General features: G+C 49.3%; 2 protein-coding genes across 8 annotated transcripts; both read right to left on the bottom strand.

The window, feature by feature from the left end:
* Window positions 1-54,487: 54,487 nt before the first annotated feature.
* On the bottom strand, window positions 54,488-63,794 carry TBXT (T-box transcription factor T). The gene is made up of 8 exons (XM_045080305.1): window positions 63,589-63,794; window positions 62,890-63,154; window positions 62,010-62,144; window positions 61,009-61,070; window positions 60,834-60,895; window positions 59,087-59,263; window positions 57,385-57,514; window positions 54,488-55,398 (listed from the first exon to the last, which is right to left on the bottom strand). The coding sequence occupies exons 1-8, from the start codon at window positions 63,792-63,794 to the stop codon at window positions 55,125-55,127; spliced, it is 1,311 nt and encodes a 436-aa protein (XP_044936240.1). The 3' UTR covers window positions 54,488-55,124.
* Window positions 63,795-73,263: 9,469 nt separating this feature from the next.
* Window positions 73,264-143,255, bottom strand: LOC101683137. 7 transcript variants are annotated; one of them, XR_006606785.1, is made up of 11 exons: window positions 143,052-143,255; window positions 124,445-124,583; window positions 122,094-122,170; window positions 109,322-109,396; window positions 85,950-86,033; window positions 83,587-83,696; window positions 79,254-79,601; window positions 79,008-79,145; window positions 78,401-78,603; window positions 75,460-75,559; window positions 73,264-75,032 (listed from the first exon to the last, which is right to left on the bottom strand). XR_006606785.1 is itself a non-coding variant. In XM_013044390.2 (11 exons), coding segments are annotated over exons 3-11 (762 nt in total). In that variant the 5' UTR covers window positions 124,446-124,583; window positions 125,433-125,606; window positions 143,052-143,253; the 3' UTR covers window positions 73,264-74,981. The 7 variants fall into 7 exon arrangements, 3 of the variants coding, with proteins under 3 accessions (XP_012899844.2, XP_004769637.2, XP_044935997.1); XR_006606786.1 differs by having other exon boundaries at window positions 79,254-79,314; window positions 143,052-143,253; XM_013044390.2 differs by lacking the exon at window positions 79,008-79,145 and adding an exon at window positions 125,433-125,606 and having other exon boundaries at window positions 79,254-79,314; window positions 143,052-143,253.
* Between the last annotated feature and the right edge of the window lie 327 nt (window positions 143,256-143,582).

Below are 143,582 nucleotides of genomic sequence, written 5' to 3'. Positions count from 1 at the left end.
ACGTGAGATGAGCGGAAGTGCCGAGCTGCGCCCTGTCCGCGCTGCAGATCGTACAGACCGACGGCTGCGGTCGGCGTCAGCCACAGCTTTTTGGGCGGGCGTGCCAAATGGTGTTAGATGACGAAAATAGCTCCACACTTAGAAAACGAACTTGGAAGCACATGTATCAAAACACCCACTAAGACCCCCGTCCCCAAATTTAAAAAGTGGACTAATAAAACATCTAATGTTAAGCATTTTCCGTCCTGATTACTAAGGGTGTCAGCGGGTGGTGTAGGCCGTTCCCTCTCCACGAGCTCGGTGCGGAGGGCGACGTGGTTATTTGCCACGACCGGGATCAGAAAGTCCTGTCAGCAACTCCGTGTGAAGCACCCCACAGAAGATGCACACCCCCCCAAAACGAGGGTTTTGATTTTGAAATAGCTCCTCCCAAGGCCTTCTCCTGGGTTTCAGCTCGAGCCTGTAATGGCCGCGAAGAACCCGCAGTGTGACGGCGGGGTCCCAGCGTGACGGGGGAAGAGAGATTCCGCCCGGATGGAGGGGACGTCGTGACCCAGGTCTGCAGGGCTAACAGGCGGGCGTGCACCGTGCACCGGGACCAGCGTAGCCGAGCGGAGCTCCTGGGGACAGCGCTGGGGACGTGCGTGGAGCGAACCACGGAAGGCCTCTGCGTCAGGTCCCCGGGGCCACCGTCACAAAGTGCCGCCGCCCAGGTGACTGGTAACAACAGCTAACTACTCCTTCACGGGTCTGGGGACCAGAAGTTCCCCAAGATGTCGGCAGAACTGCGCAGTCTCTGAAGTCCCTTCGGGAGCCTCCCCTGCTGCCTCTCCCGGCTTGTGGAGGCTGCCAGCAAGCCTCGGTGTGCCTCGGCCCGAGACAACGTGACTCCAATCGCTATGTCCGCGGTGCCGCGTGCTCTCCATGTGTGTTTCCGTGGCTTCGTGTGACGTTCTCCTCTCTGTGGGTCCAAACTTCCCTCTGCTTCCAAGTCACAAGGCCCCCCTACCCAAGGTGGCCTCACTCACACTTGACGACATCCATAAAAACCCGTAGCAGATAATTTCCCATTCTGAGGTTCCAGGAGCCCGTGAATTTAGGGGGACACTTTTCTACCCAGGACAACTTTCAATTCCAGCTGAAGATGCCAGGAGGTTAGCCCAGTGGGGCAGGAGCCCAGTGCATGCCTGCAGGACGACGAAGCCGCCAACCTCTGAGAGTGGGGACCAGGGAGCCTCCCTTGGTCATCACAGACTGTTGTGTGTTGCTACCTGACCCTTGTGGTAGATCTTTTCTCCCCAACCAGAATCTGGTGGAGGGGCAGGGACCTACATTTCTCGTCAGTGGGTTGTACAGGAAATACTTTGGGAGCAGAGGAGTAAAGGGAAGCGGGCCGTAGAACGGGTACTGAATCCGCACTCGGTCCGGCCTTCGTCACATGTCTTCTCACTAGGAGCGAAGGAGAGTCTGCACCAAACTGAAGCCACTGGCGAATGGGGAACGTGAGACCTGCCCAAGCACACAGTTTGCATCTTTGACTTGCCTTTATGGGCCCCCGCTCTGGACCTGCACCTCGACAGCATCGGACGGGTGCTGGCAATGAAAGACGGAAGGCTCTGGGATCTTTTGAGAGGTTCCGTGCTGTCGTGGGGTGTGGACCTGAGAGGGCTCTGAAAAGAACCAGTTTCCCTTCACGTTACGGTCGGTGGCACGACCGTGCTTCCCTGCGTGCAAGGGAGTAAAATACATAAACCTTAAAACTATGCAAGAAAATACTGTTCGGTGGAAACTGAGATTATGGTTTTTGTTCTTTATATTTTGCTGAGTCTTTTAATCTTTGCTTCTGCAATAGAAATGAATAAGCCCTTAAAAATACAAAAAAAAAAAATTTGACTTTGGCACTTTAGGTTAGGATGTGACTGTTACTTCCTCTGCTAATCTCTGAGCACCTGCTAGTTACGTGAGGTTGTGTCGTTTCTTTGTCGTCTTGGCCCACAACTACAAGTACATACATACACAGTATCTACCACCCCAGACCGTCAAGACTCACATCAGATACTGACCGGTTAAGCACCAAGCACCGTAGAAAAGACAAAGCGCACGGCATACGTGCCAGCAGGTGGCACCCGGTCTTCTCTCCGTGGGGAGCAGCTCAGCCCCAGGAGACGTGACCACGGTTCACAGACTTGTTACACACCCTCCACAGCACCGTTCACCGCCACCACCATCGTTACACACCTGTCTCCTCACCAGAGTGTTAACCCTTCTTAAAAGGAAATAAAAGGAGCCCAAGCTTGAAAATCCGCCAAGCAGACACAACTCTTGGAGCCACGTCAGCAAGCCTAAATGTAGCTTGTGTCGTGAACTGAAGCCCAAGATTTCTTGTAAAAGCCTCCGATAATCACAGAGGAAACTGCAGTCCTCCTCCTAATGTGGTATGAAACCGCTGCTTTTAGCCAATTCCCTGCGCCCTGGAAACCACAGGGAATAACCCGTCATTGTAAAGGTTAGACAACCTCCTCATCGTCGCTTTACAAGACATCCTGGAACGCCGGGCCCCTGGTTCATATCGGTTTTGGGTTTGGAAGCTCCCAGTTGCAAAGTGTACTTACATGTACAGTAAACTCCTACTAAATATTATTTTACTGATCTGGTGGTTTCCATCTTAGCTCTTTCCAACTCTTGGATACATTTCAGGGTAGACTGCATGTTTGTGTCCTTAAGTCAATCTCCCCAGAACTGCTTCCAGCCCGCGAAAGTATTCAAAAGTTCTCATAGTAGCAAATTAATTAAGGAGCGCCCCGTTGGCTCAGTCGGTCACACATCTGACTTCTGCTCGCCTCCTGATCTCGGGGGTCTTGGGACTGACTGAGCCCTGGGTCTGGCTCCCCGCTCAGCCGCGAGTCTGCCTGACCCTCTCCCACTGCCGGTCCCCGGCCCTCTGCTCGCTCGCTCGCTCGCTCTCAAATAAGCAACTAATATATTGTTGAAAATGAATTAATCAATAGTACCCAGCAAAATTGCTCTATAAATGTTTTTAAAAGCATGTAAAAATTTTAAAATAAACCCTTTCTTTAATACTATTTTATATAAAATCATAACAATGTATATTTATAATGCATCCCTCTAAATTTCGGAGAGGGGGAGTTTCATAGAGACTGATACCTATGACCTCAAAGGATCAAAATGATCAAAATGTGTAAATATAGAAACACAAAAAAGGTAGGGAAAAATATGTAAAGCCATAAAAAGGACACAAATTAGTGTGGGGCTCTTTGACCTTCAGGTAGTACAGAGTCCTAAAAAGCACACAAATTGTATTTGAACTTTAGGCTCCCGTTCTCTTGGGAAACACTGAGGGTTCCCTCCCACCACATTGTGAGAAGCGGAGTTCTAGTGTAGACTTGGGCTTTCAGCAGCCTGTGAGGAGATGCGCATGTGTCCTTTTCCCCGTAAATCTACACATCTACGTGGAGCGTCGCGCAATGCGGATGAAAGGCACGGACAGGAGATGAAGACTTGGCAAGTGTAGCAAGTCCTTCATGTTTAGAATTCCTCAGTCAGCTACGTTGCCTGCTGGAAACCACATTTTACAATTTATGGTAAATTGATCTCCAAAATAATAAAGGTAAATAGACTGGTCTCTAATTTTGGTAGATTTAACACGGCAAAGGTTCCTTCTTGAGTCCACACAGAAGGTCATGGGTTGCTGGTTCATGTACTAATCACTCTCACAATCTTGACATCGATAAAAGGAATTTTATTTAATTTATTTTTATTTATTGATTTTAGAGAGTTAGAGAGACAGAGAGAGAGCCCGAGGGGGAGAGGTTGAGGGAGACAGAGAGAGGATCTCACGACTTCCCGGTAAGCACAGAGCCCAGGGCGGACCCCGACTTCAGGGTCCTGAGATCAGGACCTAAGCCTAAACCCAGAGTCCATCGCCCACTGACTAAACCACCCAGGCGCCCAAAAGGACTTTTATTATTAATTGTACCATATTACCTTTAATGAAATGGGAAATAAGATTTAATACTCCTGAGTTAATCAAGTAACACCCATCCTCTTTTTCCTAAGGGTGATTTTTATGTATAGCAAGCATTAAAAAAATTAAATGCTAATAAACATATGAAATATTCTGAGCTTATCTTTTTTTGAGCCATTGGGGATTGTAACAGATTTTTCAAAACAATGTACTTTTAAAATAATAAATACTTACCTGGAATTTGCTGCTTATCAATTGGACGGGCAAACTGTTTATCCAAGAGAAGCCCGTTTGCTCACCTGTAGATGTGGGATCGCGGTCCCTCACTGGTAAGATGACTATAGAAATTCAAAGCGGTCATGGACGTGACAGTGGTTTCGCATCTAGAGGGGATACACACGCTCACACTCTGGGCATGTTACCGTCAGGGTGGGCTCAGGAGAGAGAGGGCAGCACATCCGAGGTTATGTTTACTCTGGGACGGCCATGACCCAAGCGTTCTGAATCCAGGAGCCTCAAAGTCGAGGCCTTCTCCGATCTTCCGTTTTCCCTTTTCTTCTTTCACGTTTGCATCTGCTTTTAACAGAAGATGAAACCCTTCCACACCTTTAAGAATACTTCGGGGCTGCTTTGCAGGCGCCTCTGACCAATTTTGTTGACTGTTAAAACAGCTTGGGGAAGGGAAAAAAAATCTGAATTTTGGAATCAATATTATAAAATCGACTGCCTTTCTGAAACTTTGAAAGCCTGCCCGAAACTATTACGGTTGGTAAAGTGCTGACTCCCGCCTTTCTGTGGAGGAGAGAAGTCCACATGTTCTAAGAGACACAGCTCTCAGGTTTTCCCATACGTGTGGGTAGAATCTTTATAGAACCTTGACTTGGAAAAAAGTACACAACCCCAGCTTCCCTGAAATTAGTCATGTCACACGACTGGCCATTTTTACAAGCCTCCAAGTACCTTTCCAGATCCAGCCGAAAGGCCGACATCTGCTCCGCTTCGCACGGTCGGGTCCCCTTTCCCTCGGGAGCGAGGGCGGGGAAGGGCCGCTCCCGGCCCACACCCAGGGGAGCCGCAATCATCTGCTCATTGTTACCAAAGAGCCGGGATCGCACCTTGAACCAACCTCACGGGCTCGGCTCCTGCCCCTGCGCCAAGCCGTGACGGACTCTGGGAAGTGCCGACACCCGCAGAGACTGACCAGGACCCATTTAAGACAGGCGCTGGGACAGCGGCCGCATGGCAGGTCACCCGCGGCCTGCTTCGTGGTTTGCAGACATTCTAGGCTCTCACGGAAAGAAACGCAAATCCACTCCTTCCAAGCACCGGGTGGGTCAGAGACGCACTTCAGAGAGTCGGAGAAAAGGCAGCGGGAGGACGGCGAGGCTTGTCGTACAGATCGAAGCCGCTGAGCACGTAAACCTCGTGGGTTTCCACCGCAGAGCCCAGGACTATGCTCCTGCTCTCGGGGAGAGACCCAGTCTCTGGGGGCTTCGGTCTCTTACTTCATCAGGCGGGTGGCCCGGTACCACCTCCTTGTAAGGTGTTGTGACACGGGGGAGGGGAAGAAATTAAATTTTCAAATTTCACATGCGTACAGACGCCTTGAGTGTCTCATAAAATCGCGGATTCTGAGGGCTCAGCGCCGGGGTGAGAACAGAGACTCTGTGTGGCTCACCGGCTCCCTGCAGGCGCTGACTCCGTTAGTGGAGGGTCCCACTGTGAGCGGCAAGGGGACAGCCCCAAACCTTGACTCTCCTGAAGGGGCGGTGGCTCGGCAGGGCCGGCTGGGCAGGCTGACCGGAATATGTGTACGACACAGTGCGTCCTTCTCGAAGTGAAATACAATGCAAACCCTAAGTGCCTGTCCAGAGTCCCAGTGTGTTCAGTTGTGGCTTTAGAAAGACGGCAGGACAGCAGGAACTGTGTAGTGCCTTTCGGTCTCCTTTGCTGGGTCTCCTCCTGATCTCCACCTTCAGTCATCCCTCCCTCGGGCTTCCGTGGTCAGAAGGGCTAAGAAGAGGAATATCACTCCCGTCTGTTTAAATGCTTTGCCCCAGGTTTCCCGGCGTCCATTCCCACACGCTTACTTCTACGAGGTCATAGCTCCTCCATTTGATTCAGCAAGTACGGCCGCCTCCCCGGAGGAGGTGGTCTGGCGCGTCTGCTGCGTCTAGTGGGCATGAAACTGAAGGCTGCACGTCATCGTTCTGGGGCCCGGGGGTCATCTGTCTAGTGGCTCCTCTGCCCCCGAAGCCTCGGGGCCCCTGGTGCTCTGTGCTCAGGTGGCAGAGAATGGGAGAGGCACAGAGCATGGCATTGCAGAGACCAGCCTGGGAGAGTGGACATGGCCTTGTCCGTCCGGAAGAAGCCAGTCGAGTGGCTGCCGGGCCTGCAGGGACCCCGGGATTGAAGTGGCCCAGCAGGAAGGAGACACGGCATTCTCTCTGTGGTGCCTCTCCTGGGTGTTCAGTGATTGCTGGCTTGGTCTGAACAACAAAGAATTCACCGGACTTGAAGAGTGCGTCCAGACTGTGTGGGGAAGTGCGGCAGAACGCGGAGTCTGAAAGAACTCAAAGATGTTCTCGGACCACGGCTGGAAGAGCCCCGAGATGTTCTCGGACGACACCTCCTGCCTGGGGAGGCAGGTACCTGCAGAAATGTTACCTCTCCTGAACCACACACGTCCCAGCAATGTGGCCCCTGGAAAGTGGAGGGGAGGTTTAACAGATGGAGAAGATGATGCTTATCAGATGACCTTCACAATAGCCTGGAGGTAGATACGATCCTCTAGTAAACACGGGAAGGTCAGGAAAGGTCTGTGACTTGATAGTGGGAGGGAGAGCCGTCCTCCAAAGGGCCATTCTACTCCAAGAGCAAACCTACATCCATTGCCCGTCTTGACGTAGAAGAACCCAACCAGAAGGCCCCGAGTGTCTGTGTGTGTGTGTGTGTGGTTGTGGATGTGTGTAGGGGGGATATGCACATGGTTGTGTGTGGTTGTACATGGAGGCTGTGTGTGAGTGTGTGTGTGTATTTGTGTGTCCAGGAGAGACACTGGTGGTTAATGGATATGTTGTTCTCAGAGGACAGTCATACCCCCCAGGGCTTCTGCCCAGCTGTGTGTTCCAAACTCCAAACATGGGAACTGCAACCACGTGAAACCATTGGCTGACAACACCAAAATGGTTTTTTTTTAGAGTTTTACACAATTGTGTGCTACTAATGCCATCTTTGGGGACCTGATTTTTGGTTCCAGCCAGAGTGAGAATGACCGCGGGCCCCCAGACTCATGCTCTGGGGAGCGGCCTACGGTTCTTACTTAGTGTTACAATGACCCTGATTCGAATCCTGTTTCAATCTGTGTCGTTGTGTACTTGAAATAACAGCCCTACTAGTAAACAAAGCTTACCTGGGCCAGCTCACACCGTTTGATTTCTCTAAGTGTGAGAGAACGGAGTCCATGGTGGGCAGGAAAGGCTCCTATCAGGAAAGGTATCGCCTGTGGGAGCCCCTCTACCTCTACAAACGGACCGGACATACATAGGACTTAGCTTCAAATTTGCACATTTTTATTTGATAAAGATGTGGAATCATCTTTTTCAATCTTGTCAGGAACAACGACAGGCTGAGAAAAATTGGACGGGCCGAGAGAAGCGTGGGAGGAAACAGGTACCCTGCCCAGCCAGCTTTCCAGATGCCCAGCTTCGCAAGGGGCCCTGCAGCTTCCCTGAGTGGGGGGGGGGCAGAAATCGTGAGTTCAGAGTTTTTCTAATGGTCACCCCAAAATCACACGCACACCCTGCTAATCCAGGCCTTGTGTACGGAGTCGCTCAGATTCAAGTCAGCGTAGCTGTGCGCTTGCCAACGTGTGGAGGGAAGTTGGTGACGTGTTCACGCTCATCTTTTGCTATTTTATCTTGAAGCGGTGGGCAGGCGTCCCTCCGTCAGCCCCCGAGGAATGCAGCCCCAGCACCGTGGGACGAGCCCCTGTGGGAAGCCAGCTGCCCCTGAGTCCTGCTGTCCCCGTCGCTGTGGACAGTCATTCTGTCTCTGAGACCCAGTGTCTTCCTCTGTGAGAGGGTTGTTCTCCAGAGCTGTCAGCGGGGCTCTGAGACTTGGCGATGCTGGCTGTCCTCATGGTCCCCTGCGCCACCTTCTCTCCCCTGTGCCCAAGGACCGTCTGGTCTGTGCTTGCGTTTCTGCGGGAGACTCCCTCTAGGACAAGGTCGTTCCCCAGTCCTGCGAGGCCCTCTGTCTCTGTTTTCCTGGCAGACAAACCTTCTGTGGATTCACCGATACTCTGTGTTCATCTCTACTTCCCACTCACTCCTCTCCCCCCGCTGGTTTCCATCCAACATGCCCAACCCGCCGTTTGTTCCACTTCTACCCGCATCTTCCCAGGAGACAACCCCATCCTGGAAACACCCTTGTCCCCCGGCTTCTATTCCACGCTCCTCTGGCTCTCCCCACGTGGACAGGGTCTCTCTCGGTCTCTCGGTGAGCTCCTCCGCCCCTCCCCCACCTGTAAGACAGGGTGCGGACCCTCAGGCTTCTTTCCATGTCTCCCAGAAATCCAACGGCCACTACACGCTGCAGACTCCACATGTCCTCCTCTGACCTCGATTTCCCTCCCGCTCTCTGAACACCCAACAGGGATCACAGGCATCTCAAACTCCATGTGTCCGAAAGAAACGCTTTGATCCCCCACACCAACATGCACCTGACACCCAGTCCGTAGACAAGGCCGCTGTTTACTCAGGAACCAGAGATAAAACCCAGGCACGTACCCACGTCTGCTTTCCCTTTGTGTTCATACCCAATTCCCAGCAAGCCCAGTTAGGCCAGTGCCCAAATGATGCCGGTCCACCCCCTCCTTCCCGCTCAGTCTGGCCACTCATCTTTCGTGGCCTGCATGGCAACAAACACCTAACAGGTCTTTCTGGTTTGCTCTGGTCCCCATGCCCCAACCCAACTGATCTCTTTCCCCTAAATCCTGATGGTCCCGGAGTCTCCGCACGGCTCACAGGCCTTCTCCACCCGCACCTTGATTTCCTGTTTCTCTTACTCACGCCCGGGGCATTTCTTGGTTTCTAGAACACACCAAATTGTTTTCCTTTACTGAAGGGCTGTTTCTGTGGCTGGAAGCCTCACATCTGGACGATCTGCAGAGTCGGCTTCTCATGCCTGCGTCTTAACAAAACATCGCAGCCTGTGACATTAGGCCTCCTCCTACCTCCGACCCGGAGAGCCTGTTTGTGTGGCCTGGGCAGATTCCGCGGGGCGAGCAGCACCAGTGCTGGCACCTTGTCCGGGTGCAGCGGGGACTGACTAAGTCTCTGAAGGGGGAGTGCCAACTCCTGCTGCACACCTCACGGGGGAAGGCAGATCCGATTAAACAATGTTATCGGAAAACTCTTTGTAATCAATAAACAATTTAAGTAAAATCTATTAGCACTTTACCTACTATGCATATATATTGGTAAAAATTTAGTGTAGGAGAGCTCTCATAAAAATAAAATAAAAGCCATTAACATTTGTAAAAAGAATAACCACATGGAGTTTTAAATCCTCTTTATCAGGGGCGCTGGGGGGCTCAGTTGGTTTCTTGGTTTCGGCCCGGGTCATGATCTCAGGGTCATGAGACTGAGACCAGCGTCGGGCTCCCCACTCAGTGGGGAGTCTGCTTGAGATTCTCTCTCCTGCTCTGTCCCTCCCCCTGCTCGCTCTCTCTCTTTCTCTCTAAAATAAAAGGAAAAAAAGTAAATCTTTTTAAAAAAATAAAAATAAATCCTCTTAAGCAAATTAACTTCAAACACCGATGCCCAATGCTGTGAGTGTGACTGTTTCCTTTATGCACCCAAATTACATCTAACAGCCTGCTCTGTGGCAGGCAGTGTTTGCTCGGATAGGATTTTCTGGCTACAAGTGGCAAATGAAACAATCACCAAAATAATAACAGTCACGTGATCCAAACTGATTTAGAATCGTAAGGGAATTTATAACCTCATGACAAGAATGCCAGACGTAAATCGCTCACTGGAACCACAGTCTCTCAGAGCTGGTCTCACATGGAAGGATCTGTCCCCACAGCTGCCCCCCAACAAGACTCTCTCCTTGGCCAAACCTTAAGCAGGCCCCTCTGAGCTCTCTTTTCCATGGGCACTTGACCTTGGCCAGCCCCTCTGCCCTTGACCTGCTGAGCCCAATGTTAGCATAGAATCCTGCTAAGTCAGCTGAGCCAGAATCCCTGACCCTTGGTGTCTCCTCAGGCTCCTCTTGGTTTTCTAGCCGCTGCCCCCTCACTCTGCTCCTTGTCTCTAACTTCCCACTCGCCTTCACTCTGTTGGGAGTGCAGCTCGGTCCTACGGAAAGTCTCTCTCCTCTCCTGCAGTAGCTCTGATAAGATTGGCCCCACTGTCTTTCACAGGTGTCTGGTGAATAATTTCTCTGTTACACCTTGTTACTGGCTTCTTTCTCATCTTGGTCACTAAAGTGCTTCTGTGGGTCAGATCTGTCCACGGCAGCAACGGAACACAAAGGAGCATGTGTCTTTCTGGAGACCAAAGAGACTTTCTGCAAGCAATCCAGCAGCTTCCCCCACCTTATTGGGACCACGGGCCCATCCCTAAAGACAGGTAAACAACATTGTACTTTGTAATTGTGAAACACTTCAAGCCAAATACATCAGCACTTTGTCTACGACGCATATATATTCATATAATATAATAAGAAAGATGTTTAATCCCAAAATAATAAAAGCCACTGACATTTTTTAAAAAGAATACGCCTCCAGATTTTTCAAACTCCTTTTCAGCAGATTAACTTCAGATGCCAGTGGGCTCACCACCATGGGCAGAGACCTGGTATTTGAGAGAGAAGAGTTGTGGGGCATTCAACCACAAAGCCCATTGCCCCTCCGGGAGGGGTGCAGCAGAAGCACGTCCTGTGGGCCGTCACCTCCATGCCACGGCAGCCGCCAAGCACACTCTGGGGTCAGCTATCCCAGAGGTCACTGACAGAATGCAATGGTCACGTCACACAGGTCACTAAAATCAACGGAAGCACCGAGAGGCATGAGATGGGGTAAGTTAGTGCAGTTAGGGCGACGCACAAGCAGGGAGAGCCGACCGGCTGAATCCTGGGTATCTACCATCTATCGTCTATCTGTCTGTCTATCTGCTTTTCTCTCTGTCTGTCTCTCTCTCTTTCTCCTCCATCAGCTTTCCCCACTGATGATGCTGTTATGGGACCAAAGTTGACTTTTGATGAAGAGGGGGACCCACATTAAGGAGGCTCCCTGGCCACTGGCACATTGTTGTTCCACTGGACAAGTTATATTTGTGTTTCTTGGGAAGAGAACACGTGAAGCCAGGATGGGGTCACCGATGCATGGCTGAATTATGGCCTCACAAGTATTCGGTACGTATATGTTGTCTATTTCATGTATATTTGCATGCACTGTTGTATAGTCAGTGTACACGGACTATTTAGAGACCCATACATTTAGTATCATGCCTGTTCCGCATTAATTAGCCAGTACACCATAAACGTTTGGCACCTTTGTGTGTTTAGTGGCTGACGAATATTCAGTACCCAGCAACTCTGGATGTCCGGTGTCTGTGCGTTCCGTCCCTATGTATTTAACTGTCACACACCACTGACTACTTATCTACGTTTACCGTGATCAGTGAACTCTGGTTCTCTCCCTGACTGACAAACCTGCATTTTTATGGTAGGGACACCTGGGCAGCTCAGTCAGTTGAGCGTCTGCCTTCAGCTCAGGTCATGATCCCTGGGTCGTGGGATCGAGTCCCAAATCAGGCTCCTTGCCCAGCAGGGAGCCTGCTTCTCCCTCTGCCCACACCCCTTCTTGTGCTCACATCCTCTCTCTCTCTCTTTCTGCCAAATAAACAAAGTCTTTTTAAAAAATGCAACCTTTGTGCTTTGTCTCCCATGAAAGACTGTGGACTCTGAGGAACTAACGGAGGGTTTGGAGGGGAGGGGGATGGGGGCTTGGGTGAGCCTGGTGGTGGGGATTATGGAGGGCACGGACTGCACGGAGCACTGGGTGTGCTGCAGAAACAATGAACGCTGTAACACTGAAAAGAAATAAAACAAAAGTACAAAAATTTTCAAAATATATGATTAAAATATATTGATATGTTGAAATCCATAACTTAGAAATATTTGATAAGTTACTAATGTATTATTAACATTAGTTTCACCTGCAAAAAAACAAAACCAAAACAAAACAAAACAAAAAAACGCAACCCTCAAAAGTAAATGTCCATTGCAGAGTCCGAAGTCCAGTCATTCTAGTGAAATAAAAATCACAGAATTGAGAAGCTGAAGGTTTTTTCCAGCCTGGTGAAGGAGATAAGCAGGTTCCAATAGGAAAATGCAGTGAACTCTATGCCAGGGGGTATGGTCAGGGCCAGCTCTTGAAGGAGCCCAGAAGGATGAGAAACACAGACGTTGTGATGGGCCTCAGGGGGCATCCCAGGCCCCAGGTCCTGCTGCAGGAACAAACCGGGCATGTTCCAGCAACTGGGGGCGCAGAGATGGTGCTTGGTCGGGCAGAGAGAGACTTTTAGGAGCTGCTGCTGGACTGGTAGGCATGAGCCTAGTGTTGCACTGGAGGCCACTGGGAGCTTGAGGGCTGTGTTGTGACCTGATTGACCTGTACCTTTAAGAGTTTGTTGTGGCTACTATTTAGAGAGAGCAGTGATGAGCAAAGCAAAAACAAAAACGGGTAAACAAGTCAGGAAGCTGCTGGGATTATCCAGCTCAGGACGAAGGTGGTATAGACAGAGAAAAGTGGGCGGTCCTAACTCATACACAGTAGATCAGATCAAATCAAATAGATCAGATCAGCAGGTTTACTGACTAGGAGAAGGGAGAGTGGAAGGACCCTGCGAGCTGCCTGGGCCGCCGGTTGTTGAGCTGTCTGTGCTCATAAAGCAATGTCATGACCCAACATGGCTTTCAAAAGAAACGTCCGGATAGAGCGATGGCTTGGAGCTTCTCGGTGCTTAGAGCGCACGTGAACACCTGGAAATGAATGAGCCGCGGGAGGAAGGAACGGCACGGAAGCGTCCCGAAGGCCGGACGGTTTCTTAGGGAGGTGCGCCTTCACTCGCCGCGCGGTCCAGCCTGCAGGTGTCCCCTTTCTGGGCATCTACCCCAGAGAAAGGGAGCACGTGTCTACGCAAAATCCCGTGCGCGAGTATTTATAGCAATATCATTCATAATCACCAACAACTGGAAGGGACACAAAGGGCCTTCCGTGGTTCATGGATAAGCAAACTGGTTTATCCAGAGCACGGATGCCTCCCGGTGATGGGGATGCATGGGCTACAGACCCAGGGACAGCACAGCAAACCTCGCCTGTCGCGCTGACAGCAGAAGCAGCAGCCGGCGTCGTGTGGACATATCACGTGGCTGCACAGGTGTGACCCTCGAGCCCAGGAACGCCCACGGGGCCAGAGACCCAGCCCGAGGTTGCTAGAGGTGGGGGCAGCATGAGGGAATTCTTTGCTCTGTCTCCTTTGTGCCGCTGGCTACAAAAACCCTATATATGAACACCCATACAACTGTAGGCCAAAAAAGTGAATTTACCTTATGCAAATATTTTAAATAAAATAAATGCCAATTTTTTTTTTTTAAAGGCCAAAGAGCCCAAACCTAGGAGGCTTTATGTGGCTTCACCTGTCAGCTAACCTCCCGTGGGCCCCGGGGCAGCGGGACCTCACTACGCTGGAGATCACCAATGATCTCTCAGGAGAAATTAGGAAGATAAACAGAAAATGTATTTTCATGCCCCAGGAGGGCAGTTGTTGATAAATTTGAAACCAAACTAATGCTACCCGCAGGACTGTCCTTAAATCAAAACCACGTGATCAGGATAGAAAGAGCCCTCATTATTCTGGCAAGTTCCCTGCGTGAAGCCTTAGCACAAGAACTCTGATGCGAGCCCATTAACAAATCCTAAGTCAAGGCTTCCCCCCTCCTGGACAGTCAGGAGCTCGAGAAGCAAAGTCATATCCCACCGTTACCAGAGCCTCGCTCAGCGGGCCTGGTCAGTCGTCATGCACTGTCCCTTTAAAACTGAATTACTGGGGCACCTGGGTGGCTCAGTGGGTTAAGCCGCTGCCTTCTGCCTTCGGCTCAGGTCATGATCTCGGGGTCCTGGGATCGAGCCCCGCGTCGAGCTCCTCAGCGGGGAGCCTGCTTCCCTTCCTCTCTCTGCCTGCCTTTTTGCCTACTTGTGATCTCTGTCTGTCAAATAAATAAAAATTCTTAAAAAAAAAAAACTGAATTACTTACGCAACTCCATTCTGCAAAATGTATCCTTTTACCCCATTTAAAAATACAATTCACCAATTCTACTTCTCAATGAAAAACCATGAGGATGTAGTGTTTTCATGTTATGCCTCGGGAAACCTAGGGCTCTGTGTCCTCTAGGGAGGTAAAATTCTGCACCGTATCCCAGGGGCTCTGCCCAGAGTGACCCGCGGCTGCTGGGGTGAGCTGAAGCTCCCACCGGCGGCTGCCCCAGGTGTCCCCTCTGGGATCAGATTTGTCTCAAACCAACAAACCAGGAATCTGCCTTAGGTTCAGAGAAAAACCACGCACGGCGGACAGAGTTTACCACAGGACAAATGACAGCACAAAGTGAGTGACCGTGACTTTCTGTTTGCTAACGGACCCTTCCAGCAAGCAGGACAACAGCTTCTTTTCAAAAGCCTCATGATCAGAACAGCTGTAGGATGCTGCAGCCCAGTAAGATGCCACTCCGAGGCATAAGCCTGGCTGTCTGGGACCTGGGAGCTTGCAGAATTCCCTAAGCTAGAGGTATCTCACCCTGCTAGGGTGCCTTCACTCCAAGGCTCCTTGTGGAAGCTGTTTTCCCCTACAAATTCCCTAAATGAAAGCTTTATCTGCTATGCCATAGCCAGAGAACGAGAACAAGAAAAATGAATCACCACAAGTAAGGAGATGTCAGGCCACAGTTTTTTTACTCTTCCTCTACTTGGTGAACACAACCCCTTCGGGTGGGCCAGGGCTTCACTGGGCGGACTCCTGAGTTGCAGACGGGAGATGGGAGAGGCAAAGGGTATGGGGTGTCCCTCACGAAGCGTAAGTGAGGTGAGGCCCTCCCACCACCTTCTTGCCCCGTGCTTACTGACACTAAAGGTAGAATCTGGTGACTTACATATAAGGGGTTAAAAAAAAAAAAAGATATACGTGCAGAGATATTCATTCACCTGAACATCATATAAAATTATGAGAAACTGGAAGTGAATTCATGCCCATCGGTGCAGGACGGGTCCCTGCCAGAGGACCACATCCCTCAGTGGGACACAACACACGGTAGAGAGAAGGATCCCATCTTCAGCCCTGATGGGGTGAGAAGTCCATGGTATGTCGTACCAAGAAGAGAGCGACCCTCCAAGGGGACCTCCAGTCGATACCAACACGTGTGTGCCTGCACTTCTGCCAACAAGAGTCCACATGGCCAGTAGGCGCATCCCTAACCACCATGAAATGCAGAGCAAACCCACGACCCCAGTGAGGTGTTACCTCACACCTGTTAAGGTGGTTACCGTCAGAAGGACAAGAGAAAAGGCACCCCCGGTGCACTGTGTATGGGAAAGTGCGTGCTGCAACCACTATGGAAAATATAGGTGTGCACCCCAAAAATTAAAACAAGAACTGCCGCAGGATCCAGCACGCCCGTTTCCAGCATATCTAAGGGAAATGAAATCAGTATCTCTAAGAGGTATCTACATGGCCATGTCCACTGCACCATTATTCACAGTAGCCACGACACGGAAGCCACCTACGTGTCCTTGATGGATGAATGGATAAAGAGAATCACACACGCGCACACACGCACGTGCACGCGCACGCACACACACACACACACACACACAGGAACACTATCCAGCCACAGATAGGAAAGGGCCCCTGCCATCTGCAACAACGTGTTTAAATCTGGCCGGGATTAAACTAAGTGAAATAAGTCAGACAGAGAAAGGCAAAGATGGTATGACACACTCTGTACGTGGAACCAAAAAAAGTAGGATGGTGGTTTCCGGGGTGGGAGGGAGTGCGGATGGGGAGCTACGGTTAAAAGGGTAGAAATGCTCAGTTGTAAAAAGGGTAAGTTCTGAGGATCTACTGTCCCGCACCGTGACTACGGCTAATAATTCAGTACCGTACCCTTGAAATTGCGGAGAGTAGATCTGGAAAGCTCAGAGCACTCACACTCACTCACACACACGCACGCACACGCACGCACATGCACACGCAGGTCAGCGAGGAGAGCCGGTGGCTGTGCGGATTCTCTGGGTCTCGGTAATCACTCTAAAATGCACGTGTATCAAATCATCACGTTGTACGCGAAATACATGCAATTCTATTTGTCAACTATTCTACAATAAAGTTTAAAAAAACACACGTGCACTTGTACAAAGGGAAACCTGGAAAGGAAGTTGACTGAACCATGACAGTGGTGGCAAGTTTTCTTAAATGATTTTTAATTTTCCGTTTCACTTGAGCTGTCTACATATACACGCATTATCCACATGTAGACGGGAGGTACCGTGTTTTCATTCCCTTAAAATAACAGACGCGGGATCTTCATAAAGCACTCTCTTCTGTGCGGGAGTGGGAACGGGCAGGAAGGTCGGTGACTTCACAGGAATCCAGGGGTCCCAATGGGTTCCAGGCTGCTGCCCCTCCCCGCAAGACCGCGGACAGGCGTCTGCTGGAGAGACGGATGGGGAAGAAAGTAGAAGAATCAGGCTGGGAAGGAAGTGCAAAGCCTCTAAAAGACCCAGCTCTGGGTCAGCTGCAGTGTCCTGCAGGCTGATTTCCGGGACAGGGTCAGCCCCCACTCTGAGAAGCCACCGCTGACCAGGCATCCTGCCCCATGCGGCTGGTCACAGCCCGTATGACATTTCATCCCTCCATGACGTCACCAACACTGGCCTGTCCCACTGGACTATGAGCTTCACCAAGACATGCACTGTTTTATTTTTGCTCACATTTCATCCTTATCATCTGGCAAGGCCACTGACGCATTTTATGGCCCCAAAACTATGTTCCCATAAGCACTTAAGAGCACTGTAGCGTCGGTTTTTAAAAAATAATTATAGCCCTTATCAGCTTGAGAAGCCCAACTTAAGTTACCTCTTCATCTTCAGAATGCCTTTTGTACTCTTGGCTTTGGCTGCATATTTTAAAGCAATAAACGACTCACTATTTTCTGTTGACGGTCCTCTGCCTCCCGCAGCAGGGGACACTCCAGCACCACGCAGGAGGTTTCACTGTGGGAGAAGTTAAACACGTGAATCCCCGGGTTTGAAAGCTTGAGACCTTCCTTCTCCGGGGGCGCGTCGCATGCGCGAGCCAACACATCCGTGTGGTTCCAACGCGTGACCCGTGAACCAGCTGGGGGAGCCGCGCAAGGTCACGCACAAGGTTAACAGCAGCAAATCCACAGCAGGGAGTTAGAGACACAGAAACAGCCCTATTGGGGGCTTCAGTCTCAGAGACAGTGGATCACAGGCTTCTCGAACACGAGGCAAGGGGTAGGTGTCTTTCCCCTCTGTGAGGACCAGGAGTAGGAGAGCCGGGCAGAGGTGAGTTGTGCGGGCTCTCAGACAGGAGGGGCAGGCTCAGGAAGGAGCCGCGTAGGAAAGGACATTGCCTGAAAACGAAAAGAAAACAAAACAAACGTTCTCTATAGTTGGAGGAGTAAAAAGTGAGCTCCAGGTCAGGCGTTAAGATCTTTTCAGCTGAGGGCGCTTTACCCGACCCAGCTTCAAGTTTGAGATGATGTCATACACATTAAAAAGGACTCCTTTGGTTACCTTTCTAAATGCCTTACGCAAACTTGTTGCACAGATGTTTCAAATTAATCAAATGTGCCCAGACTTTAGTCACGTGCTCACTGTGAAACATGGTCATTTGGAGCATTGGGCTATATTAATAGAAGCATATCTATCAGATTATGGGAGGTCATAATCCCACTATAATAATCACAATACAATGAATATCCTTTATTTCTTAACCCTTAGAACAACTGTGAGAGGCAAACAGCAGGGCAGGCCCTGTATCCCAGCGTCTACAGGAAGAGGCACCGGCTGGGTTCTCAACTTGGGGAGATCATTTCACTGGCTGAGCAGTTACAAGACTTCCGAGAACTGATCCATGAGAAATACCGACTTAGCACCGGGCCGGGCTTCAGTTAACAACTAGTAGCAAAGGCTTGATTATTATTGACAGATGGGAATCCAAGATTCCTTTGCCCGAGATCCTGGCAATTGTAGGAGGTTGAGCTAGAGTTCAAGTCCAGTTGGGGTTTCTGATTTCTGATTCTTCCTTCACCAGCGTCTCAGCCGCCTTTTCCGCACTCAGTCCTGCCATGACGACATCACACACAACACCTTTCCTTGAACCAGATATGGTGATGTGATTTCCCATAATATCGATAGGCCTCTTTGTTTATAAATTAGGTCTTTTGACAATTACTTATATCTTCAGTGGTCCCCTGTCCACCTACTCTGCTGGGTAAATTCTCCCCACTCACAAAATCCTTAAACAAATGAAGAAATAAAAGTACATGTTCTTCATCCCGCCTCCCAGTCAGCTCCAGGCCTGTCTCGCCCCCGGCACACGCATGTGCATGGCATCCTTACGGTCTACCTGCTCGACCGGCCCCTCTCTTGAGCCCCTTGCAATCTGGCTGAACTTATCCTATTATCCTGAAGCACCAGGGTCCCAGGGATAATTGATAGATAGATGATAGGTAGATTTAGACAGACGAATAGATGATAAATGGATGGTTGGACAGACAGATATAGATAGATGGTGGATAGATAGATATAGATGGATGGGCAGACAGATGATGGGTGAATGGATGGATGGATGGATGGACGGACAGATGATGGATGGATGGACGGACAGATGATGGATGGACAGACAGACATAGGTGGATGGATGGATAGACAGATAGATGATAGAGGATGGACAGATAGTTATAGATAGATGAGTGGATGGATGGATAGACAGACAGACAGACAGCTACAGGTAGATGGCCGATAGTTTCCTCTGTCTTCTGTCTCCACCTGGACCACACTAAGCAGGCCTAGGCAGCTTCCAGTGCTCGAGTCCATTCCTGGGCTTCCTGACCCCGTTTTGTACATTCTTGCTTTACTCCAAACTTTGCCAGATTGTCTGGTTTCTTTCCTTGGCTCCTGTATCTCCAGTCTCCTGTCTCAATTTCTCTTAAAAATCAGAGAATTTCAGGATGATAGAGAACCTCAGAAGTTATATTTCAATCACCTTCTACTGTTTACACCCACCCCAGCACCTGTCTCTAAATGCCCACGGACAAGGCAATGCACCTTGACCCAGCCACAATGTAGGAAGACCTATCTCTTATCCTATCAAAACTGGCTTCCTACAGCCTTTTCAGTTCTGCTCCTTGAGGAGAGCAAGAGCAGGCACGGTCCCTGTTCTCCATAAAATCATCCAGACACAGAAGGCCCTCGCTTTGCCCTGACTTTGCCCCCAAACCTTGAGGTTTCTTCTCTACAGATAGCAACCCAACTTTCTTCACTTCAACTCATAAAATATGGTTTCTTATTCTCTGTTCTTCTATCACTGAGCACATCCCAATCTACCTATATTTAAACTCCAAATTTGACTTGCCTGCGCAACCAATTCAAAATACCGAGAGAGGCCTGCCTCTTTGGGTCTAGAGAAGATGCGGGTGGGAGGTTGATCCCCAGCTGGAATGGGTTCCAAGTAGATAGCGGGATGGACAGACGGGTGGATATGGACAGAGACAGAGGGATAGGGGACTCATAGATTAACTGGATTCACACGTCAGAAGGAAAGTCCAGCGACAGCGAGGAAAAACAAAAGCTGTTTATTTCAGTGCTGAAAGATGACCAGAGCAGAGAAGTGACCGCATGTGTGCACGGAGCCTGTCGCACGGCATCGTGAGTGGGTGTGTGGATGGTGCCACGTCCTGGCGGTCCACGCTCTGCGGTCCTGACCTGAGTGACAGCCGTGTCCTGCCCGCGGCTCCGCCTCTCCACCAGCCACAACTTGCTCCCCAGAATGCCCACATCTACTGTCCTCAAGCCCTTACCCCATTCTGGAACTATCCTGTCCGACTCGGCGTCTTTCTGCACCCCAACCCCACACCTGGGAAGAAAAGTGTCTTGTTCACAGTGGCAGTGCCAGGACCTGGCATGCGACAACAGCTCCGCAAATACTAGTTCATCCAATAAGCAATTTGGTGATGGATGAAGATGCGCGCTGGCACACAGGAGAGGGTGCGCCTCCGGGATGTTCAGGGACCCGTGAGGCTTTGCCTAGGTTGTTTCGCCATCGTGTGGCCTTTTAGGGTATTGCAGCCAAAGGCCTACAGCTGAGCTGAACTTCGCAACTGTTAGCCCAATCGAGGACAATTGTGTTTACCCCAGTGGCTGGTGGAATTAATTCAGAAGCTAATAAGACCTACTACACCCACCTGCGTCTCTCCTACCCCTCCTTCTGCATCTGTTTACACGCCTCACAGTCGGTGTTTCCCTGAGGTCCCGGTGTGACTCATTACATCTGTGCTGAGGACTACGAATTCCACATCTCCGTCATAGTAGACCTCTTCCCCAAGTTCAGATTCCTCAAAGCTGCAGGCTTCTCTCCAAACACAGCGTTAGCTGCATCCCACAAACTTAGATATGCTGTATTTTGTTGTCTTGCAGATCAAAATGTTTTCTAATTTCCCCTTGATTTCATCTTTGGTCCATGAATTATTCATTAGCGTGTTTAGATACTTAGGGGTTTTCTTAGATATTTTATTGCTGTTGATTTCTAATTGAATCAGAGAATACACTTAGCTGGACTTTGATCTTTTTAAATGTTTCAAGTCTTGTTTCCTGTGTTGCCATATTGCCTTCTTAGTGAATGTGTCGTGTACATAGGAAAAGAGTATGTATTCTGCAATCACTGAATAGTCTATAAATATTAACCAGAAACAGGTGGTGGATAGTCTTGTTCGGATCATCCCGTCTTTACAGATTCTTTGTCAGTTTGTTCTACCAGTTGTAGAAAGAGGTGTAATAATCCTCAGCTCTAAGTATGGAGTTACCTGTATTTTCCAAATCTGTCCATATGTGCTTTAGTATCTGAACTTTTGTTATTAAGTATAAAAAAAAAAACTGAATCACTAAGCCTTTCTGATGAATTGTTATTTTTACGATTATGATAATGAAATGTCCCTGGTGATGCTATGATATTACAATAACCATGCAAACCTTCTTATGCTCAACACTCACTCCAGGGATACCTTTTTTGTCCATTTCTTTCAACAGACCTTTGTCTTTCTATTTAAAGTGTGTCTTTTATAACCGGCATATAGTTTGGTCCTGTTTTCTATCCACCTTGACAATCTCTGGTCACCCCCCCATAATCTCTAGCTTTTAGTTAGAGTGTTTAGACCATTTACATTTAGTGTAAGTATTGACACAGTTGGATTTATGTCTTCCATATTATTATTTGTCTTCGCTTTGTTCCCTCTGCTCTTGTTCCTTTAATCCTCATTTCTTCCCTTCTTTTGGATAATCTAAATTTTTAGTATTTCATTTTAACTAATCAACGGGCTTTTCAGCTATATCCCTTGATGTTCTTAGTTGTTGCTTTATGGATTAAAATATGCATGCACATTTTTTTTTACATTTGATGTACAGTTAATCTCCTACTTCAAGTAAAATGTAGAAGACTTGCAGACTTTCTGACCACCATCCCACTGATCTTTATGTTTGAGTTGTCTTGAGTATGATGTCTGCATTCACTGAACACCCCACCAGACCATACTATATTTTTTTCTTTCAATAGTCATAGGTGTTTAAAGAACTTCAGAGGAAGAAAAATAGGCAGGTATATTACCCAAACTATTTGTCATGACTTTTCCGTTATTAGTGAAGATTCAAGTTTCTCTCAAGTGCCATTTTTCTTCGGCATGAAAAACTGTACTTCACATTTTGGTCTATAAGTGATGTTTTCTTAATGTGCCTTTCCCTAAGAATATCTTAAGTTTGCCTTTATTCCTGAAAGATATTTTTGGTTAGTATAGAATTCTGGAGTGACAGTTCTCTTCTTTCAGCATTTTGAATGTGTTGTTCCTTTATCTTCTGGTCTTCATGGTTTCTAATGTGATGTCCGTGCTCATTCAAATTATTGTTTCCCCTTATGATTTGTGCCATTTTTCTCTAACCGTTTTAAAGAATTTTTCCTTATCTTTGGGTTTCAACAAGTGGGTTATGATATGTCTAGGCATAGTTTTCTTTGCACTTATCTTATTTGGGGTTCATTGAGCTTTTTGAGTCTATAAATATACATCTTTCACCAAATTTGGGAAGCTTTCAGCATTATCTCTTCAAACACTCTTTCTGCATCAATCTGGATGTTCTGGAACTGTAGTGATACTTATTTTAGACCTTTTGACATTTCCTCACAGTCTCATTGCTTCCTGAGATTCCTTTTTTTTTTTTTTAATAATTGCCTCTGTTCTTCAGACTATTTTTATTGATCTAAGTTCACGAACAGTTTATTCTGTCATCCCCATTCTGATGTTAAGCCCATCCAGTGAATTTTTAACTTCGATAACTTTATTTTTCTAAAATTTCCTTTTGGTTCATTTTAATAATTTTAATTTCTCTACTATTAATTTCTATCATTCTGTTTATCTCAAAATTATTTACCATTTGTTCATGGAACATAGTGATAATAACTGATTTAAAGTTCTTGTCTCATAATCTCCATGTCTGGATATCTTGTGGTTGGCATCTGTTTATTGCTTTTTCACTTGAGGATGTATTTTCCTGGTTCTTGGGATGTTAAGCCATTTTGGATTATATCTTGGACATGTGAATGTTATGTTGTTTTGACTCTGAGTTCCATTATGATCTCTTGGAAAATATTGACGTTCTGTTCGTCAACAGACGTAGATTCTCAGACCACCTCAGGCAGCTATGATGCTAAACAATTATAGCTGATTGTTTTTGACAAATGCCCTGAAGATAAGATTATCACTACTGGAAAGCTCTGAGTCTGGTTAAATAAAGACCGGTTCTGTGATTAACTACTTTCCAGGGACTCATAGGTCAGTCAATGAAGATTCTCTTGGTTGCCTCCAAGTTTGGGAAATTATGAATAAAGCTGCTATAATCATTCATGTCCCGGTTTTGTGTTTATCTTTGGGAGGAGGTTTGTACTAACCATATACGCTCACTACTATCTGTTCTCCTACTGATGAAAATTAAAATCTCTGGACAAAACAAAACAAGTAACTACTTTGAACTCTGGAAAATAAGCCAAAGCAGGTGGTTTTTGAGGGAGAGAAAAAAAAAGTTGGAGAAATGACATGAAATGGAGTAAGCTTCTTGTTTATTTTTACCAAGGACACCAGGACAACAAAATGGGAGAATGGTTTTTTCAACAAATGGTGCTGGAACAAATTGATATTTACATGCAAAAAAACAAAACAAAACAAAACAAAAGATGAAGTCAACTTCCTTTCTCACACCATACATAAAAAATTAACTCAAAATATATCTGAGATCAAAATATAATAACTAAAAATATAAAACTCTTTTTTTTTATTTGACAGAGAGAATAAGAGAGCACAAATGGAGCAGCAGGCAGAGGGAGAAGCAGGGTCCCCACTGATCAAGGAGTCTGAGGCGGGGCTCGATTCCAGGATCCTGGGATCATGACCTGAGCCAAAGGCAAGGGCTTAACCATCTGAGCCACCCAGGCACCCCTAAAAATATAAAACCCTTAAAAGAAAGTAGTAAATATTCATGATACTGGTTGGCATTGTTTTCTTAACTATGACACCAAAAGCACAAAAGCACTAGTAAAAAATTTTAAATGAATAAATTGAACTTTGTCAAAATCAAAAATTTTGTACATCAAAAGACATCAAGAAAGTGAAAAGATAACCTACAGAATAGGAGAAGCATTGGCAAATCATATATCTGATAAGGGATCTGTATCCAGAATATATAAAGAACTCTAACAACTCAACAGCAAAAGAACAAATAATTCCATTTTTCTAATATGTCAAAGATTTGAATAGGTATTTATCCAAAGATGTAGAAATGGCCAGTAAGCACATTGTGTTGGTCAGCTTGGACTGATATAACACAGTACCACAGACCAAGTAGTTTCAACAACAAACATTTATTTCTTATAGTCCTGGAGCCTGAAAAGTCTAAAATCGAGGCATCAGCAGATGCAGTGTCTGGTGAGGGTCTGCTTCCTGTCTGATAGACCGCTGTCCTCTGTTTCCTCACGTGACAGAGGGGCAGGAGAGCTCTCTGCGGTCTCTTTTATAAAGGCATGAATCCTGTTCACGAGGGCTCCACTCTTATGACCTGATGACCTCCCAAAGTCCTACTTCCAAATATCATCACACTGGGGATCAGGATTTCAATACATGAATTTTGAGAGAACACCAACATAACACACATGAAAGATGTTGGACGTAATTAGTCAGTAGGGGGATATGAATCAAAACCACAATGATATACTATTTTATATCCACTAGGATGGCTAAAGCTTTAAAAAGAAAGACAATACCAGTGGTTGGCAAGAACACGGATGACTCGGAAGCCTCGCACATCACTAACAGGATTGCAAAATGTTGCGGCAATTTGGGAAACATGTTGGCAGTCCCTGAAATATTAAATATAGAGTCACCATATGACCTGGCATTTCTCCTTCTAGGAATATGGCCAAGAGAAATGAAAACATATGTCCACACGAAACTTACACGTAAATGTTCATAGCAGCATTATTCACAACACCCAGAGAGTGGAAACAACTCAAATGCCCACTGAAGGATGAATGGATAAACAAAATGTGATGTATCAGTACAGGGAATTGTGATTCATCAATAGATGGGAATGAAACCCTGACACATGCTAGAACATGGATGAACCTTGAAAACGTAACGCTGAGTGGAAGAAGCCATGACAAAGGAACATATAGCATATGGTTCCTGGTATATGAAATCTCCAGAGCAGGCAAATCCACAGAGATAGAAAAACAGGGTGGTGGTTTCCAGGAGGTGGGGGAAGGAGGAATGTGGAGCGACAGCCGACAGCCATGGGTGCTGAACACGTGTGAAAGCTGGATGGTCGTGAGAGTTGCACAGTCTCGAACTAAAACTCTGAATTGTACACTGAAATACGGTGAATCCGTAGTATGCAAATTTTAGCTCAATGAGGTTGCTATTTAAAAGCTGAAGTAGCATTTTCCCCCATCACAATGATAATGTCTAAAAGCGTGATAAAAGGCAATGCTGACAAGGATGTGGGTAAGAAGGGACTCTATCTGCTGGGGGCGGGCTGTCAGATAAATTGGTGCCGCCTCTTTCATGGGCAACGCTGTAGTTTCTAACAACATTTAATGTGCATATACTCAGAATTTCAAGTTCTAGAAAAATACTCAGTAAATTCATGTCTGTACGAAACTGACCTTGCAGTTTTAGATTTGCTAATGCATGAAGATATAGAAGATACATTGTTGCACTGACAAAATTCTAAACAGTTCTGAGGTTTAGTTAGTAGTATTGTATCGATGTTAATTTCTTGATTTCCACAGCTATGTAAAGGCTATATAAGGTTTCAATACCAGAATAAGCAGGATAAATGTTATTCGGAACTTTCTGCAGTATTTTTACTACATTTTTCTTACATCTAAGATTTTCACAAAATAAAAGGCTTAAAATACCTATACATATTTTTTACACAAATGTGTGTCTTGTCAAAATATAACTATTTGTATGGAAATGAACACCAGATTCAGAAGAGTGGTTTCCTACAGTGAGAGGAGTTGGAGAATACAGTCAGGGAGAGGTACAGGGGGCGACTGCAGCTTTTCTTGCAAGAGTTCGCTTTATAAGCTGCACGAGAGATTTTTAAGTGTTTCTTGCACTATTCTTTGAAATTTCTGTGTATATATTTCTCCTAACAGATCAGTAACAGGCAAGTGCACAAGAAAAAGACAACACAAAAAATTTGCTCTTAATTTCATAAGTCCACAAATGTCCTTGAACCCCCACAGACCCCAGGATTAACGCTCGTGGTTTGAAGAACTTTCCAGTGCTCATAAACCCATTCACTGCACAGAGGTACTCTTTATTCCACTGTCAGATGCACAGAAGAGGGACACATTTGTGATGGGACGCCCCTCTGTCCCTGGGAGGGAGGCAGGGCAGTCTGATGGGATGGAGAGGGAGGGAAACCCTTTGAGCAAGCATTTGTTCTGTGGCGAGAGCTGTCCTTCTGTTCAGAGAGAGACACCGCCTGCCCCTCGGGAAGGTGCTGGGAGATTCTCTGCCTGGGCTCCGCACGCTGCTGTGAACTATTTTTGTCCATATTGATGACTCATTGCTTCAACTGAAAACAGCCGGCCCCTAGCAACCGTGCATTATGTTTTCCCCCAGACATGTCCAACTTCTCTGGATTCCTATGGAGACTGTTATTTTCTCCTGACTTCAAACTTTGCATGTGGCGCGGGGCAAAAATCTTCACAGCTTTTCCACTTCTGATCAGGAGATGTGGCTGTGGATCGGGCCAAAATCGGGGCGGAAAAACAGCTGCGGACCCAGATTCCCCAAATAGACAGGCTGCTTTTGTACTTTTTAAACCTTGAGGGACAAGGCACCAGGAGTAATGCCTGCTTCCTCTCAGCTTTTATTAACTGCCTCCTGGCCTCCAAAGGCCGTTTAGATCGCGGACCATGCCCGGGAGGTTCCCACGGCCTCCTGGTTCCAGATCCTACACTGAACACCCACAGAAATAGGACAGAGAGCAAGATGAAGACAAACCGGAATAAACAGGAGAGAAACTGAGCTGTTGTCCCAGCAAGTCTTCTTCTGAGCTCGGTTCCCATGGATTTCCTCCACCATCTAGCCCGTGTGTTCCTGAACAGCGCTTTGCTTCTGCCGACCCAGTCTCTGCAGCGAAGTGCTCCCCTCCTCATCCCGCAGGCCATCACCCGTGCTCTGTCCTAGCTTGTCCTTCCCTCTGGCCAGGCCTTGGTCCCTTGCCAGCCTCTGTGGGCCTGGCTGATCTAACACTGATGGCGCCTCAAATTCCGAACCCAAGCCCTCTTCTGAGCACAGCCCGCAACCCTAAGTGGCCGGATCCATTCCTTGACTTCAAGACCCCTCCAGGCCCCAGCAACTCCCAACTCCAACTTCTCTAGATGGTTCCTGGACAAACCCACTGGGGACCTGCCCAGCTACCCGCAACAGTGTGTCTGGAATTGCATCGTTTCTCACCCCAAGTGTTCTCCTCCCGGACCTCTAGCTCCGCACGTGGTGCCTGGGTTACCCTCTTGCTCCGCGCGGACCGGGGGGTCATTCCCGCCACCCCTCAGCTCAGCTAAGCTTGTCCACTCTTCCAGGAAAACCTCGCCTCGGGGCCGCAGGGCCAGGAGTCATGGCGCTGCCGGCACAAGGTGGTTGCCTCCGGGGCCCCACAGAGCACTCGGGCGGCTGGGCCCGGGAGGAATAGTGCCACGCTAGCGCCACGGTGTCACTTCTTACAGGGGAGCGGGGATGACGGCCGCCAGGAGTCGTCACAGTGGCCTCGGCCGCGACGGGGCCTGTGGGGTGACGGCCCGTGGGCTGGGCAGCAGCGGCCTGAGCTCAAAGGCCGCGCCAGACGCTGCGCGCAGGCTGCTGCGGAGACTGCCCTCGGCCGTGCTTTATTAGGAAGAAGAAGAGCCGGGCGGAGCGGGGTTCCCGCAGCAGGTGCAGGGCGGGAAGCGCGCCCGGGCCCCCGGACCCCCTGACCCCCGGACCCCTGGACCCCCGGACCCCCGGACCCCCGGACCCCCCGGCTACTCGCGTCAGCTTCTGCCTCGCCCGGTCCCGGGCGGAGGGCGGCCAAGTCCGAGCGTGTGTGAAAGTTCGCACCTTCCCAAAGCGCTGAGTCACACAGGTCTGCACGTCCTGTCCCGCCCCGATTTCCAACAGACACGCGGGGCCATAAACAAGTTTGTTTGTGCGTCGTCTCCATGAGGCTGACCTCCCTCCTCAGAAACACAAGCCCCTTGTGCGGCCCGTCGGGGGAGCCGCGCGGCAGCGAGAGCGCACGGGGCGCGCTGGCCCGGCCTCACCCCGAGATCCCGGGGGCGGCGCGGGGCACAGCGCGGCGCGGGGCAGCTGAGTCACGGCGGGGACGGTGGTACGTGACACCTGCCAGGTCCGCAGCCCCGGGGGCGGCCGGCTGCCCGCGGCGGGGCGGGGGAGCAGGTGCGGGGAGCTGGGCAGCCCTGTGCCCGCAGCCCCCGCCCCTGCGTCCGCCCCGCCGCTACAGGGCGCAGGCCCTCGGCGGGCCCGGCTCTCCGCTCTGCCGCCGCCGCCCGCGTGTTTTCTGAAGGGGACCCGGGGCTGCCTTTCAGGGGCGGAGGAGCGGACACACGGGTTCATTACTAGTTAATTAGTATTAACTGTCCGCTGTTACCGGGCAAGCCTTAAACGGTCTCGGAGATGCATTTTCCCTGTTGGCGAAACTGGGATGAGACGCGGCACTTGGCAAGACTAATAAGGATTAGAAGTTTGCGTGTGTATATGTGTATGTGAGTGTGCGCATATGAATGCACATGTTGCAGATGAACGTGTGTGCGTGCGTATGCATATGCGTGTGCATGGAAACGTGGATGCCGCGTACTGTATACACTGTGTGTGTGTGTGTGTGAGTGCATCGTGGACATACGTGTGGATGCATATACGAATTCTCACAGACATGCGTTATGTAAATATGTGATGTGAGCGCACTGTCCCGTGTGTTCACATGAACATGTGTGTACATGTGTGAATATGTACCTGTGCTGTGTATACGTGCATGAATGCATGTGGCAGGCATGCATATGTGTGTGCGTGTAATGTGCACACGCGTGTGGGTGTGTACGTGTGAATATGTATGCTACATATAGAACGGTTGTCACATGATCACTTCCTGGCCTGGACCAGTGTGCTCAGACTAAACCACTCTAAACAGTCTAAACCACTCCCCGCCTCCCCCAGCAGGTCACTATGGCTATACCCATCAGCCCGCACACCCCGATTCTCTTCAGTCACCCCAGGCCGCCCTAACCCAGATGCTCAGGACGCCCTGCGCCAGGCACTCCCCAGTCTGACCCAATTTTCTAACCTTCCATACCTTTTCTCTGCACATCTGAAATCTTCCTTTCTATTTTAAATGTGTGTCACTTTACTAGTGTATAAATAACATGTAATAGATTGTCCATATTTAGGCTGTATTATTTGAGTGTTTTGACATGTGGACCCTCCAGCGAAGTCACCACCACACTCAGGATCAGGAGGTCCCCGGCACACCTGAACTCTTCCCCTCGCCTGGTGTGACTCATCTCCCTCCCAGCTTCCACCCTACACCCGCAGATGGGTTTTCTGTAACAAAATACTACCTCGCATTTAACAGAATTTTATTAAGTGAAATAACAGACCATGAACTTTTTAACTGTCTGGATTTTTTATGCAGCATAATTATTGTGGGATCATTCAATGCTGTTTCGCTTATCAATAGTTTGTCCTTTTTTTATCACTGAGTAATACTCCATTGTGCGGCTAAACCAAAAATGATTATCCATTCACCAGCTGAAGGGCATTTGGGCTGTTTTCAGTTGTCCTAAATATATTCTGTGAATGTTGTGTGCCTGTATTCTATAGAACAAAATGCTCATTTTTCTTGAGCAAGCATTTATGAGTAGAAGTGCTGGATCACATGAAGATACCTCTGTAGTTGTTTAAGAAACTATGAAATATTTTCAAGTAGATGTACTATTTTACATTGTTACAACCAGCCTGTGAAAATTCCCATATTTTTGCCAATACTTAATATGGTCAGTCTTTTTAATTTTAGCCATCATAGCAGCTGTGTAATGGTTTCTTATTGTGCTTTCGATTCACATTTCTGTAACAACTAATTACACTGAGCATATTTCCATTTTTATTTGCTATCTATACATCTTGTTTAGTAAAATGTCTCTTCAAATCTTCTACCCACTTTTATTGAGTTGTTTGCTTTCTTATCATTTAGTAGGGAGTTCTCTATATGTACAAATGCTTTGTTGGATATATATTTTACAAACATTTTCTCCCAGTCTGTGACTTGCCTTTTCATTTCCATTACAGTGTGTTTTTGAGCAAAAGTTTTCATTTTGGGGAAATCAAATTTATTGATTTTGTTTGTATGTCTTTTGCAATTTGTGGTTTGGGGGATCTTTTAATGAAATTTTGCCAAATTCAAAATCACTAAGATTTTCTCTCGTTTTCTTCTAGAAGTGTTATAGTTTTATCTGGTACATTTGGACCTATGATGTATTTCAAGTTAATCATTTACATTTTTTGGAGATATTTAGTTATTTATTTATTTATCTGCTAGTAGGAGAGAGAGAAAGAGAGCAAGAGAGCACAGGCAAAGGGAGAGGCAGAGGGAGAAGCAGACTCCCTATTGAGCAGGGAGCTTGTTGCAGGGCTCAGTCCCAGGACCCCAGGATCATGACCTGAGCCAAAGGTATCTACCTTCAACATCCCTCAAGCTGATGCTTTAAATGATGTGAGGTAAGAGCTTACATTTTCGTTTTTGTTTTTCTATGGCTACCAATTGTCCTAGTACTGTGTTAAGATTATCCTTGAATTGTCTTGGCACATTTATCAAAAATAAATTAATTATAGATACATGGGACTGTTTCTTCACTTTGCATTTATATTTTTTCTGTTCTTTGTTTTTTAAGAAAATGTTTTATTTATTTGAGAGAGAGAGCACGAAAGAGAGATCAGGAGCAGAGGAGAGGGACAGAGGGAGAAGCAGGCCCACTGCCGAGCAAGGAGCCCAGTGTGGGACTCCATCCCAGGACCTTGGGATCATGACCCGAGCCAAAGGCGGACACTTAACCTGCTGAGCCACCCAGGCACCGTCCATTTATATTTTCCTATCTGTATGCCAATATCACATGGCTTTGATTAATGTAAATATATAATGTTTCTTTAAATTGCTTAAGATAAATTCATCAAATCCGTTCTTTTTCACATGTCACTTTGACCATGTTAAATCATTTGCGTTTCCATTTAAATTTTATGATTAGCTTTTCAACATCTACACTAAAAACCCTGCTGGGATTTAATTTGATTTGCCTTGAATCCATAGATCAATTTAAGGAGAACTGACATCTTAATCATATCATCCTTTTGTCCATGAACATAGTATATATCTCCATTTATCTACATCTTCTTTTATATTTCTCAGCAATGTTCTGCAGCAAGATATCACAAATAAGATAAATGTCCATAATTAGGTAATACAGATTGTAATGCATCCATGTTATAGCAGGTAAAAGACATGTATTATTAGACAAAATAGAAAACTCAAATTACAGTAGATTAAAAAGATTAAAGTTTAATTTTCTGCAATGTGTAAATCTTAAAGGAGGCAATTCAAGACTTGTGTGGAAGATTTGTGATGGTTTTAGAGACCCAGGTGGCTCTGTATTTCTTCCCTATCAACCTTATCACATGGTTTCAATCCATAGTCCAGGAGATTGCTAGAATTACAGTCAATTCATCCATAGTACAGACAGAAAGTCAGAGGAGGATGGGGGCTGGGGGTTACTGTTTACAACACAGTACAAAGTTTAGGACATGGCTGAGAAATATAGAGTAGAAATGAATAATAATTTAAAGAAGTAAGTGTAAAAGGTGGCATATTCAAATGACATGCAGATGAGATACAGCAGATATGTTCTTCCAAAAGGGAGAACAAAACAACAGAACAAAATGCCAAACTATATGTTATAAAGAACTATGCTATAAATTACAAACCATAAGAAATAAAAAAATATATGCCCTTTAGATTGAAAAGCTCACTGCAGCCATTGAGAAACAGACACAGAACAATCCAGAAGTTACTGAGAAACAATGGTAAAGAAGAAACCTTTAAACGTCCAGAAAGAGAAGATGAAGTCATCTGTGAAGCGAACAGACGGGCTCCAGAATAATCCCCAGCATGTTCCACATGATCCACAGCAATATCCATAGATCCTTAAGAAAGAAGGTGTGGTTGATGAATTTTTTACCCAAACAAATTATTATTTAAGGCATAAAAGAATAGAGTGAACAGATAGAAATGAAAGTCACTGCTAGAACAAAACTGAGAAGTCCCATTAATAAAAGTACACACCTAAAACAAGACAACAGAAACACACAGATCAACTTAGTGGGAAATGCGTTCTAAATAGGCAATAAAGAGTAAATGTAATACAAAAAGTATAACAAAGTGAATATTAAAAATATTCTCCATAACAATAAATGCAATTGAACTAATCTTATTTTTAAAAGACAGACTCTCAGATTGGATCCAAAGGCAACCTCAGATATGCAATATACTAAAAATAAAATAAAACCACCTAAAATGAAACACACCTGAATGAGAAACTGGTAACAGGTTCCACCTGCGGAATGGGGCCACCGTCTGAGGTAAGACAACATGTGTTCTCTAGGGACTGCTCTGCATGCATTAGGGTCTTAAGTTCCATGTTGCCACGACCAGGAAGTTTCAGTCAATTAAACAGGCAGGTGAACAACAGCCGTGGAGTGGGGTGGGGGGGGGCAGCCTGAAAAAGGCACTTGAATTCAAACTACTTTTAAAACGTGCTGTGAGGGGCACCTGGGTGGCTCAGTAGGTTAAGCCTCTGCCTTCGGCTCAGGTCATGATCTCAGGGTCCTGGGATCGAGCCCCACATCGGGCTCTCTGCTCTGCAGGGAGCCTGCTTCCTCCTCTCTCTGCTTGCCTCTCTGCCTACTTGTGATCTCTGTCAGATAAATAAAAAAAAAAATCTTTTATAAAAAAAAAAATAAAATAAAATAAAACGTGCTGTGACCAAGCAAAATATGTCTGCAGGTCAGATGCATAGGACCAGAGTTTCTGATCCTGTTTTTCTTAAAAGAAGAAAGTGTTTCCCTAGGATGTAAAGTAAGGTGGGAGTCACGGGGGTTACCACATTCCGAACCCTGAGTGAGATGCCGTGCCAAGGGGAGGATGGCGCGAGACGTGGCCGGTAGGTTGGGGCTGGCAGAGGTGGTCCGTGGAGAGGACAGTGAGCAAAGCAGCTCTGAGCTCTGGTCATTTAAGTGTAATGTGTCTCCACCCTATTACGCTGTGAGTTTCATGTTAGTAATTCTCTATCTGCCGCCGTGCATCATGTTTCGAAGAGAGTCTGCCCAGAGTCACAGAAAATCATCAGCTTTGGAATCAGATGCGCATAAGTTCAAGTCCAACCAATTCCTGCAAGCCCTGTTCACAACACTGTGCTACCCAGCTTCTTCCAGAGACACTAAGATGTGTGAAATATCCAGGGCAACACATACACACACCCTGATGTTTTTCTTTAGGATATTATATTTACCATGAATGCTTGCCAGTACAACCAAATCGGGAGGGAGTGGAGACCCCCCCGCAGGTGCTGGCGGCTGTCCTCTCTCCGGGCCCCAATGCTCAGCTCTCCCCCAACCTCCGTCTCCACCACCATGTTCCATCAGCCCAGAACTGTAAGGTTTTCCTTTAACCTGCTAAAGCATCCAGCGTGAGGTGCAGAACAAGAGAACCACTATTAACTTGGGCACAGTTACCTTTCCAAGCCACTAAACCCACTGTTTGCCCTCGGAGCCCTGAGGTCAGACCTGTTTACCTTCATGAATAACCAAGCATTCAGGAACACACACGGATTCTGTTTGCCTCGTCTGGAGAGAATGTTCTCACAGTCAGGAGTGGAAGAAGGGCGTGTCATAGATCACCCTCCTCCTTTGACATTTCGGATCCGTGGCCCCCTGACTCAGCCCCCAGAGAGAGATGCCGACCGCTGGACACCTCTAATTAAAAGTTATGAGACCTAAAAAGTGCTTTGGAAACCGATGAAAAACCCACTTAGAGAACTCTGGCCACATTATCTTTCTAAAAGTTATATTGGCAAAAAAAAGTTTCCGAATATTTACAATCTTTTCTGTGAAGTTTCGTGTTATCCACTGGAAGTTGTTTCCAATGGGTTATGTGTTATGACATTAACGTACCAAGACAAAGAAATAAGCAATGGTTTCTTTTCAGAATGCTTTTAACTTAGATGTGTGTGCAATTGTGGGCGACTGAGCCAGGTGTCATCCTGTTTGAAACAAACACCGTCATGCTTGAAAGAGTTATGCTTTTTAAAAATAATCTAGAATGACTTTAAAATAATCCAGACTAACCCAACAATTTAATGTTAATTTAGTCGCACTGGTGGAGAGGGACCACATTACATGTAACTCTTGCTGCTGTAAATGTCCAGGGAATGACATACTGGAAACACCATAGACTTTGGAGATAGAGAGACCTTGGTTTTATTTTGAACATCCATTAATTATGTAAGCATGGACACATGTCTGAAAACTCCAAGCTGCAGTATGATTATAAAAGTAGAATTACTGGGGCACCTGGCACCTGGGTGGCTCAGTGGGTTAAGCCTCTGCCTTCAGCTCAGGTCATGATCTCAGGGTCCTGGGATCGAGTCCCGCATCGATCTCTCTGCTCAGCGGGGAGCCTGCTTCCTCCTCTCTCTCTGCCTGCCTCTCTGCCTGCTTGTGATCACTCTCTCTGTCAAATAAATAAATAAAATCTTAAAAAAAAAAAAAAAAAAAGGTAGGTAGAATTACTTGACACCTACCTCATCCAGGTCACCAGGAAAACAAATAGCTATGAGAAATCATTTCCTTGGCATAAAACTGGCCTGTTGGTCTCCCTTTTCCCTCATCTGGTTTTTCCAACATTTACATCTGGAATTTTGGAAACTGTGGTATCCCAGAAGCCCCTCTGTGTCTGTTGTATGGAGTGCACATAGGAACGGTACCGGTCTCACTGGGTTGGTGTGCAGACAAAGTAAGAACACATTATTAGGTATAATTCCCAGCACAGAGTAAGTGGGTCTGTAGACGTTGGCTAAAATGATCCTGCTTTTTCACAATTTTCTGAAGGGTCACTATCCGCAAGAGAAACAGGACTGACAGTGTGAGATGTGCCCCAAAAGAGCAGGAAATGAGACGCTCGTGAGGGAAGAACAGAAGGGAAAACTCCCTGTATTGTGGAAAGAAACTACATTTGACCAAGGTGGGAGAGATGAGGGCACACTCACACTCATTTAAAAAAGAGAATGCATAAAAGCATACAGTGCACTTACTTCTAATGGTGGGACAAGGTGCTTGAAACTAGGCCTAAAGACTTAAGCCACGCTGCTGACATATTTCTGGAAAGACTGACACATACACACTGGACACACTCCCAAAACCAAAAATCAGGCCATAGAATTAAGTCATACAACAAAATATCTTAGTGGAGTAGTACAGTAAACTAAAAATTGCAACAAATAATTTAAATTTAAAGACTGCTTACAATGTTTCTAATGCAAGATTTCTAGAATGCAATTCCTGCTCCTAATTCAGTAGGATTCTTCTGGAATAGACAAAACGAGGTTGTTTCTAATTCTAAAATAATGTAAATGTGCTCTTTCGGTAATCTCATTGCGATATGTTGAAAAACATAAAACAGTCTTAGAAACACTCTTAATTCACAAAATACCGTTCTTTGGCTATGTTCTGGAGGGTATGCAAGATCCCGAAATCGGCTGCCTTCACGTGAACGTAACTATTACAAATAAGTCACGAGAACGTCAGCGGCCGTCTCTGTTACACTATGAAGAAGTCACAATCCACGGGTCAATCGAGTTAACTGCCGTGTCAAAGGTAAATCATTTAGCGACTGTCCAGATGAGCCACTTTCTTCAAAAACATGTGCCATTTAATTAGAGCACAGTCCGCCTCCTGTTTTTCGGTCCGGCTTCCATCCGTCACTCAGCCCCAAGGAATTTTCCTCAACGCTGTCCGAACTATGTGTTTTTCCTGATGAGGAGATTCTCCTACAGAGGTGAGGAATGACATGCATTTCCCACACTTGGCCTCGAAGAACAGAGCACACAGAGACAGGCATGGGGAAGCTGCCGCCGCAGAGTAGGGCCATGCACACCCCCCTGCCCCAGCCACCCCCGCCCCCATCCCTGGCCGACCCACCCCACCCCCCATCCCTGCTCCCCCTGCCCTGGCCCCATCCTAACCCTGCCCCGCCCTCACCACAACCCCAGCCTCCACCACCTATCTCCACCCCCTCCCCCTCCCATACCCGGCCCCCACCTGCCTCCCAACACCCCTCCCCACACTGTCCTCCGTCCCCAGCACCAACCCCCTCCCAAACCCCAACCCCCTAGAAAACTAGGATAACTTGAAGGCTGAGACGGAAGAGGAGGCTCAGCCACAGCGCACAGGCAGAGGAGCCTGAGCCTAAGGCCACGCTGATGACAGTGTTCTTCACGAGGAACCCAGAAAGACACTCCTTGGCCACCTACCCACTTTTCAACATGTCAGCATCCCTGAGATTGGAAGTTGCGTTATCTAGAGAATTTTCTGTCCTGTGTGGCGCGTGTGGGCTTACACAGCCCCCCTCGCCCTGGTCTCCCCCTGCGCCCTGCCCAAGCTACAGGCAGCCCCATGCCATGGTTCTGGCCGAAGGAACGGACACAGCTGGTGCCGTTCCTGTCTCTTTCTTCCCCTGAGAACATGGACGGGAGCCTGGAAACTGAGTCCCACGTGGTGGAGACCACAGAGCAGACAGAGAAAAGAAACCAGGCTCATAATAAGAAGCCGAACTTCCTCATAAGTCCTGGCCTGCTGCTCACCCTCTCATTGCAGATTGCAAAAAAGTCCAATTTTCCCAGTATTATTTGGAGTCCGGTGGCTTTTGCAAAACTCATACCTCTCCTGGGTACAAAGAAAGATGATTCTGAGCAGAGCGTCTGACCCCACGTAGGTTAAGTGGGAGCCATTAAGTCAAACACAGGTACTTACTGAGCAACGCGGACTTTGAGTTGTTACGGGCTTCGTGGAAGAATCCAGAGTGGAAGGCGCTCAGGACACGCTCCCGGACTTCAGAGATGATGTCGCAGCAAGCCTGGGCCGACACACTAACCTATAGCCACCTGCCCTGACGCGCACCGGGGCCTGTGTAGCCAAGATCCAGGAAAAGCAAGTTTCTGTGAAGACTGAGTGCCCCCAGCAGGGCAGCAGGTCGGGCTGAAACCCCGCTTCGCCCTGTGCTGCCGCCCAGCACGGCTGGCAGCCCAGAGAGGATTTCTCATTCCGACGCGACAGGGAGTCCATCCTGGCTAAAGCCAGCCGTGGAAATGCCTTCCAGGGGAGAAAGACCACGGTCCTGAGGACTCACAGAGTTAGGACGGAGGCATCGTGCGGCATCAGGAGCCCTGCCCCGGTGTCTAGGACGAGAGCCGGTGGTATCCGGGTTCTCACTCGGGTGAGGCCGCAGAAACTCGGACGACACGGTTAACAGCATAGAAGGGAGACAGTCGCGCCAACCACCATGCACTTGACTACAGGTTAAATCCACGTTTCAGAGAAAAGTGCTGGGGGAGCTCAGAATTAAATTATGATCATCAGGACTTTAAAAATCGAGAAGTGCGATTGGAAATGAGCAACACACGCAGACAGGCTGCCCCGGGGGGACAAGACTGTCACGGAGACAGAAGAGGGGGACGCGTCGTCAGCAACTCTGCCCTTGCCTGCCTGGTTGCAGACTCGCGCGCGTGCACACACACGTGCACACACACGCACGCACATGTGCACACACGGGGAAGTGCTGCTCATGGAAAACACGGCCTTACCCTGCTCTCAGCGGCCGGCCAGGAAGACACTCGTCTCGCTGAGAGACGAGCCGCTCGGTGTGCGGACATGCGAGCGACAAGACCAGAAAGCAGTCCGCGGAAAGGAGACGGGAAGCGTTTGGTGGGTGAGGAACTCATCAGACGGGTCCTCGCTTCCGTCCCCTAAAAAACAAATTCCCGAGGCCACTCACTCCGACCCAACACGGAAAGGGAGAGGCGCTGCGGAAGAACCGCGCTCGCTCAGAGTTCCGAGGAGACGTCGTGTAAGGGACCACACTCTAGGACGTGACAAGCCGTCGTGGGCTGGAGGACGCCCGGGAGTGCCACCTCCACATCAGGAGAGCAGGCCCAGGAGGACGCTGCGACCGACGGAGGCAAGGGGGCAGTCAGGGTAGACCCGCGTGGCTGAGCCCCAGGCCCGGCCTGCGCCACGCCTCCCACGGGCCCCCACCCATGCCTCCCTGGGTGCTGAGGGGGAAAGCCAGAATCAGGGAGGAGGCTGTGCAGGGAGACGCTCGGATGGCAAGAGCCGAGTGAGACCGTGGACGGCAGCCGCTCCTAGGTGTTCCGGCCTTTGCATGGTGCAGCTCGACGTGAAGCCGTGCAGACCGGCCCTGGCACCTTACCCGCGTTCACAGCCCAGGCTCCGCTGATCTGTCCCCCAAGCGATGGAAGCCAGGCGTGAGCAGAACTTAACAAACCACAGCAAAACTCAGACCACCCTCTGCGACAGATCAGCTCAACTATGCTCCTCTCAGCCCGAGAGAGTAAGGGGCACGTCGTTGACGTCAACCGCTACTCTTCTTTTCTCCAAAAACGCAGAAAATTGAAATGACAAGATATACGAGAAAGTGGCGTCTGGTTTAAAAGAAAAGAAAATTGTCAGGGCGCCTGTGTGACTCAGTCAGATGAGTGTCTGACTCTTGATTTCTGTTCAGGTCATGAAATGTGGGTCCTGAGATCGAGCCCCAGGTCAGGCTCCATGCGGGGGTGGAGCCTTCCTGATACTCTTTCTCTCCCTCTGCTTCTCCCCTCTGCCCCTCGTCTCCTAAAAAATAAAGAAGAAAAAAAAAATGAAGGAATAAAAGGAAAGAATCAGACCCAGAAATGATGGTGAGTCAGAGACTTTACAGAGTCTATGTTGAAAATGCCGAGATACCCAGTTCGGGGGAAGTTGATGACATCTGCGGAGAGATGGCAAAACTCAGCACTTACATGAACACTAGAAATCAGAAGCACCGTAAATGCCAGAGATTTAAAAAAAATTAGTAATAAAGAATTTATTAGATCAGTTTAGTAACAGGTCGGATGCTATAAAGGAAAGAATCGATGATCCGAACTCAGGTCAATGAAATGAATCTAAATTGAATAAAAAGGGAGAAAACGTGAGGAAGAACCAAAGAGGAGGAACCGGAGTGTGCAGGGCCGCGTCCAGCGGCTGAACCGGAGTGTGCAGGGCAGCGTCCAGCGGCTGATCCGGAGTGTGCAGGGCAGCGTCCAGCGGCTGACCCGGAGTGTGCAGGGCAGCGTCCAGCGGCTGAACCGGAGTGTGTAGGGCAGCGTCCAGCGGCTGAACCGGAGTGTGCAGGGCCGCGTCCAGCGGCTGACCCGGAGGGTGCAGGGCCGCATCCAGCGGCTGAACCGGAGTGTGCAGGGCAGCGTCCAGCGGCTGAACGCGCGAGTAACTGCAGTCTGAGAGGAAGAGGAAAGGGAAATGCTCCAGAGCAAACAGACGAATGGATAACGGCTGCAGACTTTCCAAAGTTGGTGAAAAACACTGTGTACAGGTCCAAATTCTCATCAGATCCTAAGCAGGATAAATGCAGAGAAAAGTCATCTTTACAGCAACCTGGTAAGACAGGTGAAAGTCGAAATATAAATAACAGATCTTACAAGCATCGCTGGGGAGTGGGAGCTGTGTTTTATGTAGGACCCGGCCATTTCCGGTGACGTGAGTGACATCTGGTCTCCCCCTGCAGGCCGGAACAGAAGGGCGTGACCCACAAACCCCACAAACAAAACCAAAAACAGCTAGAATCCTATAATGAGTGAAACTGTTATTCAGAACTGAAAGTGAAATAGAGATAATCACTGATGAAAACTTAAAGAATTCATCTCTAGCAAACCCATCCTACTCAAAAGGCTAAAAATAATTCCCAGTCTGAGCCTCAGGTCTGAAGGAAAAGATGAAGATTACCAGGAAGGGTAAATATAACGTCAGTTATAGTTTAAACCAAAAAATAATAATAATTTTGTAGGGTTATATATGTTTATATTTGTATGTAAACATAAAATATGAGACAAAAAGAAGGAAGTATAAAGAGAGTAAATAGAATGATGCTGTTGTAAGTTTCATAGACTGCGAGGTTACACCGGAACGACTTAGAGATGAATATCGTGGGGCACCTGATGGCTCAGTCAGTGAAGTGTCGCCTTCAGCTCAGGTCATGATCCCCGGGTCCTGGGATCGAGTCCCACATCGAGCTTCCTGTCCAGCAGGGAATCCGCTTCTCCCTCTGCCTGCTGCTCCCCCTGCTTTGCTCGCTCACTCTCTCTCTCTCTCTCTCTGTCAAATAAATAAAATCTTTAAAAAAAAAAAAGAAAGAAAGGTGACTATCATAATCTCAGAGAACCAAAAGAGAATAGCATGAAGAGTAAAACTTTGCACAACAAACAATATGTGACGTGTCCAGAATAAAACAAAAGAGGACAGGAAGGAAGGGAAGTAAAAAGGCAAACACAGGTGGGTTAGATGAAATAAAATCCCCACGTGTAGACGTAGCCAAACCATGTCAAGAAGAACATGAAACGTAAGTGAGCTGAACACTTCAACCAAAGGCAATTATTGTCATATAAAATAGTAAGATCCGACTCGAAGCTACTGGTAAGAAAATATGCCTTAGGGGCACCTGCGTGGCTCAGCGGGTTAAGCCTCTGCCTTCAGCTCAGGTCATGATCTCAGGGTCCTGGGATCGAGTCCCGCATCGGGCTCTCTGCTCAGCGGGGAGCCTGCTTCCTCCTCTCTCTCTCTCTCTGCCTGATTCTCTGCCTACTTGTGATCTCTCTCTCCATCAAATAAAAAAATCTTAAAAAAAATAAAAAGAAAGGGAAAGAAAATATACTTTAATTATAAAGACAGGGGTTGAAAGCAAAAGGTTGAAAATGATACATATTCCAAATTCTGTGTAAGGAAGCTGGTGTGGTTAGAGTCATATCCAGGTAGAAACTCCAGGACAAAGAGTGTGACTGGAGATGTAGCAGCACATTTCCAAAGTTAAAAGCTCAATTTATCAAGAAGACAAATATGGGGCGCCTGGGTGGCTCAGTGGGTTAAGCCGCTGCCTTCGGCTCAGGTCATGATCTCAGGGTCCTGGGATCGAGTCCCGCATCGGGGTCTCTGCTCAGCAGGGAGCCTGCTTCCTCCTCTCTATCTCTGCCTGCCTCTCTGCCTACTTGTAATCTCTCTCTGTCAAATAAATAAATAAAATCTTTAAAAAAAAAAAAAAAAAGAAGACAAATATGCAGGGTGTAGGCACCTAACAACAGAGCTTCAAAACACACAGAACGAAATAAGGACAAAACAGAAGAGACAGACAGACAAGCCATTTATTATAGTCATGGATCGCTGTACTCCTCTTTCTGTAAGTGACTGGAAATACACGTAAGATCAGTGTGGCGACAGAAGCTTTAAACGAGGCTTTCGACCAACCTACAGAATTTAACATGTAAAGCACGACTGGTTGTGGCTGTAAAACAAACCCTTAGAAAGCGTACATGCAACGTTCATGAAGATCAAGTATATGATAGGTTGCAAGAAGAGTGTCCATGCGCACCCAGGAGTAGAAGTCAGAGTATATGCTCTGATGACAACTGCGAAGATAAACATAGAATATCCCCAATATTTAAAAATCTAATGAACACTTCTAAATAGCTCACGTGTGAAAAAAGAAATCAGAAACACCTTAAAAATATTTTGTAGTAAATGATAGAAATACACATAGCAAAATTTGTGACATGTCACTGAAACTGTGTTTAGGGGAAAATCTACAACATTCAATGTTGGTGCTAGGAGAGAAGAGTTCGAAAGCCAATGGCTTGAGCTTCTACCCTAATAATCTAGAAGAAGAACAACATGTTAAATCCAGGTGAGTAGGGGAAGGGAACGATAGAGAGGAAAGTAAAAGAATCAATGAAAGAGAGAATGAAAACCCAGCCTGGTTCTCTGAAAACATCTATTCAAGTTGAGGAATGTCTCACGGAACAGGTACTCAGAGAGAGTAGACGGGTTCAAAGATCGAGAATCCTAAAGCTTTTTAGGAAAAGCTTTGTTTATATTCAGTAACCGATTAAATGAGGACGTCTTTACAAGACACGAGTTTCCAAAAGTGACTACACAAGAAACAGAAAATCCAAACAGGTTCGTATCTACTCAGAGAACTAGATTATTCACCGAATCCTTTCCCACAAGGAAAGGGAGCTTCCGGCAGAGGGAAACTCTGGGGCCACTGTTCCTGGTGCAGACGGGCAGCTACAACCCTCAGGATTGATGGGCTCGCCCTGAAACGTCCAGAGAGAACCACCTCACCCAGTGGTGTAATAGGGTAAGTGACCTGACTTTCGGGCAACCCTTTAAAAGAATGAAAGCTTGCCCTTTGCAGTAATATGGACGGAGCTAGAGTGTATTATGCTGGACAATACGCTCTGTTATTATGATAATAATAACGATTAGTGAAACAATTCTAAAGTGAAGAAAGTCAGAGTAAGACAAATACCAAAGGATGTCACTCATACGTGGAATTTAAGAAAGAAAACAGATGAACCTGTGGGAATGGGGGGAAAGAGAGAGAGGAAAACAAACCGGAGAGTCTCTTAAGGGTAGAGAACGAATGGGGGGGGGTGGGCTAGATGCGGGATGGGCACTAAGGGGGCACCTGCCGTGATGAGCCCTGGGAGTCGGATGTACGTGATGCATCACTGAATTCTGCTTCTGAAATCAATCTTGCTCTGTATGTTCGCCGACTAGAATCTAAACAAAATTTTGGAAAAAAATATTTTCCCTTTTCTTTGACTGGGAAGAGTCATGAACAGATGACAGAGTCACGGATGGTCTGATTGGCCTTTCCAGCTTCTCCGTGAAGCCACTATTGAAGGTCCTGGCTCGCAGCCGGCAGGCGGTATCCCCTTCCTCCACGGCCTGGGTTGTTATATTGCCACGACTCCTGCATCGTCCTGGTAGAGACCTCCAGTCCACCGTCCCTGGGTTCTGTTCTCTGGTCATTCGGTATCTTTATTACTATCCGTTAAACAACGGATCCTAGTTTCCTACTGGAACATACTCCACAGCTCAGAGGCGATTTTAGGAAAAAATCATAAGCCCAATTTTAAAGTGGATTCTCCTAGTGGGTGACTCCCCTAAGATCAGCTTTTTCTTTGGATCTGGTCAACAGTGTTTCTTATAATCCAAACATTATGTTATTTAAAAGTACAGTCTTTAAAAATCATTCTTTCTAAGCACAAAACTTTTCCTATGAATTTGCATTATAAACTACAGACATTTCAATCCCAAATGAAAGACTCAAGTCGACTTTTCTATCTAAACCTCATGAGAAGGTTGATGTGATCTGCATCTCAGCTCTTCTCTTAGCAAGATCTTTGGACCAATAAATACTTTCAGATATACTTTTAGAATGGTACCAAACTGCTGATATTAAATAAGTGTGTTCATTGTTCACGCTCTCTTCCTGAGAGATGGTCGATACTTTCCACATCGGCGCTGAAAGATTATAAAGATGCCTCGCAAAATGCAGAACAGATGCCCAACTGTTTGGCTTCCCCTTCTGTGCTGATCACCAGGCACAGGGGCGAGGGCTTCCTGTGGCAAGGCCCACCCTGAACCTAACCCTTCCCGGCGGGTACCTCTTCTTTTGTGAAACCCAGTCAGTCTTACGGTTGGTAGACGAATCAAGGAACATTTTAACTCTTTTTAAAGGAAACAAAAGAAAAGACGGGGCTCCTGGGTGGCTCAGTCGGCAGACGCCCGACTCGTGATTTTGGCGCCGGTCATGATCTTGGAATCCTGGACGGAGCCCGCGTGGGGCTCCCCGCTCCGCAGGGTGTCCGCTGGTCCCTCTCCCTCTGCCCCTCCCCCAGCTCCTGTGCGTCCCCTCTCCCCCATAAATCAATGAAATCTTTGTGAACATGTGCTGCGAACAACAGGATATCAGCCAGGCTTCAAAGGAAGGAAATCCCCTTCACAGGGACGAGCCTCGAGCACGTGAGGCTCAGTGGAAGGAGCTCGTCACAAAAGACACGCCCTGTAAGATCTCGCTTCTGGGAGTCCCTCGAGTCATCACATCCGCAGGGACAGAAACGGGAAGGCTGGTGGCCGGGGCCAGGAGAGGGAGGGTTCCGAGGGGACAGAATGAAAATGCTCCGGCGACGGACGGTGGGGATGGTTCGCGACGAAGACCGTGTCCCTGAAGCCACCGAGCTGTGCACATACAAACAGTGACGATGGCAAATTGTTTCTGGTGTACGCGTTTCACCGTGATGGAAGACCACCCCAGTCCTGGCTGCCCCTGCCCCGCCGGGTCCTGCCCTGCCCCCGCCCCTCTACCTCCCTCCCTTCTTTGCTCCCTCCGCTCCGTCCGTCCGTCCGTCCTCGTGGACCTCCCGGGCGCTGTCTCTGCTTGCGGCGGGGTCCCCAGGAAAGCGCCCCCAGCAATCTCCCCCTGCCTGGGGCTTTGGGACTCAGGCCTGGCTTCAGTCACTCCCTGGAGACATGATCTTCACAACCTTCCTCAACGCAGCCCCGGCCCAGCTTGCCTTTCTCCGAAGACTCGGCATGATTCCCGTGTGTCTTCCTTTAACACGCCTCTCCCTTGGATGCAGCGACGGCGCTTGCTCCCCACCCTGAGACCAGCTGAGCACGCACGTGTGCCCGCTGCGTCCTGGCCGACCGAAGGGGGCAGGACACCAGCGTGCCGGAGTGTGGGCTCGGCGCGCCTCGCTCTTCCAACACCCGTCTGCCCCTCACGACCGCCCGCCACCCTCCACGCTCCTCTCCTACCCTTCCTCCCTCCACCCCTGCTCCCGGCGAGCGGCCCTTGCTAAGCCCACCGACACCATCTCCCCTGTATAATGTCATTTTACCTATCAGATGCCTCTTGGGTTCCCCCTTGGAGCCATGGCAGCCTTGTCTGTGCGTGTGTCACCCCTCCGTGGTCCCACATGTCAGACCTGGGAGGCACACCGGCCTTAGTCCTGCCAAGCCAAGCACACTCGGGTTCCTGGGCACGTGTCTTACCCCCCACTTCCCAGCTGTGTGACCTTGGAAGAGAGAGTTCACCACTCTCTACCTCAGCCTCTTTTCCTATGAAAAGAGGACCGGTTGCTCAGGAGGCTGAGCTGACAGATGCGATGAACTCAGAATAGTGAAAACGCATCAGAATCGCCCAAAATGACAGCCATTACCAGCTTCCAGGATCTACGGGCTGGGAGTCAGGTCGGCGGCCGGCTGGCTTCTGTGGGTGGCGGGACCCAAAGCGGTATGTGTCTGGCTGCTGGGAAGTGTCTCGTGGGATTTATTGGTGGGAGCCTGGGACCTTTATGAGGCCCTGAAATTGGACAATTGTCCTTCCGTTTGATGTCTGGAGGCTTTTACACCTGAGTCAATGAAGATCCCGATGAGTCAGCAGTCAACCTTCCCTTTCAAGTGGAGAAGGGGAGGGGCGGGGGGCCCGTCGTGAGCCGAGTTGGGAAGGGGAACCTCCGTTTCCAGAACCTCCGCACGCAAATCAGCTCCAGGACAGAGTCCGTGTGGCGGGGAGGGCCGCTCCAACTCTCAGCAGGGAGACCGCTCTGCAGGGAAGGGGGTGTGGACGCGGGGCTGGTCCCGCACCACGCACCGCCAGTGTCCGGCATTTACCCGGTAAGACCCCTGAGCTCACAGACAAGTGTCTCGCTTGAAGTCTTCTCTTACTTTATTTGTCTGGTTTGTTTTCTAAGGGATTTTGCTATGTAAACATCTTTGTAATTATAATGTTTTCTCCCACCAGTTTGTAGAACCAAATTTTACTTTAAGAAGAATGTTTATTAACGCAGGTTCTCTGTGAGTCATGGTAAAAAGTAATCACAGGCGACAAATGAAGGAAAGGAGAAAAGGGAGGGGTGAGCTTTTCTTTCATAAGGACTTTTAAAATAGTATATTAATGACATTTGAAATCATTTACCAAACACAGGAGATACATTAATTAGGACTGGAACACAACATTTCTTGATTATACACACGACAAGTCATTAAGAAGCTATTACTTAAAAAGTATTTATTTGTGGTGGGGAAAAAAACCACTAAATTATTTGGCTCAAAGTTGGATCGGTGATGCTAAGCTGTGTTGCTGTCTCCTGACTATTCACTCTTGTCTCCCACGGAACGCTCTGGGCGGGGAGTTAGGGTTCTCCATTCCCCTGACGTGGGGCTTAGCCATGGGACTGGACGTGGCTAGTAGAATATGGGTGAAAGTTAAAGCTTGCCGGTTACCAGTAAAAGGTTTAAGAAACGTGGGAAGGTTGGGGGGGCAGCACCTGGGTGGCTCAGTTGGTTAAGACTCTAACTCTTGGTTTCAGCTCAGGTCACGATCTCAAGGTCATCGGATCAAGCCCCACATGGGGCTCAGATTGCTCAGTGGGGTTCTGCTTTCCTGCCTCTCCCCCCGGCCCTCCCCAAGCTCGCGAGCACACCCTCTCTCTTTCTCTCACCCTCTCTCTCTCTCAAATAAATCAATAAATCTCGGGGCGCCTGGGTGGCTCAGTCAGTTGAACACCTGACTCCTGATTTCGGCTCCGGTCGTGATCTCAGGGTTGAGAGCTCGAGCCCCACGTTGGGCTCCACACTCAGGGCCGAGTCTGCTTCAGAACCTCTCTGTCTCTCTGCCCCTTCCCAACCTGCTCTCATTCTCCCTAAAAATAAAAATAAATCTTTGAAAAAAAAATTCTTTAAAGAGAAAAGAAAAAAAGGAAGAAAGAAGGAAACACTTGGAGTTTCCGCTGCTGGAGATTCTGTTGAATCTCTTCCCACTTCCAGCCTCCACCGTGACAACTGTGTACCCAGACAAGGTCTCCCTCAAGCCCGGTCCCTGAGGAAAAAACCCACGGACCGTTTTGAGACCCCCCCTGCCCATAGTAGAGCCACAGACCTCCGTCATAAACACGGACACGCAGTCTGAGTGAGAAACAGGATTCGGTTTTCGAGAGTACTTGAGGTCTGGGGTTGTTTGTTACACAGCGTTATCCCATCAAACCGATTAACGCGGCGGGAGGACAAAGTCAGGTTCTGCAGAACTGGGGGACTGAGTAATCAAATCCAGCTCGCTACGAACGTGGAAGCTCGTGAAACGCCTGTGTAACGAGTTGCTCCCACCAAACAGTCATTGGAGGTGGGTGCACGGAGGCTCGATGAGGGGAGATGCTCATACAAACGTCAGATGCGATCCCGTAGGATCGGGGTCGCTCTTCCTTTGCTCACATGCAAGTGTAGGCTTGTTCTTGAACAGGCTAAGGGCAGGGGGGCGGGTATCCATGAAAATGATGACCTCATTTGTTAGGGATGGATTATTTGCTCTTTCTGCCAATGAGACAAGACTTTCAGAATAGTCTTTTCTGAACAGATTAGTTTGCTCTCGGGCATCAAAGTTATGTACTGTGAAGACGTGAGGCCCTTCACAACCCCAAACCTCTGTAAATGAGGAAAGACAAGGAAGAAAGAAACCTCAAGATGCTGCCTGTTTAATGAGAAACAGCCTGGCTTAGTCCGGGGAGCATAGACGCTTCATCCTCACTCCTGAGTTCGAGCCCCATGGGTGATGTAGAGTTCGCTTAAAATATATTTTTTTAGTTTTTTAAAAAAGAAAAAGAACACTAGCTCACACACAGGTGTGGGCCAAAGAGCCTGTGGTCCCTCCTCCTCAGGAGCTGGCCCTGGGTCCAGAGGAGGCATCTGATGTCTCTGTGGGGGACACTTCTTGGTGAATCTCTTTGCTTTGGTGTAGACACAGCCCGATGTGTGTCCGTGCACGATGGATGCTCCCCCGTTGAGGATGCTCGGAAGAGGCCTGCTGGTCACCATCGGCTGGTTACCCTCCGCCCACGGTCTTGCAGACACAGCTGCCCCTGCAAAGCCAGGTCTCCTGCTCGAAGAACTCGTTAAGAGATTCAACTTTCAGGTGCAGACATTTCATTCCGATTCCAGGTGAGCTTTTACTGTGGAACAGAGCAAGCTTCACATCGCTGTCACCGAACTCAAACCTTGCTTACTAATTCTCTCACCTTCTATCGCTCCTAGAGTGCCCCCCAGAGAATACTTGTCCGTGTTCCCTCTTCAGTGTTCACTTTCTCACTCTGATGACCAGCCGAGCTCTGGGTCGTCTGATACTTCACGTGGCTGGCTTGCTCCCCACTCTGTGCTCCAGCCTTCAGAACCAGGGTGAACTGTTCATCTTCATCCCCGTCTGAGGCAAAGCATTTTCCGAGCCCCCCGAGCTGTCTGGTATTGTCTGCTCTGCTCTTGGAGCTCTCCGTGTAGCTGACTTAGCCTTCCGCTCTTGGCGGCAGCTGCTCCGTGCTCTCTGTGGTCGAGACGTGTTCTCTGACGTACACTCTGTGCTCTTCGTTGTGTGACTTACTCTCCTGAGCCCCACAGAGCTCGTACTTGACCTTCTCTTGGCTTAGTAAGATATCTTCACTTCCTCAGGTTTAAAGAATTCTCTGCAGACTCTTACAACATTTCTATAGATTCCTGACTTTTCAACCTCATGTCCTTTTTTAAAAAAGATTTTATTTATTTATTTGAGAGAGAGAGAGAGAGAGAGAGAGAACACGAGTGGGGGAGGGGCAGAGGGAGAGGGAGAACCAGACTATCCATTGAGTGGGGAGCCAGATGTGGGACTCGAACCCAAGACCCTGGGATCATGACCTGAGCTCCAGGCAGTTGCTTAACTGACCGAGCCACCCAGGTGCCCCGACTTTTCAACCTCGTGTCCTTTCTTATTAGCTGTTGACCCTTGCCTTCAAAGGCAACCACATTTTTACTGGCTCAGATGGGATTCTTTAAGCCCTCTGCTCTGTCTTTCCAGACGTAAGCCAAACCATTCCCTCAGAGAGTCGTGTGGGGTTTCTAGATTTCCCATAGAGGTTTTGCTGTTTCTCTCATGTTTTAACATTCTAACATTTACCATCAACTCCTCTCAAACTCGACGGCTGTCCACATGGACACAAGCATAGCACCCCTGCCAACAACCTGAAACCCTCTTCAAACCCATTGGCTCCCATGGCCTCTGGGTCCACACTCCCTGGTGGCCTCTTTCCTTCCTCCGGTACGACGCCTTCCTCTGTTCCCTTGTGCACTGCTGATCAAGCTCCTGGTGTCTTTTGGGTTGTGTGTCTTCTGTTGAATAAATTTCACAGCACTTTTCAACCGGCCCAGCAAGTGGCCAGTGGGACAATCCGCTTGCTGCCCTGAAGAGTTCATGTTCTTGATAAAATAGATCCTTTTTTTTTTTTTTTTTTTAACACCGTCCTGCTCCTTATCTGTAATCTGGTACTGTCTCTGCAAATCTTGGATGCTCTGAGGAGTGAGAAGGCTGGTCTGAGACTCAGGAACATTCACCTATCTCGCCAGCTCTTCCTCAGTTTCATCTTTTATTCCATGGTGTGCCCTATTGCTGTCTTTGGAGAAGACGCTGGGGTTCAGGATACCTCTCGAGCTCGGGCGAAGGGATGTTTCCCAGCTCCTTTCTCTGGGCACCTCCTTCATACCTTGTCACCACAAGCTCAACTTGAGGAGCCCCTTGAGAACTGTGGAAACTCCCATTTCCTTGTGACGACAGATCAGTGCTGCCCGTGCCCAGGTTTACGGCTGGACGAGTCACTGATGCATGACGGGGAGCTCCGGCTGCACAGCCCTCTGGACAGTTGAGGCAGGTGTGAGATAAAGTCCTTACAATTTTAGAGATGTTTTGCAGTAGAAAGGTTTTCTAGAATCCCCCTGATCCATTCGGAAGTCTTAACAAAGGTTGTTTCATACCCTTGATGTGGTCTTCATCCCACAGCTGTGCCGTTCGAGCAGTGCTCCCAATTTGCTTTTGGCCCAAGCTGGACAGACTGGACGTGAGAAATGATTCCCTAGCAAGTTCTGGAACCTGTAAATTCCCTCTATGTTTTGCTTGGAGACTGGCCCGTTCCTTTTTTGGCTCATCTCTGTGTTACCACCTGCTGCCGACAGCCGTTCAGTCCTCGGTGCGGGCACCAGCTGCCCAGTTCCGCACGCTCCCCGGTGACTTCCCTAACTTCCCAGTTACCACAGGTAAACAGTTTTACCAAACGTTTTGTGCTGGTGAGCATGGGTCGCCACACCCCCAGATCTAAAGCGTTCCTGGCCTTCCACCAGCCATCCCAAAGCGAACCTCACATGGTTCAGTTTCTGGCTACGGGGGCGTCGCACTTCTAGGTACCAGTCTCCATAGCGATTTGCTTTTGCTGCAGAGCGACCCCCAGAAGATCTCAGTGACGTGACGCGGTGCCCGTGGGCCTGCAGGCAAAGCTCCCTTTGACACCGCAGTTCTGCGGGTCGGCTGCCAGGGCTCTGCTCCTTCCGTGCGCCTTCTGGGCCCAGAAGGGAAGAGTCCAGCGACATCCTCGAGGAAGTGGCTGAAGCCTTGTCTCCCCGCCAACACACTGTCCCTCTTGCCCACGTCCTACTGGACAAAGTAGGTCACACGGCTAATCTGGGGACGTGAAAAGTGAGAAAGGAGACTCTGCCCTTGGGGGGAGGAGCCGAGCAGTGCCACGGTGAAGGGCGCAGGTACAGGCAAGAGTAAAGAGGCCGATGATGCAGCAGTCACGGTCTGCCCTCGTGGGAACAAATGATCCCAGCGTCGGACTCGGCACTCGGTCTCGTGACCTCCGCCACTTCTGGAGGCCACTCTAGCAGATCAAAGGTTTCTGCCCCACCCCCCGGGCCCTACGAACAAGAGACAATCACAGTACATATTCCCATTCCCAGCAGTCGCCGGCCCACAGCGGGTGTCGCTGGCCCTGTCCTCCGGCGGAAGATGTGCCTGCACAGCCCCGCTCCTGCGCCCACAGGAGGCTCCCGAACCATTGCTCCCCTGGCTTGCCCTATTCTGGACTATTCTGTGCTCTGTGGCCCAGCCGACCTACGATCCACACAGACACTCCAGCTTCGTCTCGACCCGCATTTCTGCCCATGGCGAATCTTCTCCCGGGGTTTTCTTCTGACACACGGGCGTCGAGATTTCAAGTGCACTGGCTTAGGGAGCACCGCTAGATCTTGCTTTCGCTCCACGTCTGACAGCCCGTGCCTTTGCTTTGTTTAGACGGCTCGCACGGACTCTAATTCTCGACAAGCCTGAGTTTAATATCACCAGCTTGCTATTTGTTTTCCAATTGGCCCATCTTTTTCAACTTTTTCCTCCTTGTTTAGAACTGAATATTTTCTATAATTCCCGTCGATCTCCTTTGTTGACTTCCGAGCTGCAATTCTGTTATTTTCAAGTTGATGGCACTTACCTTCCTCTCATCACTGCCGACGCTCCAGGGACAGTGCCCCGCCTCCCGGTAGCGTGGCCACCTTACTCCGCGGTGGCTACATGTCTCCCTGCCCCAAGGCTCTGCAGTCATATATTTGTTTAACATGTTATAAACCCACACGGCATTGCTATGCTTACATGAAATTTATTTGATAAAATACTAACTCTTTGCAGGCTAATGATATCATAGTTTTATACTAATATGTTTGAAAACTTAAAAACAATACATTTTATTTATAATTCCTAATGTGAAATTATTTTTAAAAGATTTATTTCTTTGAGAGAGAGAGAGAGGCAGAGAGAGGGAGACAAGCAGATTCCCCACATGTGGGCCTCAATCCCTGAACCAAAATCAAGAATTGGACATTTAACCGACTGAGCCACCCAGGCACCCTAGAAATTATTTTTTAAATTTTTATTTATTTATTTATTTGACAGAGAGAGGGATAATGAGAGTAGAACACAAGCAGGGGCAGTGGCAGAGGGAGAAGCAGACTTCCCACTGAGCAGGGAGCCCGACGTGGGACCCGATCCCAGGACCTCAAGACCATGACCTGAGCTGAAGGCAGAAGGTTTAACCCACTGAGCCACCTGGGTGGCCTAGCCTCTTCTGTTTTTATATGAGAAAAAATTTAGAATTATAAACGTATTTAGATATGAGAAAAATAAGCTTTTCTTCTCAAAACTACAGCTTTGGGAATTGAGGAGAAATGATTTTAATCACAAGCCACTTGCCGGTTTCTGGGTATACTTCCATAATCCAAATGCAGTGTTTTTATTATACAGCTCTATAATTGTCTAGCGTGGGATAATGCATTTTTAAAAATATATATAATATTATGCCAAAAAATTAAAAGAATTGGGGATTTAGATCCCTTTAACTTTGTGTGAGCTTCTAGTTTTCCAGTTGGCTGTAATTTTAACCTGATTTCAGATGTGCCATCTTAATCTTGCACACATATCATGATTCACTTGCCCTTTTTCCTGGTCAGGAATGTGTTCATGACACATCTCCTTTTAAATACATATTTTGAAAAGTATTTTTCTTTTTAGAAGACATAATCCTTATCTATTACCACCACCTTCCCTAAAAAGAAAAAGAATGAAACAGTCTGACCACAGACATTCAAAGTGGCAGGGAACAATGTTTAAAGGCCACTTTCACCTTGTATAGACCCTCTGGAGCCCCAAAGACAAGGAGGTCAGATTGTATAATTCCTTCTTTAAAAATTGGGCTATATATTTATTGTTCTTGAAAACTTTAAAACCTCCCTTAATCCTGGTAGAGAAACACCTCAGAGGACGTTCCCATTGCGTTCTGAGTCAGGACCGATGGCCAAGGATCTCGACTAGGTGTTCCTTCTATGCAGCCGTACCTTATTCTAAGGGTTCCATAAAGAGAGCTGGCAACAATTTGTTTTATTGGATTGGAATCTTACCTACGATGCTATAGCACACGTCACTGTTTCTACCCACTTTCCAAGAGCTTTCTCTCTTTCATTTCTCACAACAGCCTTGATGGGCGAGCATTTTTGTCTCTGTCTTTGCAGATACGGAACTTGAATTCTTGGAGTGGGTAACTCTCACTCAAATCCAGGTCTTCTGGACCAAACTGCAGGCTCTTTGCACTATGTGGCTGTCACTGCCCCGTGGCACAACCAGAAAAACACTGTTTGGTTTATATAAATAGCCCCTGCAGACAGGGCCATATGACTCAGTCTCCCTGTGGCCCCTGGCCATGCCCTCTAGAACCTTCCACCCAGCCTCCTCTTATGCCTTCAGGTTAGTCCTGGAGTCCTGACACTTGCTGGCCTGCAAGCGGATGGCCGCTGGGGTGGACCCTAGGAGGACAAGACCCTGGCAGCAGCCTTCACAGAGCCGGGTGGACTCCCAGCGCTGTGAGAGCCCAAGGGGCTGTCCACGCCCTCAAATCCCAGCCCTTCTCCAGCAGCCTCTGCTGGCACCTCGGCCGGGCAGGAGCCACAGTGCAGACCAGGGCCAGTTTCATCTCCCAGTTCTATCTGGGCAACAGTTTACTGAAAAAATATTCTTCTAATGCATCTGTCGATAAATCGTCTGATTTAGGACGCATCTGCATGCAAGTGGCATTAAATCTAGTAGTTGTGACATCGAGAAAAACTTTCAAGGGCAAAATGGCTGAGGAGAACCATGTCCCACGTGGACGGCAGGCAACAGTACTCTAAATTCTCAGCCCTCCGCACTGAGTTCTGGGTTCACACCCAGTAAGCCAAGTGGATCAGTGCGTGTCCCAGAAGGGCAGGTAGACCTGAGCGCTGGACTGTGACCCTGGCAATGATAGGGCATGAGTTCAGTACGGTAACTCATAAGTGAGCAATGCTGACCTTTAAACACTTCCCCCACTTCTTCAGGAGGGTTCAAAGCCCCTTAGCCTTATTCCTCTTAACCTCCAACGTCCATGATACCACGTGCATCCATAATGCTGCCCTACTGGCCGAGCTCCAGTGGCCGGGCCATCCACGCTCTCAGCAAGCAGAGCTTCTGAATGTATTAAGCCCCGAAGAGTAGCATCAAATGAAGGATTCAGCCACTAGATGGAGAAATTGCCCCGATCAAGCACAAAGCACCATGCTGGTTCTCCGCTGGGAACACAAGCAGGAAAGATACTTAGAAATGCCATATTGTCCAAACATAGAAGCTGTAAGTTTTTGTCAATTCATTGGATCTGCTTTTCTTTGAATTGCTTGAATCGGACACACATCTCACGCTCGTCTTTACTGTTCTATGCTGTCGCTATCCGCGATTCAGTGCTGGCTACCTAATCTCTTGAAAATCACTTGTCATCTTTTGCATGTTTGTGGTAATTAGCATTGAGTAAATACATGTGGATTCCGCTCGCTGCTCACTGGAGAAAGTATCAGGGTTCACAACAGATTTAAAAATGCCCGTTTGGGACAAGGTCCTCACACCAGCCATCACCAAATCCCGCCCCCAAAAGAGAAGTCTAGATAATAACTAAACCAGCCAAATTCAGATATTGCCTTTATTTTGCAGAAAATGTTTCCTGCTGATTGTCTTTGGCTACTTAGAAGAAAAATATAAACAATCATAGGTTTAACAATACGAGAGGTTAACTACCTATGCTGGGAACAAACCTTCTAGCAGGCAGAGCAGGCAAAGCTGCGTTTCAACTACAATCTGCGGTCCTCAGCTGCGGTGACAGGATTCTGTCCGTCGCAGCGCAGCTCGCGCCGTGGCCCCGGCCACAAAGGGCCTGGAAACTACCGCCAAGCAAAGGCAGGGAATTAAGTGTGCTTTTTACCTTGCCCAAGTAGGACCGCTGGAGTTTATAGACTCCGATGGGCCAAGTCGCCCATGTGCCCTAGAGAGGCAGACAGTTTCTGGACCCCAGAATATCATTTTTACTGTGAATCGCGGTAAGTCCGGCCAGCGGCGAGGCCTCCGGACCGAATGCACCTGCGCACCCCAGCGGCCGCGGACCGCGGCCACCGCGCGCCCGAGAACAGCAGGACGCGGCCCCTCCTCTTGCTTTAAAGGGAGAGTGGTGGGGACTATTTCCTCCCCTGGACCCACGAGCTGCCGCGTTGTACCCCGAACGGCAACCAGGTCCGCAGCGGAGGCCGCACACAAAGTCCGGCGTCTGTCCCAGCGCAGGCCTCGCTTCACATGGAAGGTGGCGACACCGGCGTCCACGAGGCTAGGAGACGGGCCTGCGCCGCCGCGTCGTACTGGCTGTCGGGAATGTCTGTGGCCGTGGGGGCCCCTTCGTACAGCGGGGATCCGGACGAGGAGGAGGCCTGCCCCGGGTGGGTGAGAGGCGCGGCGTGCGCGGGCGAGCCCCGGAAGAACTGCGCGCCGAGCCCGTTGGCCATCGCCGCCGTCGGGGCCCCGGGCGTGATGGCGCCGTTGCTCACGGACCACAGGCTGGGGTACTGGCTGGAGAGAAACGGAGACGCTCAGGCCGCCGGAGACGCGGAGAGACGCGGAGAGAGGCTCCAGACGGCGCACGGGGACCCCGACCCCGAGACCCCCTCCCCCGATTGGCGCCCTGGACGGGGCCGTCCCCGCAGGCCGTTCGCTCTGTTGGGTGCGCAGAGCCACTGTCCCCTCCCGGCCAGAAACCGAAGTAGCGGACGGACCGCCCGCAGAGCTTGCCGAGCGCCCGTGCTCAGGCCGTCGTCTGGGGCTCGGGACCAGACACCCTGAGAGCTCCCAGGGGACATGCCCAGGCTGTGTTCATTGGCCCCGCTGCACTGCTGGGCTCTTGCCGTGGACACAGCACCCTCCCGGACAGCAGGGTACCAAAAGTGCCCGACGCCCGCACCGTCCCCCGCGCCACCCGGTGCAGCAGCAGGTCCGCGGGACACCGCGCAGGGCCAGCAGCCCGGAGCCAGACCCCGGCGCAGATCCCAGCGCGGCCCTTCACGGGCTGTGTCGGGCCCCCTGGGCTGCGGCTACTTTCCAGCCTGTTTTCCGACCCACGGAGGAAGCCGCTGGACATACGGATTTAAACCGCATCCGACTACGCTAACGTTGCTTTGAGAAAATGTCTTTCTACAGAAGAACGTCCGAGTTGAGCTGTGCTGTTTACCAAGCCCCGGCCGTATTTCAGGTGTATCTGACCTCGAAAACAAACCTGAGCTGAACAAAGTAGTTTACTGTCCCCTACACGGAGAGAAGAAACAGCGCTGAGATGCCCCATCAGAATGGGAGGGCTGTGGGACTGCAGGGACCCCCAGGGCCAGCGGTTTGCAACCTGCAGGTTAGTCCATTTAATGGTCTGCAGGTTCTGGGCCACCACTGGCCCTTGAACAGCTGGCTGCTTTGTGCACTGTTCGCTTAATATTTTAAGAGCAGACAATTAGGGGCACCTGGGTGGCTCAGCAGGTTAAAGCCTCTGCCTTCAGCTCAAGTCACGATCCCAGGGTCCTGGGATCGAGCCCGCATCGGGCTCCCTGCTCAGCCAGGAGCCTGCTTCCTCCTCTCTCTCTGCCTGCCTCCCTGCCTGCTTGTGATGTCTCCCTCTCTATCTCTGTCAAATAAATAAATAAGCAAATCTTTTAACAACAACAAAAAAAGTAGACACTTAGATTCTCATTATAAAGGAATTTTTTCCTAGCCAAAAGAATTAAGATTTGGGGCATATTTTGGTATTCTATATATAATAAATCACACTGCTTTTGTAGTCAAGATAACCTGTCTACAGACTCACTCTGCTGTGAGCCAACAACTGTTAAATCGTTTAATGTCTCTGAGCCTGTTTCTTCAGAAAACAAAAGTTGACTTTCAACTTTGACTTATTTTTTAATAACCCTATGAAAAACAGCAATACATTTACCAATCAGCTTGATTTGTAAGGAGATCTCCCTGTACATTATTTTCAAGCTAATAATAAAATATTCATGGTTCTTTACTAGTTATCGGCATATATGTTCAGGACTTTGATCCTGTAGCCACAGAAAAGCCAACACTTTTTTCCCCTTAATTTAATAGCTCTTGTCAAAACTGGTTCTAGAAACATTTCTTCAAATTTCATCTGCTGACCCCAACAACTCTGTAAAGACAAGCTGAGGACGGGCGATACAGCATATTTTTTTCTTGTAGAAATGAGGCTCGGAGAGTTTAGGAGACTTGTCCCCTTTAGGAACTAGGAAGTATCAGAGCCGGGATGGGGGTCCTGGTTTCCCTCTGTCACAGCCCAGCTGCACGCCTGCCACCCCAAGGGCCACCAGTTCTCCCGGAAGACAGACTGGAACACTAACACGCCGTCATGTAACCTGGGATCCCAGGTTAGTGACAGAACTGCCAATGACAGCCCGGCTGCCCACAGTGAGCAGCAGAATAGAAATCCATGGGTGGGAACGGCATGATGTCACCCTCACGACCCCGGGACAGCGCACCTCACGTGCAGACATGCGTTACCTGGAGCTGGTGGGCGGGCCCGTGCCGTGGCTCATGGGGAGCATGCCGGTGTGGGTGGGGGTCCCAAGGCTGGGCCAGCTCTCGTGGGATTGGAGCATGGACAAACACGCCGATGGATTGTCAGAATAGGCTGCGGGCATAAGAAAGCATCATTAGTGGGGCGGGCGGGCTTCCAAGAGTGTAAGGATGCAGCGAAACACTAGCAACAAGTGGAGCTACCCCGCACCCGAGACAGAAGGGGTGCGGCATGGGACAGAAGGCTGTCCAGCCCACCTGGGGCTCCGTCGGGGGGCGGGGGGGGGAAGCTGCTGCCTTCAGCTCCAGTCAGGATCCTGCTGGGATTGGTTCTGCATCGGGCTCCCTGCTCAGCCGGGAGCCTGCTTCTCCCTCTCCCTCTGCCTGCTGCTCCCCCTGCTTGTGCTCTCGCTCTCTCTCAAATGAATAAGTAATTTTTTTTTTTTAGAATAAAAAAAAAGAAGACTATCCATTGGCCCATTTAATTGGTCATCAAAGGCAAATAATTATGGTCAAATGTATATATTAGAAAATAAATTCCAGTAAACCCAAGCTTTTTCTTTATCTTCAGATCAACAGATGCCCTGTAGAAAAGGAATCCTACGATCATTTGATCGGGAATTAATTATCTTTAAAAATAAACATAAATATAACTTTAACCTGCCTTTTTCCAAATTTTTATTTCTTAAGAGATGAAAAGATCTTGGGACACCTGGGTGGCTCAGTGGGTTAAAGCCTCTACCTTCAGCTCAGGTCATGATCCCAGGGTCCTGGGATCGAGTCCCACATTGGGCTCTCTGCTCAGCGGGGAGCCTGCTCCCCCCACCCTCTGCCTGCCTCTCTGCCCACTTGTGATCTCTGTCTGTCATATAAATAAATAAAATCATTTAAAAAGAGAGAGAGAGAGAGATGAAAAGATCTTAAAAAGCATTACTCTGGGCAAGACGAAAATATGATCTTCTAGACTCTGAGTCTGGCCGCTGGTTGAACAAGACCCCATGACTGTTTCTTTACCAAATCAGCTCCTTTCATTTCAAATCAGCTTTAATTGTTTATTTGTTTTATGGTGTTCATTAGCCATGTTCCTCCTTTTAGGGCCAGACAAAATTAAGTCTGGGCATAGGTGGCGTTAGAGGAAGCTAGACAAATGGATCCTAATGGTCCGGCCCTGCGTCCATCGTCTGTAAGCACACATCGGGCTCCTGGAGCCGCTCATTCGGTGCGTCTGGGCCAGGTTCGAGGTGACGCTGCCGCAGGTCCAGGCACCACACATGGAGAAACAGACTTAGCGGATCAGTGGGAGAATCACGGGCGGTCGTGCAGGGGTCTGGCCAGTAATCCTTACGCCTGCAGGACCCAACATCGTCACCTGGGAGAGGTTCCTGAAACACCCAAACATGGGAACCTAGAGACAGACCCACAGTTCTGGGTGGAAAAGCTCCAGCAGTCGTTGAGTGCATTCGGAACCACAAGCCCCTGGCTGGACCTCACGGGGGCTGAGCCAGCAGCAGCAGCACGGACCTGAAATAAAGGTCCCTCTCGAGCCGCTGAAGACCTGGCCTGGGCGTGCGCTCCAGAAGAGGCCCTCCCCCGCCCCCGGATCTCTGGAGTCCCTCCTACAGATGCCTTCCTGCACGGTGGCTTCCATCCACCCCCACACCCAGGCCGACTCCGACGCAAGACTTACTTGGAGAATTATTCCGGTGCGCGTAAGGGCTGGGGTAGGGGGTTGGCCGGTGGTTCCTTAGGGCAGGGTACCTTTCACAGCCGTGCGTGGAGGGAAGAGAGAGGGGCCCTCCGAACTGAGGGTGGGGGGTGGCGGGTGGGCACAGGCTGCTGGTTCCAGGGATGAGCCACCCCCCTGCTGTGAGAAAAGAATGCTGAGTAACCGGCCTTTGCCTGGCCTGCATCAATTTAAAGGACGGACAGGAGAGCTGAGACTCGGAATCTGGGACTGGAACTCTTCCTGAAGGGTCCCCGACCAAGTGAGGTCTCCTAGTCCAAGTCTTAAGGCATCTGGGTTTCAGCTCCACAGCAGAGGCCACAGGTTGACAGGATTTCCAAACCCACAGAGCACCTGAGAAAAGCTGGGGACCCCAGCCCTGGCCAACGCCTACTGCTTCTTCAACCACTCCTTCTCAAACCTGCCAGAATCTTCCCAGCCCGTCAGCTTCCAGGCCCTAACTGCTGAGCATGAAAAAACCCAGAAACACGAAATTCAGAGCCAGATGAGCTCAAGACACACGGGGTGAGTCCGGCCCGTGGCACCCCCAGCCTCCATTCGGCTGCTCCGACCACCTCCCCAGGACGGGGGCTGTGTCCTGGCTGGACGTGTGCTGTTTTCTGCCCACTGTCCTCCTGCTTTAGGCTCACCTTCTCCCCGCCGTGCACATCCGCCAGAAAACCATCCCGACGCCGCCCTGCCCACCTCTCACACTCCAATCTCTTCTCTAGTCACTGCTTTTAAGTTTATTGTTGCTGTTGCTTTAAATTCAGAAAAGTAACCCCCAAGAGGACAACTACTCTGGCTGTAATTTCCGACAACCTTCAGACAACACTGAAATGAGGGAAAGGTCCGGATCTGCCCACAAAGCCTGCCCCCTTCACGTGCCCAAATGATGGCACCCCGAGCCCCTTCAGGGGAGCTGTTGGTTAAATTAGTGCAACAGACGATTAACGGACAGAGAACACAAAATGAGTGTCGGCGGAAGGTGCCACGCTGGTCCCCACAGCCTCCACAGGCGGCGGTGAGCCCTGACTCTCCCGATCATGTCCGTTGTCCAGGCTCCGAGCCCCTTCCCTGCACGGAGAGGGCGGCCACACGGGACTGTGTCTCCTACAGATGCTGCCCCACGGACCTGCGCCACTTTGTTCCGGCTCGTGGAACTCGGAAAGGAAGCTGGACCTACAGCACTTTCCCCATCCTGCACGCCACTGTTCCCACCAGCAAAACCCGCCGGAGCTGCTGGGCCATTCCTGGAACCGAAAGGGGCTTCAGGAGAAACCCGACCTGCTCATAAGCATCATCCCAAAGGCGGGCCTCCAGTCCGCCGCCAGTAACCCAGACAGAAACCATCTCCAAGTGCGGACGGCGAGGCCTTCTCCGCTTGCCCGACAGAACAGAGTCCAACCCCCACCAAGACCTCCACACTCCGACCCAGCCATAGTGGGGTCTGCCTGGAAGCCGAACAACAGAGCCTGGGGGGATTGTCCCTGCGTTCCCCGTCCGTCCCACGTGCCAGAAGCGCATTCACAACCCTCAGGGAGAGCAGAGGCGAGTGGAGACCGGCCCTAACACAGCTCCGACATCACGGGCCACGGAGGGCCACCTGGCCCCCGCCAGAAACGTGCTCTCACTTGCATCGCCAGGGCTGGCTCTCAGCAGCCTAGTCCTAGAAGCAAGGGACGTGCGGACAGAGTGCAACAAACCGTACATTGGGAGTACGCGGACTGCTGGCTGTCTCCAGGTTCCTCCATCGTATCTTTGTGATCACTTCTGTCAAAAAAGTGTAGAGTCGTCAAAAAGGAGAACATTCAGAAAATCCAATTTGCAGCAATATTTCTTCTTACTGTGTATTTCTTTGCCCAAAGGATATAGAATTCTCTCACCTTTCCTTTGCATCAAGGAAAGCTTTTGCAAATGGATTGTATTTGATTTTAAGAGCCGTGATCTGAAAAACAAGAAACCACATCGACTGGTACACTGTCCATCAGGCAGACGATTTAATTTGGTCCCTAGAAACAGGGAAACATCAGTAACCCCCCCGCCCCCGCCCCCGCCCCCTTTAAATATTCAAACATAATCAGACTTCCTTCCAGATCTATTTTTCTATTTGGGTCTGAAGTGGCTCAGTAATTGTCATATTTCGCAAAGAATAGTACATTTATGCAAGTTCCTCAATGCTGCTTTTCTGAGTGGAATTCACAGTGAGTTCAACCTACTGCTGACGACATTCTCTGTGCATAAATCAAACAAACATAGCTCAAAGCATCACCAGAATCGGCTTAGCAAGTAGCTCAACTCTGACAACTTAACCAGCGAGTCACAAAATGTCTGTCCTTTGGGGTCAGACTTAGAGATGTACAGGCATGAACTGGGATTTTGTGTGCAGCTGCCCCTTCCGTTTGTAGGACCCTCCACACTGCCCAGGTTTGCAGGGTTGCCCCATACCCCTACCCTTCCAGGAAGATCTCCAAAGATTTCCTCTCTCCTTCAACTTGTTCTTAGAAATTCTCACAGTATTAACCTAAATATTTGGTTCTTTTTACTCGGAGGATTTAATAGATGGTTCTCGTTTTATAGACAGGTCTACAGAGGATTAAAGGAGAAACGGGTGGACATAGATGGTTCTCGTTTTATAGACAGGTCTACAGAGGATTAAAGGAGAAACGGGTGGACATAGATGGTTCTCGTTTTATAGACAGGTCTACAGAGGATTAAAGGAGAAACGGGTGGACAAGCACTTCTAGAACTTCTTCCCTCCGCCCCAGTCTGATGGAGATAACAGATTACTTGAAAAGGCGAAACTTTTCTGTCTAAAGTCCGCCAACACATGGGCTGTCCGCATTCTTCACGACCTCCCAGGGCCCACGCCACCCCGCCCGCACACCTCCTCGTTCTGGTAAGCGGTCACGGCGATGAACTGGGTCTCAGGGAAGCAGTGGCTGGTGATCATCCGCTGTGCGCCCCCTACCCTCACTATGTGGATCCGGGGCTCGTACTTGTGTAAGGAGTTCAACATGATCTGCGGGAAGCCCACCGACAAGACCATCAGATCACAGGACATCCATCTGCCCTGCTGCTGAGGACAGAAGCATGTCCAAGGAGCAGCAGACGCTGTCACTCACAAGGAAGTGTCTTTGCTGCGGAGGCTGGTGGGTTTCCCTCCAGGTGCCGCTTCCCACGACTGATTTAGGAAAAGGAGTGTGAGGTGCTCCACAACGGGAAAGGCAATGAATGCCCGTCTGAGATCCTTTGACCTGCTGCATTAACGTTCTGAAGCTCCCAGCAACGCTAGAGACGCTTTAAAAGCCAGAGCTGGTTTGTGCTTTGCTTGAACATGGGGTCTCCCAGTAAAAACGCCCCAGTAAAGCCACCCTTAGAAGAGGACAAATCTACAAGTCTGTTCAGACCACGCAGCAAACACCGTGGTGCAGGTTGAGCCTGAAAGTGCCCCTTGAACACCAAGGCTGCTCTTTTGTCTGCCCCTAGGGAATCTGAAGGCTTCAATGCGCAAGTTCCAAAGCCTGAGACCCCCTGAGTCTCCAAAGGTGAAGCTCAGCACCGACCCCCTCTCCAGCTCTGCGCCCTGGTGCTGCCCTCATCAGGTTACTATAAACAACACTGATGGCTTAACAGAGGAAGGCTGTGATGTTTCTCCCGGACAGATGTCACCTCCCGCTCAAGCAGGTCCCCTCCACCACGAGGAAGTCCCTCTCCCCCCCTGCCGCCACCATCCGCGCCACCACCACCCCCTCCATTACACCTACCTGACCCCCTCCGTTGAGTTTGTTGGTGAGCTTGACTTTGCTGAAGGAGACGGGCGCCTTCATCCAGTGGGCCCCGAAGTTGGGCGAGTCCGGGTGGATATAGACGCAGCTGGGCGCCTGGGGCTCGGGCTTGCCCCCGGGGACCCACTCTCCGTTCACGTACTTCCAGCGGTGGTTGTCAGCAGCCACGAAGTCCAGCAAGAAGGAGTACATGGCGTTGGGGTCCAGGCCAGACACATTCACCTTCAGCACCGGGAACATCCTCCTGCAAAGGAAGGGGGGCAGCTCTCGACCCCGGATCTGAGGCTTTAGACCTTTTGATGTGAGGCAGGAAGCTTGGGACAGAGGCATCTGTCATTTGGGGGCAAAGAAAAGCTCCGCAGCCCCCTTCCCGGAGTCCCCCTGAGTCCCCAGCGTCTCCACACTACCCCACGGCCCCAGGAGGCAGGGTTTGAAAGGACCCAGCCCAGGGTGCCCGCGAGCGAGCCGGCAGGGCGCGGGTCTGGGAGACTTCTCCCAACTTCGGCGGAGAAAGCCCCAGAGAGTGACAATTAGGGGCCGACGCTGGGCTCTGTCGCAGAGAGAGAGGAGCAAGAAGACCCCCACTAGGAGAAAACCGTCGGGCAGCGGGGAGCTTGGCCCCAGGCCTTCTCCCCCCCTCCCCCCCCCCCCCGCACGCCCCTCTCCGGGCGCGCCCACCTGCCGTTCTTGGTCACGATCATCTCGTTGGTGAGCTCCTTGAAGCGCAGCCACAGCTCGCTCTCCTCCAGCCCCACGCGCAGCTCGCGCTCCGTGGGGTCGCCCTTCTCGCTGCCCGCCTGCAGCTCGCTCTCCACGGCGCTCAGCAGGTGGTCCACGCGGTACTGCAGGCTCTTCCCCGCGCTCTCGGCGCCCGGGGAGCTCATCCTCCCGCCCGCCCCTCCCCACCGCCCCCCAAGCCCCGACTCGCTACGCGAGAGCCACCGTCACGCGGGTCAGCGGCCGCGTTCCCGAGACGGCGCCGGGGCTCCCGGCACTGGCCGCGGCGGAGGGCGCGCGCCGAGATCTGGGGGGGAGGGGGCGGGGAGCGGGGCGAGGGGGAAAGTGACTCCACTTGAACTCCCGCGCGGCGCGGCCAGGGTAGGTCTCCGGGGCCAGAAACTGCGTCCCCTCCCATAAATAGAGCAGCGGCGGCCGCGGAGGGGGCCGGCGGATTGGGCCGCGCGCCCTTTGAAGTGCGGGGACAGCTGCCCATTGGCCGCGCGCGGCCATTTCAGACCCGGCCGGCGGGCTGGGGCGCCCGGGGGCCGACAATGGGCTCCCGCGCCTGTTTCATGCAAATCCCGGGCCGGGCCCCGCGCGCCCGGGCCCAGCCCCGACACCTCCGCCCTCCCCCAAATGTTTGCACCTCCATCAAAGCGGCGGGGCGGGCCGCGGGCGCGGGGGGTGGTGGAGGAGCCGGGCGCCCGAGCTCGCCCCGGCCCGCACGTCCCCGAGGGGCAGCCTGGCCGCCGGCGACGCGCCCCAGCTCTCGCACGGGTGCCAGCCTGGACCCCACCGCGGGCTCACCTGCGCCCGGCCGGAGGCCCTCCGCGCCCCGCCGGCGCACGGCGAGCCCAGCCTAGCGGAGGGCGCGCCCTGTCGGCTTCGTCCGGGTCCCGCGGGTCTCCCTCCTTTGAAGGCTCAGCGCTCCACCGCGGAGTCCGGTCCCGACACGTCCCTCGCCCCGCGGCGCTGCAGGTGGCTGCGCTAACACCGTGCAGCCCACCCCGGCGCCCCCCATCCCCGGTTCTCGCGCCTTCGCGGGTGTGGAAGGGGGAGCCCCGCGCCCGGAGTCTCTGCCCGAGGCTGAGCTCCGGGCCCGCACTGGGAAATACTCAAAATTCAACCAAAAGAGCCCGTTTAGGAAGTTTTCCCGCTTCCCGTGTGAAAACAGGACGTTGATGGCGAGGTTTGCGTGGTTTCTGTGGGCTGATCTGTTTCTGTGGAAGGTGGGAGTGAGAAGGGGCTGACCAGGGTGCTCTCGGGAGAGCAGGGTTTGGGGTGCGCCTCCCTGCCAGGCCCCGCCGGCCGCCGCGGCCCCCGGTGTGGGGAGCGGGTGGTTTATTACCTTTCGGTGAGAACCTCCGCGGGGAGAGCGAAGGAAAGGTGACAATGAGCAGGAAATAGTTCAATAAGGTCTCTTTAAACAATAACATTTCTCCCGAAACTGGAGCCCAGGATGAGAAGAGGAAGCAGAAGCTCCGAGCGCTGGCCGTGAGCCTCGGAAGCCCTGGGTCACCACTCTAGCCTGAACGTGTGGTTCCAGACTGTTTCCAGGTCTTCGCGCGCACCCACCCCCGCACCCTACGGGAACAGCCAGTGCAGGGGGGAAGCGCCCCATTAAGAACAGCCCTGCGCCCTAGCTAGGGGGTCTCCCGGAAGGACTTGGAATGTGCGCCCGGGCTACCCCTTTCCTGCCCGCGCCTGGCGCGCCAAGCCGCGGGAGGGATCCCGGCCGGGGGCGGACGACCCCGGCCTCTGCTTCCGGGAGCCCGCGCGGGGATTAAGGGCCTGCTGCCCCCGCCCCCCACCAGCTGGAGTGAGGATGCTTCCAGGGCTGATTTTGCGCCCCTTTCCAAAGGAGCACTGGAGAGTCTGGAAGCCCAGCGCGCCTCGATACTATCGACATTTCTCAGTTTCTTTTGTTGTCTCAGATGCTTGCGATACCCGAGGGGATGACCGGAGTGGGGGAGTTTTTCTTCTGGAAAGAGGCACCAAAAGGACCTCATTCGCCCCTGACACGCGGACCCTCCTGAGCCGCCCTCCATCCGGCTCTTCTGGCCACGGGCATTTGGGGGACTTGTGAGTGCGTCTTTCCTAAGGGAATAAAAGTGTCTCAAAGGTCATTTCTCTGGCCTGAGACCGCCCGAGCTCCCGCCCTTGGAGGAAAGGTGAAAGGCTGGGTGTGGGGGCGGGGGCGGGGTCGCCGGTGGAGCCGGTGGGGCCGGTGGGGCGCCCACGCCCAGGTGGGAAGGGAGGCGCCCCGTGCTCCCAGCCTCAGGCTCCCACTCTCTCTCCCTGGCCGCCCTGGGGTTGTCTCCCCCAAGTCCAAAAGAGCTCACCAATGCCAGACAGTTTTCAGATCCATCCAGAACGCTGGCTCTGACCTCAGCGGGCCCCCTAACAGCAGTGAGCACCACCAAATAAGAACAAAAGCCCAGGGAAAGAAAGTTAAATTTCAAACGTTTGCAATGACATTTTTACCCTCCACAAACAAAGTCCGAAGTGTTCAAGGACACCACCCAGAGATGTAGCCCCACTTGCCGGCAGATGGAGGCTGGAGTTACTGACTCCGCGTCCCTCTGGGGCTCTCCTGGCCACCCTACCTATTCTCCCCCCACCTTTCTCGGCCTCGTTTTCTGAATCTTTGTTCCTTGCTTCTCAGGACAAGCGTCTCCACTCTCCAGGCTTTTCAGTGAAGGCTGTGGTGCATGACAGTTTACAGCCAAAAACTTCCTCAGGCCCAGCTGTAAAGGATCCCCCTTCCTCCCTTGGGGGGGAGGAAGCACTTTTGGCTGTTTCGTTCCCAATGTCTGCCTCTGCTTGGGAAGCCCGGCTATTGGAGTAAAAGGTCCTATGGCTGGGCCTCAGGATGCAAAGGGTTACCCCCAAAATAACTTAATGAACACTTTACAAGAAATCTAACACACACACACCCCTCAGTTCCCAGAGAGGCAGTTTCCCCAGCTTCCACCCTTCCCAAGCAACAAAACCATTTGTCTTTTAGAAGGTATCGATGATGCCCCAACAGGCTCAGGGCTAGTGGGCACCGGGGACAGCGTTGTGGGACCCTTCTTCTCTGGGAGAAGAACTTCATTTACTTTCTGGCTATATACTTTGTGCTCAGTGTGGAATATAATATGTATTATGCATCTGCACACAAGTAATGTGTGTGTGAACATAGAAACCTCAAGCATCAATCACAGCGCGCTTTGGTGGGTTTTCTTCACCTTTGTTCATCCCATCCTTCTCCGGGGCTCAGTCTCCCTCACTGCTGAAGCAGAGTTTTGCCAAAAGCATTGGCAAGTCCTAAAATGTAAGAAGGGTGCTTCCCAGCAAACCCTTTCTGTCCCCAGTTGGTCTGTCTCCCCCATTGAAAGAAAGCCAGTTCGTTTTAGTATGGCTTTTAAAGCTGATTTTGTAATTCTGTGGACTCCTCGCCGTTAAAAATGTTTTTGAGGACGTTGGGTTGTTTGGGGGCACCTCTGGCTTGTAGAAAAGACACAGGTATGTTTTTCCTGAGTGCATGTGGCTGTGCCCGTGGCTGAGGCCACTGTCCTGTGGCCACAGGCCGCCAGCCCTCTGGGCCTGAGCTCCGGCTTGCTCTCCGGGCTGCAGGCGCGGACGGCTGTCCACTGAAACGCACTCAGGAACCAAATCCGTCCTCACTAGACAGTCTGTGTGCTTTGTGGTGCAAGACAGCATACGGTTTCCTGACAGAGTTCACACATTAAAGACAAACACAGGCGCGGGGCGAGGGGCTCAGGCCTGGGACAGTCCTGGGGCCCCGTCAGACCCCAGAGCTGTCGCTCCGTCCCTTTGGATTCAAGGCCGCAGAGGAGAGCTCGGGGGCAGCGGGGCTGCAACTGCTCCCAGGGCGGGGACCTCGAGCATCTTCCGTGTGGACACTTAATGTTGTCCATCCTGTCTCCGTGCCTTGATTCCCCTTGAGTGCAGGGGAAGCCCTTCTGCAGTCCGTCCGGCTGTGGCCCGGATCGCGGAGACCGTCCGAGTCGTCCAGTCATCCTCGGGGGCTCCTGGTGCCCAGCTGTGGCCCCGGGCCTGCTCCTGTGGCTGCGGCGCCTAGGTCTTTCTGCGCTCATGAAGTGGCTTGTGACGGGTCCACTGGCCTCTGTCCTTTTGATTCTAGTGCCTCTGATGGGGAGCGCACTCCTGCGGCAGCCCCCGTCCCATCCGGGCCCCGGTCATGGCCGCACTGGCCTCTGGGTCACTCTTGCTCCCGAGGGTCTGTTCCTGTTTCCCACAGGCCACAGCTCTCCGGACCTCCCTGAGAAGGCCCCGTGATCTGCGGGGCTTGTCATGTAGTTCCTGTAGTTCACTCTCCTGGGGCTGCTTTCCCTCCGATCCTTACAGACAATCCCATCGTCCTCATCCCGCCACGCTTTGTGTCACGTGGTTTTCTCCCCTGCTCACTGTCCCCAAACAGGGCAGCTGGCGGCTGTTCTCCGTGGACCGGGGGTCATGGACATCCCCTCACAGCCGCACTGCGTAGACAGCCGAGCCGCAGGCTCTGACTCAGTAGCTGTGAAACCAGCCCTTGGCCCGTGGAGGGGCTCGGCAGGTCCTCACCCAGGGACAGGCTCGGCAAAATTGAAATGTGGCCTGGAGCATGTCTCTAAAGAGAAGCAGGAGCCACGGATCCCGAATCCACCTGCCCACGGTCAGGAACGTTCTCCACACAGGGACTCAGTGTTCATCCTTCCCACTTATGAACACATCCGAGCCGCGGAACCAGACGCACTCGCGGATTCAGTCCGTTGTTTCGAAGACGTTAAAGGCGGGACTCCCTGTAGACATTGTGTATAAGAGGAGGCCCAAGGATGAACAGAAATGAACTCTTCCAAAGGCAGCAGTGAGTGTGCGGGGATAGAGGCCTCCCTCCAGGCTTAAAATTACTCAAGAAATCCTGGTGGGAGACTCTGCATAACCATCTAAGTCATGATCACACACGCAGCACGGGACCTTCTTCCTCCTCTCTTTATACCTTCTCTATACCTGCATCTCGGTTTTGGAAAGTCCCGTGTTAGTGCCAAATGAAGTACGAAGTGTCCGATCTATTCTCTCGCAGAAAGGACGCTGGGAGTGATGCGGGGTGAAGGGCCCAGCCCTGACCAGCTCTGGTTCCCACCGTCGCTCCTCAGCAGGAAGGGTGGACATGAGGTCCAGAATCCTGACGGGTGGTGATCGTTGCTCCAACAAGGGCTGGTGCAGCTCAGAGCTCACAGACTGGACGTCCGTGTGAGGGAGCAGCAGCAGCCTCGGGGGTGCGGACCCGGGGGCAGGCTGCACGTGGGACTGGAGGACAGACAGAGGCACGGAGACCTGAGGAAGGCAGAGAGCATCCGGAATGTTCTGTGTTGATTCTGGGGCCACAGTGAGGACAGCAGCTAAGAGAGAGTGGCCTTTTCATGACAGCAGGGATTCGAAGACACACTCCCTGACCTAGGAAGGCCAACCCGGCCGGACGTTTGTTGAGACAGATGTGCTATGGGTGTGATACGGGAAGAGAAAGGGGGCAGTGGGCAGGGAGGTGTGGGGGTGAGGCCCCAAGCAGACTGCTTGAAGGGAGTGGGCTCTCGGCATCTTCAAGAATAGCTGGGAAGATCCTGAGAAGGTCTGCAGAGTGGACTGGCAGTGAGCAGGGCACTTCCGGGGGGTCCCAGAGAAATTCCCATAAAAACACAGATGAAGACAAAAGATGTACAAAGAAGACTGAGACAACAATCAAATTGTACGAATGGCTTGGGGGTAGCTAATCCCGGAGCAGGAGAGAGAAGACAAAGGCAGAGCCAGGCAGGCCCACTCCGGAGGACAGAGGACCGAGGGGCCGGAGGGGAGCTAGCCCGGCTCCCGGGTCTGGTTGGCAGGATGGGCAGGGAGGAGCCAAGGTGGGAGCTCCGTCCAGGTCGGGTCCAGACTGATAGTAAAAATGGGGCCACAGGAGGGCTTAGCAGGGCTGTGAGGAGAGGTTCTGTCAGTGGTCCATTTGGAAATGAGAATCGGCACATTGTACATGCAAGGGAACTCACCCAGCTGGCGGCTCCTGCCACCCCCCGCCCCTGCTCACCGGCGGGAGCTGTTAGCCTTTGCCGAGGTCTCTTGCACACAAGCCACGGTCCACAGCATCCTCTGGGCACCAGCCCTGCGGGGGGTCAGAGCCCGGCTTGTATGTCCGGGTAGCTAAGGCCCCCCGACAGAGGAAAAACAGCAGCAGACGGGTTCCTGACTGCTCTCGTTTTAAACTCACCGTGTTTCCCCTAGACCAGCTTCCGTACACCGCCAGCGGGAATAAAGGCAACTTTCTCCCTTTCGCCCGCCCCAGGCACACGGCCAGGCCTAGAGGGGGACCGGTGTGTGCGTGTGTGTTTGTGCAGGGGGAACAGGTTGGCTTAAATACTTTTAAAATCTGAAACAAACTTTAATCATATAAAGGATGACAATAGGCTCGGAGGTGAAGAGCGAAAGCCTCATTCCGTTAAACAACTTGCCACCCAGGCAGAGAGGTTGGAAACCAGAGGGAAGTTCACAAGCCAATGCCTTCTCCTCGCCGCCGTTCTGCAGAAGCCCGCGGCATCCGTGCTGCTCTCCTCCTCTCCCAAAACTGTCCGTCGTAAAGTTAATGTAGATCTGGGAGGGGAAGGCGCCCCCGGGTCAGGCAGGGAGGGCTCCAGTCGTGCCAGAGGACCACAGTGACTCCAAAACGGAGCGGGAAGACCCATGTTCCTCATCTTTTACTGACTCAGTCAACGCTTGTCCACTTGCCGCCTACCTCCAGCCACCGTCCTGACCCCAGAGGAAGGCTTGGCAAGCGCCACTACGAGCTCCTCTTCACGGGGTGTGGGAGGGGTCGGTGAGACTGAAGGAAACGCATACAGACCTCTCCGCCACGGTGTGAGTGCAGGCGAGAGGCCGTCGTGGGTTTCTCGTGTTTGGGACAAAAAAAAAAAAAAACTGTGTTAAAATTTAAAAACCCAGTTAAAACTCCAATATGTGGGAATTTTGTTATTTTTTTACAACGGGCAACAATGTGAGTCATCCGTTGGCCAGAGAATGGGATTAAAGATCAGGTAAATTATGGCCTCCAAGTGAGAAAATCGTTTGACACCTGTAGCCCGTAGCCGGAGCTTCTGTCACCATTTCTAACGCAGATACGCGGGTTCCGAGGAAAGGCCTGGGGAGGCTAACAAGATGCCGTTCGGAATCAGTTTCATTTCCAGTTATGCGCCGAGGTGGCAAAGGGCCTCCGAAAATCGATGGGCTCCGTGCCCAACACAGGGTCACAGTTTGTTCCTTAAGTCTTTGGACAACGAGCACTTCGGTTACCGGACCTACAGGAGACTGAGGTCTACAGGACCGCGAGCAGCAGAGCGGTGTCCGCATAAAGAACGCTCACACAAACACCGCCTGTTACAAAAAATGCAACCAACATATTTAACCACTGATCACCTATTTGCCATAATCCTTGGCTTAAAATACTAGATCCAATCTAGCAAATTCTTTACGTGCATTTGGCTTCCTTATCCGTTTCCCCGTACAGGAGCATCTTGCCCCTATAATCTGTTTTCAACACAACAGTCAAAATAAACTCGTCTTCCATGTCCGTCCCTAGCCCCAGACACTTCTGGACGGCAGGGCTCCGTGCTGGCACACTGGGCAATGACCCTCTACAGAGACAGCCTTCAAGCTCATGGCCAAGAAGGCTGTTGCTGAAATCTCGGAGCGGGAGGCTTCACAGACCAAATGAAGAGACTCAAATGACAGGGTTCAGCGAATCAACCGGAGACACACCACGAGAAGCCGAGGAAAGGAAATGGGGCAGATCAGCTCACGTGGGCAGAAGACTATCTGGGCCCAGGTATGTGGCTCTCTTGGCTCTAACATGTTCCCAGTGACGGTGTGGAGATGAGCACCAGCCCTGAGGCTGAGCAAACCAGCTCAGCAGATGCCCAGAGAGTAAATCTGACGGTGAACCTTCATGGATTCACGACCCAGCATCAACAAGACACTTGTGGGGGTTCCTGTTTCATCGGACCCGTCACCCCATCACTCACTCAGCTCCACCTACAGCTCACTCAGATCTGCCTCCATAAAAGAAGCATTGCAGTGTGTATCCCTGAAAGATAGGGGGGCTTTTGGTTAAAACTAACCCTAATACCATTCTCAAACCTAAAAAAGAATTCCTTAATATCATCAAAAATCTAGTCAGTGTTTGGGGCACCTGAATGGTGTAGTTAAGCATCCAACTTTTGGTTTCAGATCAGGTCATGATCTCGGGGTCCTGAGATCGAGCCCCGTGTTGGGCTCTGCTCAGCACGGAGTCTGCTTGAGATTCACTTTCTCCCCCTCTCCCTCTGCCCCTCCTGCTTATGCTCTCTCTCTCTAAAATAAATATAAATAAGTCTTTTTAAAAAAATCTAGTCAGTGTTCAGATTTCCCTGTTGGTCTCATGAGTTCATGAGAAAATTCTTCTATGTGTCTTTTGATGCCGTGGTGCAGGCATGTGCACAGCTGGGTTATAAGCCTAAAAAAGGAATTTCCGGGTAATGTCTTCCTTCAGTGTTTCTAGAATATCTGAATTGTTGTCCAAAGACGTTACACCAACTGTATATACCACGTACAGGAAGTGAGTTTCCACTCAGTTTGTAGCTTGCCCAATAGTGGATATTGTTAGATCTTATCATTTTCCCCATCTGTTAGGTAGAAAAAGAATGTTATGGTTTCAAATTGAATTTTCCTGATTACTAAGGATTTTGAGTATCTTGTTGAATCTTCTTTGTTAAATTCAAGTATGGTAGTATTCTTTAAATGCCGGTACCAATCATTTGCCGATTTTACTAAGAGCAAACATTCTCCCACTCTGTGACTAGGCTGCTCCTGTCCTTGACGATGTCTTTTAGTGAAAGAAAAAATCCCCACGTCCACATGGTCGAATTTATCACACTGTTCTTTCCATTTTACAGTCTTTGCACCTTTAAGAGAGCCCTTCCTACCCCCAAGATAGTCTCCCATATGCTTAAAGTTCCATAGTCCTCTCTTTTACATCTAGGACTTTGACCCACATAGAATTGGACTGTTGTGCATGAGATGAGACGGAGATCCATTCTCAATGGAGAAAACCAACCGTCCAAGCACCATTGGCTAAACCATCCACGGTCTCACCAAAGATCGGCAACAAATCTACCATGATAGTTTCCGTTCTGCACATGATTTTGGAGTCTGACTTTTTATGCTGAGCTCTCTATTCTAGTTCACAGATGCTTTTATCCACCTTGAACCAATAAACGTCCATTTAAGTTGCTGTAGTACTTGAAATCAGGGCCTGAGGTCTTACAGAACAGGCCCAACTTTACTATCTTCTGTTCTCAGTGTGACCCACCTGTTCCAACCAGTAGCTCTTCCACACAAACTTCAGAATTAGTTTGTCAAATTCCATGAAAAATTACTGAAATTGCACTAAATCTAAAAACCAGATTGAGGAGAACTCACACCATTTAAATATGTGGTATTTCTATTCTAAAGCATCATGGCTCCTTTCACATAGATCTTTTTAAATGTCTCTCAAAGACGTTTTATGCTTTTTTTCACAAAGGGCTCACACACACTTTTTCCAAATTAACTCCCAGGTAATTAACTTTTATTGCTACCCTAAATGTAATCTTTAAAAAAAATTATTTTATAAAATAATAAAATTTTTATAGTTTTTATGTAGACCCTTCATCTCATTATAAAATTTCATATAAATCTCATAATCTCATTGTAAAGCAAACAGTAACCACCAGTGAGGTCAAGAAATAGCCCATTTCCAGCATCCACGCTCCTGCCCCATCAAGAGTCTCTCTCTCCCTTTCAAAGTTAAGCATTTTCCAGAAATGTATGATATCTTCTTGTTTTTCTGTGTTCTTCGGGATTTTTCTATTACAAAACATAGTTTTATATCTCTTGTAAACATTCTAGCTTCTCTTCCTTTTTCTTGCTTATAGTACTGGTCAAACTTCCAGACCAGTCTTGACTAGAAATGAGAAGAACAAGTATCCTTCTGTTGTTTCCAGCTTCGCAAAGAGAGGTTTCACTATCTCACCATTAAGTACATGTTTTTAACAAATATATTTTTAAGTACACTAACAAGTTGAGTAATTTCCTTCTTACCTATCAATTGTAATAATTTTTATTACAGAAGAAGTTATTGAAATGAACTCCACATTAGTGGGTTAATTGGTCAATATTTTGCTGAGGACTTTGACAGCTGCACGCCTGAATGAGATCAGCCTTCTAGGTTACTCTGGGTTCACAGAAAGAGCCGGGACATATGCCTTCCTCTCCCGTTTTCTGGAGAGCGCACAGGAATGGTGACATTATTCCTTACTTAAGTATTCAGAGAACTTACCAGTAAAATCATACAGGCCTAGAGTTTTCTCATTCTCTCTGTTAGATGGTGTTGAAATTATATCCTTAATTGACTTCATAGCTAAGCCTATTTAAATATTCTACTTCTTCTCACTAAAATAATTTATAAGAATTTATTCAATGTTACTATTGAATGTCCTGTGCTTTTCTCACTGTCATTTCCCTGTGCTGACCTGTCCTTTCTCTCCCGCTTCTTTAAACAATGTCCTTTTCCGTCTGCTGTTCCTTGTGTTTGTTGCCTTTGTGGTTCCTTGGGACACCTACACCTGAGGATTGGTTCCTTTCATCAATTCTGGAATTCTCAAATTCTCTCATTGATACTTTTCTCTCGATTGTTCCTACTACCAGCTGTCATGAAATGTATGCTGGATTTTCCTCCTAGAGCCTCTGTTTCCTTTAACCTGTTATGCACCCCACTGCTTATTCCCCTGTGCGCTAGTTTGGAAAATCCATCCTCATCTTTATAGTTCAATAATTCTATCCTTGGGCATGTCTAATGTATTCTTCAACCCCCTCAATATTAATTAATTTATTTATTAATTTTCCACTCTGAAAGCTCTATTTCATTCTTTCTCAAACATCTTTGATTCATTTTAAGAGTCTCCTAATGCTGACCCGTAATTTAAAAATTCTTTCTGAAATTTAACCACATACATCATGCTTATGTATTTTCTCCATCTGTTAACTTCCACGGTCTTGACTCCGGTGAGGCACGTTCTGCCGACTCTTCCTCCTGTCTGTTCTCAGTCACGGTTCTGTGTTTCCGTATGAACAATGTCACGTTTACCATGAGTCTATGATTTAGTTGACGATGCTGTTGTTGTCTGTCATAACTTCGAACTAAGGAAACAGAAATCTGCCATTTAATCGTTTCTCTGAGAGTTTCAGCATTTCTTCGTCCTTCCCATCATGACAGGATGTGAGTCTCATTCCTGATCCACATAGTTGGTCCAATATCGTCTTGTTGTCCTGGCCTCCTGCAGTGAAGGAAAAGGAAAAAGATATATAAACCCCAAAGGCCAAGTGCACCTACTGCCTCTTAGAACCCTGACCCTTGGCCGTTTTTCTTATTCACTAAGGAGTTAGGAAAAAATTTACCCCCACCCCCGCCCCCGCCCCTGCGGTCATACTGGGACTCTCCTCTCTTTGGGCCGCTGACCCATCTAAACCTCAGCCCTCAACCCTGCAACCTTCGCCCGCCTCCGCCCAGGGAAGGTGCTCCCGTTCCTGCCTCTAGGCATTGCCCAGAGCTGCTCAGACTCAGAAATCCCGCTCGGCATCCCGCTCTGGCCACAGCCTCCCAACCCTGCAACATCTCCTGGCTTCCTTCCCACTCTAACTTCGCCTGCTTGCCTGGGGCGCTACGTCCTCTAACCCCTGGGCAGAGAAAAGACAGGAGCCAACCACAACATGGTGAGTCTGAATTGCTTGTTCCAGAGTCAGAGGTACTGGGGTCATCCTGGGAGGAGCAGGTTTCCTCTTCTTGTGTTCTGGAAGCTTAATCCTAAAGGAAGAGAACAAAAGACAGAGAGACTTGAAGACTGTATTTAAATTATTTTTGCCTACACGTGAATCTTAAAATGGTATTAATACTAGTGTATATTGTTTTCTGCAAATATAAGTTTTTTTTTTTTTCACTTCATTGAACTTCATAACATCAAACACTTTTGGATCATTTTAAAGACCTTTGGAACATTTTAAAGACTGCCTTTAAAACTTAATTTAAGGGGCGCCTGGGTGGCTCAGTGGGTTAAGCCGCTGCCTTCGGCTCAGCTCATGATCTCAGGGTCCTGGGATCGAGTCCCGCATCAGGCTCTCTGCTCAGCAGGGAGCCTGCTTCCTCCTCTCTCTCTCTGCCTACTTGTGATCTCTGTCAAATAAATAAAGAAAATCTTTAAAAAAAAAAAAAACTTAATTTAAACAACAACAACACCCTATGAATGCTTTCTCCAAGAACAATCAAATGTGCATAATCATATACAATATATTTTAAGTATTTTCATACCCCCCCAAGCTTATGAATCATATGTTAAACACCAAAATCTACTATCCATTTGCCAATAGGTTTCCCCATCCAGTGGCTCTCGGAAGACTGTCTCATGTATAAATTTTTATTGCATATATGTTCACAGCTGTCAATATCTATACATCTTTTTCTGATCATATGAATCCAAGACTATTATATCTCAGATTGGAAATTTTGATCACTAGAGAAATCATGAAAATATTCTTCAAGATTCTAGAAATAAGGCATATAATTTTGGATTTGCATTTAATATTCAACAACTCTGCTTCAGAAAATGTTTTGAGAACCACAGATATGGGCTAAGTAAAATAGTGTCTGCTTCTAGCAAAACACTAGCTTGTAGCAAAAAATCTCCACTGAAACCCATTGCCAGAGAAATGAAAACAAATCAGTGTTAACAAGGTTAGGGGCACATGCATGAGTTCATGTGTGTGTGTGTGTGTGTGTGTGTGTGTGCACGCGCGCGTGCAAAAGAAAAAATATCTATTGCAACTTGCATGAAAATCCAAACAAGTGACTCGAGCGTGTACACCTATACGTGTTGGCCTGAAGTTAACACCCATAAAGCAGCTACAATTCAGTACAATTTAAGAGCGACCCAGGAAACAGAGATCAGAGGACAGCTGTTGTGAGACGATCCTGTCCTGTCTTCGGTTATGGGTCTACCCCTGGGTGCCCAGGAGAACACTACCTGTGACATTTGCTGGAGGGCAGAGTCAACCAGAATCGAGAGGCGCTCCGGACTCCTGACCAGCCACAGTCAGCAATGAGTGTGCACCCAATTTCTCAGGCTCTCTAAAAACCCCCTGCCCCTGGGCTAAATTTCATCTTTATGGTGAGAGAGTATGATACTTCCACTTTAAAGGTCAAGGTGCATTAATTAAAACATTAACTCTGGGGGCGCCTGGGTGGTTCAGTGGGTTAAGCCTCTGCCTTCGGCTTAGGTCATGATCTCAGGGTCCTGGGATCGAGCCCCGCATTGGGCTCTCTGCTAGCAGGGAGCCTGCTTTCCTGCCGCCCCCACCTGCCTCTGTTTACTTGTGATTTCTGTCTGTCAAATAAATAAATAAAATCTTTTAAAAAAATTAAGTCTGGGGGCACCTGGGTGGCTCAGTGGGTTAAAGCCTCTGCTTTCAGCTCAGGTCATGGTCCCAGGGTCCTGGGATCGAGCCCCGCATCGGGCTCTCTGTTCAGCGGGGAGCCTGCTTCCTTCTCTCTCTCTCTCTCTGCCTGCCTCTCTGCCTGCTTGTGATCTCTCTGTCAAATAAATAAATAAAATCTTTAAAAAAAAAAAAATTAAGTCTGTTCCTTTCCCTCCAGCTGGAAAGGACTCCAAAAAGAACCGTGGATACTGACAAGATACCACAGGGTAAGAGACCGCCTCCAGGGCCTTGTCCAGGAAGCTCTCCATGCCTCGTCCGGGCAGCCCCCCGTGCCACATCAGAACGACACCACGGACAACACCTGCCCCTCAAACACCTAATCAGAGGCCCGGCTGCAACTGCCCTTCTCCCCCGTAGGAGTCGGGCTGGCTGGCACTGCTTCCGCTGGCAGACTTGGTGCCCGTCGCACACTAGACGCTCTCCACGACCGCTCCCTGCTGTATCGCAGGGTACGTGGAGCTCGGCTTGCACAAAGCCCTCAGCGTCAGAGAGCTGGGAGTATGCACCGGGTGTAGGTAAAACGCCTTATGGACATTCCTCTGAGTGCGTGCAACAACCCCACGCAGGTGTCTCTGTCACCCCTGAACTAAAGGAGGAGATGAAGGCCAGGCCTGACAAAGGCAAACAGGGCAGACAGGAGCTGAATCAGGGATGGCCGGTAACGCCTCTGATGCCATCCTGCCTCGCCGTGAGACGGGGAGCGGGCGCAATACAGACGCGCATGGAAATCTGACCCAGAAGGGGATCCTTCATTCATTCAAGAAAAGTCAGCCGAGCTCCTGCTGTTTGCAAGTGACGGACCAGGAGCAGGGCCACTGCGGTGAGCAAGACAGCTGGTGTGCCCTCTCGTTTCCAACGGGGGGGGGGGGGCAGCGGGGGAGGGGTAGACAGACAAGCGAAGAAGCCGTCTGTGGCCGGACAGGGTCTCGGCGCTTGGTCAGAGGGACAGCACGGCACGCGCGTCAGACAGGGACGCGCTGGAAGGCTGCCCTGGGAACGTGGGCTTAGGCTGCCATCTAGCCTGGGCCTGCCACTTGCGATCTGGCACTCTTAGCTCTCCGTCCCACTTAACCTGTCACTGTCCCATTCTCAAAACCTGCAGTTTGGGATTTTTTTGCAATGCTTCTCCTTTCTGGCACTTTTCTCGACCACTCACATGTCACACTGGGCTGCTGGGTGTCCTCTGGTCTTCCGGCTGGGATCTTCCATTTTTCCAGCTGGGCTGTCGCCTTTCAGGAAGCGGAGCGGGGGCCGTGCTGTGGGCGGCCGTCTAGGTGGCCCTGTGTCCCCCGTCCTCCTGGCGCTGGGCTCCGGCCGCACTGCACGCAGCTCATGTCCACGTGGGAGTGTGTAATCCAGCTTTGGGAAGCAAGCGTGACCTTCAGTTTTTGTTGTTGCCATTTTCATTACAGTCAGAATATGCGTAATAACTTTTAAAGCAGAACTTGGTAGTTGAACGAAAAGGATCATTAAGAGGTAGGTTTATTTATTCACATTTTAATCTTTTCATTGCATACCATTTGATATTTTAGGAGATAGTTCCCTATTGCCAAGAAATACTGTTACGTCCCCCGTAATACCCCGGGAGCTCATCTTGTCTGATGGCCCACCCCGGCAGCGGCCTCGCTGGGCGGTGCCCTGGCGGCAGAGGGAACGAACGGCCAGAGAAACCCGGGCGTGGAGAGGCTGGTGCTGCTTTGACTGTGTTTTGTTTGTAAGTCAGACTCAAGGTTGTATTTTTATCTCCGTAAAACTGAACTGACCTCTCTATTCCACCACATCAAGATCCGGAATGGGAATGCGGTTGGGTACAAACGGCGGCTGCTTCATCCCTCATTCTAGACGGCGGCCGCTGCTTACAGGCAGCCCTCCTACACGCACCAGAACTGCCGCTGGAGAATCTGCTGACACACAGCAGGGAAGCTCCCTGGGGCTGGACCCTCGCCCCCAGCCCCCCTGGACCCGAGACAGGGCCTCACTGTGCGGCGTCAGCCCAAGACCACACTGACCAGATCTCCGGCTCTGCTCTCTGGGTCCACATCTGCAAACCAGCCGTTCCTCTCCAGGAGTCTGCTCAGGGTAGCACCAAGCAGAGAAAAGCAAACACAGAAGTAAGCTGTGAAGCTCAGCACTCCTTGAACACACGGTGCTGTTGTTAGGAAGCCCTCAATATTCTCTCTCGCTGGGAGCCTCTGCCCATGTGCATCTCGAGCGCAGCAATCATAAACGGGTGAAGAAGGCGTTCGGGGCTCACGGAGCATGCATTCACGGACGGACGAATTACACGGATTATACGGATTTTCGGTATGAAATCCACCCGTGATGATAGCCCATGAAATTGCATTTTCCTTTCAGTCCTACAGAGAATTAAAAAGAAGGTCTGGCAATAAAATGGGCCTCAATCCGGGAGGTTTGGGTCCAGAGAAGTACCGACGGCTGGAGGCACGGCTCCCAGAGCAGGGCCTGCGTCTCTGAGGCTGTTCGTGGATGTGGACATGACAGCCTCAGAGTCCCCGAGCCTGTTTTCTGATCTGTGACGAGAAGTCAGGATCAGCCGGAGGGATGTCAGGGGAAGAAGTGACACAGGCCCTCAGGGAAGCTTGCACAGGCCTCCACCAGCCCCGGCCTCACTAGCTGCCACTTGGCTCTCAGCACCAGTAAGTGATGAACGTGTGTCCCGGTGCTGTCCCCTCCCCCTCCCTTGCCCGCCTCCCGGGCCGCCTTATGACTTCGGGGACAGAGGTGGGGAAGCTGTCCCCTGGGAATTCCCCTGGGGCCTCCATCAGCCCTGGAGGCTGAGGATCTGTGGGCTCCTCTGGGCTCTGTTCTAAGTCAAATGACAGACCCCGCAGTGACCGCCACAAGGACATCTCTCTCCCCAAAACCCCGTGGTCACCACTGCAGACCCCACTGGTTCTCACATCGGCTCGATGAGAACACGGAGGGATGACGGTCCTCGCTGTGTCATGCTTGAGGACACCAACCCTAAAGCCAACCGAAGAACCTCAGTGTCGCCAGCCACCAAGGATGGCCTTAGGCCAGGCCCCAGGGGACTTCATCCTTCTTCCCCGATGCTTCTCCTGCTGAGGCCAGGTGACGCAGGCCCTGGGCACAGTGAGTCCCCCTGGGCAAGCCCACAGCAAGGCTCTGGGTGCCCTGAGCAGGACGGAGGGCAGGGGGCAGCCGGCCGAGGGGACGCAAGGGCCGTTGCCCCCGCATGGGCGCCCCTTCACGCCGGGATGAGGCGGGTGCCTGAAAGCCCGGCCTGCCGCTGGTCTCTGTACACACGATACAGCAAACACCAAGGCAGAAACAAACAGCGTCTTATCAGCTCCTGGAGAACAGCTGTTGACAATCTGCTTTTCCTGGAACAGGACTCAGGCCTAGGGAGGGTACACGGTAGTCAGGAGCTCAAACAGCTAAAGAATGTCCCTCGGGGAGGGGCAAGTTCAGCCCCAACTGAGGCAGGGGCTCGTGGAAGAAGTAGATAAATCCCGGAATGCCTCCTGGAGGAGGTGGTGGGTCAGGGAAGAGCCCAGGGAAGATCCGGAGGGTGTCGGTGGACCGCAGTCCCGGAGGAGCGCCCTTCCCGGTCATCCAGACGGGAGCGGAGCGGAGAAAGGAAGGGGCCCGGCAGCCGAGGAGTGGCCGGACCGTGGGTCGGTGCGCGCAGATGCCCTCGGAGGGCACGTCCGCGCTGAGCCCTGCCAAGCCTCTTCCTAGCGGTGCTCCGAAGGGGCGGGCAGAGCAGGCGGCCACTGCCCCTGTCGCTCGGCTCCTCCCTGGCTGGAGCCTGAGCCCAGCCCCGAAGGCGGGGTCCGCGTGCATCCCTGCCCGGGGCCTTGGGGCCCATGCACCCTCCGGGGGGGTCGCCCATGCCTTGGCCAACCAACGCGCAGGGAGAGTATTCATCCAACCCCGGTCCCCTCCATCTGGCCGGGAGCTGACGCCCCGCAGCGCTGAGATGCGCCCCGTACGTTCGGGGCCTCGGCCCAAGGATCAGGGCAAAAACCAGCACACCGCGTGGAACTTTGCTCCCAGCTGGGCAGCAAATGTGTCAGCTTCGCCAAGACATTCCCTTTTCTCCCTCATCACTGAGTGGCAAAGAATCCAGTCTTCACCCGGGGCTGCACACACGCACACACGCACGTGCACATACACTCACGAGATATGCAAATGTAATGCAGAATCAATGCAGAAAAGCAGAGCAAACAGGATTCTGGAAAACCTGGCCTTCCATCTATTTAAACTTGAAATGTTGCCGTTTTCTAAGCTACAAAAATGAATCAAAGTTCCCCTAAGCAAGGAAATTACATGTTCTAAAGTTTCCCGAGGGACTCAGGGACCTCGACGTCACTGACGTTTTGGACGTGACCCTTGGCTTGGCCACATCCACGGGAAGGAAGCAGGGTCAGCCCACGAAAAAGGGGCTGACCCCCACTGGTGCGTTTTTGTGATTATTTGCATCGGTTTAATATTTTGAAGACGTTCCGCCCATTTTTGATGGGAGGACAGCCAGCCCAGGGAGCTCACGGAGCTGCCACAGGCGGGCTCAGAAGCTGACGAGGGGGAACTCAGGGACAGGAGCCACATTTGCACTTCCGAGGCCAGACCACACTTCTCCCATAGATTGCCATTTCCCCGACTGTTTGAACTGATTAAAGGAGCACAGAAAAGTCGTTAGGCCCCTAAATTGCAACAACAAAGGCTGGGTTTCTGTCTTCAATCAAAACAGCACGGCTGGCTGATTCAAATGCTAATAGCCGGGCCTGAATTGGCCCCTAAAAGGGAGACACTCTTCCCTGCAAATGACCAGAAGTCACTCCTTTGCAGCAGCAATCTGCAGGATGCTTCCCGTTGGAAGCAGGGCTGTGGTGGTCTAGGCCTGCGGTGTGCTCTGGGCACGGGGTTCTGCAGGGGAGAAGAGAGCCTTCCGTTGACAGAGCCTCTGACTCTAAGAATGGGCAGTCTTCCGTGAGCCTGTCTCCAGGTCATGTGTCCCAAAAGACATCCGCAGGCACCTGGTGAAGCCCCTAGTTTGAGAGATGGTTGCCACCATCTGGATTCCTCCTAATTCCAAGGTGGCCTTGCCTACTTGGGCTCTCAAGAGAGGAGGCAGCTTCTCCTTCCCCACTCCCGGCTGCCATGGGCTCAGGAAGCTGGAGGCAGCAGACTGACTCTGGGCTAGCAGATCCAAGTTCACATCCTACGTCTCAGAGTATGACCTTGGGGCCAGGGGCCATGCTCTGTGTCTGTGTACACCGTGCACCTGTTCAATCCTAGGGGAATAGGGAGACAGAGGCTTACCTCCTCCCCCAGGTGAGGACAGATACCTACAATGCTCCCCGTGGGACGCAGCCTCAACAGATCACAGGCCATGGTACCTTCACCACAAAGTGGACACAGACCAGGTGGACTGTGCCTGGAGCCCGGCCCTGGTTGCCGTGACAGCACCCACCTTGTAACAGAGGAGGAGGGGCTGAGCTCAGGGCATCTGCCCCATGCCGGGGAAAGCCCTTGGTGCTGGAACACAGAGCCCGGGGAGGTGCTCATTCGGGGCAGATGATAGAGAGGCTTTGAAGACTTCTGTCCTTGGCTTCTCTTTTGCCATTCTTAGAGCAATTTTTAAATATTCGGTTTCATATTTGCCTTAGCCACCAATCATGCAATTGCTCACATTTTGATTTTGCGCCTGTCCAGTGCCCAGCGTGGGGCACATGGCTCACCCCGCCATGAGCTCTCATGTTCCCTTGGTGCGCAGGTGAGCTCAGCTCCATTCTGTCGATGTCACGTGCTTGGTAGGAGCAACACTGGATTTTAAGTTTGTGTGCACAAGACGTTCCAGCAAGTTCCAGCCCCGAGGGAATTATTACATAATCCTCAAAGATAATGGTCCCTTTCCTCCGTGGCAACTCCCTACAGTCCCTGACAATCTCAGAGGAGAGAAGTTACTTGGTTTACTCTGCAGATTTACACAATGCCAAGTTCTTTCTTACTGATTAGTTTTTATGACACTTCTGTTACTGGGAAATCATCTGCAACCCATTGGAGAGTGACAGTGCTTTCGTGGACCTGTGAAAAGACTGAACACGAGTGTGGAAAGACAACTTAAAATAGGCTTCCCCAGGGCACCTGGGTGGCTCCGTGGGTTAAGGGTCTGCCTTTAGCTCAGGTCATGATCCCGACACCTGGGATCGAACCCCGCACCAGGTTTTCTGCTCTGCAGAGAGCCTGCTTCTCCCTCTGCCCCTCCACTGATTCGTGCTCAATCTCTCAAATAAATGGATAAAATCTTCAAAAATAAAAAATCGGCATCCGCGTGTGTTTTAGAAAGGAGCTCACCTCCTGGAGAAGTCCATGTTAGCAAGCGAAGATAAATACATCTGATGCAAGCGGCGAAGGTATACTTTACTTGGGGAATCCTTCTCTTCTGGTTTACAAGTAATCCTGGTCTGAAAGAAAGTTTGATTTGTATTTGACTTTCCTGTCCTGCCTCCAGAGCTAGAACGCACGCTGTCAAGGATGAGTACCTATCCCTCTCTACTGCTTCACCGCACACTTCTGTCACACACGGGAGCGGCGCATTGTGCTGTTTCTTCGAGCAAATCTAGCACTTACTCAACTGAGCTTACACTTATTATGCTTTTGGATGTGCATCAAAATATTCTAGGCATGCTGTAAATACTTAGACTCCTCGGCCTCTGTCTTTCAGGATAAATTTGTTGATGAGAGACTGCAAATGTCTCTGAAAAGCAGTAGTCTCTGACAGAGAGCGAGGCTCCCTGGGCTCAGACTGGTTAAATGAGTAAATCAATAAATGGATAGCATTCAGTGTAGTGTAATTAAGGGCGTTATCCAGCACAGTATTTGAGATAATATTTTAAGAGTCCAAAACAGTCACATAAATTGCATTGCTCTAAATTTAGAAAATGAGGAGAAATTATTTTTAAAAGATTACAGAAGTAGCTGGAAAGTTAAAGTAAAACCCACTTGAATCCCCAGGGAAAGAATATTAGGTTTGAAATCATTTCAAAGAGAGGGGAAAACAAAAAACAAGAAACAGGAATGATAAGGGTGGGTGTGAAGGAGGCATAGGGGGGCATCTTCAAGCCCTCGAGGTCTTTGTGGAGGAAATTATTACAGGAAAATCAGAACACATCCTCAGTGAGTGCTCCACTGGAGAAGCACTAGCCATGATCATGACCCATCCTTGACTAGCCGTGATCATGACCCATCCTTGACTAGCTATGATCATGACCCATTCTTGACTAGCCATGATCATGACCCATCCTTGACTAGTTATAATCATGACCCATTTTTGACTAGCCGTGATCATGACCCATCCTTGACTAGCCATGATCATGATCCATCCTTGACTAGTTATAATCATGACCCATCCTTGACTGGCCGTGATCATGACCCATCCTTGACTAGCTATGATCATGACCCATTCTTGACTCGCCATGATCATGACACATCCTTGACTAGCCATGATCATGACCCATCCTTGACTAGCCGTGATCATGACCCATCCTTGACTGGCCATGATCATGACCCATCGTGACTAGCCGTGATCATGACCCATCCTTGACTAGCCGTGATAATGACCCATCCTTGACTGGCCGTGATCATGACCCATTCTTGACTAGCCGTGATCATGACCCATCCTTGACTAGTTATAATCATGACCCATCCTTGACTAGCCGTGATAATGACCCATCCTTGACTAGTTATAATCATGACCCATCCTTGACTGGCCGTGATCATGACCCATCCTTGACTAACCGTGATCATGACCCATCCTTGACTGGCCGTGATCATGACCCATCCTTGACTAGCCGTGATCATGACCCATCCTTGACTAGTTATAATCATGACCCATCCTTGACTGGCTGTGATCATGACCCATCCTTGACTAGCTATGATCATGACCCATTCTTGACTCGCCATGATCATGACACATCCTTGACTAGCCATGATCATGACCCATCCTTGACTAGCCGTGATCATGACCCATCCTTGACTAGCCGTGATCATGACCCATCCTTGACTGGCCGTGATCATGACCCATCCTTGACTGGCCATGATCATGACCCATCCTTGACTAGCCATGATCATGACCAATCCTTGACCTTCATGCCACCCAGACCCAACCAGGCATCAGTAGGCACAATAGGCTGATCAGTTCAGGATTTCCCAGACTTGTCCAATGACTGGAATCAAAGGAACTGTTTGAGGAGCTTGACCAACACAGACCAACTAAATCAGAGTCTTCGGGGGAAAAGCCCGGAACTTCCCATTTTTACCACATGCCCCAGGACACTGTTGTGATCTGGCATGTAGGGATCGCTCCTACAGCTGAGCACGTCTCGGGAAGACAAACAGGTAAGCAAGAAGCTGGTCTTCTTGGAAAGCCCCAAACATATGCAAACAACCAAGCACTGTATTCTTCACTTAAAGATAGACTATATTAGTAATAGGACAAGATGTGTTTCGTAGCTGGGCTTCGTGGTATTCTCACAATAAAGAAAGCATTTGTCCGAATCCTTTCATTTTTCCTACTCCACTATCGAATCTTCTAGATTCCACTGGGAACCCCCACATCTTGGGGCTTCTCTTAGCTAAGACAGTCGGACTCAACCTGGGAGGCAGGCAGAGAGAGCTGGGAGGGGCAGGGAGGGGGTCCGGGAGGCCGGGCAGCTCACCTTGTCCTGGCCTTGGACTCCCCTCTCCATGGCGTCTTGCTGCTCCTGCATTCCTCCCCACTCCGTGAGCCAAGGAAGAAGACCCTGAGAGGAAAACGCAACATGGGCTTTTGCAAACACCCCTCAGTGCTGCCGCTTGTTGATCCCCTCCGGGCGGTGTCCCTCCACCTTCGCCATAACTTAAAAAGTGGGAAACCTGCCTCATCTGCCGACTCACACAGTGGCAGGGTCAGGCTAAGATCCCAAACGCAGTACGGTGCTGCCCACACCCAAACCTCATCCCTGCTGCTAGGGCGCGTCGCACGCCGCTATTTAGGATCTCTGGTCTGATGGTGCCGGCGGCTGTGTTTGGCTGGGGACGCTCTGCCCCTCACCCACAACGCCGGCTGACGCACGTGTATCTCGCTCTCCCGTTAAGTATAAAGGAACGTATCAGATATGTTACGACACTGAGCGTCTCCTCCGCGCTTGCTTCTCTTGCTCTGCTTGCGGATTCAGATTTTCCTAAACATTCTTTTCTCTCGAATCCTCTCCAGAGGAAAACCAGGCAAAATCTATATGGGGGGTGGGGGGTGCACTTCCCCCCCGGACCTCCGCTGGGCCTTGCAGGCAGCTGCACAGGGGGTGGATGCAAGTGCATCTGCAGCATGGTCTTTCCGGGCTGACATTCTGCTCTGGCCCTTCTGTCCTGCCACTCTGGGCAATGACCTCACTCAGCGCCCCATTTGTCTCATCGACCTGGTAAAGCCATGGCTCCTAACTTAACTGGGAGAAATAGAGAATCCTGGCACGTAGTGACATTTAATCACACTGGCGGATAAGGATAACTGGCCACGGCCTTTCAGCTCTCACAGGACCCTTTCCCAGGAAGCTGACAGTCTGATGTGGCCCCTTCTGACCTCCAGGACCCCTCCTGCAGCTTCCGTGACCACACATCACCCTCCCTGTTTCTGTTCACTGCGCACACCAGGCTGGGCCCATGCAGGGTCTCCGCTGCACCCCGGCCTCACTCCTGTGTCTGAAGCTCTGCCTCACTCACTCTTTACCGACATCTCTGCAGACCGGAGCCACCCAGTGAGCTGGATAAGGAAAATGGGGTGGGGGACTTGCCACAGAACATCATGCAGCTTTCGGAGGCGCGAGATGGGGCACAGCGTTAGGCAAACAAAACAGCTCAAAATGGAGTCACTCGTGCTAAGCTCTACATCACCAAACCGAGACTTAAGTACTATTTGGCTTTTCCCAGAAATGGAGTCTTCAGCCCGTCAACCGGGAGTCGCCGGACCAGCCCTATGAGGAACCCGGCGGGATTGACCCGCCATCCCCGAAGCAACGTGAAACCTCCAACCTACTTCTTGTTGCCTTAACCATTTCTTGTCTGCCTTCCCATCTGCCTGTAAGTCTGCCCACTTGTACAGCTCCGCAAAGCTCCTCTCCGTGTGCAGACGGGACGCAGCCCGATTCGTGAGTCACTGAATAAAACCAATAAGACCTTTAAAATTCACTCAATTGAATTTTGTTTTCTTAACAAAGTACAAAGTGGACAAACTGAGTGAGGCACATAGGCATTGAGAGACAGAAGCGGGCACACGGGCACACCTGCAAACACCCCCAAGGGGCTGCTGGGGGTGGGGCAGGGCGGGGTGGGAGGCAAAATGCACCCCCCACATCAACCATCACTCCGTCTACCCACATTCTCCAAAAGGAACACATCACTCTCTAGACTAACCAGACATGTGCCTAGTTAAATTATAGGTGTATTCATCTATTACATAAAAAAGCACTTCAACATTTCAAATTCTCTATTTTTTTAAGTCATTACCGTTAAAAGCAAGAATACAATTGAACTTTGGACAAATTCAGAATTGAAATATCTCAGAAATCCAGCTTTCATGTGTGACGGGGAAATCTACTTTCAGTTACAAGTAAGAAGAAATTCGGCAAAAGACCATCCACTGCAGCAAAGACAAAGTCTTCATACGATAAGCAGCACTCTGTTTTGTACAGACACAATGACCCTTCACCCCTAAATATTTCATCATATATTTCCCAATAAAAAGGTTACATTCTTATATTATCTTTGGAAAATGAACAAATTTAGGAACCGAATTTTGCTCTCAAGCTTATTCTCTAATTTACAAACTAAATTCAGATTTTTACAATGACTCCAACACATCAGCGATGGTAATGTTTTAAGGTTATATTGAGATCCAGCCCACTAAGATAACAGGGATGGTAACTTTGAGAATGAATCTGTAATGTAAAGATTAAAAAAAAAAAAAAAAAGAAAAAGCCAGTTTCTAGGATGAGAAACAGATTCGATGAAGAGGAATTACTTAAGTATCCGAACAGCTCCTGGGTTGATCACTTCAGCTGCACTTGGCAAAAGCAACACAACACTGAGATTCGCTGCAAGGGAGCACGTGAATTCTTGAGGCGTTGGGTACCGTTGCCACAAGGGGAAGAAACGGTTGCCTTACGAACCAAATTGTGATTCTCCCCAAATTCACATAAGGGAGTCCCAACCTTCAATGTGAAATACAGAGAGATAGAGTCTTTTAAAAAGTAACCAAGGTTAAATGAGGTCACAAGGGTGGGGCCCAACCCAGTAGCACAGGTGTCCTTATAAGGAGAGGAAGGGACACCAGGTGTGCACTTGCAGGACAGGCCATGTGAGGACATGGGAGAAGGCGGCCATCTACAGGCCAGGAGGAGAGCCCCGCCGGAACCCACTGGGCAAGCACCTTGATGTTGGACTTGGAGCCTCCTGGACTGTGAGAAATGCATCCCTGCGGTTTAATCCCCCTGTTTGTGGTGTGGGGGGAGGTAATGGAGCACCCGTCTCGTGAGTTTCTTAAATCAGATTTCATTGTAACACCAAACACTAGAACCCCACCTGACGAGGCACGCAGGGTTTGCAGAGGAAACACGATTTCTTTAAGAAGCGGAAAGGGCAACGGGACCTAAATGGAGGCAGACGTTCAAAGCTCCACTCAGGGCACTAGGACTTTGGTACGAGGAGCCTGAGGCAAGTTTCTTCCACATTGTAATATCTAGAACAACCACGCAGAAAACAATACAAAGTGAAATGATCAAAAAACATGGTAAGAACACAAAAATGGAATTCCAAAAATGCCAATGTAATCTGCAGAAAAACCAAGTAGAATTTTCAGATATGCAGAAATGCTTCAATATTCAAAAATTAGTCACTATAAACCACCTCACCAATAGGCTAAGAACCCAACTGATGCAGAAGAAACGTTTGACTGAATCGTACACCCATTCATATAAATCTCTCAGCAGCAAGCTAAGAATAGAGAGGAATGTCCTCAAGACTTGGCAGTTGTGCCCAGCAGAGTTCTGATAAAGGTGCAAACACAGTTCAAGGGAGGGGATAGACTATTCCGCAAATGGTGCTAACACAAATCAACTGTATGGGGAGAAAATCCTTCTCAAGAAAATGGGCTCATGACCAGGTGAAGTGTATCCCAGGTGTGCAAGCCTGATTCAACATTCACAGGTCAATTAATGTAATCCATCAGGTCAATAAGTAAAATAGATGCAAAAAATCATTCAACAAAATCCAACACCAATTCATGATAAAAACCCTCAGCAACCTCAAAATAGAAAGGAACTTCCTCAGGGTGCCTGGCTAGCTCAGTCTGTAGAACATTGTGACTCTTGATCTTGGGATTGTGGGTTCAAGCCCCATGTGTGGTGTAGGTTTGTTTGTTTTTTAAGAAATTTCCTATTGATAAAGAACATCTACAATTAACTTGACACTTAATGGTGAGAAGCTAGATGCTCTTCCCTAAGAACAGGAACAAAGCAAGTATGTCCCTTCTCACCACTCACAGTCAACACAGTACTGGAAATTCCAGCTAATGCATAAGGGAAGAAAAGGTATACAGATTGGGGAGGAAGAAAGAAGTCTGTCTTTGTTCACAGGTATTTTGTTCATGATTGTCTATGTAGAAAATCCCAGCACTAGCCCCCCAAAATTTTTTGTCTGGAACTGGATGATTATATGAAGGTTAGAGGATACAAATTTAACGTACAAAAAGCAATCAATATCCTACATACTGCAGTGAACAATTGGAATTCGGAGTTTAAAACACAAGACCATTTATATGGTCACCTAAAAAAGTACTCGGGAATAAATCTAACAAAATCTGTATGATATAGATAGGAAAACTACAAAACTCTGATCAAAGAAACTAAAGATCTAAACAAAAGGAGAGATTCTTCACATTCAGGGATGAAGAGATTCAGTACTGCTAAGACACGAGTTCTTCCCAACTCAACAAATAGATTCAGTAGAGTCCCCTCGAGAACCCCACCAAGTTCTGCAAATGTCAGCAAATGACTCTGAAGTTTACATGAAAAGTCAAAAGACTCAGAGAAGCCACCACAATAGTGAGGAACAGAGTCAGAGGACCGACACTATCCAACTTCAAGATTTACTCTCAGACTGCAAAAATTAAGACAGTGTGTAATTGGTGAACCAACCGTCAAGTGCATCAGTGGGACAGAATAAACAGCCAAGACACAGACCTTCACAACTACAGCAACTGATCTTTCACAAAGTCTTTTCAAGAAATGGAACAACTGAACACCCATGGGAAAGAAAAAAGAATTTAGAGAGCACGAACCCAAGGTCAGAATGGATCACAGACCACACAGAGGATGCAAGCCCCGATGCCTGTAGGAGATCCCACGGAGGAGCCTAACTGACCTTGATGGTGACGTGTTTTTGAGGTACTACACTAAACGCAGCACAGTCCATGAAAGGAGAAGTTGGTAAGATGGATTTCATTAAAATTAAAACACCTGCTCTGTGAAAGACAGACAGACTGAAGAGACAAACACAGACAGGCAGGAAAAAAATTACAAAAATGTACCTGAAGACTTGCACTGAAAACAAACAGAGTGGGGCGCCTGGCGGGCCCAGTCGGCTAGGTGTCCAACTCTTGGTTTCAGCTCAGGTCCTGGTCTCAGGGTCATAGGATCAGCCCCATGGAGGGCTCCAAGCTCAGCGTGGCGTCTGCGTGGGACTCTCTCTCTCTCCTTTCTCCTCTGCCCCTCCCCCTGCTCATGGGCACTGTCTCTCTCTCCCTCTCTCAAATAAATAAATAAACATCTTTTTTTAAAAAAAGGAAATACACAAAGAACTCTGAACACTTAACGAGAAAACAATACAATTAAAAAATGGACCAAAGATCTTAACAGGTAGCTCACCAAAGAAGAAGAACATTGGCAAAGGATTATTTGAAATAATTTGAATTATCTCATATGATTATATGAAAAAATACTGCACATCACGTCATCAAGAAAATGCAAATTAATTACTATTTCACACCCAATGGAATGGCCGAAACCTGGACACTGACGCCAGTAGGCGGGACCCGGGACAGCCGGAACCTCCACTCGTTGCTGGCGGGAAGACAAAATAGTGCAGCCGCTTGGAAGCCCGTTGGGCAGTTTCTCACACAATTGCACAGGCTCTTACCGTGGGATTCAGCCATCGCGCTCCTTCGTATTTACCCAACGGAGCTGAAAGTCACGTCCACGCGAAAACCTGCACACGGATGTCCATGTCTACTGTATTTACTATCGCCAGAGCCAACCGTGGGCTTCAGTGTCATAACAAATGTGATCGTTTTCTCTTCGCCTTGAAGGACCTGGATTAGGCAGCCCAGCAGCCGTTCGTCACCACAGGAAACATCTGCAAATCTAGGTCACCTCCTGCCTAGAATGAGGGCGTGCGAGTCGTCTGACGCTGGAAGGTTCCAAGCGCCCCTCTCAGAAGACAGTGCCACGCCATGACACACGCCAAGACGGCAAGCCCGACAGACTTCACGCTTTCTTTTTGTTAAAGACACTCTTCGTCACTTTGCCCACGGCCAGGTTCCGCGGACCTCGCCGGCGTTTGTCCAGAAACAATGCCGTGAATTACTTTTGCACAAGACGCTCCGTGTCTGTCTTTGCCCGGAATCATCCTCTCTCCTTCCCGCCAAAGCTGTTGTGACATCAGCAGGTGCATTTGCACCGATCTCCTGTCCATTTTTTAATTAAAGAGGTGATTTACTCTCGATAATATGTCTTCATTGTATATACAGCCATGTGGAGATTTTGAAGCGTGTGAACCGGTCACACAAGGCCCCTCACTACGCAGATGGAAGCTGGCCGCCCGGGCTTGGGCGGCTGGATGACCGAGTGGCCTGGGTGGGGGGCGTGGGGATGGCTCCCTCGGGGCAGGGGCTTCTGACCCACCTGCGCAGAAAGATTTCAATGCATCAGCAACTCACAGTCGTATCCACACGTTCGGAGCGACGGCCACCCGTAGGTAAGCACAGATTTCATCGTAGGAACAGGTGCTGATGGACACATGAGCTGGCTTCCTACGAAGCATCAAGGGAAACTCTCACGTTGGAAATTCGCTGCAATGCTCGTTTCCTTAGACCTGTGGATCCAACGTGCATTCTCACGGGCCATCCCACTGAGCTCTGTGGATTATTTCTGCGACTTTTATCTCAGTCAAAGGACAAAGTGTTCACGAACGATACAAGGCTGTTTCATCCATCTCTGAGGAAGAAACCACGGGGAGAGACTTCTCAATGAGGCTCACCAAGTTTCAGGAAAACTCTGCCAAGCATCATATGCAAGAGTACATGATTTCAAACGTCCCGGGAACTAGAGCAGTTCAGGAGGAAGTTCCCGATGCTTCCTTTTTAGCATCTTGCTACGTCTCGAAGGCCTCATGGGGTCCTTAGCCAGACTCCCTGAAAGCGCAGGGTGCACGAGGGGGTTTTGCCTGCACAGGAGAGTGGATATGAAAGTGCCTTTGCAGTGGGGTTTGGGTCATTGCTTTCCCAAATCAGCCTCTGATTAGATTGTCATGTCACGCCCTGACCCAGTAAAGCCAACCGAGAGCTCATCCTGGGCCCCAAAGGCTGTCCTTTTTGCCATTTTCTGTGGCTTCTCACTGCACTGGGACCACCACCGATGTGTGGAGAAGCATCATCTGTGAGCCCACTTAACCAAACCCAGGAATGGTGGAGCATCCCTGGGACAGCACGGCCTGTCCCACCGGGTGGCCTCAGGATCGCGCACGGACAATAGGAGACTTTTTGTTAAATAATCCCCCCAATACCACATTTGTTCTGGAAAGTGTCCAAGCTCCAGGCCCTACAAATCCTGGGCACTCTGTGACTGAAGGCACACAGGCAGGGGCCGCTAGGGTCTTCCCGTGTATTAAATATTAGTGACACTTAACACCAGCGTCAATGGAAGTTTTCTTCCTCCCCTACCTGGGCAATGTGGGGCGCCTACTTCGGAGAACACGGACTCGCAGGCTGGAACTTCAGGATTTTGTCCCCTCCTGAGGGGATGGCGTTCTCCGCCAAAGCGGGGAACACGGGGCCAGGGCGGCCCGCCCTCCCAGAGCCACTCTGCAAAGTCCCTGGAGTCCAGGGCCACACAGCAGTGACGGGTTCCACTCAGTAAGTGTTTCCAGGAACCCGCCCGGTTTGAGGAGATACACAGGGATCGCAAGCTCGCCCCTCCCGGCCCCGTGGGGGTTTGCTGAGCAGCTGGGGAGAGAAGAGCAGGTGAGTAACACGGATGTCCCCAGGCCGCCAGGGAAGGTGGGGGCCGCCTGCGGAGACGGGGGCTTTGGGACAAGTCCTCCTATGAGGAAGACTCCTCTGCCCTGATGTGAGGGGAAAGGGGACGAGGGGTGGTTCCAGCATCCCCCTCCCACCGCCTTTAGGCTGAGCCGCTCCCATAAAGAAGAGAGAACTGCAGCCCCGCCCCACCCCCACCCGGGCCCTGTACAGAGAAAGCCGGCAGCACCCCTGGAAAGTATACATAAGCCCCAAACCTACCAGCCACCGATTCTGACTAACCTGTGAATCCCCTAAACATTCTTTCCATAAAGTACTTTTTGCCCTTCTATTGGGTACAGCAGACGTCACTAGACCAAGTGCCTGCGCCTTTCAAGTCGGTTTCCTGGGTCAGGCCCGGCAGATGAAGGGTGTGGAGGGCCGGCTGCGGGGGCGGGGGGCGGGGGGGGGGGCAGGGGGCGGGGGGGGCGGGGGCCATCCGGCGCTTCCTGTTGTTCCAACATTAACATACCTGCTCCCCCGGATCAAAGGGAGCCTCGCCTTCCCTGCGTGCTCCCAACAGGGGAGAAAAAAGTCTAATATAATCAAAAATAAGCAGCAATTTGGTATGATCGGAAACGGACAGTTCGTTACCAAGGATTCAGGTTTGTGGAGAGCAGCTGACAGGGTCCGATTTGAATTCTCCCGAAACATGAACTTTTCTGTAGAGAATTCCCTCTCTTTGTGTCTGCGAAGACATTTCCCAGATGCCCTGCCTCTGTGGGTAGAAACCACCTATCTCTAGGGTGGACGCCACGGCCTTTTCTTCCCACAAGTGCAGTCCACCCAGAGCGGAGATATTTCATTTTATTAAACATGACCCCATCGTCTAAAATAACAGGAAAAAGAAGCAGCTACATAAGAGTGCGTTTTATGTGTCTGACTCGATCGGATGGCTTCATTACGCTTATGCTTCCATCTGCGTATTCACTCCGTAAACGATTTGTTGAGTTGGTCGGACCCTGCGGCCGCCATGGTGGGTCTGACAAGACCAGAACTGGCCGGATTCCCGTCTCCAGGGAGCCCGTGGTTCACTGGGGAGACAGAACCACGCCCACGGCTCTGAGTGGACAAGTGGCCCGGAGGACAGGAGCCCGCCCGGAGAACTAGTGTAGGAGGACATGCGCCCCAGGAGGGAGGCCAGGCCAGCATGGGACGGAGGAGGAGGGCAGGAGAGGAAGCGTGGGCACTGCCTGGGAAGAGATGCTGCGAGCCCTGCAGGGACCGGAAGGCGGGGAGATGGGCGACGGGGACAGAGCTCTGTGGGTCACATCAGGATTTCCATCTTGATCTTAAGAGCCGCAGGAGACACGGAGATATTTTGAAGGGGAGCTGACATCCTTTGATGTATTTGAAAATCAGTATCCAGTTGAAAATTGATGGAAGGAGAGTGAAAGTGGACACGGGGAGGCCCTGGTCCAGGCAGCGGGTCACGAGGGCCTGGCCCCAGCATGGAGACCCCGAGAGATGTCAGGCGTTCAGGATATGAGAGCCAGTGTGGGGGTACATCAGATACTGGGGGAAGAGAGGGGTGAAGGGCTATCCCCCCGCCATCAGACCCACTGGAGCCACGCACAGAAGTCCCTCTGCACTGCGACCCTGAACCATGACAGCGACATGTACTTTCACCCTTGCTGGGTGCCGGAGGAAAGTGGCAGCGACAGAAGTGACTTTCCCAGAGCCTCACAGCTAGCCGCTTCCCACGTGGCCCACCTGCCTCTACCAGCATGCTGCCTTCCCAGCGTGGGCACCCCAGAATCTCCCAGAGCCCCCACTGGACCCCCGACCAGGTAAGTCCAGGATCCTCTCTGAAATAGAGCGACAGGTCCTGGGGTTGGGCTGAGCCCGTGGCAGGCCCCTCGGTGGGCAGCCGTGGGGCTCCCCCAGCCATCAGACCCACTGGAGCCAAGCAGAGTCACCATCTGGGTTTTGTAATTTAGTGAACCTTCCACATCATCTCATAAAATAGACTACTATAGGGAGTTAGTTCTAGAAAAACAAAACCACCGTGCTGACCACTTTGGGGAAAACGGGATAAAAGTGTATCACCAAAGAAACTACCGGCCGGTTGGTGACGGTGAGAGACGCGCCGGGTTTGAAGGCCTCACACGGGGGTGGCCGCCGGGTGCTGACGTCATCGAGCACCGGGAAGTCCGGCGACACTGCGCCTCGTTGTGGAGGACACAAGCAAAACCGCACCAAACCGATCAGCAGACCCAACCCCCAAGGACAAGCCCTGCCCTAGACCGCAAAGCCCTGGAGTCCATATGTGACTCTGTATTTCCTTTCAACATATCTGCATTAAGTAATCCAAGAGCAAACCCGGTTTTAATGTTAACTGACCGCCAACCCATCCAGATGGCTTGGTCCAATGTTGTTATTTGGCCATGAATCTCTAGGTTCCCTCTACTTAATCAAACACACTTATTTTGTTTGTTTGTTTTTATTATTTTTTAAAGATTTTATTTATTTCCTTGAGAGGGACCAAGAGCGAGAGAGAGAGCACAGAGGGAGAGGGAGAAGCAGACTCCCCGCTGAGCAGGGAACCCGACTTGGGACTCAATCCCAGGACCCTGCGATCGTGGCCTGAGCAGAAGGCAGACGCTTAACGGACGGAACCACCCAGGTGCCCCTCAAGCTCACTGTCTGAGCGCGATCGTAACGTGAGTCTCACATGCAGTAAAGTAACAAGAGGGACTCATCCTACGTGACGCTGTAACGTGCTGTCCCAGGAAACAGTTGGACAGAATCAAAATACAGAAAAAGACCCAACTAGCTTTGACAAGGTGGACTGTGATAGAGAATGAATGCTCTAACAAACGGCTGTAAGACAGACGGCGGAATGTTCTGGAAATATAATGTCCGATCTCAGTCTCATCATCAGATAAGGGTGGAGAATGAAATCATGGAAGTGCTGCACAGCTTGAACAGGAGGTTTCCAAGCTCGGCTGCGGGCAGAACTCCCGGGGTGGCTGGAAAGGCCCCAGCACCCTCTTGTTCTCCAGCTCCTCTTAGGGCTCCGATGTGCAACCAAAGTAAAGAACCACAATATGGACCAATATTTATATAATATTTCCTTTGGGAAGATAAACAGCAGAAAGGAAAAGACTGAAACATTTCGATGACCTCAGAATTAAAACTATCGGTTGATTCCATAAACGAAAAAATAATGCAAGTCATTGAAAGGTGAATGACAAACGTGTAACTTTTTGCAGCTCCGTGACAGGCACAGGGTTAATATTCCAATGATGAGATTGTACAAATCAAAAAGAAATTGGACTATCAGAATGCACACACTCACGCGCACCCCCCCCGACATACACACACAGGCATGGCTCCTCGTGAAAGTGATGTGTGAGATACATAGCAATGAAATAGGGAAGGTGTGTTCTAGCTCACTAGTGATAAAAGATGCAGAACTAACCACTTGTATTTACAATATTGGTAGAAAATGGTTTGAGCTCAGGTCATGATCTCAGGGTCATGAGATCAAGCCCCACGTTGGGCTCTGTGCTGGATGTGGAGTCTGCTTAAGATTCTCTCTCTCCCTCTCCCTCTTCCTCTCCTCTCTCTTTCTTAAAAAAGAAAAAAAATATATAATAATGACTCAATAAACTTCCAACAGTAAGCAAGCTGTGGTTGGAGCACAGAAGCCTGGAGATCCCCAGGTTCTGTTTCTCTGGTATAACATTTCAGGTGTGTTACAGAACTTTCTGCCAATCTGTGCTGGGATCTGCCCTCTCCTTTCTGTGCAATGCACTAGCCACGAGCCACGCACACAAACTGAGCACTTGACGGGGCGCCTGGGTGGCTCAGTCGGGTAAGCCTCTGCCTTCAGCTTAGGTCATGATCTCAGGGTCCTGGGATCGAGCCCCACATCGGGCTCTCTGCTCAGTGGGCACCTGCTTCTCCTTCTCCCTCTGCCTGCTGCTCCCCTTCGCTTGTGCGTGCCGTTCTCTGTCAAATAAATAAATAAAATCTTAAAAAAAACAAAGAGAAGAAAGGAAACAGAGCACTTGAAATGTGGCTGTTACAAGCAAGGGACTGAATTTTAGTGTTACTTAACTATATTAAATCTAAACAGACAAGACTAGTGGCTACAGCATTCGACAGAAGAGATCTAGATTGATTGCCTTGTTTTTCCAGACAAGGAGCCTGAATCCCAGGAGGTAAATGACTGGTTCGAAGTCTTACAACTAAGTAGGCAAAGACCACGTACATCAACAATGGTATGATACAACCCGAATAGATTCATTCCCACTTAATTCTACCCTGCACGATGGGGTTCAAGGATTCACGTTCTTTTGAACACTTTTGAAGAAAAAGTGAGTGAATTACGAGATTCCTTGTTCTAAATTTTCTGCTGGTCTCCAAACAGCTTTCCGTGATGACCTTAATTCTTACTTTAGAACGGAGCATCCAAGAGTCTAAACTGGATCCATTTTGCCCACATTTCATTAAACAAAGACCAGAATTAATCGAAAATCATAGCATGAGGTGTGCTGTGTGATCTGAAAAGGCTTTTGGGGCACCGGGTGGCACCGCCAGTTAAGTGTCCGACTCTTGATTTCCGCTCAGCTCAGGATCTCGTGGTCATGACATTGAGCCCTGCATCAGGCTTCCTGCCCCGTGTGGAGTCTGCTTCAGACGCTCTCCCTCTCCCTCTGCCCCTCTCCTCTCCCTCTCTCTCAAATAAACAAAATCTTTAAAATAATTTTAAAAAGACTTCCACACTTCTTTCACACACATCTTCAAGCTGCAGACTCAAACCCTACATCCTGCAAGTCTCCAGAAGATCGACGCTGCAGAACCCGTATGTGTGCATCATGCAAACAAGTGCACACACGCACACAGGCGTGCACATGAGCACACGCGTGCACACACGCACACAGGCGTGCACATGAACACACGTGTGCACACACGCACACAGGTGTGCACATGAGCACACACACGCACACAGGTGTGCACACAGGCGCACACGTGCACACATGCACAAGGCATGCACACGAGCGCACACACAGATGTGCACACGAGCACACACGTGCACACATGCACACAGATGTGCACACGAGCACACTAAAGCACAAACATGCACACATCCCTCCAGGACATTTCTCCCGGAGTTATGTTTTTAAACAAAAAGAAAAATACTGAAAACAAAGTGGAAAGGAGAAGCATTAATTAGAGATGAGAACTTGGGGGAGAACATGGGGCACAGCTTCACATCTCTTCTTTTCAGAACAAAAGCAAGAAGGCCCGAGGCAGGTAAACACATGGGAAAGGTGACTGGGGGCTGCTCACACCTTTAACCTTCACCTTGAATCCAGGAGCTCTCCGTGTGTGAGCGCGTATTTCCAGGGCACGCCGTGCCGTGTCTACGCGTTCACTCCTCTGGCTAAAACACTGCTTCTCATCTGCTCGGAGCAGATGTCCCCGCCCCCTGTGAAGGTCCCCGCGCCCCCCTCCCGTGAAGGAGGCCACTGAGCCCCGCCGGTATTCAAATGCTGGGAATCACGCAGCCCTTAAGTGTTGGGAGGAAGTGGGTCTTTCCTTGTAAAGTTAGCTGATGGTTCCTCTCAACATACCTGGGACACCAATTTAAAAAGGAAAAAGGAAGTGGTCAAAGTCATGCTTTTTTGTAAACTTCAAAGCTTATCTCTCCCTCCCCCCGCTTTACATTTTACTGTCTGGGGAGCTGACTCGTCTGCAGCTGTTGGCAGAGACGGTGCTCCATGGCGTCAAACCTGCCTCCTCACGGCCCATAAAATTACAGCAGGGAACCAGGACCCGCAGGTGTGGGAGGGAGAGGCCAGGATGCCCCCTTAATGATTTCTCTGACACCCCATGCTGAGCTGCTGGAGGAAGGGGCTGGAAGGGGCTGTGAGGTGCGTGCTCGGCTGTTCGGCTGTTCGCTGCCCGGGAGGCTGGGCCAGGTCGGCTCTCCCTTCCAGGACCAGTGGTGGCTTCCAGCCCCGAAAACTATTCAAAAAATTACTGTTGCTACATGTGCTGGGGCATGGGGAACCCCCACAGAGACTTGTGTCCCCCGTACAAATCCACCGAAACTCAGACCACCGAAGGAGGGAAGCAGAGAGAAGCCAAATCAGATCCAATATCTGATAACCCAAGTTCAAAAGACATCAAACCACATCGAGTACTATAGCAAAGTGCTTTAAAATCTGCAAGCCCAGGTTCTGTTTCCTCCTCAAACTGGGAGAGATAAGTAAACAAATAAACATTGTACATGTTTTTAAGGATGTCAGATTTCTATGGGTACATCATAGGAAGAATGGAACACATTTTGTTCTTTTTTCTTTTAATGATAAAAGAAATTAATAATTTAGACTATCCATTAGCCAATTGTAATAAAATTTTGCAAATCACTAGATCATCATGCCTTATGGTTTTAATCCCATATTTTTGTGGGGTTTTTGGTTTGTTTGTTTTTTAAGATTTTATTTTTAAGTAATCTCTACACCCAACGTGGGACTTGAACTCTCAACTCTGAGATCAAGAGTCGCATGTTCTCCCAGCTGAGCCAGCCGGACACCCCTTGACCCCATATTTTGAAACAGAAGGGGTAAAAAGCCAGAAAATTGATTTAAAGAAATCTAAAATTGCTTATATTGTTTTTGTTGGGCAGATCGAAAAATGCACACATTTCTTTAAAGAAATGGAAAAACGGATGTGGCGTTTGCAAGAGGAAAGAACAGGGAAGGGGGAAGATCCATCTTAGAGATGTTTGGGAAGCAAAGCACGGGGCTGAGGTGTCATCAAGCCCTACCCTGTGATCCATGGCGTGGTGGGGGCAGGGGGAAGGACAACGGGAAATAAAGCATGACAAAAAAATGAAAAGTTCCAGTTTTGCCCTCAAGGACATTTTATTTTTTTACTGAAGCACGGTTGAGTTACAACGCAGGCATCATTGAAATCAGGGACCCGACACACACATGGACTAAACATGTTTTTTTAAAAATCGGGAAGGATTTATCTTACACCCTTAAATTACATTTACTCGGTAATACTGGGTTTGCGTTATGCGTCACGCTGCTCGTCCTCGAGGGAGCAGCTTGGGTGAGTTGCATCTGTCGGGCTCCCCGCTAACTTCTAGAGGGAAGCGTGGGGGAGGGGTGGCCCCAGAAACAGCACTGCTCAGGCTGATGGGAAAACAACCGTCGCTGGGAAAGAAGCCGCGCTTCCGGCGCTGTAGGATAGAGGAAAAGGAGGAAAGGTTTTACGTGGCAAACATTTTCTGAGACCCTACCAGGGGTCAGGCACGGGGCTGGGGGTCTTGGTGCGTAAAGATTAAACACGGTAAGGCACAGGGCGTCAACAGAAGCTTCCGGATCATGAAGACACTCAAGCCCAGAAGGGAATGACCAAGTCAACACCGTGGATCAGAGGTTGGCAAACTCTAGCGTGTGGGCCCAGTTTTGCGGTTTCCACATTTCTCAATGGCTGCTAACAAGGAAGGAAGGAAGGAGGGGCTAAGTCACGCGACCAAATCAAATGTGGCCGCAAAATGACGGGCGTCTCGTCCTTTCCAGAAAATGTTTGCCGACATCTACGAACAGCTGGAAACACGCCGTGCCTACCCCAGCCTGCTACCCCCTTCCTGCTCTTAGAGCTTTCGGGGTTTGCGGTGTCCGAGGGCTCTCTATAGAAGTTAAAAGCTTTCTGAACTCCTGCTTTCACGTGGATTGCGCCACACTTTTCTTTATGAAGCGATCGGTACACTAAACATTGTAACAGTATTCAAATGTCGCTGATTTCTGGAAGGTCTTTTGGGCCACTCCATTCTGCTACCTCTTCTAACTCAGACATTGTATGCGGTTAAAGTACATGCGCGCGCGCGTGTGTGTATAATAATCTGCACGTGTAAGAACCACGGTTTCTATTTGTAATTAAACCACAAAGATCGGTTCACCTGGGGACAAAACTACTTTTCAGGCATAACTGAAGACAAGGCTGTTTAATCACCCCGTTAAGCCGGTGCTACCCACCACATGACTTGAAAGAACAAGGAAGCCATTCTCGCTCCTGTTGAGAACTCTTCATGCTGCCCTTCCCACGTGGGTACAGGAAGCTACTCACAATCTGAAGTTGGAATTTTTCCAAGTTTTACATTACGTATTTTATACTGGTTTTAAGTATATTTGGTCATGAAAGGAAATTTATACATTTTGAAAAATTAAGGCAAAACAAATCTGCCTGGGTTTATCTATTCATATGGACAGTGTCTAAAAAGAAAGCGAATCAGGTAAGTAGGACATTTATTTTGGACTGTCTTCATTTTGTTGACTACAGGCTTGCTTAATAGAAATGTAACAAAACCTGCTCTTCTGGAACCAGCCAAAATAAAAGTTTGATCCTTGATCTAAGTGGAGGCTATGGTTCGTTCCTAAAACCAATGACTCCATTTGGCGTATGCCCATTTGAGGTAATTAATGCCATTTGTACTAGCCAGAGCTGCAGTCACACTTCCCAGCCAGCTGGACCCAACGGGGCCAGGCACCAGCTTACAGACCACAGCCTGCCTGCAGGACAAGCGGGGTCTGATCACGAACACGCTACCTGCTTCAACTACGCAACTGCACGTATGACACCCAACCCTCACCCTGGACTAGGGACAACAAGATTGTTTCTCAGTCTGCATAACGGCAAGTCCTTCCGTCAGCTGCGGCTGAACCTTGTCCCGGAGTCTGGTGTTCGATCGTTTTGCATAGAACGTAGTAAGTAAGATGCATCTTGGTGGCCCAGTGGATTCTGCCAAGCTGCAAAGTGTTTGGGAGATCTGTTACAAAATAGACACAATTATGTAGGAAAGATTATTGGAGTACATTTGAGACAAAAGAGGTAGACAGACTACAAAGTTCCAAGAACTTTGGAGAGAAGACATATTGATGATAAGCATGAATGTAACTTTGCTTTTTAAACAAAGCCACTTTCCTGAGAATGATGCGGTCTGCCTCTGACCGTCAAGCAGCCAGCTCCTCTCTGGCGGAGCACCAGGCCGGTGTAGTGCTGACCACACACCCCTCCTGGGGAGGAGTGTCCCACCAGTGCTACGGGGGCCCCACACCGCTCATGGGGAGGAAAGCCTGGCACAGAAAACATGGAAACGTGCAATCCTGTTTGCTATACATCTTTACAGCCTCGGTCTGCTGGCCAGCAACCAAACCTTCCCACCCCTACTCATATAAAAGAATAAAAGGGTGCATTGGATTGATCTGATATGAAACTGTTTCTTAAATTTATTTTTTAAAAAGATTTGTTTCTTTATTTTAGAGAGAGAGCCTGAGCGAGAGTACACGTGGAGGGAGAGGCAGAGGGAGAGAATCTTCGAGCTGACTCCCTGCTGAGCGCCGAGCCCGAGGGGGCACTGGATCCCACCACCCATGAGGTCACGACCTCAGCGGAAACCCAGAGTCCAAGACTCAACCCACTGAGCCATGGAGGCGCCCCCCCAAATTTATAAAATAATTAGAGAGTCTAGCTTGGCATTATCTGAATTATCTGAAAGCAGAGATGCAGTACAGTATAAGTTCTTTTTCCATCATTTTCAATTCTTCACATCATATTTCTATCAAAAATTTTAATTTACACTAGCTATTATTTTTTAAATTCAACTCACGTGGAAAAATAAGAGAAAGAAGAAAGCACATTTAATGAGTGGTAAATTTGTGGGAGAAGCTTTGTATAATGTGTTTCATTAAATTCTTCAGTAACCCTATCAGATTAGAATTATTGCACCCATTTTTAAAGATAAGAAAGCTGGGGGCGCCTGGGTGGCTCAGTGGGTTAAGCCTCTGCCTTCTGCTCGGGTCATGATCCCAGTGTCCTGGGATCGAGTCCCGCATCGGGCTCTCTGCTCAGCGGGGAGCCTGCTTCCTCCTCTCTCTCTCTGCCTGCCTCTCTGCCTACTTGTGATTTCTGTCTGTCAAATAAATAAATAAAATCTTTAAAAAATAAAAATAAAAAAGAACAGCACTCTTTAAAAAAAAAAAAGATAAGAAAGCTGACACATGTGCCTTACACCTGTCAGAATGACTAAAATCAACAACACAGGAAACCACATGTGTTGGCGAGGATGTGGAGAAAGGGGAACCCTCTCACACGTTGGTAGGAATGTAAGGTGCTTCAGCCTCTCTGGAAAACAGTGTGGAGGGGTGCCTGGGTGGCTCAGTCACTGGACGTCTGTCTTTGGCTCAGGTCATGATCCCAGGATCCTAGGATCCCAGGGTCAAACCCCAAATCGGGCTCCCTGCACAGTGGGGAGCCTGCTTCTCCCTCTCCCTCAGCCTGCTGCTCCCCTTGCTTGTGCTGCTTCTGTCAAATAAGTGAGTAAAATCTTAAAGAAGAGGAAGGAGGAGGGGGAAGAGGCGGAGGAGGGCGGTAGTATGGAAGTTCCTTCAAAAGGTAAAAATAGAACCACCCTGCAACCCAGCACTTACGCTCCTGATTCAAAGGAATACATGCCCCCAATGTTTACAGCAGCGTTATTTACAATAGCTACATTATGGAAACAGTCCAAGTGTCCGTCAACTGATGAAGATTGTGTGTGTGTGTGTGTGTGTGTGTGTGTATTACATGCGTCTCTCTCTCTCTCTCTCACAACACACACACACACACACACACAATGGAATATTACTCAGCCATAAAAAATACGAAAGCTTTCCATTACAACAACATGGGTACCCCATGGATGGAAAGTATTATGCTAAGCAAAATAAGTCAGAGGAAGACAAATACCATATGATTTCACCCATATGTGGAATTAAAAAAAAACAAAACAAATAAGCAAAGCAAAAAACAAAGAGAGAGAGAGAGAAACCAAGAAACAACTCTTAACTGCAGAGAACACAGTGATTGTTACAGAGGGGTGTTGAGGGGGCATGAGGGACTATCGGCCGCGGATTAAGGAGAGCATTTGTTGTGATGAGCACAGGAGCCGTATGGAAGCGATGAATGACTTTATTGTACACCTGACGCTAATATAACATTTCGTGTTAACTGGAATTAAAATAAAAAGTTAAAAAAATGAAAGCTGACATACGGTAAACATAAGGGACTTAAGCAAGGTCACTGACAACTAAAAACCAGGATCAAAGCCCAGGTCTTGGTGATTCAGAATAACTCAATAATATTGCCTGTTACAGTCTAAAACATTTTCCAATAAAAATAAAAAAGTAGAGGCTCTGAGCCATAATTGAGACCATGCTATATGTGGGTAGTAAATAAGCTTTCGAAGCCCATTTTTCCTGCCTCTCTGTGTGCATTCTGATTGGGTAGAACCTGTATTTGACCATTCCCAATGTGGGAGGCCGCCTGTGAGCTGATGGCCTCTCTGGGGAGCTCTACCCAAGGTCTACCCCAGGTCATCAGTTCTCATGACAACCTCAGCACGGGTGAGCTACCCCCGCACACGTTATAGCGGGCATTCCCAGAGCCCAGCACGGCGGGCGAGGACTTCACACGCTCATCCTTTCCTTCACTGGTGCCTCGTACCCTGTGTGTTAATTGCTCGTCCGATTGACCGGCCTCCCCCAGGACAGATACAGACAGAGATCTTGTTCTGGCCTGAAAACGCTGTTTTATACACAGAGTGAATAAGAAAGCAAGATGAGTGCAAACACTCTCCAAACAGTGTGCCAAGCCCAATCAGAATTGGTGTTTTCCAAGGAAAATGGAATATTTTAAAGGTAGAGGCCACCAGCTGGGAGACGCCATCAGAACCACTTGTGCTCTCTTCCTTGGACGTATCCTTCCTTCCTTCCGTTTTGAAATCCCGGAACGGGTGTAACAGCGTCTCCTGACACAGCCGCACGGTGCGCAGTTCAATCATCTCTCTGAGGTCTGAGCGTGTTGTTTGTTCACGGCAAAGAAAGAAGAGATTTCCTGAAATGGAACTTTTGACCCATTTTATTTTGTTTTTAAACAAAGCGAAGGGAACTCAGCAATTGTCTGTGAGCGTTAAGCTTGATCCCAAACAGACTGGCGCGCGCTGAGTGTCCTCTTGACGGTGCAAACTCGAGAACACACGGACTGGCTCCGGCGCAGGCTGCGGCTCCGGTTCCCAGCTCGGGAGCAGGCGGGAGTCTGGAAGGAGGCGCTGCCGCCACGGACCGAGGCCTTCTAGGTCTTGCAGCGGACCCTTCCCCTGGAGGGAACCCGTGGTCATGGCCTCAGGACCCCCATTTCTAACCAAATATCCCACGTGACACACGGGACCTGTCCGAAGGCTGCGGCTCTGCGCCTGCGGAACGGTGGACCCCGGGCAGGTGTCGGGGCTGCGCACGGAAGGCGCCGGCGAGAGACCGAGGCGGGACACCGTGCGGGGGCCGCGGGGAACCACGCGAGGCCAGCCTGCCGCACGAGAGGGCCGGCACCGGAGCCGGGTCCCGGCCGGCGTTCCCGCGGCCAGGCCGAGCCCACCAGGACGCACCAGCGCTGCTCGAGGCCCAGCCCCGGCGGATGCTGAAGCAGGGGCGGCCCTGCCGCTAGGAGCCCACGGCCTCCTCCAGGACCGCGGTGTGCACGGGTGTGCACGGGTGTGCACGGGTGTGCGCGGAATCCCGGAGAAGAAGGGGCATCCCCAGCTCTCCGCAGGGAGGACGTGCGGGGGCCGGAAAGCACAGGGGAAGGGAAACGGCCGAACGGGGGCGGGGGAGGGGGGGGTGCTGGGCAGCAGAGGCCCAGGGAGGCAGGAACTGAGGCGCGGGAGGCGGGGGCTGGGGCGATCGGAGGGTCCCCGGCTCTGGCAGCGGACACCCAGGTTGCAGAAGGCCTCCACCCCCAGGCTGACCGCTTGTGCCGCTTACACAGCCTGCATCTGCCCGCGCTCCGCCTTCAGGAACTGCACCTGACGGAATCCACTGGAAAGTGTTGCCAAGGAAAGCAACATTTCTTAGAAAATCTGCTACTCTTTCCATTAATTCATCAAGTATTTATTGAATGCTGCGCATTTTTTTTTAGACACTGGGGATATACAGAAAACCCAAGACAGAGTGAGAAAGTCGCTCTGGGGAAGAGGAGAGAGAGACACTAAATCGGAGAACAAATTACGTAGTCTTTTACTACGTAAAATAGTAGAAGGTGGCGAGGGCTAAGAGAGAAAACCAAAGCTGGCGAAGGGAATTAAACACAGGGCAGGGCAAGGAGGCAGTGCAGAAAGTTCAGACAGATTTCTCAGGGTGAGCCTTCTGAGGAGGGAAGGAAGCGGGGCGGGGGGTGGCAGTAGGGCTCACTGCGGGAAGGGCATTTCTGGAAGAGGGAACTGCACATACAAAGGCCCTGGGGTGGAAGGCTTAGGGGGCACAGGGCACCAGGGTGGCCGGAGCAGACAGCTAATGGGGAGAAAGCTGGGGGCCTGGAAACAGGCAGCTGAGACCCCAGACGGAGTCCACGGAATGTCATCAAACCGCAGGGTGAGGACCTGGCTTTCCAAGACAGCGCAGCGCCATCAGTACATCGACCTCACTGTTGAGAAGTCCATTCACAAATTCTGGCTGCTTCCACGCCTCATGAAGGGATTTAACAAGTCCCAAACGTTACAAAGTCCTCTGGAGTCCTCCTGACGCATGAGGAAGCCTCTTCTAGAAAATCCGTAAAAGAGGGAGCCCGTCCTTGTGCTCACAGTGAGACCCCAGGTCCCGGGAAGCAGCCAGGCCTGCGGGGCATAGCAAGCCCACCTTAGGGAGGTGGCTTTCTCTTAAGAACAGTCCCTGGGACAAAGCGTTTCCTCACATGGGAGTTTCGTGTGCCTGTAAATGACAGTGGGGGCCCGGGACACCCCGTCTGGGTCCTGTGCCCGGACAGCCCTGAGATGACGGGGACGCTGGAGGTGAGCACTTGCGTCCCGAGGGTCCTGCAGGGCTTTGCAAGTGGGCCCTAAAGTGCCACGGTCTGGAGTGGGTCATGAAGAGGCCTGGGAAAGGTGGCCTGTCTTCACTTTCACATCGAGGGGACAGACAGCCAGGTCCCAGGGGTGCCCCTATGCTCCCTAAAACCTGCCCCGCGGCTTTCACCAAAAAAAGCTGAGTCCGCTTCACAAACATGAAGGCTTCTTAGGGAACGGACCCACCACAAGTGCATTTGGCAAAATGGCATCAACTTGAAGCCTGAAGTGAAGTAAATTGCAGTATTTACAAGCCAAGGCAAATGTTCAAAGGGAGGGCTCAGACACAAAGAACAGATGGCGGGGGAGGAAGCCAGAGCGGCTTTGCCAACACCCACAAAATGCAGATTTTTTAAGTGCCTTGAAGGCTGTTTATGGTCTGAGCACCCGGGAACCAGCCCCTTGGCTCCGGGAAGCTCTCTTTCGGCGTCCACACTGCGTCCTGGACGGGACCCCGTGGACCATGTGCAGACCCCTCCTCGGGAGATGCCTTTCTCGTGAAACATCACCTCTATCTGGTAAAAGGCAGTCACAGTCTTTCCGCTTTGTTTTACAACGTGAAAGGGGAGGAACTGTTTGTGGCTGATGCTCAGAATGAAGAAAAATGGAGAAAAAGCCCCCCCCCCAGTCACACTGTTTGCTTCTGGGGTGGTTCAAACCCTTAGGGATCGTGGACCCACAAAGATGTCTTCAAACGTCCCATTATAGGCGTCCCATAAAGAGCACGGTGCTGTTTTTTGTTTTTGTTTTTGTTTTTTTTCCATTTTAGGAACATCTTTGCAAACGTGACTCTAAATCAGGGCCTCCCTGTGCAGTGCGGACGGTGCGGGGTGAGCGTAAGTGCAGGTGGGGGTGCGCCTTTGGGAGAGCGAAGGGGACGGGGAAGCACTGAGCTGCTCGCAGTCAGTCCGGGAGACGATGAGGGGACGACACGAGTTTCACTGACGTTTTCTCATTAGCTGTTACTTAGATACTTTCTTACACTGGAATCATTTTTTTTTTTTTTTTAGAGAGAAAGAGAATGCTTGTGAATGGCAGGGGTCGGGGGTGTTGGGGGAGTTGGGAAGGGACAGAGGGAGAGGGAGAGAGAGAGAATCCCAAGCAGGCTCCACATTCGGTGTGGGAAAAGATACGTGTGGAGCCTGACACGGGGCTCGATCTCATGACCCTGACAGAGATCATGACCTGAACCCAAATCAAGAGTCTAATGCTTCACCGACTGAGCCCCCGAAGAGCTCCAATACTGCAGTTATTTTTAAGGAAAAATAATGAAATGGCACCTACATCATCACAGTGAAGAATCACTCTAGCACTTCTTCTAAAACCCAAATCAAGTTGCAGAACAATAAACGCTGAAACATTTACCAAAGTAGGAGTCGCCTGAGGAGTGGGTTCCTGTCTTTCTCCCTCACAGAATCTCTCGGTGCGTTCTCTAAGGGGATTCAGTAGACGAATGGGGGCGCAGATGGATGATGACATTTGACCAAGTTTAGAAGTAAGCACTAGCACTTCAGAGACGGACACCCTCAGGTACAGGACAATACACTCACGGGAAGGACAGTGATAATACACTCCCGGTTTCATCTGCACAGAGAAGAGACTTTCACATACACAATCTCAGCACGCACACACACACACACACAGGCATGCACACACACAGATAGACGCACCCCCACACACACACACACACACAGATTCTACAGATGATATCTGCAGAAGGAATCACATTTTCCACCACATTGAGTCCAGGTTTAATTATCAAGTTGATAAATAACCTTCAGATTTCAAGGCCACACAGAAGAGTCACTTACCCTGGGAAGGGGCTGCTGAGATCCCTCCTGGGCTTGGGGTGGATGGGCAGCTGATTCCAAGGAAGAGCCCCTAACCTGTAAAGAACATCCAGAGGTCAAGTCCCGTGAGCAGCAACTCCAGTGGACAGAGCCCTCATCGGACAAAACATTTTGCAAAAACAAAACACCTCTTATTTGGAGATGTTATGTATTTTGATATTTCTGGAGTGAAAAACATACTTTTGCATATATATTTGGTAATTCAAATAACTATCCCCACTCGAATAAATACAGTCCTTCTATCGGCCTAGATTCACACATATAACAATGCCTGCACATAAGGCACCAAAAATGTATATAATTTTGTAACATTTTTAGAGGAAAATTATTTTTTGTTTTTGAAAATGTCTTTTTATGTCAATATTAGTGATTGACAAGATTTGTAAAACATAGCACTAAGGATCCAAAGCTGTATTACTTATTGCTCCTCAAGAGATCTAAATATGCTTTCAGCACAGGTTCTGGCCAAAATAAGAGTGAGCCGACAGGCTGTCAAGAAAAATAACTTATGATTAGAAAATCTGACCACATATTTTTTGTAATTTCAGATTCATTAAAAGTGTGCAAAGTCAAATTAGTCTGTAGTTGATATAACGGTGATTGTTTTATCTTTGCATTTTTGAAGTTTGAGAAGTTTTATTATTCCCCATAAACCCACAACAAATATCGCTTCCATTTAGGTTTAAGTAACATGAAGATTTCAACAATGAGCGTCTACTAAAACGGAGTGTGTAGATATGTGGATGGGCTGGTAGTTTGCAGCTAAACTGTGAAGGCTTCGGCACCGAGAGAGAGAGGAGACAATGGCCAGGTAATGGTCTCCCAAAAACGCATTCCCACGTTCCTATGTGCCCTTGACATTTAGACATGCGAATCCCTCCTCACTACGACCCTGGATGCGATGTCACCGTGACATGTTTTTTCTTTCATCTTACTGAAAACATGAGCAGATATCTCTCCAGTGGTGTGACAACTAAGGGTCCCCTCCCAGACTTGAGGGCTCTGTTGTTGAACAAAGTGCCAGGGACTAAGCTTCTGGAACAGCGGTGGCATCTGTGCTGCTCTGTGAACAGACTAACTTCATGTTGGGGCCTAATCCACCACTTCCCGCCAAACAAAGGCGATTAAAGGGAAAAAATCAGCACTGCACATCCATCAAAGCTAAAAATATGTTGCTGCCATATTATTCCAATATATTTTTAATCTACAAATTGGTGTATCTTTGTTTACCAACCAGAAGACTCACTTGATAGGAATTCACAAGTTAACAAGGTACCAGGGGAGATGACAGATTGACAGGTTGAGGACTAGTTCGTTGGGAGTGAAGGAACTTCTCTGGTAGATCCTGGGACTGAACAGGCCCAGCCTGGGCTCCCTAGTACCGCCCATCAGCAAGCACGGGCCTGCCACAGTGTGTCCCTCATTGGGAGCGGCTGGCCCCACAGGAGGAGCCCACGCAGTCTTCTTCAGACAGCATGTTTGCTCTAAACGCAAAAGCTCAAGTCGGATCCAGGGCAGTACTTTCTGTCTCACATACTCCATGACTGATTGTGCTGTGAAACTCTCTTACCTGCACACATGCTTCTAAACACAGGCAGTTAGCTGAAGGCACGCATATGACTTTATCTGAATGTGCTTATGTATTTCTCCTCTACTCACTCAACAAATGTTCCTTGAGCTCTTCCTACTCACGGGCACTGCTCTGGGCATGGAGGACAATCGGGAACAAAAGAAAAGCTATGCCTGTCCGAGAAAATCAGTCCAGCGAAGGGAGGCGGACAGACAGACAAACAAATAAATGGGTCTCATTGGCTCCTACAGCACACAGAGTCTTTCAAGGATGTTCACAGGAGCGGGCTGTGTCTCTGGCAGCCCAACTCTTCATCTTTGTGGCTGCTCCTGGGAGGACGTGGGATGGGTGTCCCCTCCCCTTGCATCTGGGCAGCCCTGTGACTTGCTTTGACTCACAGAATGTGACAGAGCGAAATTCTGGGACTTCCAACCCAGGTCCCAATAGGATGATCTGTTTCTGCTTCCTTCTTCTTAGAAGACAGTCACCACTCAGTAAACAGTGGCCCTGCCAGAGAGAGAGAGAAAACCAGAGAGAGACAGAGAGAGCAACAGAGACAGACAGACACAGAAACAAAGATAGAGACAGAAATGGAGGTAAAAAGAGACAGAGAGCAAGAGGCAGAGAGAGAGAGAGAGAGAGAGAAGAGGTCTACAGCCATCTTGGAGGGACTGGAGTCAGTCCAGCTCACAGCTGAATGCAGCTGCATGGTTAAGCCTTGGGGAGACCAACAAAAGAATCTTCTACCTGAGCCCCAACTGATCCTTACAAATAATAATGTCATTTGAAGCCACTAAACTCAGGGCACTTACTACACAGCAACAAATGTCTAAAACCCTACACAGGACTAGTCTGGCCCTTGTGTTAACACTAGACTCTATGGGTGTGTTGGAAGCTAAGGGCAATGATTTGGACAAGAGATGAGCCTGGCTTGGATGCAGGTAGTCCCACCTGGCTCTGGAGTCCCCGGACTCTCGAGTATGTCTCCGTCTACACAGAGTTCTGATACAGGCAGAACTCATCTGTGGCTTCCCCTGGATATGTTCTGAAGGAAAGGCCCGCACAACTCTTGACATCGTGTGGGAGCTGGGACAAAAGAGACAAGTCAAGACCAAAGTTTTGATACTTCATACCCGGGTACTTCATACTCGGCAGCTCATTCTTCCCCAAAGCAGCAGCACACACATCGTCCAAATTCTCCATCAGCAGGTGCACCATGTGAGAGGACAAGGCAGGTGCTCCCAAGACCCAGCAGAGGCTCCCACACTCAGTTGTGTGCCAGCACTGGGAGTGAACAGAGCTGTCAGGAGTCACCCATCCCCCAAGGATGCACAGGGGATTAGGAATTCTCTACAACTGCACGTACAGGTGCGGAGACCACGAGGCAGCTGCTGGGACCAAAAGACTCCGGACCAAAGACTCTTCCGGATCCTCAAGCAGTTCTGGGAGGTGAACGCCAGTGGTGGTTTCCTTCTGAAATCTGATCAGTAGATCCGGACCTTCTCATTCCCAGGAAGCAGGTTCTGTTTATTTGCTCACAAAGGGGACACAACACTGAATGGGAAAGCCGTCATTGGGAAGAATTCGTGAGGGTAGCGTCCCAGGGACTCCAAGTCCACATTCATGTCTCCCTGGACATTCCTCCAGGGAGAACGGCCTTTGCCGGCCCAGGCAGCCAGGTTACAGATGTCTGCACAGGCGGGCACGCGACAGACTCCTGCCTGCAGCCCATCCTTGCCGCTCTGGACCCCGTCCTGGCGGCTCCCGCCCGAGCTCTGGGCCCAGAACCACGACGCTCATTTCCAAGGACTCGAGCTGGGGCTCTGTCTGCCTCACGGAACCAGCTCCGTGACATCTTTGGTTGTCCCTCGGAGTCCTCCAGTCAGTCCGTGACTCTTACCTGGCACCTGCTTTATGCCCACGAACACGTTGCTGGGAGACGGTCTTTATTCCGAGTCGGAACACGGAGGTTCAGATCTGGAGCTTTGAAAACCGGTCGTCTGTCCATTCTCCGGCGTGCCGTGGCCTTGCCGGGGCCCTGAGCTGGCCGAGGGGCCTCCACAATCCCCCTTTTAGGAAATCTCTAACATTCTCCACGAGGGGTCACAGAGGCTCCTCGTTCCCGTGTTTGGCTCTCCTGGCGTCCCCTTCCTTGCGCTCCGCCGAATTCCCCCGCTCACCTGCAGTGACGGGGGTCTGGAGCCTGACGGGCACCAGTTCTGAATCTCGTGCTGTGGAGGGTGAGGAGACGGGTCCCCGGTCTCAGTCACCTGCCCGGCGCAGCAAGCTCTGAAGACAGCCGCGTGCTCCGACAGCTCGCTGGGATTCCTCCGTGGCGCAGGGGCTCTGCGCGCCCCGGCTGGTCAAAGCCGCGGAAGGAAGCCCACCGGGCATGCCCATTGTGTGCAGGGCACCGGCCAGCTCCTCCAGGAACCAGCGTTGGTCCCTGCCCTGTGTTCCGTGTGCCCGGGACCCAAATTCTAGGAAGTGCTAAACAGCCGACTCACACAAAAGCTTGTTCACCTCCCCCAGCTTCCCCAGGCCGGGCCGGTAGGAGATGCCCCTTAGCAGGTTCACCCCTGGATCCCAGGGGCTTGGGTTCAGGGCTAATGAAGTCCTAGCTAGCCTCAGTGCAGAGCAGAACAGCTTAATCACAAATGAATTTCTCACAGATGTGCCGCTGGTCACCCGGTTCCCAGCCAGGGCAAATCCACCCCTGCCAGGGAAGAACGAGCTCCGAGCCCAGGCCGCCTGGTGGCTTGTCAGGGTGCTGCAGCGAGGCATGGGTGCGGTCCCCACCGCTAACCCCAGCCTCTGTCCCCTGTGCAAGGTAGACAACACCTGCCTTCAGACGCAAGCCCTGGGGTCATTACTTAGAGTGGGGCAGGCCCTCTCTAGCAGACCCAAGAGCCAAAGGATTAATCCAGACCACAAAACCCTAAGCGGGGGCTCCTGCAGAGGGCCTGGTTCTCACACTCCAGCTGCATCAGAATCCCAGGGGCCTCATTACAGACAGACAACTGGGCCCACCCCGGAGTTTCACAGAGAATTTGCATTTCTAAGAACTTCCCAGTAGGGACTGAGCTGGTCAGGGCTCAGGCTGACCCAGTGTGTGGTAAGGGATTGGGTGTATGGTGTCTGATAACGGGGCAGAATCTGTCCCTGCACAGGCCCAGAATGTCCGGATTTGCTAATACTCCCACGCCCGTGCGGTGGACCATCTTCTCACCACTCGAGTACCGTGCCCTGGTCCCTGGTGCCGTGTCCAGAGGCGAAGGGGCTGGACAGAGGCTGATTTGCAGCAACAGGACTTAACGGGCTCGTCCTAGAGCTTCTGAGTGGCTTCCAAGCCGTGGAAAGCCCAGCTGCTCCGTCTCTGAAAGGCAAGGTCTGTGCGGAACTATTTGGTAAAATACAAAAGTCAAACCGTGATAATAAAATAGTGTTTGGTGATCAGTGGAAAGTGAACTCCCGACATAATTCAACCAGCAACCTGACACCAGACTTCAAAGGGGGCAGCTCCCACCGCAAGACATTTATGCTCTGTGGCGAGCCAAAGCCCCAGCCCACTCTTCTCAAAGCTCCATTGTCTGAGTTTCTGGCAGGTGGCTAGTGGTGGCTCAGAGGGGTCCTATGGCCACACGAGCCTGAGCTGCCCCCAAACCACAGGACCTGGTTTCAGTATTTCGAAGGCATTCTTTCCAGGATTTTTGAAGTTCAAGTAATTAAGGCCGGGTACTGAAATTTCACGCAGCCCCTCGCACTGGAGACCATGGTCACGCACCCTCTTGGAGCACATTGCCGATAAAAACCACAACTCTGTGCCACATGGTTTTAGAAAGAAAATGTGAAACTACCCAGCCCAAACTGTCAATCTGGGCACGCTGGAATCCACAGATACATCCCCCCCTTCCCCCACTTTTCTGTAATTTCCTCCACTGTGATTCCTCTAAAGCACGGCTTGTCTCCACTTATCTGTCTTCGCTGTTGACAAACTGTTGGAGCAATCACCTCAAATTCATTCTGGATGTAATTTCAAGTGGCACTTCTCCTTCTCCTGTTAAAAACGGTCTTGCCTCATTTCAGTTTTATTTTTTTCTCGCCTTTCTGTGAACACTCTCCTCCTTGGCCAGCTGAGTAACGATGTTGAGTCAAAGATGTGTTTGCCTTAATGCAAGCAAACCAAACAGGAGCTCCGTGGCCAACAGAGACCCAAGGGCCAGATAAAAGGCCAGGAGGCTTTCTCACAGCTAGGTGCGAGCTGCACCCACCGAGTTCCGCATTCACCTGAAGGGTCCTTCTGCAGAAAGGTTTCTGTGAAAATACTTCCATCTAGCAAAAAGCAATGATTAGGAAGGGACTGGCAAACTTCAGAGTCACATTATATCGTCTTTTTTAATTGGAAAGTTTAGAAAGTAGTCGTTTGATTTTCAACATACGTATCATCGTGTGTTCTATGGTTTGTCGTTTTGTTTTGTATTTAATGAAAACTGTTTTTAGAGCAGTTTTAGGTTCACAACAAAATTGAGAGGGAGGTGCAGAGACGTCCCAGAGGCTTCCTCCTCATCAACAACCCTCACCAAAGAGGTACGTTGGTTACTAAGGATGAGCGTACTTTGACTCAAAATCGATAGTTTGTCTTGGCACCCTTGATGGTGTACATTCCGGGGGTTGGACATTCTGGGGGTTGAGTGACATATATTCAACGTCATCATATCAAACAGAATATTTCCACTGCCCTAGAACTCCTCTCTCCTCAGTCCATTGTTCCCTGTACACCCCCATCAACTACTGAACTTTTCACTGTCTCCATAGTTCTGCCTTTTCCACAATGTCTTATAGGTGGAATCACACAGTATGTGGCCTTCACAGACTAACTTCTTTCACTTAATAATACACATTTAAGGTTCCTCTATGTCTTCTGTGGCTTCATAGTGCATTTCTTTCTAGCACGGAATCGTATTCCATTGCCTGAAGGGACCTCACCTACGGAAGGACATCTTGGTCGCTTCCAAGTTTAGGCAATTATGAATGAAGTTTCTATAAACATCTGTGTGCAGGCTTTTGTGGATGTAAGTTTTCAACTCCTTTGGGTAACTAATGAAAAGCATGATTACTGGATCATATGACGAGAGCGTGTGTAATTTTGTAAGAAACGGCCAAACTGTCTTGCACAGTGGCTGCACCATTTTGCTTTCCCGTCAGCAGTGAATGAGATCTCCTCTTGCTCTACAACCTTGTCGGCATTTAGTGCTGTCGGTGTTCAGGTTTTGGCCACCCTAATCAGTGTGTTGTGGTATCTCATTGCTTGATTTTGCATTTCCCTAGCGTCGTATGATACAGAGCACCTTCTCCTAGTTTATATCTGTGTATCTCTTTGGTGAGGGGGTCTCTTACAGTCTTTGGTCCATTTTTAGATTGGATTGTTTTCTTATATTCTTGAGTCTTATGAGATCATAAGATGTTTTAGATTATAGTCCATTATCAGGTGTGTCTTTTGCAAATACATTCTTCCCGTCTTACGGATCGTCTTCTAAAGTCTCTCGGCATTGTCTTTCAGAGTAGAAGCTTTTTTTGTTTTGTTCTGTTTGTTTGTTTTAAGGGAAAGAGAACACAAGTGGGGAGGGGCAGAGGGAGAGACCGAGAGAGAGTCTCAGGCAGGCTCCATGTGCAGCACAGAGCCCAATGCAAGGCTCCATCCCACGATCCTGAGATCATGACCTGAGCCAAAATCAAGAGTCAGATGCTTAACCAACAGAGCCACCTGGGCACCCCATAGTGTAGAAGTTCTTAATTTTATAAAGACCAGCTAATCAATTGGTTCTTTTGTGGACAATGCCTCTGGTGTTGTATCTAAAATGTCACCACCACACCAGAACGTAGAGGTTTACTCCTCCGTTCTCTTCTAGGAGTTTTACAGTTTTGCATTTAGATTTAAGTATAGAATGCATCGAGTTAACTTTCATGACGGGTGTACAGTCTGTGACTAGATTCTTTCTTTTTTTTTTTTTTTTCATGCAAATCTCCAGCTGTTCTAACTCCACTTGTCGCAAAGGCTCTGTTTGCTCCATTGTATTGCTTCTGCTCCAGACTGCTGACACGACAATTCATGTGGGTCTGTGTCTGGGCTCTCTACTCTCTTCCCCGGATCACGGATCTGTCTGTCTGCTCTGCTCCACGACCTCACTGTCTTCCGTACCGTAGCTTTCGAGTTAAGTACTGACGGAGGGTAGTGTCGGTCTTCCGAGTTCTTCTCCTTCAATACTGTATTAAGTATTCTTGGGTCTTTCACTTTCTATATGGACTTCAGAAATAGCTTGTTGTTATTGATAAAATGCTGGTATTTTGCTTGGGATTGCCCTGAATCTACAGACCAATTGGAGGAACTGATATCTTGACACTTCTGAGTCTTCCTATCCAGGAACATGGTATCTTTCTCCATTTATTTCGTTCTTTTGACTTTGTTTGTCAGAACTTGGTAGTCTTCCTCATATAGAACTTATCCATATTTTGTAAGACGTATACTAACTCTAATACCTAAGTATTTATTTCTTTTTTTTTTTCTGGGTGTGTGTTGCAGGGATGCTACTGTAAAGGTATTGTGTTTTTAATCACGGAGTTTACTTGTTCATTCCTGGCCTATGGTAAAACAACGGACTTCTGTATATGAACCTCGTATCCTGAAACTATACTCTAATGACTGATTAGTTCTAGGAGAGTTGTGCTTGTACTTGATCCTAGTGAGAAAGCCTTGAGTTTCTCACCATTAAGTGTGAACTAACTGTATGTTTTTGTAGATATTTATCAAGTTGAAGAAATTCCCCTCTATTTCTACTTTACTTAGAGGGCTGGTTTTTTGTTTTTTTTTTTTAATCATGAATGAGTGTTGGATTTTGTCAATTATTTCTTCTGCGTCTACTGATAGGATCGTGTGATTTTTCTTTTACAGTCTGTTGACATACTGAAATACATCAATTGATTTTGAAACGTTGAACCAGCCTTAGATACCCAGGATAGATCCAAACTGGTTATCGTATATAATTCTTTTTATGTTTTGGAGGGTATGATTTGTTACTATTTTGTTGAGAATTTTTGCATTTATGATTATGAGAGATATTGGTCTGTAGCTGTCTTTTCTTGGGATGTAATTTATGTCACTTTACTAATGCACATTAATGACGAAACTGGTGGACTGTTGCTTCCTGGTCACAAGGAAGGGCTTCTCTGTGCATCTGCTGCATGTTCTCTGGTGACTTTGTGCTGTGCCAGAGATAGGCATGGGAAGGTCCACAGGCTTTGGAGATAGGCTGGGTTTGGATTCAAGGTCCATGCCATGTTAACTGGGTGCCCTGTGCGAGTGAGTTGTTAATTGTCCTAAATTTCCACTTCTTTATCTGCAAAACGGATTTACTAAAAAACAGCAGTACACCGTCTCGCAGGGTTTGTGTGAAGATTAATTGGTATAATCCAGGCGCGGCGCTGGACATGTCGTAGTAAATATGTACTGTTACTATTTTTGCTGTTCGTCCCGCCTACATCTTATTGCTTTAGTCTGAGCTAAAAACCCAGGGCGTCTGGGTGGCTCCGTCAGTCGAGCGTCTGAGTCTTGGTTCGGGCTCCGGTCTCGGTCTCAGGGTCAGGCTCGGTGCTCAGGGAGGTCCTCTTCCTCCTTCTCCCTCTACCCTCCCCTACGCGTACTTGTTCTCTCTCTCAAATACATAAACCTTCCAGAAATATATAAGCTTAAACCCTTTTTTTCCGTAGTGTACTATTTAATTAGGACACTTAATTTTTAGTCTCTTTTCTGGAGCCTTTTCCCGTGGCACTGGGATAGTGCACATTGATGCCTGCAAAATCAGCCTGACTTAAATTTAGCAGTGATTTTTTTCAATCTATAAAATAATATTAACATCTCCTAAAAAGCTATAAAATGGAAAACTCCAATTAATCATTACACATTAACAGGGGTGCCTGGGTGGCTCCGTCACTAAGCGTCTGCCTCCTGCTCGGGTCGTGATCCCAGGGTCCTGACTCAAGCCCCGCATCGGGCTCCCTGCTCCACGGAAAGTCTGCTTCTCCCTCTCCTACTGCCCCTGCCTGTGTTCCCTCTCTCGCTGTCTCACTCTGTCAAATGAGTAAATAAAATCTTTTTTAAAAACTCATTACAGGGACGCCTGGGTGGCTCAGTTGGTTAAGCAGCTGCCTTCGGCTCGGGTCATGATCCCAGGGTCCTGGGATCGAGTCCCACATCGGGCTCCTTGCTCGGCAGGGAGCCTGCTTCTCCCTCTGCCTCTGCCTGCCTCTCTGTCTGCCTGTGCTCGCTCGCTCTCTCTCCCTCTGTCTCTGACAAATAAATAAAATCTTTAAAAAAAAAAAAAAAAGAAAAACTCATTACACATTAACAAGTGTTTGCATGTGTAGTGTGGCTTCAGGTTTATAAACTAGCATCTATACTCAGTCTTCTGAATAGTTTTCTGTACAGTATGTTTGTTTTTCACATCCTGTGTTGTTTTCTAGTTGTTTTTCTCTCTGTATCCAGATGATTATACACTTTGAATTGGGAGGAACATTAGCATCTGCCTAAGTAAACTTCTCTCAAAAACCAAAATCCCTGGTGTGGGGGTGTGGGAAGGTAGTAGAACAGCGGAAAGGTGGTGGTGGTGCCCAGTTCAGGCTTACACACTTCCACGTTACACAAACAGCCTGGAGCAAGGGTTCACCTTTAGTCACTAAAAACACGCCATCTCATATTGAACGAAATTCACTTCTTTGTAACTCCCTCCCTTGGGCCCTAGTCTGGTGTCTGAATCTACTTGGGAAAAACATGAAATACACCTGAAATATGCTTTTTGGAATATGAAATAATATGAAACCCACCTGAGAACCCCACGTCTCTGAAGACGCTTACTCTCCCCTTACACGTGTCTTCCCAGGCTCAGGTAAACCTGTTTGCATCTCCCTAGTGTAGAAGTTTCTAGAGCTTTACTAACTCAGTCCAGCTTTTTTTTGCAAAGGGAACGACATTTTCATCTTTGCCTTAGAACGGGCATGAAATCCTGTAAGTACAGAAGCAGGACTGCTTCTGTACACATGCACGGGTGTGCACAAAGAGTGTGCCTTCAGCTCCTCTTTGAATAGAGGGGGTGGCCAGAGATCATTCGCATCAAAGACAGTTGTAATTTCTTCAATTTCTCCACAGACACTGAAGCCTTACTTTCAGGCAGATAGTGATTTTTTTTTTTCCCAAAAGCTCCACACTTCTAACATTAATTGAGAAAACCATCTTTCCTAGTTCAATATGTAAGACTTATCTTGATAGAAAGGTGTTAAATGGAACTTCTGAGTCTGGAATCATGAGGCCATGTGGTCTTCCCTACAGAGATGCCGTACATAAGACAAATGTTGGCTGCAAATTCAACTTTCAGCCGTCTCCAACCATCTGACGAAGGCCCCAATGCTACCCGTCTAGCGGACTGAGAGCCATGTGTTCCTTGCACCCAGGCGCGAAGGGCCAGCGCTCCTCCACTCGTCCAGGAGGGCGCGCTGAGCGGTGTGCTGTGGCCGGCTGTGCCCCCAACGATTTTCTGGTCAAGGAAAAGTTCAGGACACAGCCTACCAGGTTGTTTAGAAAAAAGAATGATGCAATGATTCACAACAAAACAAAACATACTTTAAACAGCATACAGTCTTCATTTTTGTCTTAATTTAAGCAGATTTGTGGCAGGCACTTTCATGCTGGGTTCTGCTCACAAAATAGACGCCATCTTCACCGTTTCTAGAGAACTCAAGGGGCTGACGGCATGCTCAGACCGCTCTAAAGGAACAAACGAGGAGTTGGACCCAGATTTTCTTATGCCAAGGTGGAGCTCTCCCTCCACTACTGCTGCCAGGTGCAAATACGCAACAATAACACAAAATCCGGCACTATGAACCAAGGCAAAGGAGTTACCTGAGTGCTGAAATCTAACCCGTAATGTGCAGGCACAAAAATGCATTTCATAATATCCTATATTTCTATCCTAGATCCTTCTGTCTTTAATTTCCAAACTCTGCCTTCTAGCTTTGGAATAACAGGCAAAACACCACTCGGGGAAGGAATGGAGATGCACAGAATAGCAGAGGAAGAACAATGGACCGCACCAGCGAAAGAAATGCGCCCAACCCCTGGGACCCTAGCCAGTGACTTTCAAGAGCCACAGCAGCTAAAACCAGCTCAGGAGACCAGACACACACCATGCACCGGGACAGGTACTCTCCTATCTGGAAAAGCAAACCGTTGCAGACCACGCTAAACCTGCTGTATATCAGAAAACGCCTTGGCTCAGGATGCCTGGGTGTCTCAGTGAGTTAAGCCTCTGCCTTCAGCTCAGGTCATGATCCCGGGGTCCTGGGATCGAGCCCCGCATCGGGCTCCCTGCTCAGCGGGGAGCCTGCCTCTCACTCCTGCTCTCCCACTCACCCTGCTTGTGTTCTCTCTCCACCGTCTTTCTCTCTGTCTCTGTCAAATACATAAATTAATTAATTTGAAAAATAAAAAAAAAAGAAACTCCTTCGCTCATTTTCATCCTGATTTAATAGAATAAGGAACAATCATAACTTACTTTCTTCCTCTCCAAACCTGTGGAGAAAAAAATCACCTCCTGGTGCTTTTGTTACTCTCCTTGTGCGCTTTTAATGGGTTTTATCTCCCCAGATACAGTCTCAGGGGCAGGGACCATGACTGTCCTCTTTTAGGTCACCCAAGTAAGAAGCATTTGGAGGACACAAAGCATTACTTTGAGTAAAAATAAGAATGTAAACATGTGGGGTGCCTGGGTGGCTCAGTTGGTTGAGCAACTGCCTTTGGCTCAGGTCACGATCCTGGAGTCCCGGGATCCAGTCCCACATCAGCTCCCTGCTCGGCAGGGAGCTTGCTTCTCCCTCAGCCCTCTCCCTTTCATGCTCTCTCTCTCATTCTCTCTCTTTCTCAAATAAATAAATGAAATCCTTAAAAAAAAAAAAAAAGTAAACATGTTTGTTACACTCGCCACTTGGTTGAAATGAATATTTTAATTCTAAGTAACTAAAAATCCTGGAGCATAGGAAGCACACAAAAAATATTCCCTAGTGTATTTGAAACAGCGTGTTAGAAAATACATTTTTCATCAATATGAGAAACATTACCTCTTCCCTTTGATCGGCGTTGACCATCAGCCGAGTTTCTCTTGTCTTAGGAGCAGCCCAGGGTCTAGGAGTAGACACTGGAAAGAAATACTTTAAAGTTATCAAGGACTCACCTACTTATGTAGCAACACAATGAAGCATTTGATATTATAAATTTCCACTACCTTATATATAGAATAAAATATGAATTCACATAGGGATACATTGCTTAATATTTAATATCAAGTTTAACATTTGAGTAATAAATTCATCCTTTTGGCACAAAACTGGAAATTTACAGTTTTTTCTTTCAAAATTTATTCTGGTATTTCCATATTTAATACTATTTTTTATATGCACAAGTGTTGGTAGATTTTTTTATTTATCACTGTATAGAAATCAAAAATGGTATCAGGATGTTTCAATCCTTAAAATTCCAAGAAAAACTAAACTTATTTTGGTAGAGACAAAAAACACATTTTATATGTAGCATTTAAATATTCCAAAATTTTGGCAAACAGCATTTGTATTTGGAACAAGGTCCTGCATGTCCCAGAAAATGTTACTATTTTCCTTTTGTGAATGTTTATGAACAGGTGGCTAACTTGACATCTCGTACGGAGGTCTAGTCTCACGACTGCAACAGCTCTATGATTACAGGTGATGACAGATTTCCATGTGTGGGATGCCTCATCACATGATCTATTAGGAAACACGGGACACTTGCTAATGGTGGAAAGAAATGTTCTGACAACAGATACCCCTCCCGACTCACCACAGAACCTCCCTAGGTCACCTGCACACGTATCTGCTCTCAAGTGAGAACCATTGTTTTGATTTTTTTTATTCCTTCTATCTCTAATTTAAAGCCTTCATTCAGATGTCCCGGTTTCTGTGTGCACTCAGAAAGATCCACAGTCTGTGAGTTCCCAGGCTTTAAGTTCCGTTTACGTATATAATTGGGCAGGTCAGCGTGACCAGCCAGAAGCCATTCATACCCCCAATGACGGGCTCCAAACTGTCCGTCCTTTCACTGGGGGAGCTCCGGCACTTCACCCTGAATTCCCAGAGGGAGGCGCTTTCTCAACAGGCTTCCCACACCCCCCCACGCTTCGCTCTTTGGGAGTTCCATGGGCACATGAAAAAGTGACGGGCCCTTTTGCTCCAACACACCTCGCCACAATTTGCCCTTGAATTTTTCTGTTCTTAAAAAAAAAGTTACTTTACTAACAATGTTTAAATCTTCTCTGGAAGTTGACTTTCTTTGTTAAATGGGTTAAATGCACAAATCATGGAAGCAATCTGCAAGTTGGAACAAAACATCTTTAGACATTTTTATGAAAATAGCACATAACAATATTGGGGGTAAAGTGAAAGATCACATTGTCTGTAAGACCCAGAGCACAGGTTAGGGAAGAGAGTCTAGAATATTCACGCGAGGTAGTAATGTGAATGCATAGTTAATAGGAGATGGTGCTCACCTAAACATATTTCGTGTTAGCGTTTTGCCCAAAGGAAAATGGGTAAATATCAGTGGGTCATGTTCCCTGAGTACCAGCACCGCCTACACCAGTGCCTGGCATGCTGAGCGTTTAAGGAACGCTTAGGCAAGAATCCGGGAGGACTTCGCTCACCCTGGAGCGCTACAGACCTCAGAGAAGGTAGCATTCATCTACGGACCCCATGAAGCTCTTCCATGGGCTACTTGATCCAACCCATCCATCTGAATGCACCACGAGCCACCCAGCGGCGTAGGCCGGGTTTCACGCACTCTCCCCTCGCTGGCGTCCCGCACAGGTAACAGCTGTGCTTCCGTAAGCGTCCGTGATACCGCTGGGATGAAACCCACGGTGGGGTATGACTGCTGTTACGGGACTCGACAAAGTAGATTTAACTCACAAAATTTCTTGCAGCCCTGCTTTAAAATCCCATGTTCTCACACCTCAAACACTTTTTGAGAACGCGGGCTTTTCATCCCCCGGCGACTTATCACATGTCTTTGCGCAAAGGACTCAGCAAGAGGGACACGCCCAGCATTTATCGAAATGACTTTCCTCACTCTGGTGAGAGAGGCCGCCCAGGTCCCAAGGGAAAAAATGTGCAGTGTTCTGACTCTGCGATTTGGATTTGGTTCTTGATGATTGCTGTCACGGAGGTTAGTTCACTAAAGGAAATATCAACCCCATAAGTACAATTTTACAGGGCCCATTTATTTAAAAAATTATACTGAAATCAACATAGTTTCAAAAACACCCCACCTGTAAGGTTAAACTAACCGGAAGGCAGATGACATCACTACTTCCCAGAACTAAGTGCTAAACACTGAAAACACTTATCAAAATCCAGAAGAAACAAATAGGAAAAATACACACTTTTAAATTTTATGTTCTAGAGCTTTTGTTTGATTTCTGTTCCTCGGGCTTCCTCCTGAATCGGCTTCCAGAACTCCTCACAAGGGCTCACGCTCTTCAAGGGTCCGCATTTGGCCGGCTCCTTCGGCAACTCTGTAATCTTATTTTCAGAGAGAACAATAATTGTATTTCAGTGATATTGTAGTGGCAAATTATGAGTCAGCAGATAATTAGGACTTTAAAATTCCATTTCTAAGCCTCAGAGTCTAACACTTGGACACTTGACAGGTATCTAATTAGGAAAGGGTTTTTTTTCAACAGTAACTTCTGACCCGGCAAGAGTAATACCTTTGAAAGTCTTTGTCCCTAAGCTCCAGGGGCTCATTTGTATTTAAGAATTAAAGGGAACAATTTGAAGGGAAGTGAACTGTGCTTTTTTTTTTTTTCTTTCCTCCTTCTCTTTCTCCTCCTCCTTCTGTCCTCAGTGATAGCAGCTAGGAGCTGACCTAGGAGACTTCTTTGGACAAGCAGGGGAAGCAGAAGAGAGACGTCAGGACGGAATGGAGAAAGAAGAGAAAGAGAAAGAGCCTTGAGAGCTGCGAGAGGAAGTAGATCAAGAGAACTGTCTGCTACAATTCCATTTCTAATTCCATCTCCCTTTGCCGGGGGACTTTGGAATTACCACACCCTATAAACCAATTGTCACCTAGAAACAGGCCGGCGTGGTAATAAATGACGCACCAGGAGTCTCCCCTCCTCTAAATGTCCTCTCTTAGAAACTGGGAGGGCCTGTCACACTGATAAGGCCTGGTTCGGTTGATAAGCAGAACTGGATACCTGGAGAAGCTTTTTTAGAAGAAGAACTAGTTAGTGCAGAGATTTTTAACTCTGGGGTGGATCCCCTGTGTTCCCTTCAAGGAGAATCAAGTCAGGAAGTGCGGGGCTCTAAAGAGATTGGGGGATTTGGGGGGGGGGGGATGATGATGATGATGATGCGAATGTAACTGACGTCAGCACAAGTCACACAATGTCTTCCGTCCAGTTTCTAAAGCAGCTCCTCACTAGGTGAGGTCGATCTGGGCGGAGGCTGCGGTGGCCCCCCGGGTAGGTTCCCTCCTCCCTGGGCAGGAAGAGCTTTCACCCGCCGAGGCTGCTGCTGGGGCTCCGCCGGAACAGAACGGCCCTGAAAAGACAGGGGCGTCCGTCGTGCGCGTCATCACTTGTGCCTGCGAGGGTACAGAAAGCAGCCCCTCAGGGTGTAGGGGCTTGGGGGGCATGGTGTTGGGGTGTCCCCTCCTGACCGCCTTTCTGCGTCTCACGTGTCCCTGAGGGGCTGACGGGGTCTGCCATTGCTTCCACCTACGCAGGGCAGAGGGGCTGCAGGGTCCGGGGCCCCCAGTTCCTGGGTCGCACATTTGCGAGGGGACACACGGAACGCTGCGGCAACGGGCGTGCCTGTCCAGGGCTTCTCAGCCCCGCTCCCAGCTTGCCCTCAATCCTACTGGGGAGGCGCCGGAGCGCGAGGTACGTGCGCGCCGGGAATGGGGGACACTTGGGGAGGCACCGGCAGGGCCACGTGTGTGCCCCAGCTGCACGCCCGGGCGCGCTGCGCGGCGTGGGGCGGTGCGCGGGGTGCATGCAGGGGTGCGGAAATGCCAGTTATTTGCGGTGCGTGGAGTGCAGGGCGCGGCGCGGCGCGGAGGGGGTTGGTGCCGGCGAGGAAGCCCGCAGGGTTGGCGCTGCTCCGGGCCCATGCAGGGGGCGGTGAAGTGGGGGTGTCCGCGGGGCGCGGGGTGCATGCGGGGCGCCGGGAGGTGCGCGCGGGGCGCGGGGCGTCGGGGGCGCCTGTTCACCCCCAGGAGCAACTGCAAGGCTGGAAAGGAGAGTCGCCGCCAGCCCGCGGTTCAGTAGCGCGGAGACAAAGGCGACAACAAATGACAAGTAAACATCCAGCCACAGGAAGCCATTAAGGACAGTGGGTGCTAATGAGCGCGCAGCGGGGACCGGCGAGGAACGGCCGCGGGCCCGACCCGACCCGCCCGGAGCCCCGCTGGCAGGCCGTAAACCTGCGGCGCGCTTCTGTCCCGCGTTCCGTTGGGCCATTAGAAGCCGCAGTTACTCTCATCCCAATAAGAAGACTCAGGGGTAGAAAGAGAAGATTGGGGTTCTGTGATCTGGCACATCCTCACGTCCTGGGGTTCTGTGATCTGGCACATTCTCACGTCCTCCCCCAACTAGCCGCGTGTGAACACGAAGCTGTGAGTATCGAGCCACTTTCCAAGGAGTCTCGTGAAATAGTTTCTCGTAAAAGATCAACTCTTCCGAATAACCAAATGTCCCTTTGCGCTCCCTTACATTTTAAACTATTAAGAAATTTGTTTTCAAGTAGCAGTGGTCAAGCAAGGCCACTGAGACTTTGTGTCTGACCTATTTAAGATACTGAGAGCTGGTTTTAATTTCTGGAGCGAGCTCTTTCTCAGGAAGGCGGGATCGGGATTCAGCAAATACCCCTGGGGCAGGGGGGGCCGTCCTCGCGCGCGGTCCCCGAGCATCGAGCATCGCTGCCCGCGGCCACCCCCTCGGTGGAGGACCCCAGGGCAGCGAGAGTCGGAGGCCCACCGCCCACCCGGTGCAGCCGGCGACTGCGGGCCTGCGGGCGGGGCCGGGAATCCACAGGTACCGGACCACACACAGAGATGCGCTTAGGAACTTAGGGAGCTCTGCGCAGGCACTGCCAACAGAGTGCTGCCTCTTAAGCTTGTTTACCTTAAACATTTGAGAAAGTGAGTGGGAAAGTGGTTCAGAGTACATTTCATTTCAGAAAGTCGACTTCAGAGGCTTGGGCACTCAAGTGTTGCCAAGCATTACCCAAGACCTGGGAATTATTTCTTGATGATTTCTTTATCTGCAGTGTTCCCTTTTGGAGAAGAAGAGAATAAACCTAATCAAAAACATATCTTTATAGATAACCTACGACAGTGTAAACACTGATGAAGGTTTAGAGAGACAAACAAATCATTTTAAATAATCCCAAAAGGAACTTCAGTGTCCTGGGACATCTCCCCACAGAGGCAGTCGCGTCATCTAGCTTGTGCCCTGCCATCTCGGTGACTTTTTCTTGGTGAAAATTCAAGTGTGTTCTCATTGTTATATTTCTTGTTAGGATAGGCTGATTAAACCTTAATAATGGTATCGCCCTCTCCCACTGATTCTAACGAGCTAGAAACCTGAATTCAGAATAAAAGATATATGCTCCATAAGTATGAATATATTCTATTCATTATTCTTAGTTTTGAACCATTTCCGATCCTGGCACTAAACTCCTCCTAAAATGAAGTGGGTTAGACGGCACCTCCAGTCCCTTCTGAGTCTAAAATTTTAAATTTCTGCATTATTGTGTTTTAAAAATCACATTCATACACGTGCATGGCTGTTTAAAACGACGTTGTTCAGAAGGGCTTAAGATAAAAAGCATCTGACTTCGGTTTCAGCCCACTCCGACCCCCAGCCGACTCCACAGAAATTTCAACTTGACCCACTTCTGTTAGTAACGATGTTTGCAGGAGTCTAGTCCTGAATAGAACCACCACCAGCCCAGGAAGAGGTTTGAAGCCTTCTGCTCTCGCTCTCTCTCTCTCTCTCTTTCTGTAGATGTATAGAGAGTGTGTTTACAGCCCGCTTTCCCTTTCACTGTGAAGGAGTGACACCTCTCAGAAGAAAGGAGGCATCCAGGGAGAATCTCCTTGTGCAAACCTGGAGTCCCCTGGAAGATCTTCCTTTGTCTTGAGTCAGAGCTCACTTGCACTCGTTTCCCAGAACGTGCAGCACCAGGCCCCTAACTCCTCAAGACCCCGAACTTTACCCTTGACTAGTTTCCCGCGCTCACCGCTCACTGAGAGGCAGCTTCAAGTCAAGGAACCACAGTGGCTTGGAGAATCTAATTGCTGGGAGCAGTTTTAACCCTCAATAGTCAGGAATGGTAGTATCTACATACCGAGTGGGCCAGATTTGTTCATTTCAAATCAATATTTTAGGGGAATATTTCCCCTATGAACACAGAAATCTACAAATATAAAGTTGTCTTAGAGATACTCTTAGACCATGACAAGTTATCCAAAATTTGCTTTGGCTACTTGGGGTCTTTTGTGGTTCCATACACATTTTAGGTCTGTTTGTTCCAATTCTGCAGGAGAAAAATGTCATTGGAATTTTCACAGGGAAGCATTGAATCTGTAGATTGCTTTGGGCAGGGTGGACATTTTAGCACTATTCTTCCAACCCATGAGCATGGACTAGCTTCTCATTTATTTGTGTCTTCTTCAATTTCTTTCATTAATGCCTGGTAGTTTTCAATATACATGTCTTTCATCTCCTTAGTTAAATTTATTACTAAGTATTTTATTCTTTTTGATGAAATTGGAAGTGAGATTATTTTCTTCATCTCTCAGAATTCATTATTCGTGCAGAGGAATGCAAGAGATTTTTGTGCATTGATTTTGTCTCCTGCAACTTTACTGAATTCTTTTATTAGCCCTAAGATTTTTTTGGTGGAGTTTTTAGGTTTTCTGTCTGTAATACTGTGCCCTTTCCAAATAGTGACCATTTTATTTTCTCCTTTCCAATTTAGATGCCTCATTTCTTTTTCTTGCCTAACTGCTCTGGCTAGGACTTCTAATAATGGTGTAGAATAAAAATGGCAAGAGTAGGCATCCTTGTGTTGTTCCAGATCTTAGAGAAAAAGCCTCCAACCCTTCACTGAATATGATGTGGCTGTGGCTTGTCCTATAAGTCTTTTATTATGTTGAGAAATGTTCCTTCTATAACCCTTTGTTGAGAGTTTTTATCATAAATGGATGTTCTATTTTGTCAAATGCTTTTTTTTTTTGCATCTTTTGAGATGCTGATGTGATTTTTATCCTTTCCTTTGTTAATGTGGTGTATCACACTGACTAATGTGGGAGAAATCCTACTTGATCATAGGTTATGAGCCTTTTAATATATTGTTCAATTCAATTTTCTGATATTTTATTGAGGATCTTTGTATATATTTTCACCAGAGATATTGGCCTGTAAATTTCTTTCCTTGTGACCTCCTTGTCTGATGTTGGTGTTGAGATAACGCTGGCCTGGTAAAATTAGTTTGGAAGAATTCCTTCTTCTAGTTTTTAGAAGAGTTTGAGATACTAATTCTTCTTTGAATATTTGGTAGAAATCACCACTGAAGCCATCTGGTGCTGGATTAGGGCTTAGTAAACATTAATTGCTGCTCATTCACACCTAGGATAAATATAGACTTCAGTATTCTTTGTAATGAAAATATTTATGGAAATCATAAAGTGAAATAATGTAGCTAACAAATAGCAAAATTAAAATTACTTATTTTGCATTTTTATAATAATAAAAGACACTCAAAAATATTTGGTGAGGGAATAAGGAAAGTGCTTGCATTTCTACTCTGTCGTGTGTTCAACACAATTATGACAATTAAAAAAAATTAAAGATCCTTATTTTTAAAATGTACTGGTAGGGGAGCTTGGGTGACTCAGTCAGTTAAGTGTCCAACTCTTGGTTTGGGTTCAGGTTATGATCTCAAGGTCATGAGATCGAAACCAGCATCAGGTTCCGTGCTCAGAAAGTCTGCTTGAGATTCTTTCCTTCTGCCCCAACCCGATTCACGCGTGTGTTCTCTCTCTCTCTCTCTCTCTCTCTCAAATAAGTAAATCAATCTTTTAAAAATGTACTGGTAAAAGCAAATAGATGAATAAACCTGGGGGGAAAGAATCTCCTACTTTCAGTTTAAAAACTTAAAAAATAAGCAACATATTAAAGGAAATGGACATGAGCTTTGGGGTTTGTCTAACTTGGGATCAGATCAGAGCACAGCTTTGGGCAAGTTGCTTAACCTCTCAAACCCTCAGTTTTTTTCAGCAGAAACTAACTTAATAAAAATAGATTCCTCCCAGGATTGTTCTGAGAGCACGACACTGTCTGTGATGCGCCCAAAGCAGTCTGGCATACAGTAGGAAATCAATGCATATTAAATAATCCTTTTGTACCTGTGAGCCTTAAAGTTTTATCTAATTGTATCAACCAATTTAAGAGCTAAGTATATAGAGGAATCACCACTATGTGTAAAATTATTTAAAAATCTTTTATCTATTTCATGAATGAACTGGGCTATTAATATTCTAAATATGTTCAGATTAATAAAAATGATACAAACCAAGGACCATGTAGCCATTAACATCTTTACTGTGCACTGGCATCACACTCTTTACTGGTGTTAAAGGAATAAATGGAATAAATTTCATGCATTCATTATTTATTGCTGTGTAACACATTACCCCAGCTGTAGCCACTTAAAACTGCACACATCATGACCTCAGAGTGTCTGTGAGTCAGAAACATAGAAATGGATTAGCTGGGTATCCTGCTCACAGACTCATGGTCATAGTCAAGGTGTTGGCTGGGCTGCATCCTCATCTGGAGGTCTGACTGGGGAAGCATATGCATCCCTAGAGTGGCATCCTTCATTATCACCATATGCCATTGGGTAGGAACAAGTCACATGTCCTGCTTTGTGATTCAGGGCTGGGGATTACACAAAGGCATAAATACTATGAAGCAAGAATTGTGGGGACCCTCTTGGAGTCTGCCTGCCACCATCTAAGCCCTGTCTCCTATGTTCACATGCAAAAGACATTTAGTCTCTCCCCAGGTTCCCAAGATTCTCTTTTCTTTGTAGCATCAGCTGAGAGTTCAAAATGTCATTATCAAAATCACATCAAAGGTCAGAGAAGGCTCCTGGTATAATCACTAAGTTCAACTCCTGGGGCCCAATTCCATCTTTGGGTCTGGGAAACCAAAGAGAAGAGCTGTTTACTCCCAATACACCAAGCACGCACTGGTGGGACCAGCAGCCGACAATAGCCACAGACAGTTCTGCTTCAAAGAAGAGAAAAACAGAGTCTAAAGGAGTCTCCAAAGCCAGATGGGCAATGTTGGAAGTTCCTTGATGAGGTTTCAAGGCCTGGGAATAATTCTTGTGGGTTCACCCTCTGGGCTCTTGGTTCTGCTTTCTGAGTCTTCCTTGCTTTGAAACAAAAGGTGGCACCTGTTTGCAGATGAGCATCTTTCTCAGCCTGCTTCCTGATGGTAGAATCTGGGAAGTTGGAGGGTCTCCTGTCATTTTGTACCCTCTTCATTCCTTGCCAAGGAATGAATGCAGAAACCCAAGCTAGCAGGTTTCTGTGGAAGCGACTTTCTCAAAACTTTGTGTCTCCCATGCATATCAATGGGACTCATTTCATGAAACAAAGACCTCAGCCACAGATGTTTTGAGATGCCCCTTCTCTACCTTTGGATCCCGCTGAGATGACACTGCCCATGCTCTGAAGCTCCTTAGAGGCTCCAGAATTGATTGACAGGCTCTGAGGCTCACCCATCGTTTTGAAATGTCCTTGTGTGACTGGATTTCCTGACCTTAGGATCTTTGGGAGACATCATCTGAAGGTTGTACAGTCATGTCTTTGGCTCCTCTGAATCATAAGGTCTTCATTTTTGCCCTCTAGAGTGGTTGACACTCTGATTTCAGACTTCTCCACTCCAGAGCTGTGAGGGAGTAACTTCTATGGACTTGGGGCGCCTGGGTGGCTCAGTGGTTTAAAGCCGCTGCCTTCAGCTCAGGTCATGATCTCAGGGTCCTGGGACCGAGACCCGCATCCAGCTCTCTGCTCAGCGGGGAGCCTGCTTCCTCCTCTCTCTCTGCCTCTCTGCCTACTTGTGATCTCTCTCTGTCAAATAAATAAATAAAATCTTTTTTTAAAAAAATTCTATGGGCTACTCCATTTGTGGTCATTTACTGTGAACCCCAGAGCCGATGTGGTGAGCTACAGAATACATGGAGTGCTTCTCCCTCCAACGTTGTGTGAACCCCACTGTTTTATCAACCTAGAGTCCCAGGGGCCATGTGCCTGCGGTTCCATCAGCTGACTGTGAGATCATCTTTACTTCCACGAAGAGATCACGTCTATGTCTCTACTGTTACACCCTTCACATTTTAGAGATTATGCCGGCTAATGTGCCTCTGCCTCTTCCTGGGCTGAGCTCCCATCTCCAGACTTCCAGAGCTCAACTCCCAGCCCTGGTGTTTTCTAGTTGGGTTTCTGGGAAGTTCCATGAGCTCTCCATGTTCCCTGTTTCTCATCTGTGGATGGCAAGGGTGACAAGAGAGCCTACCTACCTGTCAACCTGGGACAACTGAACAGGTCCATGTCCCTTGGGCTGCTCCCCACGCGACCTGCAGGGTCGGGTGCTCATTGCTGTTACATTGTATCCCGACTGCGGGTGCCGGAGATACAAACACATGCTAAATGAGCTAGGATTTGACACCATGTCCTACACACTCAGGTTTGGCATTACAAAAAAAAAAAAAAATGTCCTGTTTGTGTGTATGTGTGCTTCACATTCCTTCAGACCATGGGTATAAATTGAAAACAATTTATGAGGTCTCTTTCTACTCTAGAAATCTAAGAAACAAATCTTCAGCCTTCCAGAAGCTGAGGGGAATGAGACAAGTGGGATAGTCAGGCTGCCTAGGTAACGGTATTTAAAAATAAAGTTTAAAACATTACATTCATTTTTCATTTGATATTTTCAAAAAGCATCAGCTTCTTGCTATGCCTTTTTTTTAAGTGTATATTATTATAGTCAATTTTATAAAAAAATAAACTAGTATGATTCAATTATTAACTCTTTGCCTGGTTCGTTTTCTCTTGTATTTCTAGAAATAATTAAAGGGAATACTTACCAAGCACCAGGCACTCTGCCAGTTCAACTTTTATTACTTAATTCAGCAATTATGTATCGAACATGTTTCAAGTCAAACCCTGGTCTGCCCTCACATCTATTTACTAGAACCTTGCAAAGTGGATATTTCTTTTTCTGGGGGAGAAGACAGACACACAGCTAAGACAGGAGGCTGGGATCTCACGGGGAGCTCACCCCTGCTCGCCGTCTGCTGGGGCGGTCTCCCGCGCTCACCGTGGACAGCCGTACTTCACACACCTGTTGCTGCTTCGTGCACTTCAGTATTTTGATTTTGTAATTCTGCTGTGTGTGCCTTTCTATATAATGCAAGTTTTACACAATTATTAAAGTTATTTTATTACAACTCAATTACTACCTTGATTCAGCTAATTTCCAATCAGTAAATATTCATTGTTCATGTACCAGCCCGTGTCAGGGATTTTTAGTTTGGCTGCTTTTGTAGTAAAATAGTAATAACTCAAGTGACTACAATTTAAATTTACTAGAGGAGCCGAATGTTTTTCTGCAGAAATCCATTTCTGTGCCCTCCTGTCGGACTCTAGTCCTGGCTCTGTCCTGTGCCACTTGGAAGAGGACGTAACCATGCCCTCTGAAAAGCGTAATATAATCTGTAGACATAAGGGCTGTTGTTGGGGCGGAACTGTTAGTACCGCTGACTGTTTGTTTAGCAGATTATCGGTTCTATATTTCTTAATAGCAATCCATATGCATTTTGGATGCAAACTCCCATCACATTTCCACATATATTGTTTTTGGATTTCATTGTCTTTTAACATGAAGTTTTATTTCACTGTATATAAAGGTTTCTACAATGTTTCTGGGTTAAACTTAACTGTTGTGTCTGACTATATCATTTCTATCCAAGAGGCAAAAACTAACTTCTCCTCCGTCACTGAGATGAGCGCATTGGTCTGGTAAGAAACTGTACGGCTCGGTTTCCCCCCGGAGCTGCGGGAGGGGAGGAAGCGCTAGTACACATTTGTTCCGCAGTTCATCTCTTCTCGCTGGTTGCAACAGGCTTGTTATACATTAAACATCCATAATTTGGGGTGCGCGGTACCTGAGTGCCTCAGTCGGTCAAGAGGCTGACTCTTGATTTTGGCCCAGGTCACAATCTCAGGGTCATGAGGTGGAGCCCTGCGTGGGGCTCGGTGCTCAGTGGAAAGTCTGCTTGAGGTTCTATCTCCCTCTCTCTAGACTCTCTTTCTCTCTCAAATAAATAAATAAATCTTTAAAAATAAACAAGTAAACTTCCATAATTTGGGATTTCTTCCCCTAGCGCGACAATTCCGCAGGGATCATGACAACGCCTTCCCAGCCCGCACGGACAGAGGGAACGGTGAGCCTCTCGCCCAGTCCAGAGAGGGCAGAGGGCGAGGAGCAGGAGCCCGTGCAGCGGTGACCCGGCCCAGCGGTTCCGCACACCCAGGCCTGGAATCCGCTCCCTGTTGTACCAGCCTGGAGCACCTCCCTCGTCGGCCCACAGCCTGGCCCACTCTGACCTTCTCCAGCCCCAGACGACTGGTTTCTGCAGCTGGCCAGGTGCCCGCTGCTATGGTCGTTCTCCCGTCTCCTGCTTTGGTGACCGACACGCTGCCCATCACCCGGCCGGCCAGTCTGAGGGCACCGGCCTCACCCGGCTATCTGCTCCATCAACCCCGACTGCTGCACGGGGTCAGGTGGGAGGGAAGGGGGCCCCCCTCAGGGCTCACAGCTCTGCCGGCCCTGGCAGCTGCTCCTGTAAGCTCCAATGCACTTTAGTGACACGAAACCCCAAGATTCTTTCTTGCAGAAGGTCCACCAGGGGCTCTGTCCTTCAGCGTGGGGCACGTCTCTAGGGTGCTCCTGGGGTCCCAGTTGGCCCTGGAGCTCTCAGCACAGTTTCCACGGGGGGCTCAGCTCCCCCACGCCTCGTGGTCTCAGGCCTCCAAGGGCTTGTGTATGCAGCCCCAGGCCGACCCTGCCCAGAACCTTTCTGGATTTCAAACACAGCGAAACATTTCTTGACACGCAGCCAGGCCTCCAGGACCACAGATGACTCCTCTGCGGGTACTAGAGGGACAGCATCAGGGTCGACGCGGAAACAGCCCAGCTCGCTTGCCTGCGTCGGCCACCGTGACCGTTTTAATTCACGGGTTCTAACCTGGCCTGGGCTTAGAGCTCGACGGAAAATAAGAGTGTAGAGAAGTGTGCATAACAACCATATTTTATGAGCAATAACAACAAAAGAATCCGATAATCGGCCGACTATGAAGACAATTAAAAGTCCAATGAATGTCTACCCTGCCTGCAGGGGAAACGCCTAGTTTACACGGTCGCTTTCACACAAGGTCATGTGAAAGGCGGCAAGGACAAGTAGCGTAGGAGCTGGGACCTCGGGGCGCCGGTGTGGGCCCAGCTGCAGCTCCGACACGTACAAGCTGCAGGACAGTAACAAGTCACCCTGTTGCCTCCTCTGGGGAACGGGCTTGAAATCAGTCGTGCCTCCCATCTGGGGTCTCCTCGGGAGCCACGTTCACTGATGCGTGCGAAGTCCTGAGAGGGGTCTGACGGCAGAAGTCCGCTGTCAGTGACGGCTGCTCTCACGCTTTCCATCAGCACATCGGTAACCACGTTCCCGTGGTACCCAGACTCTGTGACACGTGTTTTGATTCTTTAAGGTCATTCGGCTTAGTTGCTGTTATCAGCAAAGTTCCAGACAGCGGAGCGTGCTGGGTCACTAAGCTGTATTTAGAAGAGACGTCACTAAATGCCTCCGTGCTGCCCTCCTGAGGATTTATAGGGTTGATCTGATCTTTCTTCCTAGTATGATTTTGAAGGCCACACACATATCCACAAATAACATGCATGTTCCTACATCTCATGCGCTCGTTTGTGCAAAACCATGCAGATAGACTTAATGCCACCATGATGAGCAGACAGCACGGGGCCCGGAGTAGGGGCGATAAGGAAATAATAATTTCATGCTGAAATGGATGATCTCGCTCGCTGCTGAAATGATGATCTTGCTCGCTGCTGATTACTCTCTTGTGGCTACAGTGCAGTGTTGCACGGTATAGTCTTCTCCACTGGGTTCAAGTTCACAGGAAATTGTAGACTAAGTTCCTTGACACAAAGCACCATTTTGATCAAATAATGGATTATTGTGGGTGCTTTGTAAGCAAAGCTCACACAACCAATATTTATTATGCAAAGTGTAATGTACACAAAGTAGCAAATGAAATATATTTTTTGATTATTTTAAAAACCATTAAGTGATTTCTGGCATCAGAAATGATAATTTAATTATAATCATTTCCTATTATACATACATATATATTTATTGATTATCTGTCTAATATAAATTTCCTCAAGTGTAATTATTACTAGAACAATGCCCACCAGGAAGAATATTTGCTGAAAATAATTCATGATATCTTCCAAACCCACCCAAATCCACCATATGCCAGTACTTTCACCTATGTCTCAGTTCCTACTAAATTATTCACATTTAACAACGTCCATTCATGATAAAAACGTCTGCAAAGTAGGCCTACAGGGGCCATAATTCAACATAATAAAGACCAGAGATGAAAAACCCACAGCTGACATCACTGAACTCAATGGTGAAAACCTGAGAGTTTTTCCCCTAAGGTCAGGAATAAGACAAGAATGTTCACCCTCACCACTTCTGGTCAACACAGTACTAGCAGTCCTGCCTCAGCAATCAGATAACAAAAAGGAATGAAAGGCACCCAAGCTGGAAATTAAGAAGTAAAACTCTCACTATTTGCAGATGACCAGATACTATACATAGAAAACCCTAAAGATTCCACCAAAAAGCTACTAGAATGGATAAATGAATTCAGTAAAATCACAGGATATAAAATCAAGGTACAGAAATCTGTTGCTTTCTTATAGACTGATAATGAAGCAACAGAAAGTGAAATTAAGAAAATAATCCAAAAAATAAAGAAAAGAAAAGAATCCCATTGACAAATATACCTAAAACAATAAAATATCTAGGAATAAACTTAACCGAAGAGGTGAAATAACTGTACTCCAAAAACTATAAAACACTATTGAAAAAAATTCAAGATGATGCAAAGAAATGGAAAGACATTCCACGCTCATGAGTTGAAAGAGAACAAATGTTGTTAAAATGTCTCTACTACTCAAAGCAATCTACAGAGTTAATGCAGTCCGTATCAAAATACCAACAGCATTGTTCACAGGACCACAACAAACAATTCTAGAATCTGTATAGAACCAAACAGAAGACTCCTAATAGCCAAAACAATCTTGAAAAAAAGAAAAAAAAATAAGTGGAGGCATCACAATTCCAGATTTAAATTATATTACAGAGTGGTAGTAATTTAAAAAAAAAAAAGACATATAGACCAATGGAAAGAATGGAAAACCCAGAAATAAACCGACAAATACATGGTCAATTAATCTTCAACAAAGCAGGAAGGAATCTCCAATGGGAAAAAGTCTCGTCAACAAATGGTGTTGGGAAAACTGGTCAGTCCCATGTAGAAGAATGAAACTGAACCACTTTCTTACACCAACACAAAAATAAACTCAAAATGGGTTAAAGACCTAAATGTGAGACCTGCAACCATAAAAATCATAGAAGGGAGCACAGGCAGTAAGTCTACGACACTGGCTCTAGCAACATTTTCCAAACATGTCTCCTGAGGCAAGGGAAATAAAAGCAAAAATAAAGTATTGGGATGACATCAAAATAAAAACTTTCTGCACAGTGGAGACAACCTACCGAATGGAAGAAGATAACTGCAAATGGCATCTCTGATAAAAGGTGAGTATCCAAAATATACAAAGAACAACTCAATGTACAAAAAACAAATAATCCAATTTAAAAATGAGCAGAAGAGGGGCACCTGGATGACTCAGTCAGTTAAGCCTCTGCCTTCAGCTCAGGTCATGATCCGGGGTCCTGGGATCCAGCCCCACATCCAGCTCAATAGGGTCTGCCTCTCCCTCTCCCTCTGCCCCTTTCCCCACAAATAAATAAATAAATCTTGAAAAAATAAAAATAAAAAATGGGCAGAAGATATGAACAGACTCTTCTCCAAAGAAGACTTGCAGATGGCCAACAGACCCATGAAAAGATGCTCAACATCATTCATCATCAAGGAAATACAAATCAAAACCACAGTGAGATACCACCTTACACCCATCAGAATGGCTAAAATCAACAAGGCAAGAGACACCGGTGTTAGTGAGGGTGTGGGGAGAAAGGACCCCTCCTGCACTGTTGGTGGGAATGCAAGCTGGTGCAGCCACTCTGGAAAACAGAATAGAGGTTCCTCAAAAAGTTAAAAATAGAACTGACCTATGATCCAGTAATTCAACTACTGGGTTTTTACAAAAAAAAAAAAAACACAAAAACATTAATTTGAGGGGATACATGCTCCCCTATGTTTACTGCAGCATTAGCAACAATAGCCAAACTGTGGAAGCAGCCCAAGAGTTCATTGGCAGATGAATGGGTAAAGAAGATGTGGGTCATAGATACCATGGAATATTACTCAGCCATGAAAAAGAATGAAATCTCATGATTTGCATCTATGTGGTTAGAACTAGAGAGTATAATGTTACATGAAATAAGTCTGTCAGAGAAAGACAAATACCATATGACTTCACTCATATGTGGAATTGAAGAAATGAAACAAATGAACAAAAGGAAAAAAAAAAAAAGAAACCAAGAAACCGACTTTCACCTGTAGAGAACAAACTGATGGTTACCAGACGGGAGGAGTTGGAGGGATGGGGAAATAGGGGGTGGGGGATGGGAATTAAAGATTATACTTGCCATGATGAAAAACATAAATTTAACCAACTGAGCCACCCAGGCGTCCCGAAAAAAAATAAATTTAAAAAGTAAACATCCACATTTCTGATATTCAGCTTCTCTAAGTTGACAGTTTTCTCTTGGTAACAACCAACTCAAGAGAGAGCACGTTTACAGAGCTCTGATTCTGTAACCAAGCTGAGCTGGTAGTTTCAGAAATGGGCAAGGTTACAATCTACCCTCTTTAGGCTTAAAACAGGGGAGCCTCCTTTCCGAGGGTGGATGTTGGAAAGTGCAGTGCTCTGTCGAGTGAGTCGGGCCAGGATTCGTGACCTTCCCGAGGGCTTCTGAGCACCAGCCACGCCGGGTTCTTCGTGGAAGCACCAGGTAGCTGGTTCAGAGGAACCTTGAACTCAGCCCTTGGGAATAGATGGGCCGGGGCCTGTGCTAGCTTTCCACGGCACCTCTGCCACTCTGTCCTCTGGGGCAGAGACTTCCTGCCCTTCCGATGAAGGCCACCATCCATGAACCCCGTGTGCAGTGGGTGAGAATCGTAAGTGACACACAACGCTAATCGCTACTTGGAAAGAAAACCAAATGGATTTTGTATTCCGTGGCAAAGGCAGCGGTGCCCAGCAAGCGCACTTGGAGATCTGATCTCGAAACACGAGGAAAGAGACTCTGCTCCTGGGGGCCTTGACGGGGCAGGGGCGGGCGGGTGGTCAGGGGCACCCGAGCCCCCGCGCGGCCCGCGCGCTCCTTGAGTGACTCGGTGACTCCGCCAGTTCCACGGCCCACGTGACGTTCCTATCTGTCCGTTTTCTTCAATATGAAAGTCTGGAGCTTCTCAAGGAAGGAAAAATCGAAACCGTAAAACAGTAAAACCGAGAAAGTGTCGCCATTTAGCGAAAGTAGCGCAGTAGCCCCAACCGCGGCGGCTTTCGGACGCCGGACGCCCGCCGAGCCTCCGGGCCCGGCTCCGGCTCCCGACGGACGGGCCGGACGGGAAGCCAGTGGCGCGCACGAGCGAGGAAGCGGCCCGACGTCCAAGCCCAACCAAGTCCCATCAACATGCGGTGACTGACGCGTAACGCACCACAACCGCGCGTAGGTCCGCCGCGAACCGGCCGGCGGCTGCGACGTTGTCCGAGAGGCCTGCGGACCCCACGGGCAGGGGCACGTCCCGGCCTGGGGGACACTCGAGCTTCCCCCGAGCGGGTTCCGCTGCGCGGCAGACGCAGGCCCTCGGCCCGGCCGAAAACCGCCTCCCTCGTCCGACGCCGCACCCAGCCCGCGGGCCCCGCGCCTCCGTCTCTGCGTCTCCGTGGCCGAGAGCAGCGCGAGGGGCGCGGACCTCACGGGCTACGGCATCCACCGGGTCACGCTCCAGCGCGGTGCGTCCACCCGAACCACGGAGAACAAGACGGAAACGGTTGGTTCGCCTCTTGTCGCAGGACACGCGTCCCCCTCGACGGGGCTCCTAGTGCGGGCGCGGCGCGTCCGGCGGGAGCGGCCCTCGGGAGGGGCCACAAGTGCGCCGCCGCGGAAATGCGGAGTCGGACCCCTCCCGCCTCGCGGACACGTGCCAGTACCAAACCTGCCCAATCCCTCAGAAGCCGGTTTGTAAAAATACATTTGAAAGCGGGCATTTTGCCCATCCCCCGCAGAAATCCCAGCTTCCGAGCGCGACGCTGTGACCCGGGCCTCGTGCCCCAGGAAGGGTATGACTGACAAGCTGGGGAAGGGACAGCCAGGGACGGTCCGGCCGCTCCAGCCGCCCTCCCTCCCCACAGCCCCCTGGACAGAGCAGGAAACCAAGGCAGGAAAGGGGAGAGGCCAGGAAAGCCCAACAGGAAGGATGCGCAGGAAGGATGCCCGCGCAGGACTTCGACTCTCCTGTCGGCGGCGCGGCGGGTGAGGACTTCTAAGTCCGCGAGGTCAGGGCACCTGGTGGCTCAGGCAGGTGAGCTCCCGAGTGTTCTTCAGCTCAGGACCATGCTGTCGGGTCGTGAGAGCCACCCGTATGGGGCCGCGTGGCCGGCAGAAAGTCTGCTTGAGATTCTCTCTCTCCCCCGCTCGCCGCCCTCCACCCGTCTTACAATAAATAAATGCAGTCTTCAAAGTCTGCGGGTGCCCGTAGCCGCAAGTACGGGAGGCTCTCCGGAGCTGAGCCTTGACCGCCCGACTGTAAGGAGGCCCGGCTCGCCCCCGTGGGGGTCGCTATGGCCACACTACAGTATGCCCTCCCGTCTCGTCTAACACGGGGAAGAGAATGATTCCTCTGGGGGCTAAAGGTGTTAAATACTGTTCCCACGAGGAATGATCCTGGAGCGTCTCGCTCAGGCAGAGAGCCGAGAAGGGTCAGAAGGCCGCGGGCCATCCTGGCCACCCATGGTCCACCTAGAGATCCATCTCGGACACAGACTTTCTTTGTCATAAGAAACCTAGGGGCACCTGGGTGGCTCAGTGGGTGAAGCTCATGATCCCAGGGTCCTGGGATCGAGCCCCACATCGCATCTGCTTCTCCCTCTCCCGCTCCCCCTGCTTGTGCTCCTTTTCTTGCTGTCTTGCTCTCTCTCTGTGTCAAATAAATAAAATCTTAAAAAAAAAAAAAAAAGAATCGTATTTTGACTTGTTGGTTGCATCAAAAACTTAACAAAAATATTTGCTGAAGGTTATTAAACATTACAAAAGTTTGCATTAGAAGCTGATGTTTTTCCTGCTTTTACTCTCAGCCCATCTTCAATCCATGGATTAAAGCCGTGTCAAGAACAACGCCATTTCCTTTGTGTGGGTTAGCATTTGGTGAGAGCGTTTGTTTGTTTGTTTGTTTGTTTTTAAAGATTTTATTTATTTTATTTATTTGTCAGGGAGATAGAGAGGGAGACCGAGCACAGGCAGACAGAGTCAGGCAGAGAGGCAGGCAGAGAGTCAGGCAGAGTCAGGCAGAGAGAGAGGGGGAAGCAGGCTCCCTGCGGAGCAAGAAGCCGATGCGGGGACTCGATCCCAGGACCCTGGGATCATGACCTGAGCCAAAGGCAGAGGCTTAACCCACTGAACCACCCAGGCGCCCCGAGAAGTTTTTTTTTTTTCATTCTTTCCTCTGAGTCTGTTGTCCGTGACGGTTTGCCACACACATACACACGCGCGCGCGCGCTCAAATACGCGTGAGTGAGCTGTGCGTTCGTATAAATTGCGCACAAAATGTGTCACTTTGAGTCACTCCATTTCCTCAGTATTCTCCAAAGAGCCTCTGCAGCCTTAAAAAGGAGAGGACAGAGAAAAAAAAACCCAAACGGCCAGTTGCTCTCATTAAGGGCTCCCTGTCAGAAACGGGCTGAGGAGAGGGAATAAGGGGTCATTTTCCTTTAACATGGAGAGGAGTTGCTTTCAGAAAGGAAATTCCCCGAGGAAGTTGTTTTAAAACCAATAACTGTTCGGGAGGAAGCCAGCAAAAGGTGGGAAGCGTTTCGCTTTGATTTCCCGTCTGTGTATTTGGGCTCAGCCCAGACAACCTTTTATGCACATATTAACAGAATGTTAATGAGTCTCCTGGAAGGACCTCTGTATTTGACACTGAGTATTGTCAACAAAAAGGGTTTTGGTGTATTTTGTAATCCCATCAAGGTGCCTGTGGGGGGTGGGGTGCAGGGCTGGGGAGGTGGGTGATCCCGGGGCCTGGGAGCGCATTCCTGCTTGAACTCGGCTGGGCAGAGCGGAGGGAGCAGGAATGATCTCCACATCAAGGAGTCTTCTGGGAGGTGCAAACGTCCCCTTCAAAGTCTTCAGGTGGTGATATTTATCTAACCCCCGCGGGGGGGCAGGGTTTCCCAAACCCGCGTGGGAATCGGAATTACCTGGACGGCTTCCTGGGGCATCTGGCGAGCCCACCCCTGCGGCCCCCGGCCCCCGGGGGGGCCCCGCCACCCCTCGCTGCGGTGCAGGGAGCACAGCCAGACACCCTGCTCTCAAGCATTGATTCTCAGAGACTCTAGAGCTTACCTTGTTCCTAGAAGGCGAGAAGCAGCTGGTAGGAGGCAGCAGGAGGCACAGAGAGTGACCCGAGTGTGGCCGTCATGGGGAGAGGGGACCGCAGGGGTGCATGGAGCCGGGCCAGGAACCAGGAGCCACTGTCGTCCCAGAGAAGGGCGGTGGCGGCCGGGCCCTGGGACGGGGTGACGGTGACCAGGGCAACAGGGATCCACACGCAGTGAAGAGCCTGAGGTTTGCGCGCGGCCACAGGGTTGTCCAGGGCGACCCGAGGTGGCGTGATTTCCTCAGAGACACACACAATGACCGTCGCCAGTCCAGTCAGCTCCCGATCCCCCAGAGGACGTGCTCAGGACAGCAGTGACTCTTGCTTCGGGGTCTGGGGACGGCAAGTCTGAAGTCGGGGCTCCTGCTCTGTCCCCAGGCTCCAGGACGGGACACCGCGCTGCCTCTCCAGAGTCTGTCAGCGTCTGCTCTGTCTTCACGCGGCCTCGGCCACTGGGTCCCGGCCTCCCCTTCTTATTAGTCAGTCATTTTGGATTT

The sequence above is a fragment of the Mustela putorius genome, unplaced genomic scaffold (genome assembly GCF_011764305.1).
Source record: "Mustela putorius furo isolate JIRA1106 unplaced genomic scaffold, ASM1176430v1.1 tig00000450_pilon_pilon_pilon, whole genome shotgun sequence".
Taxonomy (NCBI): Eukaryota; Metazoa; Chordata; class Mammalia; order Carnivora; family Mustelidae; genus Mustela; species Mustela putorius.
Note: the sequence above shows the minus strand (reverse complement) of the source record. Positions and strands in the feature narration are given on the sequence as shown.

Coding starts and splice junctions, on each gene's coding strand:
- TBXT (XM_045080305.1), bottom strand. CDS start 63,794: ATGAGCTCCCCGGGCGCCGAGAGCGCGGGGAAGAGCCTGCAGTACCGC. Junction 63,155..63,588: donor ATCGTGACCAAGAACGGCAG/GTGGGCGCGCCC, acceptor CTTCCTTTGCAG/GAGGATGTTCCCGGTGCTGA. Junction 60,896..61,008: donor TTCCTTGATGCAAAGGAAAG/GTGAGAGAATTC, acceptor CTTTTTTGACAG/AAGTGATCACAAAGATACGA.
- LOC101683137 (XM_013044390.2), bottom strand. Junction 79,315..83,586: donor AACATGGACTTCTCCAGGAG/GTGAGCTCCTTT, acceptor TACCCTGAGCAG/ACTCCTGGAGAGGAACGGCT. Junction 78,604..79,253: donor AGAGCAGAGCCGGAGATCTG/GTCAGTGTGGTC, acceptor TGCTTCCCAAAG/CTGGATTACACACTCCCACG.